We start from the raw sequence: 144,179 nt of genomic DNA, 5'->3' as shown, positions 1-144,179 counted from the left end.
GTGCTTCCATCAGCAGGCTCATCATCACCGTTGTGTCCTGTAGTGACATAGAGCCTGGCGGATAGAACCATAGAGCCCAGGAAGGGGCACCCAACATTCCTGGAATATGGATGGATGGCAAAGGTTCTTCAAGAAAGAGCAAGTTGGCGGTGGGAATGGCAATGAGTATTCAATCTCTTGCACACAGGCCTTTTTTTTTTTTTTTTTTACCAGAGATTCTGACCCTCCCACACTAAAACTTTTTGGCTGGGGACCCAGTTTAACCCCTTCCTGCCAGCCGGATACATACATGTGGCAGGACAGAGATGTGCTTTGCCACCATACCGCCACATGGATGCTTTCCACACTGGCACGCTCCACTCTGTCTTCAGTAAGAAGTGTGTTGGATATATTCCTGCATCATCAATGGCCTCAATGAAAACGTTTATTTTGTTGTTTTGTCATTTTCAGGTGACGGTTCTTGAATCTACAGCAGACCCATCTAAGAAAATTTGTCTTGCCAACACACATCTTTATTTTCACCCCAACGGTAAGCTTTATTTATAATGATCGTGTGGTTGTAGATCTCCGATTTGAAGCCTCTCTGTACATGAGAAACAATGGGCCTAGGGGCCTTGAACACAGGGCTGTACGGCAATAACAACATCTTTCTGTACCTGAGAGTCACACATGTTGTCAATGACAGGATGCATCTAAGCATATAAATGCGTACATCATACCTGGGCACATGGTACAGCTGCATCCTGGCATTGATTTGTATGTACACCTGTCACTCCCAGGCACAGATATACAGCTGTCTTTTACACTCCACGGCCCTCTGTACCTGTGTGGATGGGCCCTTCTGTAGGAAAAAAAAGAACTGCTGTCCTTTGTCCAGAGCACACTGGTGCCGAGGATCTTTGTTGTCTTGAAGAGGTACACTGATTAACCACTTCATTACTGGGCACTTAAACCCCCTTCGTGCCCAGACCAATTTTCAGCTTTCAGCACTGACGCATTTTGAATGACAATGCTGTACCCAAATTATATTTTTATAATTTTTTTCCCACAAATAGAGCTTTCCCACAAATAGAGCTTTCTTTTGGTGGTATTTGATCACTTCTGCGGTTTTTATTTTTTGCGTTATATACAAAAAAAGACAGAAAATTTTGGGGAAAAAACTCAATTTTTTACTTTTTGTTATAATATCCCAAATTATTATTTTTTTTAAATATTTTCTTTCCTCGGTTTAGGCCAAAACGTATTCTTCTACATATTTTTGTTAAAAAAAAAAATCGTAATAAGCGTATATTTATTGGTTTGCGCAAAAGTTATAGCGCCTACAAAATAGGGGATAGAATGACGGCGATCTGCGTTTTTTTTTTTTTTTCCCGTCAGGCCTGCGATATTGCGGCGGACATATCGGACACTTTTGACACAATTTTGGGACCGTTCACATTTATACAGCGATCAGTGCTATAAAAAAATGAACTAATTACTGTATAAATGTGACTGGCAGGGAAGGGGTTAACACTAGGGGGCGAGGAAGGGGTTAAATGTGTATCCTGGGTGTGTTCTAACTGTGTGGGGGGGAGGGGACTGACTGGGGGAGGTGACCGATGCTGTGTCCCTATGTAGAAGGGACACAGATCGGTCTCCTCTCTCCCTGACAGGACGTGGAGCTCTGTGTTTACACACAGAGCTCCACGTCCCTGCTGTCACCGCCGATCACGGGTACTTGGTGGACATTGCGGCCGGCAGGCACGCGCATCGGCTTCCCAGTGATGCGCCGGGCACAGTGTTTCCCCGCTGTGCGCCGGGAATGTAAACAACAGGACGTCCACGGGGCACTTGAGAGCCACGGCGTGGATGTCTTTCGTCTATAGCGCGGCTCTCAAGTAGTTAAAGGCTCTTCAGAACCTGACACTTCTGGTAGTGTCAGATGCCTGCGTCCCCGCTGTGGTTGTTGGGTCTCTATGGCGTTCCTGCAGAGCTATAGTAAGGTAAAGACCTGAATCTCCTGTACCGCATGATACCCGGCCCGGGCACTATCTGATAGGGGACTGGGGAAGAGGAGCTTGGCCACGCTACAGCGGCAGCCTACAGGGAAGAAGGGGAGGGCAATCTCTTCCACTTCTATGAGTCATCTTCCAGCTGGAGTTTCCCTGTCCACCTGCCATTAATGTGAAGACTTCATTGTTGTTTGCTGGTCGTACGCTTTGGTGTGGTTTATCTCCATATTCTACCCATTTACAAGCCTTATTGATCCTTTGGGCATAAGCTCATTTGGGTCCATTGCATCCGGTAAGCCTCCAATGGTGGCGGGGCGTTATCACTTATATTTCAGTTCATTCTGGATCACCGTGGGTGTCGTGTCACTGTCATTTGATTGATCATCTCACCTTTACCTTCACGTTTATTATTTCTTTGGACTTTTATTTTCACAATTATTGAGATTGAAACATATGTCCATAGTGTTTTCAACACACTGATCGACACTTTCAACTTAAGATTACTTCCACTAATTTATGGACTTATACATTTTTTGTTCACACATATATGTGTTTTATATAGACATTATTGTTTATTTTTCATTTTCCAGCGCTGCATTTTTGTTTTCTGTTTGTATTGCTTTCTTTTTTTTCACTGGATTGCATGTAGCTGCTCAATTACTTTGATAGCGCAGATTTATTTTTTATTTTTTAATGATTATGGCTGTACACCTGCTAAATGGCTGTGGCCAATCACAGCACAGAGTTCTGTGTTAAACACACAGAGATTAATCTGGCTGTTTGTTCTCCCTGAAAAGCAGAGAGAAAAAGCAGCCAGATCTGTTTAGTTAAAGCAACACACATTACATATGTTTTGGGCACACGGTAACTCCTTGATGTGAACTCCTTCCCAACCAGTGTAATTGGTACAGTATTATCACTAAATTGGTGTCACTAGTGACATCTGTGTCAGTGATTTCCCCAGCCTGTGTCAGATTGCCTGCCACACTATGCGTTCCAGGGGTGTGAATCAGGCACAGAGGAGACAAGGCGTTTTGCCTTGTCATGCGGTGGGACTGTGCTCACTCATCGCAGTCCCACATCTGGTGTGAAGCAATGTTGTCCAATAACGCTGTCACCAGGGCATTCATTTTGGCAGGGAATATTTTTCCAATAGATTATATCTTGTCAAAAATAAACCCCATTTTGCAGAGTATGTCTCTCATGCAAGTTTGCAATATTGCAAGAGAACCATTTTGAAAAAGCATATTGAGCTGCAGCAAAAAAAAAAAAAAAAAAAAACATAATTTTACTTACTACTTTTTTTCCCCCCCCCATCTTTCTAGGAGGCAACATTCGTCTGATACAAATGGCTGTGGCTCTAGCCCATGTAAAACATGTGGCCTATGAACTTTACCCCGGCATTCCCATCATATTCTGTGGGGATTTTAATAGCACGCCTTCTACCGGTATGAACAGCTTTGTGAAAGATGGGACCATCTCAGAAGACCACCCTGACTGGATGTCCAATGGGGAGGAGGAACGCTGTAATATGTCTCTTAGCCACCCTCTAAAACTGAAGAGTGCTTGTGGGGAGCCCGCTTACACCAATTATGTAGGGGGCTTCCATGGCTGCCTAGATTATATATTTATTGACTCTGATAGTTTAGAAGTAGAACAAGTCATTCCAATGCCAAGTCATGAAGAAGTCACCAGCCATCAGGCCTTGCCCAGTGTATCACACCCCTCTGATCATATAGCACTAGTGTGCGATATCAAATGGAAATAGGGCAGTTTGATAGAGGCAACATAGAATATTTTTATGCTGCAATAACCATCATAAAATATCTTCAGCACAGCTTGTTTCACTTTTTTGTTCTTCCATGCTTTTTACTTGCACAGGAAGGAAAGTACAAGCGAAACAGAGTTAGATATGAAAGTGAACTGGTAGCAAGGTTTCTTATTGTCCCTACTGAGAATTGACTACTATTATAATGGTAGTCTGACTTAAACATTTTCCAAAGTAGTGATTGTGGGTTTATTTTTTTAAGGCCACCCTTTGCAACATTATACTCCTGGATTTTGGGTGTAACATATTGCCAAACAAACCCATGTGACATCATGTAGGGGTTCTCAGATGCTTTCACTTTTGAAATTGGCAGGACTTCACCCACAGAGCGGCATCATTCATTCAGCGAACTATCAAGTCCCCTCTGCCATTGCAGCAGACAAGTATTTCTCAATGGACTACACGTGCAGTGATCACTGTACTTGTAGTCCATTGACACCTTTCTCCAACTCTCCTGATACAGGCAGGGAAGTGGAGGAAGAATCTGCAGGAGTCTGGCATTGCACCCACAATCTACAGATCACAAGTGGAATGCTTTGCAGTTTCCTGTGAAAAAGAATAAAAAAATGTTTCCCTACAAAAATGTGCACTTATTTATTGATAAGTGAATTGCTGTTTAAGAAAAAAAAGAAGGGGCATATGTGTGGTTTATGGTATGCCCTGCATACCGGCACATTATGGTGGACTTACCTGTCAAAAGTAAGCCCTCCAGCACTGAGCTGTCAGCTCTAGAGCGCTTCCATCTTCACCTGATCTTCCTTCTGAATTCTGTCTGTTAGGATGCTTCAGTGGTTGGGCAGGGATGATGCCACTCCTGCACATGGGCATCAAATCACCATGGCACAAATGGGTGCCATTGTGTATGCTGAGCAGCACAGTATGCATGACAGCAGTCTCTTCCTTTTTCAGCAATTTTTTTGAAAACAGGGTTTAAACCCACCAGATTTATCTAAACACAAATTTAAAATTGCATTATTGTTTACTACCTCCCTCCACCACTGCAATGCTGCCAGTAACACTTCCTGGCCTAAGGTGACAAGAGTCATACGTTGCACTGTATGTAAGTGGAGCTGTTACTTTTGGGGGACAAAAACAACCTCCCTCACCATAAGTGGAGCCCTCAGAACAATGTGGCAGAGAGCACCAGATTTCAAGATTAGGATTTTTTTTTTTTTTTGCACTTATGAAATAGATCTCAAAAGCACTTCAATGGTGTATTTAACAGAACAAATCAAAGTACAGCAGAGGGTGGTTAGGACCATCAGGCCCATTTCTCTCAATGTCTCCCGCCCATTCATGAGATGTATTTTTTTTGTTTTCTTACCGACAGCCTGTGTGTCAAAATGTAATGTAAGAATAGGACATGAAAGACAAATAAGGAAATACACAGGAATAAAAATCTGACCGATATTCTACACTCTAGGAAAAGTTTTTGACTGAATGTTCTGATGTGTAAATATTCAACTGAACTTAATTCTGCAATTGACCTGCAGCAATGGTTGGATTTTGGCAAGAGCCTGCAAGTTTTCCCATAGTGCCCATTCAGATATTGTATTCTGGGTCTGATTTGACTAATTTAAAAAGACAGACATTAATTATATTTTCAGTCTGCTCACATGTGTACAGAAGTTGCATAAAAATGTATTATGCCCTTTGTCATTAATAGCTTTGTAGTGTTTTTTTTCCCCTCTGACACCTGTGGACAGCCCTCACATTTTTCTCTCTCCTGGCCCATCAGGGTGTTCAAATGCTACATGTAAAGCCTCCAGCAGTTTGAACAGGTGACAGTGAAAAACAGGTTGAGTTTAAAGGGTATGCTCCACATTAAAAAAAAAAAAAAAAGCACATATTTCTGGTTAAAAAAAGTGAATTTATGTTTGCATTACACTCACGTGGTTGCAATGCCAGGATCCTGCAGACAGTCGGCTGTCTGACCGTACCACCTAAGGCAGTGATTCTCAACCTTTCTAGTGCCGTGACCCCTTGATAAAATTTCCCAAGTTGTGGGACCTCTAACAGTAAAATTTTCATAGCGTGGGTTGTCAGCACCCAAGGCAAGACAAGTAATTTGCGCCCCTAACCCACGGACATTTAGCACTACCCAAGTCCCTTCCACTTGTACATTATTAAAACCCCTTACGGTACATTTTAGGATGTACCACTTTCTCTTTGTTCTCCTTTTATCTCTCTATCCTAATTTCTTGTTTCTCCCATCCCTCTCTCTAGCAGTCGTTCTTGTTCTTTCTAATTCTTTATCTCCCTTCTTTGTTCCTCTCCCTTCCATGTATTCTCTATATTTATTCCTTCTCTTACTCCTTGGTGGGGGAGCTGGGATGAGTGTCAGTGCTGGGGGGAGGTGTTATTCACTGTGTCTGACTTTGTGGTGTCTCGCAGCAGTGCCACCTATGCCAAATCTCCTCCAGCCCCTCCCACTTCACATTACTCACCAGTCAGCTGACCTCTAGTCTCTCCCCCCCCACCCATGCCGTGAACTGAATGGGCGGCTGCGAAGAGGAGTATGCGGCCGCAGGCTCCAGGAACAGCCCTGCTGGGCGGCTTTGTTAAGGCTGTGAGAGCAGTGCAGGCTTCAGGAACATCCCAGGATTCGGTGAACCCTGGCAAATTGTAATTTGACCACCAGGTTGAGAACCACTGACCTAAAGAATGATGCATGCTTACCAGCGCCCTTTCAGTTCATTGAGAACTGCAAACCATCTCGACAAAGGTAACTGGGTTCATTCATAGGAAACTGAAAGGATGATACGTCTGTTTGGGTAGAGCCCCCGTTTTCAAAACTGACAGCAGGTGCAGGGAGAAGATTCCCTGCCCTCTTACAGAGAGTGAAACGCTGGCAGTAGCAGGTGGGTGTATAGCATGGATATGCAATTAGCGGACCTCCAGCTGTTGCAAAACTACAAGTCCCATCATGCCTTTGGGTGTCATACTTGTGGCTGTCAGAGTCTTGCTATGCCCCATGGGACTTGTAGTTCTGCAACAGCTGGAGGTCCGCCAATTGCATATCCCTGGTGTATAGGAACACCTTACACCCTAAATGTGGATGTAACATGCTCCTTAAGGTGTACTCTACCCCACACACAGAGCTTCAGGTGTTGCATCAGCTTTACAGAAAGAATCCAACATAACGTAAATGAGTGCCATGTTTATGCAACTGGAGCTGTGTGGAGGGCAGCCCATGTTTCTCTATGGGGACACAGTTACTCATACTATTGCGATACGCATGCAGAGGCAGTAAATTCCCTCAAATAAGAACACCGTCTGCAGTCAGTTGCTTACCCACCCCTGCCACATTAGGATGAGCGGCTGTACATACAGCTACTACATCGCGATATAGGCTGCCTGCACACAGCGACAACCACAAAAACAAGGTTCTCATTCACACTGTATAGGCGACAACCCCTATGTGAATAAAGCCTATAAGTGTTTGATAGTAAATACTGCAGGGCTTTTACTGACACAATTAATTTCTACAACAAGGCAGCATGATGTACTGGTTTAGGTGCCAATTAGCAACATTTTATAGATCAGGAGTTTGAAGAGTTGCCCCGATAAAAATGCATCATTTAAAAGCTTCACATGGGCCTGAACAGGGAATTACAAAACAATACTTTGTAGAATCTTGTACCTTTCTGAGAGGTCACGCGACTTGTGAAAGGGTATTGCAACATGTGGTGCATCTTTATTATCCAGGAGTCAGAATGGCTGCAATCATCAGAAGTTCCTGAAATGGATTTGGCTTCATGACGCCTATGGCTTTATCCAGATTCTCTCCCACCCCTTTTATAATAGGAGCATGGCTTAACCATTTTTGCAGATTTCTATTCAAGCGGCTCCAGGACATTTGTAAAAGACCGAGTACTTCTCTTGCGTCAGAGCCCCAACTGAACATGTTCAATTTACCAAAAAGGACTATAGATGCATTATTTGTATTCACGCAACAGACTACCCAAGTTATTACGTTTCCACTTGATAAGCACATTTTTACTTATGCACTGTCCTGGCGATTTGACCTATGAAAACCCTCTGTACAGCTTGGGTACCACAGCACTATCCTTTTGAGTACTTGGTATAGGGCAGGGATATGCAATTAGTGGACCTCCAGCTGTTGCAGAACTACAAGTCCCATGAGGTATAGCAAGACTCTGACAGCCACAAGCATGACACCCAGAGGCATGATGGGACTTGTAGTTTTGCAACAGCTGGAGGTCCGCTAATTGCTTATCCCTGGTATAGGGCCAAGTTTAGAAATGTGGCATGTCAGGGGGTCCCCAGCACTTAAACCGGAAGTTCCTTTTTTGGATGGAACTTCACTAAGGTTTGTGTATGTATATATTACACTGGTCTAACTTGCACTAATCAAGCATACAAGTTTCATACCTGTGAAAGCTGGAAATTGCTGTGGTTGGTACACAACTACAGTGATTACTGCTAGCTTCTAGGTCCTATGCAAAGTGGCTGTCCAACTACATAGTGAACACAAGGGGGTTTGCCTGCTTGGCTACCATTCCATCAGTGATCACTGTAGTACCAGTGCCTACTACAGGCATTGCCAGCTTTCATAGGTGTGGAACTAGCATACTTATATTTCAAGCTGGACCAGTGCATACCTAAAATTTGAACATTAAAACACTGGACTAAATCATCTCTACTTCGATGTCCATAGGCCCTCACCGTCACCAACACCTTCTCCCCAGATTGCAGCACTGTCAATCAAATGCTGGGAGCAGGCACAAGTCCCACTGTCTTCCAATAGATGCAGTAGTAGGGCCCCCCCCCCAAGGGTTACAAAATCTGTGATTAGATATGCACATGGCTGACAGGTGGAGTGCACATTAGCAGTCCAAAAATGCACAAATGTGGCGTTTTCACAGACTGATGTTCAACAGGACTCGGTTGTGTGAAGTTCAGCTCCAGTCATCACAAATCAATGGCACCCATCAAGCAGATCGATATCAGATAAGCCACACAGGCCTGACCATCTGAGCACAATCTCTACACATTCATATTGCAACCAATTACAATGTCATAAAATAAATACAAGTAACAAAGGCACTTTTTTTGTTATTTTATTAGGAATATTTCTTAGTGGGGTATGAAGAAAAACAATTTGTTCAGATCGAGGAATTAAAAAAAAAAAATATTGCATCATGAAGATATGTTCACCAATAAACAATAAAATATTCGCAGAACTATGATACAATGGGCAAAAACAGTAAAGCTGAAAAAGCAACATAAAAAATATCCTAAAGTGAGACAATCTGCTGAGATATAAAACAAAGCGGAGGCCCTTTGCTGCAAGGAGTGGGCCCATGGCTACGTCATGCTGCCAGCAAAGGGGTTATTGCATGCATGCTTAGACCAACGAAGGTCAATATTCCACTCCCACCAAAACTCATTCCGAGGGGAAAGGAAAAAAAAAAGGGGGGGGGGGGGGAGCCTGGCTTTCTGACTTGGTTACAAGAAATGAGAATCGGTGTAGGTAGTTTGATAGTGTTTTTTGTGTTCCCCGCTGGCATCAGCAAAATTATACATATTAAAAAGAAACAAAAACCTCCTTTTTGTGTAGATGATAAATAAATAGTTATGGAATGCTACGTTTTAGTTCAGCAGAAGGTCTACGGAATGACACACAGGAGTCAAACTAGCAGTTCAGGGACTCTTCAAAATATGGTTTAAGCAAGCGTCCGCAAAGTGTGTAATAAGTAACAGCTCTACTTGACACAGGAGAACTGCAACTGACTTGGAAATGACATTTTATGTTTGTTTCAAGGGAAAGATAACCAAAAAAGCATTCATTTCTATAGCATCACAATAATTATGTCCAGGCATGGGGGGGGGGTTGGGGGAGAAGTAAAACCAGAAACCACTTTCACATAAGGGGGGATTTATTATTTTCTGCTTTAAGTCTAGCCACATTGCCCTGAAAGCAACATGAACTCAGTAAATGGCAACAAAAGAAACCTGGAACTTAGATTGCTGCCCATTCAATTTCTTTAAACCATTTTTAGAACTAGTTTGGATGTTACGAGCCTAGACAACTCCTATACACTGTGTCCTCGGTGGAAGGCAAGTTACTCGTTAACGCTTGGAAAGCTCGTTAGATAGCCAGTCCAGTCCTTCATACAGACCTGTGCCCTGAGTTGCACATGTTGCTTGCACGTACCACTGGAAGATAAAAAGGCAATCCGTTAGAAGGGCATCCAACAACAAATCTATCAAATCGGCAGCACCACAGCACATTCATTTAACCACTTGCCTACCGGTCACTTTCACCCCCTTCCCACCTAGGCCAAGTTTTAGCTTTCAGCACTGTAACACTTTCAATGACAATTGCAAATAAAGCATTATTATTGCATTTTACAGATCAATACAGGTTCATAAACCAGCACTGAAGGAAGTCAGGAGCGTATTTTGATACTGCTACAATTTGTTCATTTTTATTACTTCAATACAAGCACATTTTATCAATGAGGAAGCAATACTCACAGTTCTGTTGCGGAGACACTGAAGTGCCAGCTTGTCAGTCATCTCACTGATGGCCATGGCATTGGGCAAATCTTGTTTGTTTGCAAATACCAACAACGCTGCCTCTCTCAGCTCATCTTCCTGAAGCTAAAATTAACCAAGATGAAGAAGTGTTATTTTCAATAACTCTAAAGGGCACATTTATAAAACTGGTATTTGGAACAGACTGAAAGAATAAAAAGTTTCTCATGCGAGAATCAGGGGAAAGCATCTTTTTCTTTTAGCTGCACCTGTGGAATACACAAGTATGCCTTTGAGGGGATAAGCAAGACAACCCTGGTGCAAGCTTAATCCTAAAGTAAAAGAGTAAAAATTCACAGGCTGCAGCCGCTTGGCCAAGCCACGATGTCACGTGTATGGGAGTCACAGCCACGGCACAGCTGTCTATGAATGTCGTCTATTGAGAGTGCATGCGTCGGTGACATCACCGGCGCTGCTAAAGTAAATCTCCAAAACAGTGCACACTTAGGACATAGTTACAATACCTACAGGCAAGCTTTAGTATAGGCTTCCCTGTTTAATTTTTGTGTACAGCCGTGTGCAACTTGTACAATCAAACCAGAATCATAAGTTGCAAAGAAAAAGCTCTTCAAGCCAAGTAAAAAATAATAAATCAGTTCAATTGCTTTTCCACTGACGGACAATTATGTTGCAAGTGACTGAGCACACTTTTAGTAGTTTTGATTCACAATAGCAGTGATGTTATTTCACCTTAGAACACAGGGAAAGCATACGACGCTTCATAGATATAGCTTACCATTTTCTGTAACTCTTCTGCTGCCTCCTGGATTCGCTCTCTGTCATTACTATCTACAACAAAAATGAGGCCCTAGAAAATAAAAAGCACATTTTTGATAATCTGTAATCCTAAGAGGAGATTGCCCAACATTCCAATAATACCAAGTGGCCCACATAACCCTGGAAGCACAGAATCAAACTGCAGCAAGCACAGCCTGCCATTAGCAGATTTGGTGTGGGCTGAACAAGCCATGACAATGGGATCGGGATGCAGGTATCTTTCCTATCTCCTCATTACAGCTGGCATAATACTTGAGTAATTAGGTGATAATTTTAAGGCAAGCATGACAAACTGGCTGAAGAAATCACTCTTAACTCTTTCCTGTGGCTCTTAATATGTTGTGCAAATCCCCAATCTATTATTGGCTATACCACAAGTAGAATTGAAAATTCACAAAATGTTTACTAGCACAATGCTCTGCAATTTGCCTATGAAGGTATAGCTCAGTTCTATTCATATTTTGGACTTACACATGTCCTACATTATCCTCCTGATGCAGTACTCTTATTTAACGTGATGCATAAATGCAGAAAAAGGTGGTGATATGGGGGGGGGGGGGGGAGAAAATAGTTTTAAGAAAGTCTAGTTTGACTATGCTGTACCAATTGGTACCCGTCAATAGTTTGTTATAGGAAAATGGAGAGCTGCATGGCATTTACAGAATATAGGCATAGGTTATAAAAGTTAGATGAACATCTACATCTGTTTTGTAGCTTTGAATAAAAGATACCTGTGTATTCTGGAAGTAATGCCTCCAGAGGGGTCGGATTTTATCCTGGCCACCAACATCCCAGACGGTGAAACAGATATTTTTGTATTCTACAGTTTCCACATTGAAACCTGGAAGAGAGGATTTAAGAAAGTGCACTTTAGAACATCAGGCCTACAAAAACACATTAAGGGGAATATACCAAAAACTGGAGCAACTATGCACTACAATCATTTTTCAACAATTAGGCCCCCTTTTACACTTGTGCGACTTGGGACTGCAAAGCCGCTTGACAAGTCGTACTCCATGGTTTTCAATGAGTACCATTCATATCTGTTCAACTTTAAAGCGGAGGTTCACCCATAGCTTATAAATTTTCCCCTTAGCTTCATGCTCGTTTTGTCTAGGGGAATCGGCTATTTGTTTTAAAATATGATCCGTACTTACCCGTTTACGAGATGCATCTTCTCCGCCGCTTCCGGGTATGGGCTGCGGGACTGGGCGTTCCTTCTTTATTGACAGTCTTCCGAGAGGCTTCCGACGGTCGCATCCATCGCGTCACGATTTTCCGAAAGAAGCCGAACGTCGGTGCGCATGCGCAGTATAGAGCCGCACCGACGTTCGGCTTCTTTCGGCTACGAGTGACGCGATGGATGCGACCGTCGGAAGCCTCTCGGAAGACTGTCAATCAAGAAGGAACGCCCGCTCCCGAAGACCCATACCCGGAAGAAGATGCATCTCGAAAACGGGTAAGTACGGATCATATTTTAAAACAAATAGCCGATTCCCCTAGACAAAACGAGCAGGAATCTAAGGGGGGGGGAAAGGAATTGGGTGAACTCCCGCTTTAAGTCACAGTGACTTCAAAGTAGTACTTTAGTCCAACTTTGAGGCAACTTGAGATCCCTAAACTTCAACATCGCTTGACTTTCAGGTCACACAAGTGTGAAATGGGCCTTGACTGAACAAGTAAAAGATAAGCCCATTGGTTGCCATGTACAGCTGCTCCACATTCTATCTTCTCCAGTTGTAATAAATGTCCCCATTGAAAAATGGATGCACAAAAGCTTTGCATAACAGGTAAGAAAGTTTCATGAATAAATAAATTATACGCACTTGAAGCCTGGAAAACATTGCAGCCCATGATCATTGGATCAGGGGTGTAATCGACAGGCTTCTGCAGACAGCTTTCTGCCCCTACCTTTATACAGACTGTCTGTTGAAAGCTGCAGGGCTTGCAAATGAACCGAGTGCGTTCATCAGCACCCTCACAGTTCATTCAAAATACAAGCCGACAGTTGCCGTGGCTGATGGGCCAAGTGCCGCTTTTAAACTGACAGTGGGTGCAGGGAGAAGATCCCCATGCGGTGGCAGAAGCTGGAACATGCTGCAAAAAGGTGAACTTAACCTTACATGTGGTGATAGTGATTTACAGGTGTACATTGAGCAGTGACAGTTCATTTAGGCCATTATAATATGCTTAAGACAGACATGTACAGAGCGGTTTAACAGCTTACTCACCTCCCATTATGTTCTTGGACAATCATAAGCTGCTGTGCCTATACACATTCTATAGAGTCTGGAGTCAAACCTGCAACTTGAGGGCCACGTGCAGCTCTTTGGTGTTTGCAGGGCAGCCCACAGGTGGCAGTCAGTTGGAGAAATTATTTGCAAAGTGGGCTTTTACTAACCAATAATTCAAGCAGTACCTAGTCTGACTGTCAGGCACAACATGACTTCAGTCTCCAACCACTCCTGCAGCGCAGTCTCTGCAAACATTACAGGTGGCCCTTTGCAGATATCAGTTGCTGTATTTTGAGATCTTGTAAATTTGACAGCCACTGCTATAGAGACTGCAAGGGTATAAATACTGGGGTATATTCCTGAAACTCAACTGAAGAAGTTGTTTTGAACTTATCTAAACATCGTCACCATTACAGAACACGTCCTGTTGAATATGACAAACTTCAACTTATCTTACTTGATGTGAGGTTACTGTGAGCAATGAACAATATGGCTCAGAAGCTTACACTCAGTGCTACAGAAGACAGATGTTATCCATAGAAAGCAGTCAGTAAAATGTACTCACCAATTGTTGGGATGGTTGTGACAATCTCTCCGAGCTTCAGCTTGTACAGAATTGTTGTTTTTCCAGCGGCATCAAGACCGACTGTAAAGAAGAAATTGCCATTAATTTTATCCCTGGTACACAATATAAATCATTCAACATTGCAGTGTTTACCTGAAGCAACAACAATGTTTTAAAGATAAACTGGAGGTTCCATTACATGGGCCAATTCAATTCTGGCATAATAAAGAGAGCCAACCCTTGGTGCAAACACCATTTTGCTTTCATCCCCCCCAGGGATGAAGTACCTTTAATCAAAACAATCATAGGTTACCACAGCATAGACCGTTTATCAAAAAGGCTTGCAGATAGATATCAGATATATAATTTTTGTATGTGCACCATGGTCTTTTTAGCAGTGCTTTTCGGCTACTAGTGGGGCACTTTTGAGCCCTGCCAACGACCGAAAGGTTTAAAAGCACCCACCATTTTGACTTCAATGGGCAGGGGCATCTTAGTAGCAGTGTATACACCTCTGCTAAAGTGCAACAGAAATGCCGCTTGCAGGACTACCTTCCAGCCAGCGCCGTGCCCCAGTGCGAAAGCACTGGGACGGCAGGTGAGGCATTTTCAGGCACTATCTTTAGCGCTAAATTGCCTGAAAACTGCCTCCAGTGTGAAAGGGGTCCAAGGTGATAAAGACGAGGCGACAGGAATCATGTGCGCCCTGAGCTACAATCAGCTGGGAGTAATAATGCATGTGTCTGCAACTTGCAGCCAAAATTGCAACTTCATTCTCACCAGCGTTTGCTACAGAGCAATAAGACATCAAGGCTGGCCATAGAGCATTTGTTCATCATTGAGGGCTGCAAACAAAAAACACCCACACATGAACAATTTCTTCATCCTGACAAGCAAGGTGGTTGGAGGAGTCCGTCCCAATGGGACACTGTATCCAGACAGCGGGGACTCATCGCTAACAAAATACACCGATTGAATAAAAGTTCTCTAGCAGCCCCAATCGACTTCTGTTGAGTAGGAATGGCCATAGATGGATTGAAAATGATCTGGTCCCTGCTGAACTGGGAACATTTTGATCTATGGTCAGCTTTAGTGCCCTGTGACACATTGTGCCAACACAGAGTATGACATGAAATGTCAGGAGAGATGGAAACAAATTATGACTCAAAAGGCACTTGGCTGGGTAATGTTACAAAGACGTCCTCAAATCATAAAAGTAAATATCAGCAATCTTTAGTTTCTCACTGATATTTAAGAGAACTACCTTTAAAACTTAGTGATATTTAAATCTTGTTTTCTTCCGTTTAAAAAATAAACAAACCTGTTATACTTACCTGCTCTGTGTAGAGGTTTTGCACAGAGCAGCTCAGATCCTCCTCTTGCATCTCCTGACCCTTCCCTCCTGTTTCTATGGGGGCACCCGAGCCAAGGCTCCGAGTTCATTCGGAAAGGGAGACGTGGCTTGGCCCCACCCAATCTCTTTTCAATGGCTCACAGCAGTGGGGGCCAATGACACCCGCTGCCGTGTCTGGTAAACAAACAGCTTCTGGATTTCCTTTTCAAAGGTTAACTGAAGACAGAAGCCCATTGGTTGCCATGTATTGGTTGCTCAAGTTTGATAATTGTTCCCCATTTATGTGCAATTACTAGATGTTTAGTGCACCTTTCATAAACTCTTGGTGAGAGCTTACACCAACTTCCATTCCGGAGGTGTGCATACACTTCCTGAAAAGCTGTTTCTATTCTGACATTCCCTTTGTAGAACGGTAGTTTACTTCCCTCTGCAATCAATCCAACCACCCCACAAAACTTATATTACGCCTATTAGCTTTCCTTGAAAAAACGTCTCATTATAAAATCCAATTATTTTGCATTCTGTAACTGAAACATGGCTCAGGGACTGATATTCATTCTTGATCTTTGCGGCCAGGATATTCAACATGCGCTAAATCCTGTTTAAGCATGGTTTAATTGGCGCAGGATCTAGTCCTGTGTATAGGAATCCCGACAAGGTTATTTAAGGTTGATCACACTGGTATAACTGAGCTATTCCCAGTTTGATTTAACAGTCGACTTCATTTTGACTATTGGGGTTTTCACCTCGCATACCCACATTTAAAAAACACCTCTACAGAAGGAGAACCAGACAAGATAGTCAATATACGATCCACAGCACATCATCTCCCATATGAACCTAGTGAGCCGTTTAACCAGCTCTGCTCTCACACACCTTTACCCTCCACCTACCCAAGGAGCACAGCAATTTCTGGATGTCTGCTACCTGCAATCACATAAGGACCAATGTATGTCCCTTTTTCATCCGCAAACGGATGGATGAAAAAGCGGACATGCGGTCTGCACGTCTGAAAGGGGCCCAAGTATCTTACATGACAAGCATTCGTGTTTTGAAAAAATTTGGTCCCCCTGGCTTAGTTATTTGAAGGTACCGGACAAGCAAAGTTAACCCCTAGGCTCTAGAGAGCATGACCCCCCCAGGTAGACCCACTTTGTCTGTCTCTATGTTTCAATAATTTTTATTAAAGTTTTTGCCATATAAAAATATAAAAGTCAACTTGTCATTGTTCAGTCTCAATACAGCACTTGGGATTCAAACACCTAGGGTCCTGGCATCCAGGAGCCCCTGTCATAGCATTAATAAACACTAAAGAAAAACTCAAGCATGGGCTGGAACATAATAGCACCACTAAATATCCTACATTAGTCCACTGCTCCTCAGAACCTCAAGCCCCTCTTTACATCCCAGGCCTCATCAAATGATCCACCCGCCCAGAAGAGCCCCCCAACTTGTCGGGGGGGGGGGGGGGCTCAACTCAGGCGTCTCTCAATTCAGTCCAGACTGACCATGGTCCTTTAAGAACGTACAATCCAAAGAAAACAGGGAGTCGAACAAACCCATAAGGCCAGGATCCGACCCCAAAAGTTAAAATACAAGAATAATAGGAGGTAAAGAAATAGAAGGGAGGAAACAAAGCAAAGAAAGAATAGTTGAGGAGGGGGAAGGGGTGGAGCTGGCTCTGGGAGGGTACCGGTTATAAGATGGTTATTGTTATACAAGTATTGTTGTATAGTTTTCATTGCCGTTTGGGATTTATGTTGCCTTAGGTCTTAAGGGCTTTTATGTTTTCCACTTGGAAAGTCACGGTTTTCCTTCCAATCAGGGTCCTTCACATCATGGAACTGCCGTAAGTCGGCCCACAATAACTACCTGGACTTTTAATCAAAATAAGCAGTCCACCTTTGTTCCTTGTTGCCGTATGTGTACAAATGCTGCTGTATACGTTTGTTTGGCAAACTACTGTTGCTACATTGTGTTTTTTTAGGGTCCTTTCACACGGAGCGGACCCTTTTTGTGTCCGCTCCGTGTGTCCGCAAAAGCTCAGCGGGGATCATCCGTCATCCCCGCTGAGCTGTCGGTGGATAGGGCAGTCCCCACACACAGTGCAGAGACCGCCCTGTCTCTCCCCTATGGGGAATCGGATGCAGACAGACTGTCCGTCTGCATCCGATCCGTTCCGCCGGAAGAAAAAAAATAGTGTTTTCTTCTGTCCGCAAAGGCGGATCCCGACGGACGCGAATGGTCGCGGACGTTAGCGGATGCTCCATCCGCTAACGGACGCGATCCCATAGGGATGTATTACAAGTCCGTAAACTGACTTGTAATAAACGGACGAGCGGAACGGACATGTGAAAGGGGCCGTATATCTTGGAAAGAAAAAACGTATATAAAAATGAAACAGAATTGAGACCTTTTCAGAATGCCAGACCGGTCCCTGAACCACTACCCCCCCCCCCCCCCCAATACAGTTTACAGGTATTTCTCTTGCCTAGCTGGCTACAGAGGAGACACAGCAAACCACATCCCTTATCCCCCTTGCAGTCAGACTGACAGACCCAGCTCTATCCCTGTGCAAAAACAAATGACTATAGTCAGGGTTTTTTCCAACAATTTTGGCTCTTGCTGTCAATCGCAGCCATAGAGGGAGGAGCAGGGGGTGGAGACGAGCCATGCTCTGTGTCGACAGAGTGGAGCTCAGGATAGAGCCCACACAAGTGCCCCCGTAGCAAGCAGCTTTCTATGGCGAGCACTCAGCAAGGGGGAGGAGCCAGGAGTGCAAGGTCCTTTATGACAAGAGTCGCCAACTTAGCCTGCTGTTAATTTTGTGATGTCATGTGTCCGTGTATTTCTATAGTATTTTCGGATGAAAACTGTACAGGATTAAATGAAAATCTTACGATCTGATAAAAATTCACATTTGTCCGATCGGCTCTCGAAGCTCTGTACTAAATCCGATCTTACGATTGCTTACAAAAACAGTATTTTTCATATCGTGTGTATGGGCCACGGTCTACACATACCATTTCTGACATTGGTATTCATATGTCTGATGTGTACAGGATAGTGATATACCAATACAAGTGGGAATAGATTCTGATGAACAGGCTATATAGTGGAATATGTCTAGCATGTAATAAAAGATAGATAGTAGCTTTACTTCAGAAACCATATGGCAAACAATTCCACCAGCAGTTGATGGGATGATTTATGCCGCCCTGGGAAAGGTCCTGTCCCTACAACTAGTTCCAGCCAGGTAATAGGACTAGGAGGTAGACCAATATATCGGTCGATATTTTATACTGTCCGCCGTTCCTCCTCCACACTCAGCGGCTCTGGCAGCATCAAGCGCCGCAGGTGAAACCGACGAGAGAGAGCGAGCGAGAGACTGTCAGCTCGATGTCGGGGGGACCCAGCAGCTATATTGCACCAGCTAATGGGATGGTATCTGGGCGGGCCGCTACATTGTGGCCCCATCCCCTTTCTAAGGCTACTGGGTCCCACCCCCCACATCCAGCTGACAGCTCTCCGCTGTTTCACACAGTTACACTCGGCTTAGTGTGAAGCCAGCCAGCGTCGTCCGCCAGCCAGCCAGCGTCGTCCGCCAGACCCAAAACAGTGCCACCAATTTCTAAATATCGGCATCGGCCAGAGAAAAACTCATATCGGTCTACCTCTAAATAGGACCTCTTCAGGCATTCCTCAGTGTGGGAATACTTCACACTTCCATGGCTACAATATATGGTAATAGATTAAATTTAAACTACAAATACTGTAGCTGCTGAATACAAGGACACTTAACCTGTCCAGGGAGCCCGTAATGTCGACACCAGAATCCAACCCGACCCTCGGCTCTGGGTGCAGGCAGCCTTCCGGCTTCACAGCCTGTTTCCTACTGCGCATACGCAAGTTGCGCTGTCTATGCTGTCTTCTGGGACCTGTGCGTCTCCCAGAAGGCAGCAGGGGGCAGACATAGCCTAGTTTGTTGCGGCGATCTTTCCCCGTAAGCGAGAGCAGATACCTGGATTTGACAGGTATTCGCTCCCCCCCCCTGAAAGGTGCCAACTGTGGCATCATGGGGTGGTGCAATCTGATTTACGGAAGTTCCATTTATGGGTGGAACTCCACTTTAAAAAGCCTGAGCCAAAAATAAAATAAAAAAGTATAAATCCAAGACAAACCTACAGAAAATACAAGATCCTGATGCAAAGGCAGAACATGCCTTTCTCCAGATACAGCCTGTACACAATTAACTAAAGTCTTCAAGGATAACTAGAACCCAACCTGGACCTGACATTTTACAGCTTCCAGGGCAACTGAAAAAAAAAAAAAAAAAAAAAAAAAAGGCTTTTACCAAGTCATTGAGAACCATTGCCGATGGGACGAAAACTGAGATGCCAGGACCATCATAAGGTAAAGCTGGTGTTCTACGGAGAAATATTTCCCGTCAAAAAATGCCCCCGATGGATATGCACATGAGCAGTTACAAACGTCACTCCATCCGATATGTTGATCAGTTGGCGTGACATCAACACAAGGCAGATCGGAGGCATTATCCGACGCTATGCAAACAGCAGTGGGAGAGCGCATTTGTTAGATTCTGCCTCGCTGTTGCAGGGCGAGTTTTCCGTTTGTGCTGCACAGCGGGGTTTAGTGTGCTGAACTGCAAGTTGCAACACACAAAACCTGCTCTTCAACACACTGAACACAAAATCTGACAATATTGATCACTGGAAATAATGCCCCCCTTGCAGACAGCTAAAAAGACAATTTGTGTCAGTGGGAACTTATCGGAGAGGCAATGGTCATAGCTCAAGGAGCCCTTGGCAGCCTCTGGAGGAACCCTGGTTGAGTGAAGGGGGGGGGGGGGAGAAGAGATTAGCGCTGCGCAGGGCTGCATCTTTTCTCCCCTTACTTTCTCTTCACATGGAATTCAATCAGGAGCCATTGGCTCTTGCTGCCAGAGGAAGTGAGGGGCGGACCCAAGTCCATCAGTGTAAATTTATGGAACGCTTCATAACCCCATAACCAGTGGCTGGCTATGCAAGTCCTACAAAAGAGGAGGAGCCAAGATAGCCATTGGGGACCCCCAGAAGAGGAGGATCGAGGCCACTCTGAGCAATACCACTGCACTGAGCAGGCAAGTAGAACATGCTTGTTATTTTAAATTTTAGTTTAGTAACACTTTAAGCCATCTATCATCATATGCAGGTTACATGCTGGCTCCTACTTCTGGGCGATTCCTGCAGGCCCGCCCTGTAAAGCCAGCTTTAGATTGCATACTAAACAGGCACAGTGGATCTAAGGGATTAATACAACAGGATATAGGTTTCTTAGAGGGTAATTTAGGAATAATCTGATAAAAAAAAAGAAAAAAAAGAAGAAGAAAATCTTTTGCAATCCAGGACACTCCCAACTGAAAGTAATCCAAGTTCCTGCTGCAAAGATTGTTCAAGCCATCTATCAACCAGCAGAAAACAAAATACTAACCCTCAGCAGTCATACCATATGACTGCAAATATCCTGCAATTAAATAAAACTCATTTTAATTTAACCTTAATACTGTAAAAAGTAAACCATCCCATGATTTTACACTATACATTACATCTGTACTTTAAGAAAAATGGTCAAAACCATCTTGTTTAATGTCAATGGCTTCCCTCCTTCCACATCACAAAGGAATCCCGGAACAGGAAGATAAAACAGATAACACAAGGTTATACACATTGCGGAAGTGCAGAACAAGAATGGATCGTCCCGTTCTCACAGTCTGATGTGTCACATTCCTGTATAACAAAGGGGCGGTTGAGCTGGAAACCTGCTGCTCAGACTGGAAGTGATGTGGATATTCCAGAGGGCGTGCTCCAAGCACTTAAGGCGACGTTGGGAGAAAATCCTACAGTGTCCAATCAGCCAACATTTACAGGCCGATAATATCTGAACCAAACACCACTCCAGGCCTTGCAGATCTATCGCAATGTGGAAGCTGCATCACCACTCAGCCAAGGGAACATAATCAGCATAAGGCACACGTTAAATAGAGAAATTCACAGTTTGAAAAAAAAAGTATGCATTATTTTTTTCTAAGGAGCCTGCAGAGCATTGCACCCACACCAGGCTCCTTCATGCACTTGGGATAGCTGTCCACCTCTACACCCATGGACGAGAGGACTCACATGCGCCACTACAGGCTGTCAGCTGCAATGGTTGATGGTACTTGTATTCTTTTCATCAACAAGAAACAGTCAAATGATGTGGCGGTGTGGGCGGAGCCCCAGATAGCTGCGCTGTTATCCCCCCCAATTGTGACAGCGGGTGCGGGGGATAGGATTCCCCACACAAAGAAATATGCATGCTGCACATGTTACACACTAACTACAGGGGTAACATGATCAGAGAGGTGAACTTAGCCTTTAACATTTCTCTAGTCCAGCCTGTGGATTCGGTGAATGAAATCGAATAGTAAAAGCAAGCCAGCTATTGGATGGTGAATTCACCTAACTGGCTGACAGGTTTCAACCCAACTTCTTCAGTATAAAATTTATTGAAATATTGACTTGATCTGGGTGGTGCCAAAAAGGGACATCAACTCAAAATCTGAGCCACCTATGACAACCTTAAAGTGGTTGTAAACCCTCAGATAAAAATAAAAAAACCCTGCAAGACAAAGGCATAATGAGTTTACCTTAGATCGAAGCCCGTGCAGCGGTTCTTGCCCTCCCCCCGCATGTCTCCTGGGGGGTTACTTCCAGGTATCGTGGCTGCGGCGCCGTGATTGGCCGGAGCCACGATGATGTCACTCCCGCACACGGGTGCCACCGGTAGCGGCACATGGACTGAAGCAACAGCACATAGGTGCCATTGTTTCAGGTTTCCCCAGTGCGCTGATGACATCGGCACATGCAGGGGACATCTAAACCGTGCAGGTTTAAGAGATATCTTAGGTAGCTACAGGTAAGCATTAATAAAGGCTTATCTATAGAATAAAGTGGTTGTAAAGGGTTTACAACCACTTTAGGGGCCCTGTCACACCGATACGTTTTTCCGGTGTTTTTTCCCTTACTAGAAAAACAAGAACACAAGAAAAATATGTTTACCCTTTAAATACTATGAGACTTTTCACACCACTGCGTTACAGGGGCAGGGCGTTTTGAAAAGTCCTGCATGCTGCATCTATGGTGCACCAAAATGCAGCTTTCCATTGAAACGAATGAAAAGAGCAGTAAAAACACTGCAATTTTGCATTCGTGATGCGTTCAAAATCACACGTCCATTTTTTACAGGTGCAGACAAACCATAAATGCACAGCAAATGCATCTAAAACATAGCAAAAGCGCAGTTAAAAAAAAAAAAAATAATAAAAAAAAAATCATAAGTGTCTTTAAAGCGAGTTTGCTACAGAGCAGTGGGAAAGTACCATAAAGCAGGACCCTCTGCCCTGCTTATAACTGAGTTACAGAATTTTCTTGCCTAGGCAAGAATAGCACCCCTTGCTCCTCACCCATCCCAGGAGGCTACGCGACTATTCACAAATCACTGCATAAGCTTGCACATGCAAAATGGGGAGCTGGGTGTTGGCCAGAAATTCACAGCTGACTCCCAAACCCAAAATTGTGGCACCAGCAAGTACCCGATTTTTAAAAGTATTTGTAGCTAACAAAAAAATGTAAAATAGATGGAGCTCCTCTTTAGCACTTTGCATAAATGAAAGGAATTCGGGAAAGGTTACACATGATAAATCTGGCTTCTCATACAAATGAGATGTCAATATACTTCACTGAAAACTGAACTGCGGCCTTTCACCTTCAAGTTGAAAACTTCTCAAAAGGCTCGTTCACACATCCCGCAAGCTAAACGCTCAGTTTTAGCGTGCAAGCAGCTGTCAATTTTCAGCTGCAGCAACCTACCACAAGGGGGCAGTGTGATGTGCATTTCAACCTATCACATTAGTTTACCTTTTTTCTAACTTTATTTAAAGTGCACAAAGTGACACATCGCTCATGTCTCCGCACAGCGGCGCGGTGCAGTACAAAACTATGTCTGCATTTTATCACAGCTCTACACAATACATCTCCAAGCTGTGTTGCAATGTGAATGGGGCACATGATGAACAACTTATTTACATGTCCTAGTGGGGACTGATTGAGGGCGCTACTGAGCGAGCCGATCTATTCACCACTTTATCCTAATGAGCATAGCAGGACGCTTACTGCGATGAATGGAAAGCACACATTGTTATCTTATAACCCTACTACAAACATCTATGGGGACCATCTACACCAGGGGTGACCAACCTTTTGAAGAGTGAGGGCCACTTAAAGCGGTAGTTCCCCCTCAAAAAAATTGTTACCCTTAGATTGAGGCTCATTTTGTCTAGGGGAATCGGCTAGTTGTTTTAAAATCGAAGCTGTATTTACCGTTGTAGAGAGCGATGTTCTCCGCCGCTTCCGGGTCTGGGCGTTCCTTCTTGATTGACAGGCTTCAGACAGTCGCATCCATCGCGTCACGAGTAGCCGAAAGAAGCCGAACGTCGGCGCGGCTCTATACGGCGCCTGCGCACAGATGTTCGGCTACTTTCGGAAAATCGTGACGCGATAGATGCGACCGTCGGAAGCCTGTCAATCAAGGAGGAACGCACAGACCCGAAGAACATACCCGGAAGCGGCGGAGAAGATCGCTCTCTACAACGGTAAGTACAGCTTTGATTCCCCTAGACAAAATGAGCATCAATCTAAGGGTAACAATTTTTTTGAGGGGGAACTACCGCTTTAAGCAACTTGGTAACTAGTCGGGGGCCACAATGAGCGGAGTGGGCGGATGACAGGTCACAGCTACTCTGTAGGCCCTCCGATGCACCCAGATGAAAGGGGACGAACTCCCTTCTGTTTTTCGGATTGGAGATAGGCAGGTGTAAACAGACACCCATCGCTCTATAGAGGTGAATTGAGGGCCACATTTGGTCGGGCTGATCGTGTGAAAAGGACCCAAGACTGCTTTCACACTGATGTGCTGCAGTTTGCCCACACTGCGGGTGCAGCATAGGGCACCTGTGTATCCTGCGGGTTAGCTGAACTTTGCCATAGACTTTGCATGTGCAAAAGCCGGCGCTGTATTGGAAGCATCGGCTTATGGGGTTCTGCACCACAGCCGCTTTCTTCCTCTACCACCAGCTTAATTCACAACACTGATGCTGTGGTATGGCGGGTCGGCAACCTGCGATCTGGGCTTGCCAACCCACTATTCCAGAGCAGGAGGTCGCAGGCCACTGGTTGGCAACCCCTGATCCACACACACACACATCACATTTCCCTTACAGGTCTCAGATGGTTTAACAAGTGATCCGATTGGTCACAGACAATGGTTCCTCTGTAGCTGAAGTTTTCATTGGACAGCTTTGTGTATTTTACAGAACCAAAAAAATTGTCCGGCCTTCTGCAAAATCTTTAACAAAACAAAAAAATAAATAAAAAAAAAAGTGTACACTCAGGAGCTATCTATCGGAAAAAAAATACAGGAGGTGTTAGATACCCCATGTTGGTGTGGATTGGGAGGGGGAGAGTATGGAGATCTTTAGTCCCCCTACATACGTACGCATAGTGCCAACAGTACAAGGGGGATCCCTCGTCAGAGATTATGTTTTTTGCAGAGATACTTTAAATAAAGTTTTATTGAATAAGTGTGCACAAGGCCAGGACCTCACTCAGATTGGAGGACGGATAGGAGATCCTCCAATACTGTATGCCAGTCCTCACACATCACATAGGACCATCATCCTCAGATATATGGAATGTCACCCAGAAATAGGAGATATGGAGGTCACACACCATGATAAGGATCTGTATTTACAGAACAATGAGATTCATAGATGTCCCCCAAAATAAATAAGGATCCTTATATGAATAGAGCCCAATGACTACCCTCTATATTCCTCCCCCCCCCCCCCCCCATGTATGTATGTATGTGATGTGCCTGTCTCTCCCCCACCCCACGTATGTATGTATTTGATATGCGTGTCCCCCTCCATGCATTTGATGTGTGTCCCCCTCAAAGTATGTATTTGATATGTGTCTCCCCCCCATGTATGTCTTTGATATGCGTGTCCCCCCTCAATTTATATGTCTATGATATGCGTGTCCCCCCTCAATTTATGTCTTTGATATGTGTGTCCCCCCCTCCATGTATGTATTTGATATGTGTGTGTCCCCTCTCCATGTATGTATTTGATATGTGTGTCCCCCCTCAGTGTATGTATTTGATATGTGTGTCTCCCCCCTCAGTGTATGTATTTGATATGTGTGTCTCCCCCCTCAGTGTATGTATTTGATATGTGTGTCTCCCCCTCAGTGTATGTATTTGATATGTGTGTCTCCCCCTCAGTGTATGTATTTGATATGTGTGTCTCCCCCTCAGTGTATGTATTTGATATGTGTGTCTCCCCCTCAGTGTATGTATTTGATATGTGTCCCCCCTCCATGTATGTATTTGATGTGTGTGTCCCCCCCCCTCCATGTATGTATTTGATGTGTGTGTCCCCCCCTCCATGTATGTATTTGATATGTGTGTGTCCCCCCTCAGTGTATGTATTTGATATGTGTGTCTCCCCCTCAGTGTATGTATTTGATGTGTGTCCCCCCTCAGTGTATGTATTTGATATGTGTCCCCCCTCAGTGTATGTATTTGATATGTGTGTCCCCCCCCTCCATGTATGTATTTGATATGTGTGTCCCCCCCCTCCATGTATGTATTTGATATGTGTGTCCCCCCCCTCCATGTATGTATTTGATATGTGTGTCTCCCCTCTCCATGTATGTATTTGATATGTGTGTGTCCCCTCTCCATGTATGTATTTGATATGTGTGTCCCCCCTCCATGTATGTATTTGATATGTGTGTCTCCCCCCTCAATGTATGTATTTGATATGTGTGTCTCCCCCCTCAGTGTATGTATTTGATATGTGTGTCTCCCCCTCAGTGTATGTATTTGATATGTGTGTCTCCCCCTCAGTGTATGTATTTGATATGTGTGTCTCCCCCTCAGTGTATGTATTTGATATGTGTGTCTCCCCCTCAGTGTATGTATTTGATATGTGTGTCTCCCCCTCAGTGTATGTATTTGATATGTGTCCCCCCTCCATGTATGTATTTGATGTGTGTGTCCCCCCCCTCCATGTATGTATTTGATGTGTGTGTCCCCCCCTCCATGTATGTATTTGATATGTGTGTGTCCCCCCTCAGTGTATGTATTTGATATGTGTGTCTCCCCCTCAGTGTATGTATTTGATATGTGTCCCCCCTCAGTGTATGTATTTGATATGTGTCCCCCCTCAGTGTATGTATTTGATATGTGTCCCCCCTCAGTGTATGTATTTGATATGTGTCCCCCCTCCATGTATGTATTTGATATGTGTGTCCCCCCCCTCCATGTATGTATTTGATATGTGTGTCCCCCCCCTCCATGTATGTATTTGATATGTGTGTGTCCCCCCTCAGTGTATGTATTTGATATGTGTGTCTCCCCCTCAGTGTATGTATTTGATATGTGTGTCTCCCCCTCAGTGTATGTATTTGATATGTGTCCCCCCTCCATGTATGTATTTGATATGTGTGTCTCCCCCTCAGTGTATGTATTTGATATGTGTGTCTCCCCCTCAGTGTATGTATTTGATGTGTCCCCCCTCCATGTATGTATTTGATGTGTGTGTCCCCCCCCTCCATGTATGTATTTGATATGTGTGTGTCCCCCCCTCCATGTATGTATTTGATATGTGTGTGTCCCCCCTCAGTGTATGTATTTGATATGTGTGTCTCCCCCTCAGTGTATGTATTTGATATGTGTCCCCCCTCAGTGTATGTATTTGATATGTGTCCCCCCTCAGTGTATGTATTTGATATGTGTCCCCCCTCCATGTATGTATTTGATATGTGTGTCCCCCCCCTCCATGTATGTATTTGATATGTGTGTCCCCCCCCTCCATGTATGTATTTGATATGTGTGTCCCCCCCCTCCATGTATGTATTTGATATGTGTGTGTCCCCCCTCAGTGTATGTATTTGATATGTGTGTCTCCCCCTCAGTGTATGTATTTGATATGTGTGTCTCCCCCTCAGTGTATGTATTTGATATGTGTCCCCCCTCCATGTATGTATTTGATATGTGTGTCTCCCCCTCAGTGTATGTATTTGATATGTGTCCCCCCTCCATGTATGTATTTGATATGTGTGTCCCCCCCTCCATGTATGTATTTGATATGTGTGTCCCCCCCCTCCATGTATGTATTTGATATGTGTGTCCCCCCCCTCCATGTATGTATTTGATATGTGTGTCCCCCCCTCCATGTATGTATTTGATATGTGTGTCCCCCCCCCTCCATGTATGTATTTGATATGTGTGTCCCCCCCCTCCATGTATGTATTTGATATGTGTGTCCCCCCCCTCCATGTATGTATTTGATGTGTGTGTCCCCCCCACAATGTATGTATTTGATGAGTGTGTCCCCCCTCAATGTATGTATTTGATATGTGTGTCCCCCTCAATCTTCCCCCCAAGGTCCCTGAGTTGGGTGTCAGGCCCAGGCCACTCACCCATCAGAATCCGCATCTGTTTCTTTCCGAAGAGCCGGGAGAAGAGGGAGGAGATGGTGAGGCCCATGGTGGCGGCTCGCTGCTCTCGGTCCGCTCTGTGCTGTGCTCTGAGCCCGGCGGATACTCGTCTCTCTGCCACGTCACGCTCAGCCCGGCAGCGCTTCCAACGCGGACCAAATGACGTCACGAGCGCCACATCCCGAGCTGCACCGGAAGTGGGGGAAGGGAGGGGCGCGGTCAGCCCCACGTGACGTCGGGTCACCCCGTAGGCGTTGCAAATAGATTTGGGCGCGCTACGGCGCGGTGCGAAGGAGGCGGGGCATTTGGGGCGTAAGATTACCACGCCCAGCCCAGTCTGGGCGAACCAGGGGAGGGGTGCCATTGCGCGTGCGCCCTCTCATACTTGCGGCCGCTTGATTTGTGGGAACGGGAGAATAATATGCAGTACGGGCATGCGCAGTCCACGTCACTGACACCCTGTCACCTCCTCACACTTCATTATAAGATGTCTTCTCAGGACTTCCTGCACTCTGCAATACAGAAGATTTTTTTTTTTTTAAATCGTGGAAACAAGCTCAGAGTCCCGTTATTGCAGCTTTTTAACTATTTACATTATTATCATTAGGACACGTCCACACCCGCTTTTCTGTCCAATAGTGAGCAGATGGGAGAAAATCAGCAGGGCCCAGAGATTGGTTTGAGGAGGAAGTCCCACTAAAAGCATATGATAATAATGTATTCTGATTAAAAACAAAAAAAAAACTGATATTAAGCACAAATTAAACTCAGCAACTCTACACATTAAAAAAAATCGATTAATCCAACACGAAAATTTTAATCAGTAACAGCCCTAGAATATAATTTTTCCACAAATCCATGCAAAATACCCATAACTGGAATAAAGTCAACTTGAACTTGATACACATTACAGTAAAACCTTGGATTGCGAGCATTATTAGTTCCAGAAGCATGCTTGTAATGCAAAGCACTCTTATAATACCTGAAATGGAAATTTGCAATTTCAGGGCCTAGTGATCAGAAATATTTTGTGGGAGATATTAAACCATATGCACCATAGACAGTGCCAGTGAGTTACATAAACACATATCTACAGGCATACCCCGCTTTTAAGTACACAACGGGACCAGAGCATGTATGTAAAACGAAAATGTACTTAAAGTGAAACAATACCCTTTTTCACTTCTAGGGTGTAGTGGGAGGTCAGGGACTGTAGTGGGGGTATCAAGAGCTGTAGTTGAGGTCTCAGGGGCTGTAGTGGGGGTGTCAGGGGCACACTGGAACAGGGTGGGGTATGCTTTCGGAGCTTCAGATCCTTCTACTGCGGCTGCAAAATGTCCGTACAGTACTTGTAAGGCACTTTACATACACTCGCAGGTATGTCCTTACTCGCGAGTGTATGTAAAGTGAGTGTACTTAAAGCGGGGTATGCCTGTATACGGGATAGACCCCTGTGTGAAGTAGAGTGGTTAGAATAGCACTTTCCATAAGGGTATTTATTCCTCCACACGTCACACAACTCCAATTCTGAAACCAGTTTGGCAAATAGAGTGGGGCCTGCAGGGCCAGTAGGCCTGTCCCCACTTGGTACAAATTTGTCTTTACTTTACTTTTACCGCAGTATAATGACGGCGGCTGTTCGGCAAACGGTTAAGTTATGTGTAATAAGAATAGAATGACACAGGGAAAAATTATTGAACACTTGGTGGTGTTCAATACTTTTTCCCTGTGTCATTCCATTTTTATTACACATAACTTAACCGTTTGCCGATCAGCGGGCGTCATTATACTGCGGTAAGGTGGCACGATCCAGCGAATCGCCGTAGGTGTACGTCAGTGCAGGATCTCACTTTTGTGGCCACACGCACGCTCCCATTGGCCAGTCAGTGGGTTCCAGCAGACTCAATGTCCACCGGCCACCCGCGATTGTTCCCCGTAGTGACAGAACAGGGATCTGCCTGTGTAAACAAGGCAAACATTCGTTCTGACAGGGGAGATCACACAGATCCTGTCTTTCTGCTAAGCAGGAAGATGGATCTGTGTGTTTCCCCGGTTACACAGTCCCCCATACAGTGAGGGAACACATTTAATCCCTTGATCGCCCCTGATGTTAACCCTTTCCCTGCCAGTGACATTAGTACAATAACTGTGCATAATTTTAAGAAATGATTACTGTAATAAAGTCACTGATTCCCCCCCCCCCCAAAAAAAAAAGTCAGTCAGGTGTCCGATCTGTCAGCCGCAATGTCGCAGGCCCACTAAAAATCACTAGGGATGTTACTGATTAAAATGTTCGTGTTCAATTAAAAAAAAACGATTAATCGCCTAATTTAGATTAATTATAACTGTAATGTCGTCATCTCCCCCACTGTAATATCCACATCTCCCCCGTCAGCACGCAGCTCTGTGGAGCTCATATAGACTGATGCCGTGTGTACCAAGATGGCCGCCCCTCCAGAGCTAGGCCAAAGCCGCGGCCTTTCTTATGGGCTCAATCCGCGGATCGCGCTGTGTGCCGATCCGCTGACAGGTGAGTACTATTCAAAAGAATTTTTATCGATCAAAAAAAAAGGATGATTAATCGAATTAATCGTTCATTTCCGCAGCCCTAAAAAATCACTTATTGCCGCCATTACTAGTAGAAAAAAAAAAAAAGAATGAAAATACCATAAATCTATTACCTATTTTGAATAACTTTTGCGCAAACCAATCAATATGCGCTTATTGCATTTTTTTATTTTTTTTTACAAACATACGTAGAACTATACATATTGGCCTAAACTCATGGAGAAATATTTTTTTTTTTTTTTTCGGGATACTTATTATAGCAAAAAAGTAAAAAATGTATATATATTTATTTAAATTGTCGCTCTTTTTTTGTTTATAGCACAAAAATATGATCAAATACCACAAAAAAAAATTCTACTTGTGGGGGAAAAAAAGGACATACATTTTACGTGGGTACAGTGTCGTACAACTGCGCAAATGGCAGTTAAAGCGGGGTAGTGCCATATCGAAAAAATGGCCTGGTCAGGAAGTGGGTAAATCCTTCCAGTACTTAAATGGTTAATTTCTGAACTTATTTGTTTTGGTTTCTTTCTTTCTCGACACTTATTTTACCCACTGTATTTCAATCAAATAAAAGCTTGTATTCCTATAAAAGGGGTGAATCACTGCAAAAACAAACACACAGTTGATGTAAATAGAGGGGATCACAATCAATAGGTGAGATCACAATTGTAAAATGAAGGTGAGCCTAGGTTCACACTGCTGCGAATTCAAAATCGCGGTAAAATGCGTGATTTTACCGCGATTTTGCCGCGATTTCGGCCACAATTTAATGTAAATCGCGGCCCGAAATCGCAAAAAGTAGTACAGGAACTACTTTTTGAAATCGCAGATGCGGCGTCGCACTGATTAGGACAGTGCCATTGCCGACAATTGCCGCCGATTTGAGATGCGATTTGATATGTCAAATCGCATCTCAAATCGTTCCAAATCGTACCCAGTGTGAACCAGGGCTAAATCGCTTGAGCAATTACTTACAAGCGGCCACAGATAATCGCTGGGAACGCCTGCTGAGGCTCCTACATGTAATCACAACTGTGAATGGGACCTTAGACCAAGGGCGTCTTACAATCACAATACATAATGAAAATCAATAATGGGCTATATCTAGAGACCTGGATTGTTGATTCCTGAGTGCTGAGCGGTGCCAACGTAGGAGGGCCAGTTTAAGAACTTTTGCATTTACAAATACATATATCTAGAGACTGCCACAAAACTATTCAATTGAAGATAAAGGTAAAGGAACAGAAATGATCTTTTGAGTGTGCTGCCTGAAAAGCAGATAATAAAATACAATGTAAATGAAGATAGGAATAACAGTTTGGAGAACAGGAGTGTAATGCCTCTTTCACACTGAGAGACCGCTAGGGTCCGCCTGTCATCCAGGGGAGCCCCATCGAACCCTTTATTGCGCTCTACGCAGCGGCCAAAGTCAGCGGGCATGTGTCCACTGACATCCGGCCCTTTACGCTAAAAACAGACGGATGGGACACCGTTCCCTATCTGTCCGGCAGCAAAATTCAATCTGACAGCCCATAGAGAACAACTGTCTGTGTCCGTGTCTGCAGTGTATCAGCAGAGCAGACACGGACATGTCATCCGCCTCTTCAGCGATGATTAGCGGAGAGATCACATGCTGATCGTGTCAGACTCCACCAGTGTGAAAGGGACCTTACTGGAGGAAATAGAAAGAATTTCCTTTGAACTGAGTATTGGAGTAGTGTTGCTGGCAGGCTGTGTTTAGTATGAAAGGAGGAGCCGAAAGAGGATGTACAGTGCAGGCGAGTGACAAGAATCAGAGTCCTGGGGATGTGATTATAAATTAAAAATGGGCGGTTGTAAGTGTTAAGCAAACGTGAGTGGGGACCACATGTGTGTGGATGTGAGAGGGAGGATTATTAACCGCTTGCCGCCCGTCAAATGACGGCTGGGTGGTGCGGCTCTCGTTCGGTCAGGTGAGAGGAGACCGATGCGTGTTCCCAGTACAGAGGAACACCGATTCGTCTCCTCCCCTTGTGAGTCCCCTCCCCCTACAGTTAGAATCACTCCCTAGGTAACCCCTTGATCGCCCCTTAGTCTTAACCCCCTCCCTGCCAGTCACATTTATACTGTAATCAGTGCATTTTTATAGCACTGATCGCTGTATAAATGTAAATGGTCCGAAAATAGTGTCAAAAGTGTCCAATATCGCAGTCACGATAAAAATCACAGATCGCCACCATTACTAGTAAAAAATAATAAAAATGCCATAAATCTATCCCCTATTTTGTACACGCTATAGCTTTTGCGCATACCAATCAATATACATTTATTGCAATTTTTACCAAAAATGTGTAGAAGAATACATATCGGCCTAAACTGAGGGAAAAAAAATTGTTAAAAAAAAAATTGGATATTTATTATAGCAAAAAGTTAAAAATATTGGGCCGGATTCATAAAGAAGATACGGCGTCGTATCTCCTGATACGCCGTCGTATCTCTGAGTCCAGCCGGTCGTATCTATGCGCCCGATTCATAGAATCAGGTTACGCATAGATCTCCCTAAGATCCGACAGGTGTAAGTGACTTACACCGTCGGATCTTAGGCTGCAATTCTAGGCCGGCCGCTAGGTGGCGATTCCATTGCGGTCGGCGTAGAATATGCAAATGAGTCGTTACGCCGATTCACGAACGTACGCTTGACCGTCGCAGTAAATTTACGCCGTTTCCGTAAGAGATATGTGGCGTAAAGATAAAGCTGCCCCCTAGGTGGTCTAGCCAATGTTAAGTATGGCCGTCGTTCCCGCGTCGAAATTTGAAATTTAACGTCGTTTGCGTAAGTCGTCCGTGAATGGCGCTGGAAGCCATTTACGTTAACGTAACCAATGACGTCCTTGCGACGTCATTTAGTGCAATGCACATCGGGAAATTTTAGGGACGGAGCATGCGCAGTACGTTCGGCGCGGGAACGCGCCTAATTTAAATGATTCACTCCCCATTTGAATTAGGCGGGCTTGCGCCGGGCGGATTTACGCTACGCCGCCGCGACTTTACAGGCAAGTGCTTTGTGAATCAAGCACTTGCCTGTAAAACTTGCGGCGGTGTAACGTAAATGTGATACGTTACGCCGCCGCAGATTTACGCAATTATACGTGAATCTGGTCCATTGTGTTTTTTTTTCAAACTTGTCACTCTTCTTTTGTTTATAGCGCAAGAAATAAAAACTGCAGAGGTGATCAAATACAACCTAAAGAAAGCTCTATTTGTGAGGAAAAAAATTATCATTTGGGTAAAGTGTTGTATGACCGTGCAATGGTCATTCAAAATGCGACAGCTCTGAAAGCTGAAAAATGGCTTGGGCAGGAAGGGGGTTTAAGTGCCCTGTATTGAGGTGGTTAAACATGACACGTACAAGAAATGTAAACAGGAGCATACTGTGATAGGCTCACTGAAAGTGGAAGTACAATCATAAAAAAGTCAGGCGGTTGTGGGGACAGCGGTAGAGGCTGAATGAGGCTGGCAAGGGACAAAGGAGATGTGAAAGGGGTGGGAATGTTTGAACAAGAATTGTCCAGACACCGGGGTGGAAGAAGTATGTGAATGATTGATGGACAGATGGAAATATAAATAATGTAGTGAGAGATAACGAAGTAAGATGGAAGACTGGAGGAGGAAAAAGGCAAATATGAACCTAATGGGGAAACATGGCCAGAGATACAGTGCCTTGCGAAAGTATTCGGCCCCCTTGAACTTTGCGACCTTTTGCCACATTTCAGGCTTCAAACATAAAGATATAAAACTGTAATTTGTTTTTGAAGAATCAACAACAAGTGGGACACAATCATGAAGTGGAACGAACTTTATTGGATATTTCAAACTTTAACAAATAAAAAACTGAAAAATTGGGCGTGCAAAATTATTCAGCCCCCTTTACTTTCAGTGCAGCAAACTCTCTCTAGAAGTTCAGTGAGGATCTCTGAATGATCCAATGTTGACCTAAATGACTAATGATAATAAATAGAATCCACCTGTGTGTAATCAAGTCTCTGTATAAATGCACCTACACTGTGATAGTCTCAGAAGTCCGTTTAAAGCGCAGAGAGCATCATGAAGAACAAGGAACACACCAGGCAGGTCCGAGATACTGTTGTGGAGAAGTTTAAAGCCGGATTTGTAGTGGTGAAATGGTGTAGGAATTGTTGCCTCAATGCACATTAGGTCTCAGAACCCCCATTGAGCAAAATTTAAATGCCATATTGTTTCAGAGGTTTTTAGCTGATCATATTTGTATGGGTATATCTAATAACAGTAATGAAAACATTATAAGGGCCTTGAAGCAGGTCAAATGCAGGTTTGAAGGAGATCAACTGCAGGTGCAATGTGTAATGCCGCGTACACCCGAACATTTTTTCATGACATGGAAAAAAACAACATTTTTCTCGACGTGATTCCTCTCAAGCCTGCCTTGCATACACACGATCGTGATAAAAAATGCTCGAGCAAAGCGCGGTGACCTACAACACGTACGACGGCACTATAAAGGGGAAGTTCAATTCGAATGGTGCCACCCTTTGGGCTTGATTATGTAAATTTCCCTTCTCATAACTTGCTTCTGAGCATGCACGTTTTTTTCCCGTCGTTAAAGCCTACACACGTCCATTTTTAGCGACAAGAAAAACGGCGACGTGAAAAACGTCGAGAAAAAAATTGAGCAGGTTCTAAATTTTTAATGGTCATTTTTCTCGTCGAGAAAAATGCTCAAGAGCCTACACAGGATCGTTTTTAATGACCAATTGAAAAAATTTAATTTTTCTCGTAATGAAAAACGATCGCGTGTACGCGGCATAGTGGTCGCGAGTCCAACTTTTTGAGATGGGAACAATGGACTCCTATTAGCAAAAGTATGTAGGAATAGGACACAGCCCCTGCCACGCCCCCTTAAAGGAGAATTATTTAAAAACAAAATGATTAGTTAAACCCACAACTACTATTCCTTTATATTGGCTTTTGATATTTACAAATGTAGAAATTGTATAAAAGGTTTAGGGAATTGTTTTCAAATCCGGAACAGTCCCTCGAAACCAGAGAGAGTTATGAACATCTGCAGCTTTCCCCCCTTTTATAAATTCCGTAGCAATCCACATTTCTGATAAACTGGTTAGCAGCCAAGACCCAAACTTCAGTATATAGCATAACTCATGAAATAATAATAGCACAGCCAGAATTATGTCGTATTCGCCCTCATCGTTTATTGGGTAGTATTTTGAACCTTAACACCCCTATGCTAGGAGGTACCAGAGTAGATTAGGACTCCAGTCCCCTTCTATGAGAAATACAGTAGATGAGGTCTCGGATGACCTGTCATATCTATATTCATTTCAAAGCTAAATTTTATGCTGGTCAATAATATGCAGGTCAGCCGCCTGAGAGGTATGAATACTTATAGAAAGCTGTATCTGGGTCATAAGCATGGTGACATGCCAGCAACCACCCCTTACACCAGATAATTGGTCAGATGGTCTCTGTCTACAACCCCTCCCCCCTTGATGTGAAGAATAGTGGCCCGCATCCACATTTTGGCAGCTCTCATGTACCATCAAGCAAAAGAACCACCTATCAAGATATGAGAGCCAATAGATTACTTTGCTCATGGACTGAAATCTGATAAAACAGGACTGGCAAGTATTCTTCCTTTTCACACCTTTATCTTCTGTGCGTTTTCTCTCCTTGTAATATCTCTTTTTGTACATATTTTATTTGCACCATTTTTATACCTTTTCGTTATTTAACTATATTTTGAAAAGTGTTAAAACTATCTCTAATGTGCCAATGCAAACTAAAGGAATCCCTGTAATCTCCATCAATACTACTCTTATAGAGGCCAATTAGAAGATGCTCCTGCGTTGGTACCTGGTGCCAACTAGGGTAGATAAAATGCATCCTTCCGCTTCGCCAACCTGCTTTTGGCGTTGTGGACAGCTGGGAACGATGCACCACATTTGGTGGCAATGCCCCATTGCAATTAGATTTTGGATCAGGATATTCAATCTTATTAATTCAGTGACGGGGGGTAAACATCCGCAGATCTCCTGAAGCCGCTCTCTTTCACAAACTACCTGATGATACGCCCAAGAAATCTGTAAAATTGATTAACTATATGTTGCTGGCAGCGAGAATCACGATTGCTAGGCACTGGAAGCAGTCGGCAATTCCTCTTGACCAAGTTAAAAGTAAACTTAACTGGATGATTAATGATAAACTCTCCCATATGCTTTGGAATAATACTAAGAAATTTAACAAAATATGGGATCCATGGATCGACTATATATCGATTCCCTAGGGAACTCCGGGATGACCCTCTCCCCCCCCCTTTTTTTTCTCTTCTTCTTTCACCCTTTTGTTTTTTATTTTTTGCAAAAAGGACATGGCATATTTCTCCTGTAACAAAGACCCCACCTGCTCACTATTTTCTTAATTTTTCACTCTAGCTTCTGCTTTAACTTTTCCCAAAATCTGATTGTATTTGGTTAATGGCTAGTCCAAATGCGTTAGAAAAAAAAATAGCCCTTTCAGTTTCTGTGGATTCTGGCCAGTACAGCCATAATGCGTCTAACAAACAAATTATCTGGCCAAGATTTTGGGATACTTTTGGGAATTCCTAGATCATATAGAAAAGGTCACAAATCATTACAATTGTCAGTTTACCTACTTTATAATGTGCCTGGGATACTCTTTTTTTTTTAAACATCATTATGAGCAGATTTATATTTAAATCTTATTTGTATGTATTTACTGTACGGTTCGACAAGTTTACATAAAATGAACCCAACTATCCCAGATACCTGTACATTTATTTTCTCCATCAGCACTTCCCCCAACATTTATTACATCTTGATCTTCCCTCTTAGATTGTAAGCTCTAAGGAGTGGGGCCCTCTGATTATTACTGTAAAAGGAATTGTATTTGTACTGTCTACCCTCAAGTTTGTAAAGCACTGCGTAAACTGTTGGCTTTATCGAAAACCTGTATAATAATACCTTTTGGAGATGTGGGCAGTCCTCAGGTAATATGTTCCATATTTAGGGTATTTGTCAACGAATACTCAGATACCTTTTGGGGACAAGATTCTACTGCTTCATAAGAAATTGGTTGGGGACTCGTTCTCCAATACTCCAAGTCACAATACTATCTTTGTAGACACTTTCTCACAGCGGAGAAGTCGTAGTAGCAAGACATTGGCACAAGCCTGATCCCCTCTCACTGGCCGAGTGGGAATGCAAACTGGAGAACATCAACCATATGGAACGTATTGGACTGCATGGGATGAAATTAAAACGGAAGCATATGGGCTCACATGGACTGTATGATCCTACTTTTGGTACTCGGTGGAGTTCACAGCCTTCGTGTCCTCAAACTCTGGATGGTTCAGCCAGCTTAGACCTCTGTTTTTCTTCTTCTTTCCCTTCTCATGATCTATTACTTTGGGCAACAATAATACACTTCATTTAATCATCACAGCATACTGCTAAGCTATATGTTATCAGTGTGTGTAATGACTATGTTTTTTCTGTAATATATCATATAGGGGTAGGCAACCTCGGCTCTCCAGCTGTGGTGAAACTACAAATCCCATCATGCCTCTAGGAGTCATGCCTGTGATTGTCAGGGTATTGCAATGTCTCATTGGACTTGTAGTTTCACCACAGCTGGAGGGCCGAGGTTGCCTACCCCTTATCTACACAATGGGTATTAGGTCGTAGTCTCAATTTCTACCTATACCTGTTTTCGCATGCTCTATTCTTTGCTTATGTACATGATTATGGTTTCCCTGACCTGGCCCTTTTCGGACATTATGTACTTTGCAGGCCTTCTACACTTATGCCGATACCTGATATGTACCTTGTTCACTTCCTCCTTTGTTTTTGCATGACTTGCCACATTGAACAAAAATCAATAAAATTAAATAGGTCTTCTGGAACCCTGTCTTCATTAACAAATCCATGGAAACTGACTGGAAGGGTTATAGTCATTCAGAAATAAACATCACTTCCTAGACTCAAAAGAAGATGCCTCAGCACTTCCATCGACCTCTCCTAACTGCATGGAATGTCAGAGGTCTTCAGGCTTTCCCAGTATCTGAGATGGGGTACATTTCACATTACATAATTTAAATAGTGAATTAGTTCTGTAGATACGAGGAGGAACAGTCAGATTATTATTTACCAGCCCAGAGTTGCACTTGAAACCACAATCATAGCTGTATTTTGCTGCCAAATGACTCCCAAAATGACAATCCGCAGAAGCCTACTTTGTTGAAGTTTTGAATCTTGCCCCTTCCTGCCTTCCACACTTTTCTACTAGCCAGTGAGGTAGCTCATGGTATAAATGGGCCAAAAAAAAAATACGAGAGCCAGAGGGAGCAGACAAGCTTGACAGTACCAAAAGGTGTTGGAACTTTCCCTAATCAGAGTGGCCCAAATTGTGGTAGAGTAATGGCACTAAAGGAGCTATTTTCAAACAACAACTAGAGGTTTCCAGGGGTTCCTTGTGCTGTTGTTAAATGGCCTTCCATCTGATGGTGCCCGCATAGTACCAACGCCACTTAGCAGAAACAGCTGCATGACCCAAATCAACTTCCTAATTGCCTGGAAGGGTCACATTCTGACTTCCACTGCTTTCTATATATGGACTATCAATGTAAGGGGAGCACTCTTCCCACTGATCAATGTTTAATACATTTTAGCAATGGTTCCCTCAAACCTGAAAATTATTTTAAGGGTAAGAAGGTTGAGAAAGGTTGGTCTAAAGGTTCTGCAAGAATAAGGGTGGGATTATGGAAAGGAAAAATAATAAGAAAATGGAGAGAAGAGGAAGCCGATTGATGTCCAACAAGCTTCGGTCCTGCCACATATGGATTTATCCGTCATTTGTCAGCAGAACTGCAGTGAGAAATATGTGTACTGTACATTATCAAGAAACTAACGCAACCACCCAGCCATCAGAAAGGTCACATAGTAATCACAAAAGTCTTCTGGACGTTTGCCATGAAACAGACTCCACAACCAACACTGTATACAAAGTGATGTCTTTATTCAGTATTAGAAAAATACACATTCTTAAATGAGTGGCCATGTTAGATTCAGTGCATGGAACATGCGTATTAGGAGAGTATTGTACAGTGTTTTAGCAGACAGTGAAAAATTTGTTCGTTAACAAAGCTATTTGCACATAGAAAATCATAAGATGCCCCTTAATATACACATACTTTCAATGCACTAAGGAATGCAAACATTCAGGTTATGTGATAAATAAAATATACATTTGTTAGGAAAGTCTGGCTAGAAGCAGCAAATTTGCATAAAAATTGTCAGAATATTAAAATACAAATGACTTTTAAAAACAAGGTAACAATGCATACCATTCTAAGGCTTTATTTAATGCAAATGACAAGTGGATTGGTACGGAGTGGATAATGCTTTGCTGTAACAATTACTGGAATCTGGAAAGGAGTAAAAATGTTGCATCAGCCAATACTGAAATTGGTGGATTTACAAAGACCTGTAATGAGGCCACCTTTTCATGGCCTGGGTCAATTCCCGATCCATTAGATACATGACCTTGGTACAAGGAAGTCATCTTTGTAGCCTGAGCCAATGCCAAGGTTAAAGAGACCATCAGTGGGTGGAAGGAGGAAATTGCTGCAGATATGAAGATCCCAGCTACTACGGATACCTGTAGATATGTGCAGCAGCCTCCTAACCCTTCCTGTCATGACAATTTCTCAGTCCTTCTTTAGGACTATGGAGGGGACAGGGAGAGGTGGACATGTTTCACCCCCATTATGATCTTATGTACCTTTTCTGCCGTGTGGTGATTCCTATTGGCCATTGAGGGTGCCTATCAGGAAGATGGTCCAAGAGAAATATGTGGAGGTGGGGCTTAGTGGAATGCCTCCCATAAATGCCTGTCAGGACAGTATGACCTTCAGTCGTGGCAGGAAAGTTTGGGAAAATGCTACAGGTATATGCAGGAACCTCTAAGTACCAGTGTTTCATACTGGCAGCAGTTTGACCTCTCCTTCCCACAACAGATTTCCTTTAACTGCCACCAACACAGCTATTCTGGTTGGTGGCAACACCAGCATTTAAACAGACTGTCGGTCGCTAGAGCATCGGTTAACTTTTCTGACACTTTATTCAAAAGAGTGCAGAGTTGACACTAGGAGTCTAATAGATCCCTGATGTCTATTTAAAGAGAATATGTAACCCGCACTATGCTATCACATAGCGGGATTATCGGCCCTTGTGAAGGCAAATAAGATACCAAAAAACAAAACAAAAAACAACACAATATACAAATATTAAAGTTTAATAAATTAAAAAAAAATCTCCAAAAAAGTTTAAAAGCCCCCCCCCCCCCCCCAGCACCGTGTGTCGGGGGAGGTTTAATGGAGGCCGACATGGCCCCCCCTCCTGGCACCACTGCCAGCGGGATTGCCTTATATCCTTGCGAAGGGTATTGACGACCGATGTCACTTCCATATTGCGTCCAGGATGGATCAAAAACAAGATCCTCATCTCCAATCACAGGAAGCCTAGTATTCTTTGGTAAAATACGTTTTCTGTGAATGGTGCTCAGCCCAACTTGATTTTGTTCCAGCAGCAGACAAGAAGTCCCTGTAGTGTTGTTAAAAAACAGCATTGTATACATTGTGTAGCTAATGCAACATACGCGGATTATACAGTGCACAAAGCTATATATATATATATATATATAGGAAAATATTTTATTTGGGTCTGTTGGTGACTGGTGCCAACTGGGACAGGAATTAAAGGAAAGTGACCCTTATGCCGCGTATACACAATCATTTTTTATGTCATTAAAAATGATCGTGTGTGGGCTTCAGAGCATTTTTCGGGTTCTAAAAAATTAGCAAAAAAAAAAAAAATCGAAAATGCTCTATTTTTTAACGACGGTTTTAACGTAATTTTTCGGGTTGTAAAAAATGGTCATGTGTGGGCTTTAACGACGTGAAAAATGCGCGCATGCTCAGAAGCAAGTTATGAGACGGGAGCGCTCGTTCTGGTAAAATTACCGTTCGTAATGGAGTAAGCACATTCATCACGCTGTAACAGACAGAAAAGAGCAAATCGTCTTTTACTAACACAAAATCAGCTAAAGCAGCCCCAAGGGTGGCACCATCCGCATGGAACTTCCCTTTATAGTGCCGTTGTACGTCACCACGCTTTGCTAGAGCATTTTTTTTTCACGATCAAGTTGAAAAAAACTTTGTTTTTTCTAGAGCCTGAAAAACTTAATTTTTAGAACCCGAAAAATGATCGTGTGTACGCGGACAATAAAAAAAACACTAAGTAGAGAGGGGTTGTGTGTGTGTATGGGGGGGGGGGGGGTTGGCGGGGGGGAGTTTAGAATCCTCGACAGGTTTGCTGTTGCCGTCTCTGTTGGAGATTTTCCCTTCATCTCCTGTCCTGCTGACTAATGCTACCAGGGAAGGAGTGAAATAAAGTGATTAAGGACAAGAAAATAATAAAAATTACTACGTTGTGAATAGGTTAAAATACTGAACAAAATGATTTGTACCAATATGCATCGCAACATGATTACGGTAGTTTGTCATCGCACATTACCACAACACAGTGGTGTGAACAGGCCCTTACGAAACCTTAAATGTCTGCCTAATACTACATGAACCCACAAAAAACCTGTACTGATCCTATCAGCACCAGAATGCTCTTCCCTTGGGCCCTTTAACATTGGCGGAGTACGCCAGTGGATCCGCCGCTCAGTATGGGATCTCTTCGCTGATCCCCACTAAGCAGGCAGATAACAGGTCCATGTCTGCTCTGATAATGCAGAGCGGACACGGACACTGCCTGCTGTCCTCTATCAGCTGTCGGACTGAAACGGACCACCTGTCTATTTCCATCTGTCTAACGATTTGGTTGACAAATGAGAAACGGATCCCTATTTGTCTGTTATTAGCGGACAAGATTGGATCAGATGTTGGCGGGTGTCAATGGACACGTCCGTTGAAATCCACCGCTCCCTAGAGAGCATTGGATGGCCCAATCATGTACGCCTGCAAAACTGACAGGGTCGGTCAGTGTAAAAAGGAGCCTTAAAGTGATAATAAACGTTTTTTTTTTTAAATTAGAAACATGTCATACATACCCGATCTGTGCAGTGGTTTTGCACGGAGCAGCCCAGATCCTCCCTTTCTTGGGTCCCTCACCAGGCTCTTGGCCTCTTCCTCCTGCAGGGTACCCCCCCAGAGCAAGCAGCTTACAATGGGGGCACTCAAGAAGGCCGTTTCCCGAGCTGCAGCTCTGCGTGTCCATTCACACACAGAGCTGTAGCTCGGCCCCGCCCTTCTCTCCCCGGCTGTGATTGATATTTGCACCCGCTGCTGTCTCAGCCAATAGGGAGGGAGAGTCCCCAGAGAGAAGAGGCTCTCGTGCACATCGCTGAATCGAGATGCTGTTGCTGCATAGTTTTTTTTAACTTCATGCATAGAATGCATGAAGGTAAAAAACCTTGGGCCTTTAGAACCACTTTAAATATTACAGTCCAGCCCAATAGTCCCATGTATCACCAGGGGCCAGACTAGAAGTAACTCTATATTTTACAAAATACAGAATAGAACAGACCTGCGCAAAAAATATCAATTATAGCCAAATGCCAGACAAAACATTAACAAATGTATGGCATTACATTTTTGCCACACGTGCACATTTTCTTACAGGAATATTTAAAATAAATGACAAAAAAGGGATTTACGCAGTATTGAATAAATACATATACATTATGGAGGTATTTATTTTGTGGATCAGGGTTGTTCAATAAAGCTGCATGTTGAGGTTTTGTTTGTCCATTTATTAGAACTGCAATAATTTTTTATTCATTCACATGACTGATTTGGGGGTACAGCATCAAGAATCAGCGCTTTGCTGCGACAAGTATTGACGGGCGTTTGTGATCAGCCACCAGCAGCCAATCAATGACAGGTGCCACAGCTCTTCCCATGTAACTGCACATCTGAGCAGTGGCATGCTACTAAGGGCAAATGAGATGCGCCCATCAACCTGTCATTGATTTATAAAGGCTACTGCTGACCATGGCTGACCACAAACACTAGGGAGTACCCACCACAGAGAACTGCCGATTCTTTAACGTGTATGGCCAAATCTGGTTGTGTGAATGAAACCTTATTAAAAAAAAAATCCCTTTTTGTCCTGTGCTAAAACCTAAATGTGCTAAATGTTTATTTTTTGTAAATGGGTGCTGAACACTATCATGCACTGTGAAATGGAAAACATTGAGTTATACATCAGCAGCTCTCCTAGGTTAGGTGGAATGGTACTACGGATCTAATCACGCAAAGAAGACCAGAAGATAAACAACCTCTGGATTCATTTTAGCTTCACATATTTTCAACACTTCTGAGTATTTGACCTGAGCATGCTGATCTGTGCAAGACAGAAACGCATCGGGTGAAGGAGGATCTCAGTTGTTGTGTTTTGAATGTGGGGACACTGTACACAGATTTGTAATGATTTAACCACTTAAGCCCTGGACCAATATGCAGCCTAAAGACCCAAGGTGTTTTTACAGTTCGGACTGCGTCGCTTTAACAGACAATTGCGCGGTCGTGCGACGTGGCTCCCAAACAAAATTGGCGTCCTTTTTTCCCCACAAATAGAGCTTTCTTTTGGTGGTATTTGATCACATCTGCGGTTTTTAGTTTTTGCGCTATAAACAAAAATAGAGCGACAATTTTGAAAAAAAAAGCAATATTTTTTACTTTTTGCTGTAATAAATATCCCCCAAAAACATATATAAAAACATTTTTTTTCCTCAGTTTAGGCCGATAAGTATTCTTCTACCTATTTTTAGTAAAAAAAATCGCAATAAGCGTTTATCGATTGGTTTGCGCAAAATTTATAGTGTTTACAAAATAGGGGATAGTTTTATTGCATTTTTTTTTTTATTTTTTTTTTACTACTAATGGCGGCGATCAGCAATTTTTTTCGTGACTGCGACATTATGGCGGACACTTCGGCCAATTTTGACACATTTTTGGGACCATTGTCATTTTCACAGCAAAAAATGCATTTAAATTGCATTCTTTATTGTGAAAATGACAGTTGCAGTTTGGGAGTTAACCACAGGTGGCGCTGTAGGAGTTAGGGTGCACCTAGTATGTGTTTACAACTGTTTGGGGGTGTGGCTGTAGGAATGACGTCATCGATCGTGTCTTCCCTATAAAGGGAATGACGCGATCGATGCGCCGCCATAGTGAAGGACGGGGAAGCCGTGTTTACACACGGCTCTCCTCGTTCTTCAGCTCCGGGGAGCGATCGCGACGGAGCGGCTATAAACAAATAGCCGCGCCGTGGTCCCGGATCGCTCCCCGAGCGGACCCGACCTCCGCATGTAGCGGGGGGGGTCCCGATCGGACCCCCCACCCGCTAATAGGCGAGGACGTACGTGTACGCCCATGTGCCTGTACGTGCCATATTGTGGACGTATATGTACATGCGGGGGTCGGGAAGTGGTTAATTTCTACTGTTTTATTTTTAAATACTATGTTTATACTTTTTTCTAAGCAACTTACCATATTTATCGGCGTATAAAACGCACAGGCGTATAACACGCACACTAACTTTAAGGGGGAAGTTTCAGGAAAAAAACGTTCCACAGCCCCCTGTGTATAATACGCAGGCACAGTTTACCCTCTATTTTCAGGGTAAAAAAGTGAGTGTTATACGCCAATAAATACAGTATATATTTTAATATATTTAAGATCTACATAAGTGCCTTTAAAGTCCACCTTAGGGGTAAGTTGTCTTTTGTTCAGACTTCTTGGATGTGGCACTACATTAGGATATAAAATCACTGATACAATTGTCTGTGCAAGACATATTTATTTTCCAAGAAAAATTTAAAAAGGTTAAAAAATCTTAGGGACTAAAACCATGAAAGCTGCAAGGAAACACAAAATGTCAAGAAAAGTCTATCCTATGAGATCTCTCTACTGAAGCACTTTGCAGTAAACCGGTAGTTGGTGAACAGTTTTATTGTTCTTAAAGTAATAAAGAATGACTATGTTAACTCAGACATTTTAGGGTCTTGTTCACATCATATCCATTAAACTGCATTTTTCTGTGCCAAGCCCAACATGTATGGTCTGGGCAGGACACATAGAAAACAATTGTTTTCTATGTGTCCTGTTCACACTATGCTTGTGTGAAGGTTTGCAGAAAAACGCAGCACAACAGACATGGTGTGAATGAGCCCTTAGCCCTAGTTTGCAATTGCTAGTCAGAGAAACTGTGATGTATTTTCCAATATGTAAGCTAAAGTCTGTTGAATTCTTGTCTAAAGCTACAACCAGAAAAAACACACAGTACATTCCTGAAATACATAAACATTGCCTCATGTTTTATTCCTTTACGACAACCCAACACATGTGCAGCGACAAAAGGGTGGGCTTTAACACCCGCATTATGGGTGGAACTGCATACAGATGTGCGTAGTTCAAAATTAATCATTGGAGTTTGTTATAAACCACCCAATGTTAATGAGGAGGTGGAGACTCAGCTCCTTGCACAGATGGAAAGGGCTGCAAGGTCTGGGACGGTGATAATAATGGGGGATTTTAACTACCCAGAAATTGACTGGATTAATGGCACTTCTGGGACAGTTAAAGGACAAAAATTTAAAAACCTATTGCAGGACAATTTTATGGTGCAGTTTATTGAGGCCCCAACTAGGAATGATGCTCTGTTGGACCTGATAATCTCAAACCATGCAGAGCTTATTACTAATGTTCAGATAAAGGAACACCTGGGTAGCAGTGATCATAACATGATTTCATTTAATGTTAACTATAAGCAAGAAATACATACAGGAAATATTAAAACACTAAATTTTAAGAGAGCAAATTTTCCAAGGATGAGGGCTGCTCTCCAGGACTTGGACTGGGAGGGACTATTGGCACATATGAACACAGAACAGAAATGGGAATTCTTCAAAAAGACTGTGTGGAACCTCACTGCAAAGTATGTTCCCATGGGCAATAAGTTTAAAAGGCTAAAAATAAAACCTATGTGGCTCACGGTCAAAGTTAAAAAAGCTATAAACAATAAGAAAGTAGCTTTTAAAAAATATAAAAATGAAGGAACACTAGTGTTGTTTAAATGTTACAAAGAATATAACAGGATATGCAAAAAGGAAATCAAGGATGCAAAAATTCAAAACGAACGACAGATTGCAAAAGATAGTAGGACAAACCCCAAAAAATTCTTTAAATATATTAATAGTAAAAAGGTGAAGTCTGAGCATGTAGGCCCCTTACAAAATAATCTAGAGTGGGTGACTGGGGACAAAGAGAAGGCAAATTTATTAAATGTTTTCTTCAGCTCTGTGTATACAATGGAGCATGGGGGAGCTCATGTCCAAAATGGGGGTGGGAGTGACACAGCCCCAAATCCACAATGGCTCAAAAGTGATATGGTCCAGAAATATTTAGACAGAATAAAGGTGGATAAAGCACCTGGACCTGATGGCATCCATCCACGGATCCTAGGTGAGTTGAGCTCTGTCATTTCAAAGCCACTGTATCTAATATTTAGGGACTCATTAAAGACAGGAATAGTACCACTGGATTGGCGCAGGGCCAATGTGGTGCCCATATTTAAAAAGGGAACAAAGTCTTTACCAAGTAACTATAGACCTGTTAGTTTAACTTCTATAGTTGGGAAGATACTGGAACGTTTAATAAAAGACCACATGGATGAGTTCTTGCTGGAAAAAAACTATTTAAGCAGCAGTCAACATGGATTCATGAAAGACAGAAGTTGTCAGACAAACCTGATTTCCTTTTATGAAGAGGTAAGTAAAACCCTGGACAGAGGCGTGGCTGTGGACGTGATATATTTGGATTTTGCAAAAGCGTTCGATACAGTTCCGCACACACAGCTCATGTGTAAGGTAAGGTCTACAGGATTGGATATATCAGTTTGTAAATGGATAGAAAACTGGCTGAAAGCCAGAATTCAGAGAGTCGTGGTTAATGATTCTTACTCTGAATGGTCCAATGTTATCAGTGGTGTACCCCAAGGTTCAGTGCTGGGACCCTTACTTTTCAATATATTTATAAATGATATTGGGTCTGAGATCAAAAGTAACATTTCTGTCTTTGCAGATGACACCAAGCTATGCAGTGGAATAACGTCCTTGCAGGATGTCGCCAATTTACAAGCCGACCTCAATGCTCTGTCTAATTGGGCGACTAAGTGGCAGATGAGGTTTAATGTAGATAAATGTAAAGTTATGCACTTGGGGGCTAAGAATATGCATGCATCATACATACTAGGGGGAGTACAACTGGGGGGGTCTGTAGTGGAGAAAGATCTGGGGGTTTTAGTTGATCATAAGCTCAATAATGGCATGCAATGCCAAGCTGCGGTTTCCAAAGCGAGCAAAGTCCTTTCTTGTATTAAGAGAGGTATGGACTCCAGAGACAGAGATATAATTTTGCCCTTGTACAAATCATTAGTAAGACCTCATCTGGAATATGCAGTTCAGTTTTGGGCACCAGTTCTCAAAAAGGATATAGGAGAACTGGAGAAAGTGCAGAGAAGAGCAACCAAATTGATAAGAGGCATGGAGGAGCTCAGCTATGAGGAAAGATTAGAGGAACTAGATTTATTCACTCTTGAGAAGAGGAGAATTAGGGGGGATATGATCAACATGTACAAATATATAAGAGGTCCATACAGTGAACTTGGTGTTGAGTTATTCACTTTACGGTCATCACTGAGGACAAGGGGGCACTCTTTACGTCTAGAGGAAAAGAGATTTCACCTCCAAATACGGAAAGGTTTTTTCACAGTAAGAGCTGTGAAAATGTGGAACAGACTCCCTCCAGAGGTGGTTCTGGCCAGATCAGTAGATTGCTTTAAGAAAGGTCTGGATTCTTTCCTAAATGTACAGAATATAACTGAGTACTAAGATTTGTAGGTAAAGTTGATCCAGGGTAAATCCGATTGCCTCTCGGGGGATCAGGAAGGAATTTTTTCCCCTGCTGTAGCAAATTGGATCATGCTCCGCTGGGGTTTTTTGCCTTCCTCTGGATCAACTGTGGGTATGAAGTTGGGTGTATAGGATTTTACTGTGTTTTTTTATTTTGTTTTTTGTGGTTGAACTGGATGGACTTGTGTCTTTTTTCAACCTGACTAACTATGTAACTATGTAACATGTCGCACATATGAACTGCTAGGCGGCCAATGCTTATGTGCTACGCTCAAAGACAGCTCTCGGTCAGTGGTAATGATCAGTCACTAGCAGGATCGGCTTCTGATCATGTGACCACTGTGCCTCGACTTCCAAGAACCTTCCCAGATACTGTGTGTAGCAAAAAGGCTGTTGGGAGATGTAGTTCTGGGGCTGTGCCTACATCAACAGGAACTGAGCTTCAAACAACCCCTGCAAGAATTTTACAAACATGGTTATAACATCACAAAGAGAAAAAAAAAAGTTCTCTTTTTTTGCTACAGGAACATGGTAAATAAAATAAATAATGCTGGGAAATGCTCTAAAAAATAAGAGGGCTTTTGGGGGTAAGTTTGGGGTCATAACTTCACAAAACCCTTATAAGAGCTTCATGAAAGTTGCCTGAAGCTTATTTATTTATTGCAGGCAGTTATATAGTGGCAACAATTTATACAGCACTTTACATATAGTAAATTCTCATCAGTCCCTGCCATCAAGTTACTTACAATCTAAGGTCCCTATCCCACATACACACCCATACTAGGGCCAATTTAGATGGGAGCCAATTACCTACCAGCATGTATAAGGTGGAAAGGGAAGTACCCAGAGAAAACCCAATCATACACATGCAAACTCCATGAACATAGTGTTCTGGTTGGGATTCAAACCAAAACCCTGTTGCTGCAAGGCAGACATTCTAATCACTAAGTTAGCATTGTGCTGTTCATAGACAATTTGTAAATGCTTGTTAAATATGTTTCTTTTCAGATTAGGTTTTACAAACCAAGAAAAAAAAATAAAAAGCTTGAGTGTCCAAAAATTGTCAGTAAAGTACCAGCTTACCAAACAGACAACTGAAATACAAAATAATGTTAAAAACTTTAATAGTTAGAGACAACTTTACAATCTTTTTACAGGAATGTAATCGATAGGTCTTTCTTTGTTCATTAGCAAGTGGCTCTGTGTAACCTTTAGTAGAATACATTGGGGTTGATTTACTAAAACTGCAGAGACCAAAATCTGGTGCAGCTATGCATAGAAACCAATCAGCTTCTAGATTTTATTGCCAAAGCCTCACTAAACATGCTTATGTTAGAAACTGATTGGCTATCACGAAGAGCTGCACCATATTTTGCATTTGCCAGCTTTAGTAAATCAACCTCAATGTGTTTCTTAAACCTGAACATAAGTCTATCTCTGACACTCTGATCCAAAGCAAAGGGGCTTCTTATTAAAACGGATGTCACAGTTGCAGTAACCCATAGTAACTCCTCTGAATTAACTTAACTGCAAACAGAATTGGAAAGAGTTGATACATTTATAAAATAACTGGAGCTACACAACTGTCCTATGATCTGATCATTATGGAGCCCTTGTAGTAGCACTGGGCCATTTATTTCCCAATATGAAAGGAGATAGAATTGTGGTTCCTTAGACACCATCATAGAAAAAACGAATTTAACATACCCTGTGCAGTATATGTGTACATATAAAAATACCTAATAAAGCCCAAACAGATCACTGACTGGTTATGCATTACAGGTCTGCTCAAAGCATCACATGTGAAATAATTGTGCTTCTTTTACACTGTGTCCAATGAACAGCTACGCAAGCACCTGGGAGCTGGAAAACATGACCTGTTACTGGTTTAGGACAGAATAGGTGACAGTCCCATGTGGCAGTTTCATACAGAACTGAGTGACGCTCTTGATGAGGCAGTGTGACAGGCTAGGGTACCTTGATCAGGGCTATCTGCAGTGAGATCTGTCCCTCTTCTCCCTTCAGCATAGCCTACATAGGAATACTCAACACTCATGATTATTTATAGCTAAAATCGGGACACACGTGCACATTCAACTGGCCATTGGATGTTTAAGGGCATTTTTAGATGCATTGTGTAATAAATAAAATTTGAAATCGGGCCGAAAGTAGGAGTGTCTATACGGTACTTACTCCAGGACAGATTGATTTGTGCATAAAGGAAAATTTGTAGTCTCCCATCTCAACAGATTGTATTGCATGCTATGGGGCTGAGTGGTCAAAGTGCATACAGCACACATAAAATTACACAAAGCTCAGGTATGTGTCAGAAGACAGCGATGAGACGGAACTGCATAGATAAAAAATTAGAAATTCAGTCATGACCAATTAAACAGCAGGCAAAGATGTAAGAATATTTAAAAGCAGAGGCTATACCAACGTGATAGTTTTTAAATTAAGTCTCTTTAAAAAGCCCCTGTTAGCATACCCGACAGTAAATATGCAAGTTAAAGAATAAGTTCATTTTCTCCAGTCGCCTTTCAGGACAACCTTGGAGAGAGCGCAGCTCCGCCTCTTCATTAGGAAACACATGCTACTCTTTAAAAGCCCTCCTCTTCCACCATGGCCTCAGTTATTGTGTTTCCTCCGCCATGGTGGAAGCGCATGCTTGTGGACCAGGGGTGCTGCGCTCTTTCCAAGGTTGGAGGGGTAAGCCTTACCTTTATCTGTTTGGTGTGCAGTGGCCATCCCAGGCTCCCCTAAGGGTGGGGGGAGTCCTCCGGAGTCTCCAGCCTCTCCCTGCTCAGTGGAGTGAAGGCTCTACAGGAAGCGGCGCTGAGTGCCCAGGGGTCCGCTGTTTTGGCTCAGGTGGCCGGGCGGCATACTACCGCATTGGCGGTCTTTATTTTTAAAACGCCGCATGACGGTCCCGGGTCCTGGCGGGCGGGTGACGTCATGCACAGCGGCGTAGTTTCCTGTAGAGGCGTGGTGACGCGTGGTCCACGTCGCCTAGTAACGCAGAGGTCAGGAGACAGGCCTAAGAGCGGCGTCTTCCGGTTCCGGCCGTCTTTGATGACGCGCGGACCCGGGAAAGATTTAAAAATCATTCAGTCCCGGCTGTGTTTCTCTCGGCGATGGAAGAACCTACAGCCATGGCGGAGACAGGCGCCTCAGACGCTGCTCAGGTCCAGGTAGGGGGGTACAGCGGTGCCTCTATCCTTACTATTGGGCTTATTGGTTGTTTGTTATTTGTCCTCCTTAAGGGAGCCTGTACTGCAGGGTCAGAGGTAACTTCTCTCGGTCCCTGACAGTTGCACTGGGTGGTGTTTGATTAGCTGTGGATCTTTTATCACATCTTCCTTTTAAAGTGGTGGCGGTTTTTTCCTTGTTTGTAAAAAACCTATTGTTTCTCCAATGGTAAAATACCCTTTTTTTTGTGTTTTAGGAGAAACAAAAAACAAAAAAACCACCAACTCAAAGGAAATGTCCTTCCTGCAAAAACCCTCTTAGAGATTCATGGCAGAAGGCAATGTGTAAATCTTGTATTAAGGATTTAGTGGAAGAAGAGACATCCCAGCAATATAAAGTGTTATTTTCTTCAGTGCAAGAACTTACAAGTTCTTTGAATTCGGTCAAATCTATGTTGGTTCAGACTCCAGCAGTGCAAGCTGAACCCCAACATTTACCACCCAGCCCAAAAGCTTCCACCTCAAGGTCAGAGGGTGTGGATTCAGGGGATGAAGGGACAAGTACTCTTCGCTCTCTCAGGGATTCAGATGAGGAGGAAGAGGAAGGAGAGTACAGAAATACCAGATATAAAGTCTCTCTAGATGAAGTAGATGATCTTCTTGAAGCAATTTATACTACACTTGATATTCAAGAAGAGGAGGTACAATTATCTCTTCATGACAAAATGTACCAGGGTCTGGATGCCTCCAAACATAAGGTTTTTCCAGTGCACAAGGTAGTATCAGATACTATAAGAAAAGAGTGGAAAGATCCAGAAAGGGGCCCCTTCTTTTCTAAAAGTCTAAGGAAAAGATTTCCCTTTGAAGATAAAGACTCTGAAGCCTGGAATAAAAAGCCAAAAGTTGATGCTGCTTTTTCCCAGGTGTCTCGACGCACGGATCTTGCGTTCGAAGACATGGGGATACTAAAAGATCCCATGGACAAAAGAGCGGACTCCCTGTTAAAGAAAGCCTGGGACTCTACTTCTCTTAGTCTAAAACCTGCAATGGCCTCCACAGTGGTGGCAAGAAACTTGGAGTGTTGGGTGGAAAAGCTGATGAACCATGTTGAAGCTGGTACACCAAGGAAGGATATCTTGGAATCCTTTCCATTGATTCTAAAATCAATCAGGTACATGGCTGATGCGTCAGCTGAATCAATCAAGTTGTCAGCTAGATCCTCTGCCCTGGTGAACTCAGCCAGACGTGCAGTATGGCTGAAAACCTGGACAGGGGACACAGCCTCTAAAGTCAGACTCTGCGGGTTACCCTTCTCAGGGGACTTACTGTTTGGACCAGATCTTGAAAAAATTCTGGATAGAACAGCCGACAAAAAGAAGGCTTTCCCGGCTAAGAAACAACCGGTTAAAAAGAATTTTCGTTCTTTTCCACAAACCTCCAAAAAAGAAGAAAACAAAAAGCGCTGGTTTCCTCAAAGAGGTAGAGGAAGAGGAGGTATCCTCTTTAAGTCACCCCAGGATCAGTCATCAAAAGACAAGTGACAATCTGACTCCTGTGGGGGGAAGACTGTCCACCTTCTCTTCTCAGTGGAGTCTTCTGACCAAGAGCCCATTTGTGAAAAACATAGTTGCACAAGGTTACAGTCTGGAGTTTTCAGAGTGCCCTCCTTGCAGGTTTTATGTGACAACCCTACCAAGGGATCGGGAAAAAGCTTCCGCAATGATGAACCTTCTAAAGGATCTGATCCAACAGGAAGTTATTGTCCAAGTCCCAAAAGATCAGGAGGGAAAAGGGTTTTACTCCCACATATTCTTAGTAAAAAAGCCTTCAGGCAAATATCGCCTAATTTTGAACTTGAAGATCCTGAACAAAACTATAAGGTACAAGCACTTCCGGATGGACACCATTTATTCCATCACAAAGTTGTTAACACCAGAGTGCTTCATGGCCTCTCTGGATCTAAGGGATGCGTATCTACACGTGCCAATAGCACAGGCCTCACAAAAGTTTCTACGCTTGGCAATAAACCTGGGAACTTCAATGTGGCACCTCCAATGCAGAGCTCTGCCGTTCGGCCTTTCATCCTCACCAAGGATCTTTACAAAAGTGATGGCGGAAGCCTTGGAGCCTCTGAAACTGAGAGGGGTCTCAGTTGTTCCTTATCTGGACGACCTCTTATTCTTTGCAGGTTCAAGGGATCAGCTGGTTTCAGATCTCCAGACGTCCCAGGCTCATCTCGAGAGCCTGGGGTGGATATTGAATCTAGAAAAATCAAACCTAGACCCCTCACAGGAAATGAGGTTCCTCGGTTACACCATCAATTCAGTTCTACAGAAGGTGTTTCTCCCTCAAGAAAAAGTAGAAAAAGTAGTTTCTGCAGTGAGACAGATTCAAACGAATTTCCCAGTGTCAGTACGTTCTGCCATGGCAGTCCTAGGTCAACTTACGGCCTCGATTCCTGCCATTCAATGGGCAAGGCTTCATTCCAGACCCCTACAGAGGAACATCCTACAGGAGTGGTCTCACCAGGAGTCACTGGAGAAAACCTTCTCTCTATCATCAAAGGTAAAACGGTCCCTCTGGTGGTGGAGAGATCCTTCCAATCTCACAAAAGGTCTCTCATGGGTCCTTCCCTCGGACAAACGTCTGACAACGGACGCAAGTTCGTGGGGATGGGGAGCCCACTTGGATGGACAGACCGCACAAGGGTCATGGACCAAAGTGGAGGCAAGGAGGTCATCGAATTGGCGAGAACTAAAAGCCATTTTTATGGGTCTCCTGGCTTTTCAACAGATGCTGAAGGGTTGTCATGTTCAAATTTTGTCGGACAACACTACAGCAGTGGCCTATGTGACCAGACAAGGCGGGACCAGGAGTCAGGGTTTGATGGAGCTGGCCAATCAGTTACTGACTTGGGCAGAGAGAAATGTGGCCTCTTTGTCAGCAATCCACCTAAAAGGATCCCAAAACCTGCTGGCAGATCTTCTCAGCAGAAAGAAAGTAATAGAAGCAGAATGGAGTCTAAGTCAGGAGATTTTCAATATGATCTCCAAGGAATGGGGACATCCTCAAGTAGACCTTTTTGCCAGTCAGCAAAACACGAAAGTTCAAAACTTCTTTTCTCTCCACAGAGAAGACCAGGCGATAGGCATAGATGCTCTAGCCCATCCCTGGGATTACCATCTGTGCTACGCCTTTCCCCCCTTTCCCTTGATTCCATTGGTCTTAAGGAAATTCAGAGAAGAAAAAACAGACCTAATTCTGATTGCTCCCTTTTGGCCAAAGAGGCCTTGGTTCGCAACTATACTGAACCTGGCCGCAAAACCTCCATGGAAGTTGCCTCCCAAGAAGGACCTTCTAACACAGGGATCTGTGTGTCACCCAGAAACAGACAGGTTACATCTAAGCGCTTGGTTTCTGAGGAAGACATTTTGAAAAATAAAGGCTTGTCGGATAAGGTTGTAAAAACTCTTCTGTCCAGTAGGAAGGAGGTAACAAGATCAATTTATCTTAAAGTGTGGAAGAAGTATAACTCATGGTGTTCTTCCAAGACCTTTCAAACTAAGAGTGTGGTCTCAGTGCTAGAATTTCTCCATGAAGGAATGGAAAAAGGACTTGCAGCCAGTACCTTAAAAACACAGGTAGCGGCTCTTTCTGTTTACTTAGAAAAAACTCTGTCCAGAGAACCTTTATTTTCCAGGTTTTTTAGGGCACTAGCTCGAAATAGGCCAGTGATCCTCAAAAGTTTTCCCAGTTGGGACTTATCGGTTGTACTACAAGGTTTGACGGGAGTTCCGTTCGAACCATTGGAGAATAGTTCTTTGAAAAACTTAATCCTCAAAACAGTCTTTTTGGTGGCTATTACGTCAGCAAGACGAATCAGTGAGCTCCAAGCTCTGGCTATCACTGAACCCTTCCTAAGAATTCTTCCAGACCGAGTGATCCTGCAAACGGATCCTTCGTTTCTTCCGAAAGTATCATCAAAATTCCACCGGTCACAGGAAATAGTGTTACCCACTTTTGCTTTAAACCCTTCTAATGCTGGAGAAGAAGCATTCCATACACTAGACGTGAAAAGGTGTCTTTTACAGTTTCTTTCAGTCACCAGAGATTTCAGAAAGTCAAATGCTCTCTTTGTAGCTTTCTCAGGTCCCCGCAAGGGGGAAAAAGCATCCAAAAGTACTTTAGCCAGATGGCTTAAACTTGCTATTTCAGAAGCCTATAAAGCCAAAGGAGTCGTGCCTCCCTCAGGTATTGTGGCACACTCAACAAGGTCAACTGCAGTCTCCTGGGCCGAAAGAGCCGGCGCTACACCTGAGCAGATCTGCAAGGCCGCCACTTGGAGCAACTTCTCAACGTTCCTAAGGCACTACAGGTTGGATCTATTGTCTGCCGCAGACCAAGCCTTTGGCAGAAAGGTTCTGCAAGCAGTAGTCCCACCCTAGGGTAAGTTACTTGTTTATCCTCTCCAAGGTTGTCCTGAAAGGCGACTGGAGAAAGACTTAGTTAGACTTACCGGTGACGGTATTTCTAAGAGCCTTTCAGGACAACCGCTGTTACCCTCCCTAAATGTTAAAGTAATAAGTTATAAAATCTATCATGGTGTTGTGGTTTTCTGTGCTATGTCTTCCAGAGAGTCGGACCACAATAACTGAGGCCATGGTGGAAGAGGAGGGCTTTTAAAGAGTAGCATGTGTTTCCTAATGAAGAGGCGGAGCTGCGCTCTCTCCAAGGTTGTCCTGAAAGGCTCTTAGAAATACCGTCACCGGTAAGTCTAACTAAGTCTTTTTGGAACATGTTACATGGTCCACCTGTTTTTAGGGTGAAACGCGTCATGTTCCCGCTCCTGCAGGGTCTCCCTGACCTCCTAATTGTGAGAGCTGGTTGGGGATCTTCTGTCACAATTTGAAAAGAACACGGACGCACTGGGTTCCACCCACACGCCAGTGTCATTCATTCAGATTTCTGTTAATGAATGAACTACAAGTACCGACAGCCTTTGCCGCTGATGGCTTGTAGTTCTTAATGAACTACCGGGGTGCTGATAACTGCTTAACAGTACAAGGTATGGGCAGTTAGGTACACAGACAGTCTGCAGGTGCCTGAGATTGCACCCATGATCCGATGATCGCTGGTGCAATACTTCACAGGCGTCTAAAAAAATTAAATAATAAATGCACATTTTGTTTACCTGCAAAAAGATGTGCATTTATTTTTTTAGAAAGGTGAACTTATTCTTTAAAATAATACAATCTCTACTGGTGGTTACTATTCTCCTATGGTATCAGGTTCCAACAGCTCCCAAACCCAACCTCTCAATAGAACATCCAACCCTGCTGAGGATGTGTTGAGGAGAGGGTATGTGCAAGGGCAACATTGCCGGTAAGGTATCTGGATAGAATATCTCACCTGTGCAGATCGATGATTAACCATGGTGTCCCTGCACAAGCGCTCTTCTGAACACAGCCTGATCAAACCCCTCTGGATGCCTGCTCTTTATGTCTTTTAGGATCTTTCAATATTAGGCCGAGTACTCACGAGCAGACATGTCCGATGAAACCGGTCCGCGGACCGTTTTCATCGGACATGTCTGCCCGGGGACTTCTGTTCGATGGCCGTACACACCATCGAACAGAGGTCCGCGCGTAAACAATACGCGGGGCGTGCCCGCGGTGTCGCCGCGTCGATGACGCGGTGTCGCCGCGACGTGGGCGACCTGCCTTTAAAATGCTTCCACGCATGCGTCGAAGTCATTCGACGCATGCGAGGGATGGCGGGCGGCTGGACATGTACGGTAGGTCTGTACAGACGACCGTACATGTCCGGGCGGACAGGTTTCCAGCGGACTGTTTTAAAGCAAGTCCAGGAAACAGTTGTCTGCTGGAAACCTGTCCGATCCACCCGAAAATGGTCCCCTCGGGCCTACACACGGCCAAACATGTCTGCTGAAACTGGTCCGCGGACCAGTTTCAGCAGACATGTTTGGTCGGGAGTACAGGGCCTTAGAGTGACAAAGTATCTATAAACCCCAACTTTCAGTTTAAATCAGCTAAAGTCTGAGTAGAAACACCTGTACCATGCCAAAAAGATGCAAAGAAGAACCTTTACTTTCTTTGTTGAACCAGTGGTCTCTCTGTAGAGGTCCAACCCCACCTGAGCTCTGCAACCAGCAAAATGCATATTCCCTGTCGATTGGAGAGTTCCAGCATCGACTAACCAGGAGGCTTGTTGGACCTCTGCAAAAAATATCACCGCTTCCACATAAAACAAGGTATAGTCTCTACAGCAGGGGTGCCCAACCAGTGGCCTGTGGAGCCCTCTGATGTGGCCCGTGACCTCCGGCTCTGGGATGGAATAAAATAGAATACGGTTATTAAAATCAGTGTATATATGGGCATATCTGTTCTGCAGTGGTTACTGGGCTGCTTTCAAACCAATCCACATGTGCAGAGAAGTGTACCTGCGGGTTACCTGCACTGAGCCATAGACTTCAATTACCTGCGAGTTTGGTGTGCTTTCTGAAAGTGCACCACACCTACAGGATATAATAGAAGTCTATGGCAAAGTGCAGCTAACCTGCAGGAAAGCCACAAGTGAACTGTGCTGCACCCGTGATGTGGGTAAACAATTGTGCATTAGTGTGAAAGCAGCCTTAGGTCCATTTTCACACAGTTAGTCCGACCAAATCGGACCGTCCAATCACCTCTAAGGAGTGAAAGATGTCAAATGGACTTGTGACCGTTTACAAACGCTTACCTCCAATCCTCTATAGAGTAGAGCCCACTCTATAGAGTAGAGTGGGCTGCCATCCACCTGCTCCACTCATTGTGGCCAGCGACTGGTTACCAAGTTGCTTAAGCGGCCCTTGCTCTTCAAAAGGTTGGGCACCCCTGCTCTACAGCATGCTGGTAGGGGGGAGCTTTTTTACCAAGCCTATGGCTGCTTTCTTTTATTTAGCTGATTTAAAGTTCAGTTGCTCGGTAAATGTAAAAAATGTACTGTCAGGTATGGAGATAGAGTCTCTTCAAAGCCCTAAAATGTCAAACAACCTTTTTTTTTTAAAATTTAGTTTGAGATTTCTCTTTGTTTCTGTACGGGTGACACCAAGACCAGAAATTAGGGAAATGTTTTTTTTTTCCAAAACAATAAGCCAAGGACTGATAAACACTTGACAGCGAGTCTTACAATTCCCCATTCTCCACTAAGAAGTGTTACTTTGTTGCCGTTTCTGTCCTCATTGTATAGACATCCTGTCGCTCAGAGGAAATCTCCCCAATGGGGGCAAAAAAACAGTAATAAATCCTAGGAGGGGTTGTAATCATTCCTCACTAAACTTAAAAGAGTTTTGGATAGAATTAAACTTTCAGCCAACTACATATTAAAGAATGCTGAAATCAAGTGCACGGGTCTTAAGATGTGGATGATAATGAACAAAATATTGAAATATTGACACACTGTAAATGGGGGGGGGGGGACACACACAATTCATGGCATAATGCCATTTGTCATACTGAATCTAGGCAACTTAAAAAATATTTAAATAACTTTAGTCAGATATTTGTCATTCCTAATATGTATAGAAAAGCCTTAGATGGAAGCTGCAGTTTTTTGGTTGCGTCCAAAATGCGTCACTGGACAAGAACTGGTTTGTATCAAAGAAACTAAGTAGCTTCTGGCTTACTGATCCAAAACGAGTCGAGCGCATGAATCAGAGATAAGCATTAGAAAACAGCAGCTTACACTTAAGGCTTCTCACAGAGGTATTATGCCTTGTAAAATATAGCCAGTAATAAGGCAGTGCCAACAGACACACAGTGTGTGGTCATAGATATCAACCAATATGATTTCATCCTGTAGAAGTTTGTAACCATCACAACCAAAAATAAGGGCTATGAATTACTGCACTAAGTCTAATTAAATAATAATGGTCACGATGACCCCTCATTAAAGCGTACTGTGTAAAACATGATGTTAGAATGGATTTTTCGCAGTCTCCAAGTTTTGTCGTATAAAACAAAGCTGTATGCTTACATTAAGACATGATCTTGATTTTACCCCATTGAGACCCCAATAACCAGTGATCGGGTCTTTGTCCATAAAAAGCAGTCCATCTATGATACAATATTAGAAAAATAGATCTTGATGTTTCTCTGGGTAGCAATATGTTCACCTGTTTCACAAAGCACAGGCCATACCGGTGTTCCCGGGAGTCTTGCTCTGTTGCTTGGTGACTGTGCTGTATAAAAGCAGGCTGGGAAAGTCTTACTCCACGTATATCATGAACTGTTGGTTTTCAGTAAGATCCCCTGTAAGTCTTCAGGCAGCTCCTGTATGATGATGTCTACTTGTCCTTGAAGCTTCTGCAAGGTGTCCACACTTACAGGGTACTGTTCCCTCTGCGCCAGAGCCTGTCAACAGCAAGACTGATCAACATCACAATATTGATTGGTATTCTAAAGCTGCTAGAGGTCAAAAATCCCTTTACACCTTTAAAAGGTCCATTTAGATTTAACATGACTTATGACCCCAATGCATGGCCACTCAATCTGAACTGCATCCTCGTGCAGTAAATGGATCCACCTCCAAGGAACCGGTTTTGCAGAACTACAATGCATACTAATGTGCTACCATGGTTTGCAGTACATTGTTTTAAAAATATAAAAACTGTGCAGGTCCAATTTTAGGTCTGTTGTGGTGTGTTGCCAGCCCATTCAAAACATTGGACTATCCTAGCACAATGCGCATTAACAAGCTGTAATGGATTGGTTAGGTCTGAAGGGGCCCTAAAAAAAAAAAAAAACAGACAAAGATTGAATTAGCAGGAATGGGATTTGTAAGGTGCAGTGAATATACAACTGAATTAGCAGTATTAGCATAACATTATTACAGCAATATTAAAAAAGGTATAAAAATAAAAAAAATGTATACCCTTTTTTGATACTGCGGTAATAAAAGGTTCTTTTAACTGTTAATTCCGTTGTTGGTTTATTCACTGCACCTTAAAAATCCCGTTCCTGCAGATTTAATCCTTGTCTTTATATGTAAATAGTTAAAGAACTACTCAAATTTTCCACACACTTTACATAGTTTGTTTGGGCCAAGCTGGCCCAAACAAAGTATGTCCCTCACAAACCTGTGAGGCTGCTAGATGTGCGGTATAAAATGTATGTAGCTGTGGCTACAAACAGCATGCAGCACTGTGTTTCGGGTGCGATCCAAAACTTCCTGTCTCATATCAAAGAACACAGAAGAGTCTACCGTAGTCGCTCAGAGCAAGCAATATATTCTATCAATGAATACAAACCACTGTACAGAGTTGCATGACCTTGCAATTGTCAGAAAAAAGTAACAGTGCTGTATCGCAAAAAGTGGCCTGATCATGAAGAGGGGTAAATCTTTCAGAGGTCAAGTGGTTAGTGGTAAGGTTCTTCAAGTTACTGTAGAAATCATATTTAAAGAAGATTTATATGATCCATACTGTGTAGAGTTCCTCTTTTGTTCTTTTTGACAGCTTTGGTCTTCTATCCTACTCTAATGCCCCGTACACACGATTGGAAATTCCAATAGCAAAAATCCGATGCAAGCTTTTGAACGGAAATTCTGACCGTGTGTATGCTCCATCGGATTATTGCTGTCGGAATTTCCGCCAACAAAAGATTGAGAACTGGTTCTCAAATTTTCAGATGGAAAAAATTGGAATATCCGATCGTCTGTAGCAATACCGACGCGCAAAATTCCGATGCATGCTCAGAAGCATTGAACTTAATTTTCTCGGCTCGTCGTAGTGTTGTCGGTTACCACGTTCTTGACGAACGAAAGTTCAGAGAACTTTTGTGTGACCGTGTATATGCAAGCCAAGCTTGAGCGGAATTCCGTCGGAAAAACCATCCAAGATTTTTCTGACGGAAAAACCGATCCTGTGTAAGCGGCTTCAGTTGTACTCACCAGTTTATTTTTCAGTTTTAAAACCAGGTCCACAGCCTCAACTTCAGAGTGCTTCTGTACCCAGATCAGCAAATCCTTAGAGATATACATGAACACATAGGATTAAGCAGCATGGATTATGGTCACTGACAATATAACGTAGATGATACAGGCAAACAGCAAAAAACAGAAATGAAATACAATTATGTGAACCACAGCTAGGCATACATTTAAAAAATTTCCTTTACAGTGAAGGGAAAAAAGTAATTGATCCCCTGCTGATTTTGCACATTTTGCCCACTGACAAATAAATGATCAGTCTATAATTGTAATGGTAGGTTAATTTTAACAGTGAGAGACAGAGCAAAAAAAAAATTATCCGGAAAAATGCTTTTAAAAAAAGTTATAAGTTGATATGCATTTTAAAGAGTGAAGAAACAATTTGATCCCCAATCTGCAAGATTGCTGGCTCCAAGGTGTCTTCTAGTAACTAGCTGAGATTAGGAGCACAATCTTAAAAGGGAGTCTCAGGCCCCGTACACACGACCGAGTTTCTCGGCAGAATTCAGCCAGAAACTCGGTCGGAGCTGGATTCTGCCGAGAAACTCGGTCGTGTGTACACTTTTCAGCGAGGAAGCCGACGAGGAACTCGTCGGGCCGAAAAGAGAACATGTTCTCTATTTCCTCGTTGTTCAATGAGGAAAGTCGGCCCGCCGAGATCTCGGTGGCTTCCACACTGAACTCGACGAGGAACTCGATGTGTTTGGCACGTCGAGTTCCTCGGACGTGTGTGAACGGGGCCTAAGATTGTTACCTGTATAAAAGACACCTGTCCACAGAAGCAATCATTTAGATTCCAATCTCTCCAGCATGGCCAAGACCAAAGAGCTGTCCAAGGATGTTAGGGACAAGATTGTAGACCTACACAAGGCTGGAATGGGCTACAAGACCATTCCAAGTAGCTTGGTTGAGAGGGTGACAACAGTTAGTGCAATTATTCACAAATGGAAGAACCACAAAATAACTGTCAATCTCCCTCGGTCTGGGGCTTAATGCAAGATCTCACCTTGTGGAGGTTCAATGATCATGAGAACAGTGAGCAATCAAGGCAGAACTACACGGGAGAATCCTGTTAATGATCTCAAGGCAGCTGGGAACATGGTAACCAAGAAAACAAGAGGTAACACACTATGCCGTGAAGGACTGAAATCCTGCAGCGCTCGCAAGGTCCCCCTGCTCAAGAAAGCACATGTACAGGCCCGTCTGAAGCTTGCTAATGAACATCTGAATATTTCAAAGGAGGACTGGGTCAAAGTCTTGTAGTCAGATGAGTTCAAAATCAATCTTTTTGGCATCGACTCAACTCGCCGTGTTTGGAGGAGAAATGCTGTTTATGACCCCAAGAACACCATCCCCACCGTCAAACATGGAGGTGGAAACATTTCTGCCAAGGGGACAGGACAACATCACCGCATTAAAGGAAAAAAAGGAATGGGGCCATGTACTGTCAAATCTTGGGTAAGAATCTCCTTCCCTCAGCCAGGGCATTGAAAGTGTTCCGACTCCCGAATGAATGGAAGCAAGCAAGCAAACATGCATTTGATGGGCGCTCGCGAGGCTGCATTTGATGGGCGCTTCATTAAAAAGGTGGGATATACACATGGGCAGGAAAAAGAATGGAGTCAGGGGTGGAGCCAATGGGGGTGGCGGCCAAAATAAGGTTTTGCCTAGGGTGTCAAAAACCCTTGCACCAGCCCTGGATGTGTGAAAACCTGGTGGCCAACTACAAGAAACATCTGACCTCTGTAATTGCCAACAAGGGTTTTGCCACCAAGTACCAAGTCATGATTTGCAAAGGGGTCAAATACGTATTTCACTCATTAAAATGCATATTAAATTTATAACATTTTTGAAATGCGTTTTTTTGTTCAAACATACAAAATCAGCAGGGGATCAAATACTTTTTCCCCTCGCTGTACATTTACCAAAACCATATAATATGGAGCCAAACGTAAACAGGCCCTTGCTCTAGATAAAAAGTAAATCTAAAGGAAAAAAAAAAAAATCTAAGAAAATTGTATAATGTAGGGTCAGCTTAATTTACCTGCCAAAGAATTTTTCATTCTTAACAGTCAGTCTTGTGATCCAGGTACCCCAGTCAGACAGCACATGCAGGTCCTGGATCTCCCCTTAAACTTAACTACAGTTCAGCAATACAGCCAGGACCTCTCCCAGTGTGTGGCCAATGAAGAAGCAGCGGCACATGTCTTTGTTCCTGTGCTCTCTCCCTCTATAAGCATGTTCACACTCTAGACTGAGAACTCTGCCAAGCAATAGAACCCTGACTGGCTCAGAGTACTAACCTCCTGTTTTCAATTTGTGGGCTCTATTTAAAGTGAAGAGTGGATACTACCATCACCTCTCTGCTGGATTATGCGGCATTATGCCGTGTCACAGTCCAAGTAACTCAACTCAGTAAAAGTGAAATTCAATTTTTTATATTTTGGTTGAATGTTGTGTGATGCCCTACAATATACAAAGACAGAAATTACCTCATTACAAAGTGCTTCAAGTTGAAGAGCTTCTAGCTTTTGCATCATTTCTTTTCTCCGGGCTCTGAACCAGCCGTCAAAGTTAGGTGAACGCAAAAAATGCCTTAATAGAGAAAACACATTACATTAATGTCCACTGCAGTGAGAAATTTGTGTTCTAGTAACTGTACGAGACAGACACCGAAAGCATTCAGTATACAAGTTCAAATTTTAAATTTCACATCTTTATATATATTTTGTTCATCTTTACATGCAGGGAAAAATATTCCACAAAAGTAACCGTTTCAGGGGCTGGGACAAGAAATAATATATACTGGGGTAATTACAATTATCAACTTCTATCAAATAAGCCAACCCTCTTGTGACAGGTACCTGCTCTCACATCCTTAATCCTCACCTAGGAGGGGATAAGGTCATCTCGGGCCTCGCACCTCCACCACAGCTTCTTGGGATAATGTCACACATCCCTGGAGGCTACAGGACTAGTTTCCTTGCGCTGCACGGTCTCATGGGTCACGTAGTCAGGAGCCGACTATGAATCATCAGGAAGTCAAAGCCGGCTTCCAAATCCAAGGTGGCAGCGTGGAAGATCTAGAGCTCCGATAAGAACTGGCTGCCAGGAAGACAGTTCTACAGGGTGGGCCATTTATATGGATACACCAAAAACAAAAGTTGGATTCAAAATGGCCGACTTCAAAATGGCCGCCATGGTCACCACCCATCTTGAAAAGTTTCCCCCCTTACATGTACTAATGTGCCACAAACAGGAAGTTAATATCACCAACCATTCCGAATTTATTAAGGTGTATCCACATAAATGGCCCACCCTGTAGACTCCATGGGCCAGTAAATATCTGTATTTCTAGCTGCTGACTTTTTTTTTTTTATAAACCACAAGAAAAGTTCATTTTTAAAGCCCTTTTAAAACGACGTGTCCAACTAAGCCACAGGTGTCAAACACAAGGCCCGCGGGCCGAATCCGGGCCTCCAGGTCATTTCATGTGGCCCTCGCACCTCTCCTGCAGCTGCAGGAGAGCTCCAGCCCGCCTCTGGTCCTACTGCAGGTCCTTAGTTTCTGCTTTCAAGCAATGCATTCAGCTTCTTCCCAGCAGCAGCATAAGGAAATGGGGTTGCACTGTGATATAAGGGAGAGTGGGAGACTCAACTTCTGATGGTGGGGTGGCTCTTGACATCTAATGTAAGGGGAGAGGATGCACTGGACATCTAATCTTACAGATACAACCGTCCCTTTTGAGGGCAATCTGAATGCTGATGTGGCCCACAATGAAATTAAATTTGACACCCCTAAACTAAGCCTACCAAGTCCACAGGGTGACACCGATGCTGCACGATTTCCCTGCAGAACAAACACTGGTTTATCACCCTGTTAAAAAACAAAACAAAAAAACAGGTGGACCTATTGTCCGGATCAGCAGGCAAAAAACAATGTTACAGTGGACTTGGGGGACTCCTTTAAAGAGAAGGATTTTTAAAGAGGAGCTTCACCCTACCTGGGTAAAACGAAATTTTATCTCTGTAAAGCTGGCCATAAAACGGGTATTTTTTTTGTTTGTTTTTTCCATTCAGCCGGCAGACTGAAGGATTTTTTTTTAACCACTTAAGCCCCGAACCAATACGCTGTCTAAAGACCCAAGGTGTTTTTACAATTTGTCACTGCGCTGCTTTAACCACTTGCCGTCGCCGCACCGTCATTTTACGTCCACAAGGTGGCTCTCCTAGGCGAGACCACGTAAATGGACGTCCTACCCTTTAGCCGCCACTAGGGGCGCGCGCGCGCGCCCCCCGCTCGCCCCCGACTCCCGTGCGTGTGCCCGGCGGGCGCGATCGCCGCCGGGCACACGCGATCGCTCGGTACAGAGCGGGGAACGGGAGCTGTGTGTGTAAACACACAGCTCTCGTTCCTGTCAGCAGGGGAAATGCTGATTTTCTGTTCATACAATGTATGAACAGAAAATCAGTGTTTCCCCAAGTGAGGCCACCCCCCCCCCCACAGTAAGAACACACCCAGGCATACTTAACCCCTTCCCCGCCCCCTAGTGTTAACCCCTTCACTGCCAGTGGCATTTTTATAGTAATCTAATGCATTTTTATAGCACTGATCGCTATAAAAATGCCAATGGTCCCAAAAATGTGTCAAAAATGTCCGAAGTGTCCGCCATAATGTCGCAATACCGAAAAAAAAATCGCCGATCGCCGCCATTACTAGTAAAAAAAATATTAATAAAAATGCCATAAAAATACCCCCTATTTTGTAAACGCTATAACTTTTGCGCAAACCAATCAATAAACGCTTATTGCGATTTTTTTTACGAAAAATATGTAGAAGAATACGTATCGGCCTAAACTGAGGAAAAAAAAAGTTTTTTTATATATTTTTGGGGGATATTTATTACAGCAAAAAGTAAAAAATATTCATTTTTTTCAAAATTGTCGTTCTATTTTTGTTTATAGCGCAAAAAAAAAAAAAACGCAGAGGTGATCAAATACCACCAAAAGAAAGCTCTATTTGTGGGAAAAAAAGGACGCCAATTTTGTTTGGGAGCCACGTCGCACGACCGCGCAATTGTCTGTTAAAGCGACGCAGTCCCGAATCGCAAAAAGTACTCTGGTCTTTGGGCAGCAATATGGTCCGGGGGGTAAGTGGTTAACTGGTAATTGCGCGGTCATGCAATGTTGTACCGAAACGAAATTTGCGTCCTTTTCTTCCCACAAATAGAGCTTTCTTTTGATGGTATTTGATTGCCTATGCGATTTTTATTTTTTGCGATATAAACGGAAAAAGACCGAAAATTTTGAAAACAAAAGATTTTTCTTATAACAAAAAGTAAAAAATATCAAATAAACTAAATTTTAGTCAAACATTTAGGCCAAAATGTATTCAGCCACATGTCTTTTGTAAAAAAAAAATCGCAATAAGCGTATATTTATTGGTTTTCGCAAAAATTATAGCGTCTACAAACTAGGGTACATTTTCTGGAATTTACACAACTTTTATTTTATGACTGCCTATCTCATTTCTTGAGGTGCTAAAATGGCAGGGCAGTACAAAACCCCCCCAAATGACCCCATTTTGGAAAGTAGACACCCCAGGGAAACTGCTGAGAGGCATGTTGAGTCCATTGAATATTTTTTTTTTTTGTCCCAAGTGATTGAATAATGACAAAAAAATAAAAATAAAAAAAAAATTACAAAAAGTTGTCACTAAATGATATATTGCTCACACATGCCATGGTTATATGTGGAATTGCACCCCAAAATACATTCTGCTGCTTCTTCTGAGTACGGGGATACCACATGTGTGGGACTTTTTGGGAGCCTAGCCACGTACGGGACCCCGAAAACCAAGCACCGCCTTCAGCATTTCTAAGGGCGCAAATTTTTGATTTCACTCCTCACTACCTATCACAGTTTCGAAGGCCATAAAATGCCAAAATAGCACAAAACCCCCCCCAAATGACCCCATTTTGGAAAGTAGACACCCCAAGCTATTTGCTGAGAGGCATGTCGAGTCCATGGAATATTTTATATTTTGACACAAGTTGCGGGAATATGACAAACTGATTTTTTTTTTGCACAAAGTTGTCACTAAATGATATATTTCTCACACATGCCATGGTTATATGTGGAATTGCACCCCAAAATACATTCTGCTGCTTCTCCTGAGTACAGGGATACCACATGTGTGGGACTTTTTGGGAGCCTAGCCGCGTACGGGACCCCGAAAACCAATCACCACCTTCAAGATTTCTAAGGGCATAAATTTTTGATTTCACTCCTCACTACCTATCATAGTTTTGAAGGCCATACAATGCCAAGATGGCACACAACCCCCCCAAATGACCCCATTTTGGAAAGAAGACACCCCAAGCTATTTGCTGAGAGGCATGTTGAGTCCATGGAATATTTAATTTTTTTTGCCCCAAGTGATTGAATATTGACCAAAAAAATAAATAAAAAATAAATTACAAAACGTTGTCACTAAATGATATATTTCTCACACATGCCATGGTTATATGTGGTATTGCACCCCAAAATACATTCTGCTGCTTCTCCTGAGTACGGGGATACCACATGTGTGGGACTTTTTGGGAGCTTAGCCGCGTACGGGACCCCGAAAACCAATCACCACCTTCAAGATTTCTAAGGACATAAATTTTTGATTTCACTCACACAAATCTTGAAGGTGGTGATTGGTTTTCGGGGTCCCGTACGCGGCTAAGCTCCCAAAAAGTCCCACACATGTGGTATCTCCGTACTCAGGAGAAGCAGCAGAATGTATTTTGGGGTGCAATTCCACATATAACCATGGCATGTGTGAGAAATATATCATTTAGTGACAACGTTTTGTAATTTTTTTTTTTTTTTGGTCAATATTCAATCACTTGGGGCAAAAAAATTTAATATTCCATGGACTTAACATGCCTCTCAGCAAATAGCTTGGGGTGTCTTCTTTACAAAATGGGGTCATTTGGGGGGGGTTGTGTGCCATCTTGGCATTTTATGGCCTTCAAAACTATGATAGGTAGTGAGGAGTGAAATCAAAAATGTATGCCCTTAGAAATCTTGAAGATGGCGATTGGTTTTCGGGGCCCCGTACGTGGCTAGGCTCCCAAAAAGTCCCACACATGTGGTATCCCCGTACTCAGGAGAAGCAGCAGAATGTATTTTGGGGTGCAATTCCACATATAACCATGGCATGTGTGAGAAATATATCATTTAGTGACAACTTTGTGCAAAAAAAAATCAGTTTATCATATTCCCGCAACTTGTGTCAAAATATAAAATATTCCATGGACTCGACATCCCTCTCAGAAAATAGCTTGGGGTGTCTACTTTCCAAAATGGGGTCATTTGGGGGGTTTTTGTGCTATTTTGGCATTTTATGGCCTTCGAAACTGTGATAGGTAGTGAGGAGTGAAATCAAAAATTTACACCCTTAGAAAGCCTGAAGGCGGTGCTTGGTTTTCGGGGTCCCGTACGCGGCTAGGCTCCCAAAAAGTCTCACACATGTGGTAGCCCCGTACTCAGGAGAAGCAGCAGAATGTATTTTGGGGTGTAATTCCACATATGGGGGGAGTATGTTTTGCGCGTGGGTGTAAGCGTTACTGGCACTAACTAGCTACCTAGCGGCACCAGCGACACTAGTACAGCGATCAGAAAAATGATCGCTTAGTGATGCTGGCAATAGGGGGGTGAAAGGGTTAACTCTAGGGGCAATCAGGGGTTAAAACCTTTATTAGAAAATGTATGGGGGTACCTAACGCTATAAAAACCTAGCGGGCGAACCTCAAAAAATAACTAGCTACCTAGCGGCACTAATACAGCGATCAGAAAAATGATTGCTTAGTGACGCTGGTAATAGGGGTTAAAGGGTTAACTCTAGGGGCAATCAGGGGTTAAAACCTTTATTAGAAAATGTATGGGGGTACCTAACGCTATAAAAACCTGGCGGGCGAACCTCAAAAAATAACTAGCTACCTAGCGGCACCAGCGACACTAATACAGCGATCAGAAAAAAACGATCGCTTAGTGACGCTGGCAATAGGGGGTGAAAGGGTTAACTCTAGGGGCAATCAGGGGTTAAAAACCTTTATTAGAAAATGTATGGGGGTACCTAACGCTATAAAAACCTGGCGGGCGAACCTCAAAAAATAACTAGCTACCTAGCGGCACCAGCGACACTAATACAGCGATCAGAAAAACGATCGCTTAGTGACACTGGCAATAGGGGGGTGAAAGGGTTAACTCTAGGGGCAATCAGGGGTTAAAACCTTTATTAGAAAATGTATGGGGATACCTAACGCTATAAAAACCTGGCGGGCGAACCTCAAAAAATAACTAGCTACCTAGCGTCACCAGCGACACTAATACAGCGATCAGAAAAATGATCGCTTAGTGACGCTGGCAATAGGGGGGTGAAAGGGTTAACTCTAGGGGCAATCAGGGGTTAAAACCTTTATTAGAAAATGTATGGGGGTACCTAACGCTATAAAAACCTGGCGGGCGAACCTCAAAAAATAACTAGCTACCTGGCGGCAACAGCGACACTAATACAGCGATCAGAAAAACGATCGCTTAGTGACGCTGGCAGTAGGGGGTGAAAGAGTTAACTCTAGGGGCAATCAGGGGTTAAAACCTTTATTAGAAAATGTATGGGGGTACCTAACGCTATAAAAACCTGGCGGGCGAACCTCAAAAAATAACTAGCTACCTAGCGGCACCAGCGGCACTAATACAGCGATCAGAAAAACGATCGCTTAGTGACGCTGGCAATAGGGGGGTGAAAGGGTTAACTCTAGGGGCAATCAGGGGTTAAAACCTTTATTAGAAAATGTATGGGGGTACCTAACGCTATAAAAACCTGGCGGGCGAACCTCAAAAAATAACTAGCTACCTAGCGGCACGAGCGACACTAATACAGCGATCAGAAAAACGATCGCTTAGTGACGCTGGCAAAAGGGGGGTGAAAGGGTTAACTAGGGGGTGATCAAGGGGTTAAAAGTGTTAGGTCCAGTGTAGCCCCCTACCCCCCCCCCCAATAAAGGTTTTAACCCCTTGATCACCCCCTAAGTTAACCCTTTCACCCCCCTTTTGCCAGCGTCACTAAGCGATCGTTTTTCTGATCGCTGTATTAGTGTCGCTCGTGCCACTAGGTAGCTAGTTTTTTTTTGGAGGTTCGCCGCCATGTTTTTATAGCGTTAGGTACCCCCATAAATTTTCTAACGCTATAAAAACATGGCGGCGAACCTAAAAAAAAACTAGCTACCTAGTGGCACGAGCGACACTAGTACAGCGATCAGAAAAACGATCGCTTAGTGACGCTGGCAAAAGGGGGGTGAAAGGGTTAACTAGGGGGTGATCAAGGGGTTAAAAGTGCTAGGTCCAGTGTAGCCCCCTCCCCCCCCCCCCCCAATAAAGGTTTTAACCCCTTGATCACCCCCTAGTTAACCCTTTCACCCCCCTTTTGCCAGCGTCACTAAGCGATCGTTTTTCTGATCGCTGTATTAGTGTCGCTCGTGCCGCTAGGTAGCTAGTTTTTTTTGAGGTTCGCCGCCATGTTTTTATAGCGTTAGGTACCCCCGTAAATTTTCTAACGCTATAAAAACATGGCGGCGAACCTCAAAAAAAAACTAGCTACCTAGTGGCACGAGCGACACTAATACAGCGATCAGAAAAACGATCGCTTAGTGACGCTGGAAAAAGGGGGGTGAAAGGGTTAACTAGGGGGTGATCAAGGGGTTAAAACCTTTATTGGGGGGGGGGGGCTATCCTGGACCTAACACTAACTGCCTGACACTAACTGCCTGTCACACTGAAACTAAATGCAGTGATCAGTAAATGATCACTGCAATTTAGTGACGGTGTGACAGGGGGGGTGCTGGTGGGGGCGATCGGGGGGTGACCGGGGGGGGGGATCGTAAGCCTATGTGTCTGTGTGTCAGTGTAGTGCTTGTGTACTCACTGTGTGATGTCTCCGCTCCTCCGCCGGACGAAAATACCGGCGGGAGGAGCGGTGACATCACTTCCTCCTCTGCCTGTGTTTACAATGCAGGCAGAGGAGGGCGGGGGAGGAAGCTGATTGGCTGGGGAGCGATCCGGAGGGGGCGGACAAAAACGAACTGCCGCCCCCGCATCCCGGATCGCTCCTGAAGATTACCGACCCGCGCCATGTACCGGGGGGGGTCCCGATCGGACCCCCGACCCCCGTCAAGCAGAGGACGTACAGGTACGTTGATGTGCCTGTCCGTGCCATTCTGCTGACGTATATGTACATGAGCGGGTCGGGAACTGGTTAAATAAATGAGCATTATCCTCCACCCACATAAAACTAGGTGTATGGAGGAATCCCCCACAATGGGACATGGTATTCTCTAGGGCTGCAACTAACGATTATTTTCATAATCGTTTAGTTGTCCGATTATTGTTTCGATTATTGGATAATAGCCTTAAAAAAAAAAAAAAAAAATACCATTTTTAAATTTTTTTGGGCCAATTTGTTGTTGGGCAGATTACAAAACACAAATTGCCACAAAAACACATTACATGCTTTTCTGCAGCTTCTCCATTGAAGTATATTGAACAAAAAAAAAATAGCACCGTTTTGCGTTAAAAAGTCCTTGCCCTTTCATGGATGTGAACGTGTTCCATAGGAAAACATGTAAATGAACTGTAGTGCGTTTCTGCAAAAAGCACCAAAAAACAGAGGTGTGACCCCCCCGGCCTGAGATGTTTGGTAACATAATGGGGTTAAAAAAAAAAAAAAAGTACAAAATGAGCAAATAATCGCTACTGTAAGGGGTTCATTTTTTTTTTACTGTGGGACAGTGAAAGTAATATTTACAGTAGTGATTTGCTTTTTTTGTACTATAAAGGGCCAATTTTAGTTTTTTTTAACCCCATTATGTTACTGGCCGATTAATCGATTATGAAAATTGTAATTGATTAATTTCATAATCGATTAGTTGTCGATTAATCGATTAGTTGTTTCGGCCCTAGTATTCTGACAGCGGGACAAGGCAATGTCAGCAGCTGCAGCTTCTGATCAACAAACGTTTTCCAGCAAGTCTATTTGACAGAAGTCGCTAAAACAATTGTCTCATGTCAAGCAGGAACAGCCACATACTGATATAAATTCAGCGCATGCTGAATCAGCAGAATTTTGATCCATCTATGGCCAGCTTAACCGTCATTTTCAGCTGTAAAAATAAAGCAAAAGAAAAAAACAACGCCCAAAAAACACATACTTACTAGTCCATGGAGTCCAGCATTGTCTTCCATGCAGCTGAAGTTCTCCTTGTGCCTCAAAACTATCTGCTATTGTGAAGACCCACTTCAAGTCTGTGTCTAATATTGATACCCTAGAGGTTTTATTACTCTAAGCATTTATTCTTTTTTTTTTCATCTTACATCTACTAAGGATTACACATGATTGATGCGGTCATATCTGTAGCTGGATGGCTTGAGACCATTTAATTCACCATAATGATGAAAAAAAACCTGTGACCCTGGCATTGGCAGATGGCTTTAAGAATCCTTCTGGGCACTGAATAAATTACTGCAATCTGCTGAGCACAAACGGCTTATTGAAAGGAAGAGCTATAGGATGAAAGCCTTCTGAATGAGAGCAATTTATTATAAAGTGCCACAAGAGCAGATGGCCAGAGCAATGTACATCGAGCATGACTTCCCTATACATGTATGCAAAAACCTACACTGGATTGGTAGCAGTGCCGCTAAGCAGTTTCTCAACAAACTGCAATGTAAACTGGTTTATAAATGGATATGAACCCAACTGGGTAGTCTTTAAAGCGGTAGTAAAGCCCGCCTGGTGATTTTTTTTTTTACTTACAGGTAAGCCATATTACAGGCTTACCTGTAGGTAAAATGAATATCTCCTAAACGTGCACCGTTTAGGAGATGATATTCACCCTGGACGCAGCCGGTTACGTAACCAGCGCATACACTCTGAAAGTCCGTCTCCGGCATACCTTGCTGGACCTTAATACTGAAACCGAGAGCAAGGGAGTGACGTCTTTGCGGTTCCGGCCAATCACATAGCCGGAGCGTGCAAACCCAGAAGAAAGACCCGGGGCAAGACGTCAGCCTCTCAGCAGTGACTGGAAAGGTTCGTTCCAAGGTAAGTATCATAAAGTTCTAGTATGTGATCCATTCTAAGACATAATTGCCTTACAGGTTTTTTTTTTTTTTTCTATAGACATTACCTTCAAATAGATATCACAAAAGAGGCAAAGTACCGTATTTATCTTGCTATAACGCGCCCCGGCGTATAGCGCGCACCCCCGAACTTGAAGGAAAATTCCTGGGAAAAAAAAAAAAAATACTTACAGTTTGGATGCCCCTCGTCGGTGTCTTGCCCGTCGTCCATCGGCGGCCTCGTCCGGTCCGGCGTCCTTCTGCAGCCATCGTGGTGTCCTCCCCGCTCGATCCCCGCTTCCCGCACTGTGTTTGAACCACTCTGCCGACATATACCGAGCGAAATACACTTGGGTATAGCCGAGCCTGCCCGAGTGTACTGCGCTCGGTATATGTCGGCGCAGTGGTTCAAACCCGGAAGCGGGTATCGGCGTATATCGCGCACCCACAATTTTGCCCTGATTTTCAGGGCAAAAAAGTGAGCGGTATACGCCGATATATACGGTAGGTTTATATTGAAGTTTTTCTTTACATGTGCATTATACAGGTGCTATCGTTCAGCAATTTTTACAATACATTGTCTACATACTGTATAGTATGCTGTGTTTCTGCAGCATCATATGCAACTTCCCTTTTGCCGCCAGAACAAAATCAAGTAGGGGAAAGTGCTTCTCAGCCATTAAGTGGAAGCTTTGTATTTTTATAAATGAAGAAAAGGACTTCCTCTGATAGAACAAAGTGGGCAGATGACATGATTTCCATCTTGGTAAATCAAAATAAGCCTTTTTATTCATTCATAAAAATCAAGGTTTAATCTGAATGACTGAGAAGCATTCAGCCCAACTCAATTTTGTTCCTGCAGCAGATGGTAAGTGATCTGTGATGGTGCCAGAACACAGAGCTGTTTGTAGCTAATGTTACTACCGTATGATAGATTGCTGACAGTGGCAGAATAACTTGCTATGGAAATAGGTTATTTGGACCACCTTGGCTTAAAGGGGTTGTAAAGGTACAATTTTTTCCCCCTAAATAGCTTCCTTTACCTTAGTACAGTCCTCCTTCACTTACCACATCCTTCGATTTTGCTTTTAAATGTCCTTATTTCTTCTGAGAAATCCTCACTTCCTGTTCTTCTGTCTGTAACTCCACACAGTAATGCAAGGCTTTCTCCCTGGTGTGGAGTGTGGTACTCGCCTCCTCCCTTGGACTACAGGAGAGTCAGGACAACCACTAACACACAGCTCCTTTCTCTATCTGCAACGTAGAGAGCGTCCTGACTCTCCTGTAGTCCAAGGGAGGGGGGAGCAGGACACTCCACACCAGGGAGAAAGCCTTGCATTACTGTGTGGAGTTACAGACAGAAGAACAGGAAGTGAGGATTTCTCAGAAGAAATAAGGACATTTAAAAGCGAAAATTGAAGGATGAGATAAGTGAAGGAGGACTGCACTAAAAAGGTAAAAGAAGCAATTTAGGGGGAAAAAAAATTGTACCTTTACAACCCCTTTAAACAAACTATTTAAACTGAAAAGACTTCGACCTTAAGGCTAGGTTCACAGTAGTGCGGCCTTCGAGAAGTCAGGTAATTGCACACCTTCCTGCATGCACAGAAAAAAGTGATGCAGTTTAGGGGATGCATGAGGGTACCATTTATCCTAATGGGACCCCACGCACTGGAAACCGCCGAATGGTTTCCTGCACTGAGAACCAAACAGCAGCATGCAGATTCCCTGCGGCTGCATTCTCCGAAAATGTGCAGTGACCTTTTACTTACATTTTCAGTGGGTAAAGCAGCCCTTCAAATGAATGGGATGTTGTGCCTGAGCAAACATGCTTGCAGGGGAACCAGGTACATGTGAACCAAAGCTAAAGTCCTGGTATATGCTGAATACTCTTGAACAGGACTTTAAATGGTTAGAAAATTGATCTTTGTCCAAAAAATATCTATACTAATCCTCCAGCAATGAGTGGAGTTGCTCTTGAAAATAATGTAACCAACAATCATGGTCGATATAATATTACCTGTATAAGCCGATCCAGTCTCCCTTTAACCGAGAAGTAAGCTGAGGACCTGCCTTCTCCAAGGTCTTCATAAACTCTTCCTGACTGAAGGATTTGAGCTGTGGAGGACTCTGAGGAAAGAACACAATAGAAAAGGTTCAAATACTAGGACCGGCTTTCCTTTGACAACAACCACCAGTCAGCAGAGACTCACCTTCCATGCAGATATGCTCTTCAGCAACGGCATCAAACTTGCCACATAACGTTCCTACAGAAGCAAATGATACAAAGAGTACCGGTCATGAGGATTGTTGCAGGTTGATATCGTACAGAAAATGCAGCAATTAGGGATGAGCTTAGGCGTATTTGTATCCTAGTCTGAAACAGCCAGAGTTATCCCGCTGGAAAGCTGCCACTCCTCACAGCCAATCATCAGCCGCCGAGTCATCCCCCACCCCGCAAGGGCACATATAAATACCCGTTGTATATGTATGGCTGTCAGATTGGGAATGCCTCAGCCACTGATGATTGCCCTTGAGCAGTAACAGCTTTCTGGCAGGACAGCTCAGGCAGGCTTGGACTAGGATAGGAAACACACCTGAGCGCAACTCTGCTAGCAATATAAAAACCAAAGAGGAAAAAAGACATTTGTATAGTCCTACAATTAATTCCTCTACAGTTAGGCCCCACTTGGGGTCAAAATGCATTAAAGGAAGTTAGCAGGGAGAGTGTCCTGCCTCAATTAAGTTAAAGTTTTCGAAGAAAATACAGTATATCTGCTGTTCGCCGCCTAACATTTGCAAGTTATGTCAAAACATGATGGTCAAAGCTGGTCCGCCCACTAATGATTTTTGATAAGTGACACATACTGGTGGGTAGGGCTGGGAAAAAAAAACCGATTTGATTTAAAAATCGAGTTGGTAGGTCAAATCGAATCATATTTAAAAAAATATATATATTTTTTTCCCCCCAGGACCGGCGCTAAGAATCCTCCCATTACCGGGTGCAGACCCTCACAAACGACCCTCCTGTGTCCCTCCTGTCTTGATAGCCTCTCCGGGGTGTGCTGGGGTGAAGTCAGTCAGCCGCGATCCCAGGGGAAAGGGCCGCAAGGCCGGCCGAAGCCGCGGGCTCGCCTAAAAAATCCTGCCCGCAGCTCCTCTGGACCGAAGCAAGAGAACTCCTGCTACCGGGTGCGGACCCTCACAACTGACCCTCCTGTGTCCCTCTTGCCTTGGTGGCCTCTCCGGGGTGTGCAGAGGAGAAGTCAATCCGCTCCGATCCTTGGAAAAGGCTGCAAGGCCAGATGCCGCGGACTAGGCCGAAGCCGCGACCTTGCATAAAAAAAACCTGCCCGAAGCTCCTCAGGACCAGTGCAGTGTCCATCAAAAAAAAAAAAAAAAATGGTTTGAATCGTAAATCAAGTTTTTTATAAAAAAACTAAAGATTTTTTTTAGGGGGGAAAAAAAAATGGCCCAGCTCTACTGGTGGGTTGCATCACTTACCGGCGTGTTATATTTTTTTTAGGAATTCCAGGTGTTAGATTTTTCTACTTGTAATTCAAGCCTTGCACTCTATCCAGTCCTGGCATCTCAATCTTGCTGTGTTAACAAGAGGAATTTAATGACTTCAGCAAGTGGGAGGAGTTGAGGACTGATGGTTGTACAAGTGGCTGGCAATGAGGGATATTGGGCAGGGTAAGAAGATTTTGGCACTTTAAGCATGCACTGGTATAGATGCCTTTCAGTGTGCACCCATCAATTTCTTATTAGTTCTCAACACACCTCCATACAGAATTTCATAACATTGCAGGTGTATATAGATTGCTGTGCTACATTAAGATTAAAATATTTTTTTATGCATGGATATGTGTTGTGGGCCAATTAGAAAGAATGGACACACCCCAAAATGCATGTGAGCAATGCAAATCCTTGCGTAGTTGTGAATGAGCTACAGAGAGAAATAAAAAAAAGGAGTTTGGAAGCAAGTCATCCATACCAGAGGAATGATGAAGCTCTGAGTAAGCTCTAGAAAATGTCGGCGAAGAATTGCATTTTGTGCTTCTGATGGTCGTTTCTGCTGAACACCCTAGAATACAAACAAGACATGTTCAGATATAGGAAGAAGATGCAAGAAATGCACTAGAAAGCAACAAACAACTGGGGTCAGAATGACATTTGTGGACACCTTACTTTGGTGTTTAAAGCACCTATTTTCGCACTTTTGACAAAATCAATAATTAAAACAAAGCCTATGTGATAAGCAGTTTCCTTGCCAATTTACAAAGACTTTTAATCCAAAAACTTTTTTACAACAAATTTGGCCTGCAGTCATTTTCTAGGTTTATTGAACATATGTGTAGCAGCACAGCAGTGTGATTTAATGCTGTGCTGCCACATACATGCATACTGTACATCTAGCAACACTGTTCTGTACTGGGAGCACAGTGACTGAACGATCACCGACAGCTCCTGGTTATAGTTTAGGATCGGGAGACGGTAGGACAGGCTCCAGATCACAAGACCATAATGACATAAAATCACAGTATTCACGCGAACCCGCCTACTGGCCTCCAGCATTGTAAACCCCTTAAAGGGCCAGTCTTTGTTAAGATTATAGAAATTCATTACTTTACAGTACACACAGCTGGAGGGAGCAGTGAAGATTTTTTTTTTAGAGTATTATTAGTTTTACTGCTTGCTGAGAACATGTGAACACTTTCAAACACAACTGCAAGAGGAAGAAAACATTAACCTTGCAATGCAACCCCCCACCCCTACACTGCAAGGGTTAAAGTAAAAACACGTTATAAGTATAAGACGTTATACTTGCCATACTCCTCGCTCCTGCAGGCTTCCTCCTAGCTTTAGGACTAGCCCACCTGTAGCCACTTCCCTTCACCACTCCTCCAGTCACTTTCTGATGTCACTTTGTACAATGAATGTGAGGATGGCAAGGGCCAAAGGAGGGTACCGTATATACTCGAATATAAGCCGAGGCACCTAATTTTACCACAAAAAAACTGGGAAAACGTATTGACTCAAGTATAAGCCTAGGGTGTCCATCTGCATGCCTCACTGTGTCCATGTGCATGCCTCACTGTGTCCATGCCTAGACTGACGTTTTAATATGGGAGTCAATGGAAAGAGGTGCCCGGATTTGAAAAATCGGTGCTCCCCAGCCGTAGGTCCCCCAGACAACAAACTTTGTACACTTGTAGAGGAGAAATGGGGCTACACGTGTGTCAAGTTCCGGGTCCAGGGGACCTACGACCAGCCAGTACCGGGTCCCCAAAATCACTGGATAAATGATCGTTTAACATGGGAGTCTATGGAAGGGGTGACCGGTTTGAAGAAAAAATAAATAAAACGGTGCTCCCCGGTCAACAAACTTTGCACACTTGTAGAGAAAGAGTGGGGCTACAGGTGTGCCAAGTTTGGGGGCCATGGGGCCTACGGCCGGCACTAGGTTTCCAAAATCTGGAAGATCAGGCACAAAAAGATAAGCCGAGGGGGGAATCTTCAGCACAAAAAAAAGTGCTGAAAAACTCGGCTTATACTTGAGTATATACGGTACTTTATAAATTATTTTTACAGTATCTCGAAGCACTGCAAGAATAATATCTGCATTATCCAAAGTTCAGATATAATGTCCTAAGTATGGACACAGGTGCACTTTAAAATCAAACTACAATCTAAACCCTTACACCCCTTTCACACTGAGGCAGTTTTAAGGCGTTGTAGTGCCTAAAAACTGCCTCCCATTCATTATAATGGATGCTTTCACACCTGGGGGGGCTTTCGGGACATTCGGAATAGTCCTACAAGCAGCATCTCTGGGGCGGTTTGGGAGCACTCCCAAAAGGACCCTGCCTATTGCAATGAATGGGCAGTGCTTCCGAAGCGCCTGAAAAGTGCTTCGGAATTGCCACAACACAGGAGTTATTAACCTCTTCTTTGGGGTTAAAAGTGCCCCGCTAGCGGCCGAAAAGCACTGCTTAAACAGCGCCGCTAAAACAAGCGGCCCTTTAGTGATAACGCCTCAGTGGCCCGTGTGAAAGAGGTCTAAAATGGAACACCTGCCAGATTCTCACTTTACGTTGTGACCCCAATGAATATATTTTTTTAATAGGTAAAGTAACAGTCTCTTTAAGGATGAGCCAAGACCCTAAAAAAAAAAAAAAAAAGACAGTGGTTTCATTGTTACATAGCCAGGTTGAAAAAAAAAAAAAGACACAAATCCATCCAGTTCAACCAAAAATGCTTTTGATAAAATAAGATTTAATCCGGTATGCAAAGACCCTGGTATAAGCGATTACAGCAAATATTTTTGCCTGCAGAACCCAGTATTCCACTGCTCCCTGCACAATCTGTCACAATCAGTGTGCCTCCACATAACTTCCACCATCACGCAGAGATTTACATTATGTTCTTGGCTGCAGACACTATTCTTTGTCCTGAAACAACACGTAACACGCCTGGGAGAGTCATGACAGACGGTGATGTCTGGGGTCAGTCTCCCAGCATGTAAACCTATACAGGATCCGACACTGGCCTTCTGGCTGATTAGCCACCCTGCCAATATTACTATGGAAATCCTGGACCTGCAATGATAACGGTCAGGGTTTAGCAACGGATGTCATTACTCAAATTATGCAGCAAGACTACTCTCCTTCATCTGTTTCTTCACCTTTTGTGTCTCCTCTATAAGAACTTTTGATTTAATAAATCCTTTAAAAATGACAACTTGTGTCAAGAGGACACAAGAGAAGCAACTACACCACCAATATGCGTACAGGATAGAAAATGAATTATACACAGAACCCATATGTCACATTTCTACCCAACCCAATGGAAGGCTTAAACTCACTTTCTAGACCAGCAGCTCTGACTGACTGCTTGTATGGGAAAGAAATTATAAAAATAAATCTTAAAAGCAGAGGTTCACACAAAAAGTGAACCTCCGCTTTTTGGAACCCTCCCCCCTCCAGTGTCACATTTGGCACCTTTCAGGGGGAGGGGGGTGCAGATACCTGTATAATACAGGTATTTGCACCCACTCACGGGAATAGCCACGCCCCCCCTCCTGTCTTATGGGAAACACACTGGTCCCAGGAGACAGCAGGAACCAGTAAGGACACGCCGCGCGACTTGCGCATGCGCAGTAGGGTACCGGGCAGTGAAGCCATAACGCTTCACTTGCTTGGATGCCCCATTGCAAGCTGCTTGCTTTGTGAACACTGGGTAGGAGGGAGGGGCCAGGAGTGCCAGGGAGGGACCCGAGAAGAGAAGAAGGATTGGGGCTGCTCTGTGCAAAACCATTGCACAGAGCAGGTAAGAATAACATGTTTGTTATAAAAAAAAAAAAAAGCCTTTAAAATCACATTAAACGCCAATATGGAGGGAGCTGAGGTGGCTCAACGCGATTGGCACTGCGCTGACAAGCCATTCACCTCTGCAGCTAGGGGTTCGAATCCCGATCTTGGCTACATGTGAATGGAGTTTGGTGGTCTCAGCCCGGCTCCCGGTGGGTGTGCTATGCGAGGTAAGCCTGCGCTTGGTACGCCCACCCCCCTCCCACAAAAACCACCACACTTACACGCACTCGAAATTGGGTTAACATGCACGCATTTTGACCACGCGGTCTCTAAAAAGAGAGGCAAAGGACTAACAGGGGTGGTTGAGCGGGCTAGATCCTCTCACTCCCTTATAGGGCGTCCCTATGCCCCGTTGGGCTTCAAAGCGGAGCAGGTAGGGCGGGCTGTGTGGGAGGATCCCCTTACACACCCGCCATTGCCACCCGGGGCATGGAGAAAGGTGGCAGATTGCCTCTGGGGGAGGCCTGCCTACTTCCAACTCCTGCAGTCCGGCTCCTCTCTCGAGTACACGCACAAAATACACCAATATGGAGCGTCAATTGGAAGATCTAAGAGTCAGAGTTGAAACCATTGAGTATATTGGAAGCATTTTCAATCTGGTTTTACTGTGCAAAGACACTTGGGAACACACCTAGGGAAATTGGAGCCAAAAGAATCACAATATTCTGACTAACAAGAACCTGCAACTTTCTGAACATTCTATACCTCCAATTTACAGCTTACAGGTGACAGCTTTCAAAACCCATATTTCGTAGTAATCTTAAGGCTGCAGTCTTAAAGGCGGATGCACATTCCCTTAAAAAAATGTTTTAACATACATAACATACATATAATCTAAAATAAGTACCTTACCCCATGTTGAAAGCAGCAGAGGGAGATTGAAGGGCAGTACCGGGAGCCAATCGGGCTCTGATACATGCACATGTGTTGACCAGGAACATACGGACAGGAGGAGTGAGTAGAGTGGCCATTGACAATAGGAAGACACCACTGTATTCCATAACAACTGATTAAAATAACAATTCGTATATAATTAAGCCTGAGCGAAATGTTACCATTACCTTTTGCAACTGCTTAATAATCTCTTCATCTTTGTTCAGGTATGGCTTATAGGAACTATAGACACCTAAGTTCAAAAGACAAAAAAAATTACGATGTATTCTAGGTTTATATTTTGCAGCCTAAAGCAGAAAAATACTTACCAGGCTTTGAATCCAAAGTCTTTAGTGTTTTCAGTTTCTTTACTTTCACCTGTTTGGGAACATCACCTGCAGCAATATTCAAACATACAATCAATTTTAATCTTGAGGAGAGGCCATGTACAAATACATCAAATGTCCATTGTGTAAACATGGTGCAAAGTTCAGCTCTGGAAGATATTACTCCCTTTGTTATGTACTAATGATACAAGCTGGGAAGGGGATCAACATCTAGGAGCAAACAAAGGGTTAACTTTGTGCCTAAAACGAGTGTAATCTATGCTGATTTTACCAAGATGTTACGGTTTTATCTCCACAGACGGGGTGGTGGGCACGTGCCCCTTTCTGGAAATGCCAGGTCATGTACGTGATCCAGCGCAGCAGGGCTGCCCTGTCGCAGTACAGGTGTAGTGAGCGGTCCGGAACTAGTTAAGGTCATTGCAAATGACAAGGTAGCACACATTGTATGTACAGCCACCAGATCAGTTTAATGGACCCAGATGGCTTCCAATAGACCCCTGATGTCTCAGTAAGAAGAACCGGTTACAGAAAAAAATGCCATCACATAAAAAGTTATTGATACCCATGTGATAGCAATAAAGTTAAAGCGGAGGTCCGCCCACCGCTACAAAAATTAAAAGCCAGCAGCTACACATACTGCAGCTGCTGACTTTTAATAAATCGGACACTTACCTGTCCTGGAGTCCAGTGCTGTCGACACCGAAGCAGTTTGGATAGAGCACGGTGAATTCTATTTGTTACATATTAGAACATTTATTTGACTGAAAAACACAATTGCTGGTGTCTCAATAATATTTATCCCTATTTAAAAATCAAATAAACTTTTCTTGTGAAAAAAAAAAAAAAAATCAAATAAACTTACCTGCCAGTTTTACATCACCGATGCGTATGATATGCGGCCAATGCTGCAGTGTTTTTGCGAAGAACGGGTTGGTGACACCAAAAATTACGGAAGGCCTAAAGAGAATAGTGTATGGTTACTTGACAGCATAAAAAAAGGAAAAGAAAAATGAAGTGTCACCGATTTACTTCCAATAAAGGAGTGAACTATACCCTTAAAAATACAACCAACACAATCAAATTTTGAGGATTTAAAATCAGAAGGAAGACATGTTATAATTACTAGTGTTGCACCGATACCGTATTTGTTATTTTAATTTTTTTTTTTTTATAAATGCACGTTTTTTTTAAAGTTGAACTTGTCTTTTAAATTATTTTCATAAACAGGAAACAGGATATTAAACGATCATGGTTCATACTGAATTAGTACTTCACGTATCACTCCCGTATCTATGGTAACTCAATGTGTGGGGTCTATAATAGGCCTGTGATTAGCCATTTGAACAATATGTATCCATTAGCTTACCCTATTGCCCCTACCTGCAAGACGATTTGTCAATAACCATTTCATATTTTTTAAATGCAGCTTAAAATATCAACCAATCAAAATTAGGGCCGAAACAACTAATCAATAATGAAATTAATCGATTACACTTTTCATAATCGATTAATTGGGCAGTAACATAATGGGCTTAAAAAACGAAAATTAGCCCTTTATAGTACAAAAAAAAATTGCTACTGTAAATATTACTTTCGCTGTCCCACAGTAAAAAAATGAACCCCTTACAGTAGCGATTATTTGCTCTTTTTGTACTTTTTTGTTTTTTTTAACCCCATTATGTCACTAAACATCTCAGGCCTGGGTCACATCTCTGTTTTTTGCAGAAACACACTACAGTTCATTTACATGTTTTCCTATGGGACACGTTCACATCCATGATTTTTTTTTCAGCTGCTGCGTATTTGGAAAGGGCAAGGACTTTTTAACGCAAAACGGTGCTATTTTTTTTTTTTTGGTTCAATATACTTCAATGGAGAAGCTGCAGAAAAGCATGTAATGTGTTTTTGCGGCAATTTGTGTTTTGTGATCTGCCCAACAACAAATTGTCCCAAAAAAAATTACAAATGCTATTTTTTTTTTTTTAAGGCTATTATCCGATTAATCGAAACAATAAATCGGCCAACTAATCGATAATGAAAATAATCAGTTGCAGCCCTAATCAAAATTAATTTTCGGTTGCAAAGATTTAAAAAGTCCAGCATTTTGGAATTCCCAATTTAGCATTACAGAACAAGGCCAACAGTTGGAAATCAACAGAGAATACTTACGGTGCTTGTGTTCTGGTGGTATATTCCTTGAATTCAGAATCATGAATTGTGAAGTATGGTCTGAAATCACTGCAGTATTTTAAAGGTGATATGCAACTAAAAAAGAAAAATCAAAAAATGTTTAGGAAAGAGAGAATACTTCTCCAGATTTGATTCGAAAAGTTGTTGCTTTGTTACGCCAGAAAGACACTGCTAAAATTAGTGCAGGCTGACATTAGGAAAATTGGTCCCTTCATCAAAATTATTGTTTTATCAATTACCCCAGAGCATAACTAATAACAAACAACTGTATAAAATAAAACACACTTCAAAAATAAATACATTAACAAATGGCTTATTTTTCACCGTAAAAGAGCTTTAAAGGACAAGTTCACTTTTACAAAAATGATAAATGCACTGGCCCGGATTCAGAAAGGAGATACGACGGCGTATCTCCGGATACGCCGTCGTATCTTTGAGTGTGCGGGGTCGTAACTATGCGACTGATTCATAGAATCAGTTACGCATAGATATCCCTAAGATCCGACCGGCGTAAGTGTCTTACATCGTTGTATCTTAGGCTGCATATTTACGCTGGCCGCTAGGTGGCGCTTCCGTATATTTACGCAATGAATATGCTAATTAGGTAGATACACCGATTCAGAAACGTACGTCTGGACGGCGCATTTTTTTTTACACCGTTTACGTTAGTCTTTTTGTGCCGTAAAGTTACCCCTGCTATATGAGGTGTAGCCAGTGTTAAGTATGGACGTCGTTCCCGCGTCGAGTTTTGAAAATTTTACGTCATTTGCGCAAGTCATTCGCGAAAAGAGCTGTACATAAGTTACGTTCACGTCTAAAGCAAGGACGCATGCGCCGTTCGTAAAATACGTCAAATACGCGGGGTCACAGTGAATTTACATAAAACACGCCCACATCATCCCCATTTGAATTAGGCGGGCTTACGCCGACACACATACGTTACGCCGCCGTAACTAAGGGCGCAAGTTCTTTCTGCATACGGAACTTGCGCCACAATATCTGAGATACGTTACGCCGCGCCGACAGATACTCCAATGTATCTAAATCCGGCCCACTGTTTTTTTTTTTGCAGGTAGAAAATATGCATTTTTTCTTGTTAGGGACATGAAAAGCATTGCACCCAGAGCCCTGCAGACTGTATCTGTATGCCAATATCTCCTATACAGGAAGACAGTTAAGGCCCGTACACACGATCACACTTTTTCCCAACAAACTTCAAAATTAGCAAGTTTTCCAAAAAATCCGACCGTGTGTACGCTCCATCGGGCAAACTTTTTCGGTTTTCAATCGGACAAACTTTTTCGGTTTTCATTGGACAAAAGTTCGCTCTGCAAACGGACAAACTTTTCAGCAACGAAAGTTCTACGGTACAAAGTCCTATCGTGTGTACAGAAATCCTTTGGTCTTTTGTCCGAAATGCAAATACGCATGCCCAGAACCAAAAAATCAACCAACAATAGCAGAAGTTGGACAAAGGGTGGCGATAAAGAGCAGAAAGTGTAGAAAAAAACACATGATTTTGGGAAAGTTTTCAGAAAAGTCGAAAAGTCCGAGCGTGTGTATGCTATGGGTGTGCCAACTCCCTTCGGACAAAAATCCATGGAAAAGTTTGTTTGAAGTCCTTAACACTCTGACAAGGAGCTCAATAAACTATCTAGAGCAGGGGTCTCCAAACTGTGCCCCGGGAACCAGAGGAAGCCCTTTGCCTGCCTTTATCTGGCCTTAGGGCACACTTTATCCCACTGATATTAGACACTATTCTGCCCCCTGACACCAAAAATGGGGTGCAATTTCTCCCACAGACACCAACAATGGGGCACTATTCCTTACCCCAATACCAAAGATGGGGCACGGTTTTCTCCCACTAATGCCAGCAACGTTTTCTACTCCCGCTGGCCACAGTGTGGCCCCCCCCCCTAAATTCTGAAGGACAGTAAACTGGCCCTTTGTTCAGAAAGTTTGGAGACCCCTGATCTAGAGCGACCAACAGCACCCTGGTAGTTCATTGAGAACTACAAGCCGACAGCCACAAAGGCATAAAATGTTTTCCCATTTACAAAATACTGTGAATGAGGGACACAGGCGGCGGGATTGCTGTCAAAATGGGGACTCAGGGGGTGCTAGTGCATTTGTAACATGTTACACTCTAAATATGGCTGTAACATGTTACAAAAGGTGAACTTTTCCTTTAAAAACGACCTATTCTAGGACACTTTAATATCACATGTACATTCAGTGTTTTTACACTTATTTTTTTTTAATCTTACTTATCAACTTGATTTTACAGCTTTATGGCATCTAGATGTACAAATTATATTCATTTTTTTTCTAGACAAAAGTATCTATGCCGAGACACAGTTTAGAGACACAAAGCCACCTTAACACAGAAGAATAATGCGACATCTGTATTATTGTCCAAAGAATACAATTATATACAATTTTACATGATGACAGCTCGTGCATCAAAAAAATGAGATCTTTCCACCAATGATTACTTGGATAGCACGGCATGAATTTACAATGTAACAATGATTTCAGCTGCATTTCATTCTATTTTTAATAGATAAATCTTGAGTTCAAATGGTTTTAATTCTAAATCAGACCAAAGCCATAGGGATTTGATATACGGAAATAACTATAAATCGACAAATCTTGAAGGGCGTGTGTGCAAAATTACTTTACCAGACATGCTCCTTGACTAACGTTTACTTAGATAGATAGATAGATAGATAGATAGATAGATAGATAGATAGATAGATAGATAGAATCTCTGAAAATTCACAGAGAAAAGGTCTATGAAGACTTACCCAACAAGGGCTAGCACAGTTTCAGAAGACTGTGCTGGAGAAGGAGCCATTACTACCAGAGGTTCCCCAAGTAACACCAATTCCCATAGCAGCTGGATGTGGAAGAAGACTGGGGAAAAGCACCTACAAAAAAAGAACAGCCTCTTTTAAATCATATAAAAAAAGTTCATCCAAAAGAAAAATCACATTAAATTGAACCTGTGTTTATAGAAAAACACCATAAAGTGCGACACAAAAAACACCATAAAGTGCGACACATCTCTTGAAAACCCACTCCTAGAACCGCTTATACACACCTTCCCTATGCTACAATGTCTAATAGGTAGATTTAGGTAGAGTTAGGCCGACTTATCAGTAGATAAGTCGACCTAACTCAGAATCTACGCCGACTTATGTTTAAGCGTATGCTCAAACAGAGATACGCTTAAACATATCTAAGATAGGTAGGCTTGCGCCGTCCTATCTTAGATTGCAATATTTTAGATGGCCGCTAGGGGGCGCTTCCATTGCGGTCGGCGTAGAATATGTAAATGAGTTGATACGCCGATTCACGAACATACGCCCGGCCGCCGCAGTCGATTTACGCCGTTTCCGTAAGGCATTAGCAGGCCTAAAGTTATTCCACCCATTAGGTGGAATAACAATGTTAAAGTATGGCCGCCGTTCCCGCCGCGAGATTCAAATTTTTTTCGTCGTTTGCGTAAGTCGTCCGCGAATCGGGATTTACGTCGTTTACGTCCACGTCAAAATCAATAGGCCCGTGCGGCGTACGTAGCTGCAATGCACACTGGGAAATGTAGGCGCCCGGCGCATGCGCAGTTAAAAGGAAACGTAAAAAAACGTGAGGTCAAGCCTCATTACCATCAAACACGCCCCCCTCCAACACATTTGAATTTGGCGCCCGCACGCTTTAGGCTACGCCGCCATATATTAGCAGGCAAGTACATTGAGAATCATGTACTTGCCTAGCTAACTTATGGCGGCATAGCCTAAACACGCTAAGCTACGCCGCTGTAACTTTGCTCCTCTCTACCTGAATCTACCTATAAGTGATTATGTGAAGCTCCACAAAATTACAAAAAGAGTTTACACAACATGAGTTATGTGTAGTTTTCCAATTTTTGAAAGGAGTATGTTGTCAATGTTAAGTTCAGAACTGTTTTTTACGACTTCTATGTACCGTATATACTCGAGTATAAGCCGAGTTTTTCAGCCCTTTTTTGGGGGGCTGAAAATGACCCCCTCTGCTTATTCTCGAGTCAGCGCGTCAGAGTCCATTGCCACCTGACCTCACCGTGCCCATTGCAGAATCCGCTCTGTGTACCCGAGTCCGTGACATATTCAGATGGGGGAACCAACTGGATCCTGCCATGGTCGAGTTGAAGAGCTGCAATGGGCACAGTGAGGTCAGGCTGCAAATGGGCACAGTGAACCTGCAAATGGGCATTGTTGACCCTCTTTTCCCACTTACAGTAGCTGCTGCATTCTCACCCTCGGCTTATACTCGAGTCAATAAGTCTTCCCAGTTTTTCGGTGGTAAAATTAGGTGCCTTGGCTTATACTCGAGTATAAACGGCAATTATGGAAAATATTTTTGATATCATTTAACTAATAAATACCAATTTTTACGTAACATCTTTTGCTTTTCAAATATTTATCTCGCTGCTAAAAAAAACCTTTTGGGATCTTTCATTAAATGCTACCATGTCTTTGCCTCCATTTTGAATTTGATGTCAGAAGCCCCAAAAGTCCTAGATCTTGTCACTCAAGTAAAAACTCTATGGTTTTCTCTTTCACTCTTCCCCTGGTGCTACATAAAAATGTATGCAGGGAGATGAGAGGTGGGAGAGCTGGGCCAGCACAGACAATGAGCAGGCTATGACATATAAGGGGAGAGGGATCTGTGCTAGGGAAGTGACTTACTGGAGTTATCAAATTTTCGAGCAAGTTCAAAGGCACAGTGAATAAAAAACTATTTACGAAAAGCAAAAACACTGCAAGCATGAATTAAAAATACTAGATTTTCCTATGCCTTTATCTACGATTTTTTAAGCTGGTGAGTGTTTTAACAGTGCAAGCAAAGACACACACATGCACGCACTGCAATGTCAACAGCTCCTAGGTATACAGAAGCAGTACCTGTGACAAATGAACACTTAGCACTAGCCCCCCTATATGCATGTAGAAAAGAGACCAACAACAATCCATAAGACCCTTTTCACACTGGGGCAGTTTGCAGGCGCCATTGCCAATCAATGGGACAAATCAATGGGATAGCGCGCTATACTGCCAGCAATGTGCCTCTGCAGAGGCGCATTGTCGGCGGTATTAACCCTTTTTGTCCGCTAGTAGGGGATAAAACCCACTGCTAGCGCCCGAATACTGCCGCAATTCCTACGGTAAAGCGCCGCTAAAAATAGTGGCGCTTGACCGCCACTGCACCTCCTGCCCCAGTGTGAACCATGCCATTCTGCTGACATATAAGTGCGTGACATGGTTGGCAAGCTGTTAAAGGAGTTGTAAAGGCAGGTGTTTGTTTTATCTTAAAGCAATCTATGCATTAAGATAAAAAACCTTCTGTGTGTAGCAGCTTCCCCATCACCCTCTTACTACTTACCTGAGCAGCATCTTGCTCCAGCGATTTTCACGAGTGTCTTAGCCGGCCAGGTCAGTTAGCCAATCAGGGGAGAGAGGTGGCGGGCTCGGGTGACCCCATAGCAAGCTTCTTGCTGTGGGGGCACTTGACAGGAGGAAGGGGCCAGGAGCACTGAAGAGGGACCCGAGAAGAGGAGGATCCAGGCTGCTCTGTGCAAAACCAACTGCACAGAGGAGGCAAGTATAACATGTTTATTTTATACATTTTTTTAAAAGAGACTTTTCAATCAGTATAAAGTGGTAGTAAAGCCCAAATCTAAATATTCCTTAAAATGTTCCTTCCCCCCTTTCTCCTACTTAGCATACGTGTATAAAAAGATTTGTGTACGTACCTATTCATAATTCTGTCAGATCACATGGCTCAGCAGCTCTGGCTCACCTGTGTAAGGGAGCGCTCGAACACAGCTGTGAATTCCTAAAAATGTGACATCACCCATAGTCTCCTATGGCCAAGCCGTTGTCTGCAATCCCTCCTCTCCCCTGCAGCAGCTGTTGTTCACTGACAGAGCTGCTGAATCACATCACATTAGATAAATATACAAATCTTTTTTATACAGGGTATGCAGGATAAGTAGGAAGATGGGAAAGGGGATGTTCTTAAATAGACAGGAGTTAGGTTTGTCTTCCACTTTAACTGCTGCAAACAAGGCAACATGGAATTACAATATGTCCTGTTATGCTTATACCTGAACAGATCTACTTCATGGATGGTTGGTAATAACACAGAAATTTGTGCATCTGTCTAAAAGGAAAGAAAAGAAAGCGTCATTGGAATACATTACAATAAGACAAAGTTATATATTCCATGAAAAAGCTCAGGTACTGCTACTTCTTAATAACTTCATCATAACAGTTGGAGCCAAATCACATCTTATGTGTTGGGTAGATTTGTTCATCCAATTTGAATACATAGACAAGGCATATATTATTGTTTTCTATATTTTAAGTGATTTTAACAATTTTTACAAGGATTTGTTTTTATTTGTGTTTTATACAAGTTTGTGTTTGAATTACCCATTGAAACACAAAAATGTTGTTTCTTTTATTAGTAAAATAGTCTTCCGTGCCACACGGGATAGGATAGTAAGCAGTTGCTTGCAGCCCCTTGAGATTTTATATTTTAATATTTTTATTGAAAATAAACAATGTTGTATAAGGCACAAGTGACAAAGACTGAAATAACAATCGAGCTCTGTCAGATTATATTTCTCATACAAATAATCGTAAACATAAAACCTATAGATAAAAAAGAGACTCAACACAAAATGCAGTTGGCGGAAAAGCCCGTTAACATAGCCATATGACATAAGAATAATCAAGGAAAAACACAATGTCCCCTTTTTACCGTATCTTTCCCCTCTTCAGTTGTTAAATTATTCATTGAATGGTAAAAAATAGAAATAAAAAATAAAATAAGAGTAAAGCTAATGAGATATATTCTTGACTCCCTAGGGTCCAACTGGTGGCCCCTTGAGATTTTAATGCCTGGAAAATGTATTAGTCCAAAAGGAGCCCATTTGGTAGAGTATTCTGGAGAGCAAGTGGTTTTCCCGCCACCAGAGTACAACGATCACTGCTGCCGGTTATAGTCAGCAGCAGTGATCCTACAAAAAGAAACCTGGCAGGCTGGATGTAATCAAGTCGAATGATAGATCGAATGATACAATCAGCCTGCCCATAGATGGATTGAAATTTTGACAGTTCCTGCTAAACCGGACTAATTTCAATCCATCTATGGCCAGTTTAAATCTATGTAAGTAACCACAATCCCCATTCAACCACTGTTACCTGTTGAGTTATATCCACAATCTGTGTTGTCCCTGGCTTGTCAAGTCTGGTTGGTATTCGCACCTGAGAGAATGAAAGTTGAAGTTGTACACTGAGTAGTTAGAAAAGTAACACTCATAAGAGTAAAGCATCAAATGCTTAAAGCGGGGGTTCACCCTATATAAAAAAAAAAAAAAATATAAATAATTTCCCCTCTAGCATTAAATTTGGCATAGTAGCGCGAGCTACAGTATGCCTGTCTGTATTTTTTTATCCCCGTACTCACTGTTATATCGTACATAGAAGATCCTGGGGAATGGGCGTTCCTATGGAGAGGGAAGGTGATTGACGTCCGGCCCTGGCACGTCACGCTTCTCCGGAAATAGCCGAAATAGGCTTGGCTCTTCACGGCGCCTGCGCATAGCCTGTGCGCAGGCGCCGTGAAGAGCCGAGACCTACTCCGGCTGTCTTCGGGGAGCGTGACGTGCCAGAGCCGGCCGTCAATCACCCTCCCTCTTGCTAGGAACGCCCATTCCCCGCGGCAGACGGAATCGTCTATGTACGATATAACCGTGAGTACGGGGATAAAAAAATTAAGACCGGCATAGTGTAGCTCGCGCTACTATGCCGGATTTTATGCTGAAATGTTGTTCTGCAGGGTGAACCACCGCTTTAATTTTCCCAATATATTCAGAGAAAGGTCAGCAGTTAATCTACTTTTTTTATCATAATGGATACTTCAAAATAGGATAGTGCAATTACAAACTTTGAACAGAATATTTAAACTGAACTGAAAAAATATTCAGGTACGTATGTCTAGATTTAAAAAATGACTAAATGTGTCTTTAAACATAACTAGTGTCTTAATTCTTGCAAGCCCTTGTACAGAAGAGCTCAGACTGGTAGAAACTCCAGGTTGTGGGCAGGCCCTCTGGGACCTCACTTAAAATGCAGGAATTTTTGGTATGGTATTATACATTAGGACGTTACAACTGCCGCTGCTAGATGTGGCGCCAAAAAGTAGAGGTTGCAGGGGACTGGTTGAAACGAAGGAGGAGCCTGCAGGAGTGAGGAATAAGACAAGTAAAAAGTCTGTTTTCATGGTATCATAGGCAACCTGCTCCCCACTGAAATGGTAGTTTTTTTTAATTCCCTGGAGTTAAGCTTTAAAGCAAAATCCTGCTGTAATTAGAAGGATACAATTTTAAAATGTGTTTATTAAAGAGAAAATCAAATCTAGAAACTGTGTCCAAGCTGCTTGCGCGACGTTAGAAAAAGTCCTGCAAGCAGCATCTTTGAGGCAGTTTGGGAGCGTTGTAGACACCACTCCTCCACCGCCTCTGCCCATTGAAATAAATGAGTTCGGCAGCGCCGCAACACGGACATCTTTAACCCTTTCTTCCGCCGCTAGCAGGGGTTAAAAGCGACCCACTAGTGACCGAAGTGCGTGTGCTTTACCCCTGACGCCAGGCGCTTTCAGTGTGCAAGTAGCCTTAAAGAAAGATACAAAAATAACAGATTTACTGAGTAAATCACCAGGTGAAAATACAGGAACAAAGCCTAAAAGAAGAAAACAGTTGCAGCTATCACTTTTACTAACCAGTAAACTGTAATATATTCAATTTTTGCTTTTGGGGCCTCTGAAATTTTGGATTTCGGCTATCCCCCTTGCTAGCCACCAATCACCACCACTTTACTGTCCTGCTGTGACCTCAACACAATGTATCGAGCATATGTGCTACAATGCCAGACAGGTAGTGCCCCTGGAAGAAGTAATATCTTACAAAACAGACGTAGGGCGAGCTGTCGTCACCCAAGAAGCTCCTAACGTTCCCCCAGTGGACGGATGCCTGAGAGTTTTGTGTACCGGCCGACACATTAGATTCAAGGCGATTTTTTAACTGCATAATTGTAAGTGCAATTTTAACTTTTTAAATACATTTCTACTCCTTTAATACACTATGTGGAGCTGTTACTGTTTCTTACATGGTGGGCACTGATACCGGTGAAATTTCTTGTGAGTGAGATCCATCAAAAGCGCATATGTCTGAAACTGCGAGATTGAGACCCATTACATGCCGTTTCTGATCCCCTGTCATAAGGGATCGTGGAAATCCGGTAAGAAGCCAATCTATAAGTCTGGTGGAGGACAAATCACTTTCTTCTTTGGATACGTTTACAATTAATCTGTAATGTGGCACAGATGCACGGATGTTTGACATCTTACCTGCTAAAACATTTATGGACTTTCTATTGTCAATATTTTGGACTGTTCATTAATTTTATTCAGAGCTATAACCCAACTTTATTTTATGGTTCTGATCCAACTGTCATTTGGTTTTGGTGGCTGCATGGTGCACCCTAGTGGCCAACATATGCCACTGTTTTGATACAGCAGTGTTCTTCTCATATATGTCACTAGAGATAACCTATTTGTACACGTTTGTGTTTGTCAAGAAGGGTTTTTAGAGGTACCGTGATTTATATTTTCTCAGGTAACTCTTGCCCACACATCAAATATATTTGGCCACGTGATCGGATATTAACAGACCAAGTGCAAGGAACATATTAGGAAGCGTTCCTGCACTGTTCACAGTGAAGCATTCAATGTAGCATTGGAACCAGCATACTCCATTCCCTGGTTCCTAAGCTACTGTGTGATATCTGTCATCTCTTTTGAATGAAGCCGTCACCAGGCACATCATAGGTTATTGCAGGCATGAGCACCAGCAATTACAAGAAAGCTTTCCTGCGCATTTTCTAGGCTCGGTTATCTGTGTCTGCGTCAACCCCTGATGTGTCTGAATGAGAACTCCATTCATGTGTAAAGAACAATGGAGGCTGTGGCAGCTGATTAAAAGGTTGTTTATCTGCAAAGGACAGACAGAGAAGTAACAGACAGCTCATCATCTTGAAAATCATGAAATGAGTAAAGATGGGCAAACTATTTTCAGTTAATTGCAAACTGGGTGGCTCTAATTTTTTTCTTGTGTAAACCCTTAAAAAGGCAAGCAACAGAATGGGCAAAATAAAATTTGCCTGGGAAGTGATAGAGTGTGAATCTACTCGCATACATCAAATGACCATCAAGCACAGCGGGTGATCCAAAAACATATGGGAACAGAGCAGGTAACAAATACTATTTGCACAGTTCCTCTTTGTGCTATCCTGCCACAAGTTTTAAGAATGATAAAGTTCCGCACTTAGATGTCATACCTTTACGACGAGTCCCATAATTGGCAGATGCAGAGTCTTCCCTGGCATAGGAGGGGGCCATCGGTCTATATCACTGCAAGCTGCAGAAAGAAAAACAGAAAGGATTAGGCCTAGGTTTAGAGTCCATTATAAAGTGGAACTAAACTCTCTCATTCAACATTAACTATTTCCAGGGCTTTTTTTCTCAAACTGGAACTCAACCATGACTCCTCCACCCACACACACCCTTCAAATCTCATCAAATAGTGGGTGTGGTCAGTCAATCAGTAGGAGGGTCTTTTAAAGGGGCATTAAATACCAGGATCGCATAACATACAGAGTGCAGAGTTCCGGGGGGTTACACACAGAGTGCAGAGCTGTCACTTGTAAACACAGAAACCGGACTTCTGTGTTTGTGGTATGCAGGAAGTACATGCTACATGAATCATCTGACCTCACTCAAGATGGCCATGACTAGAAATATTGGGTGGCATTTTACAAAGTGATTTCTCAACAAAATGGAGACATAGATAGATAGGTGACCTTGTTTTGAATATAAAAAACAGAATTAAATAGTGGGTTAGGTCGTTGGAGTCTGTACATGCTTTTGTTTTATGTGAAAATATAATAACATTTGCATAATACAAAAAAATAAATGAAATAGCATTCTCAGTTTGTGGTGCTTAGATACAGTTAAGTTCCACTTTAAAATTAGAAGTAAAATTAACTTCGCCAGTAGTTGGTTGCCCCCTCAAGAGGCTTTCTCCACACCAGGTAGAAAGCCTCACATTACGGGGTGTAGTTACAGACAGAAGAACAGGAAGTGAGGATTTCTCAGAAGAAATAAGGACATTTAAAAGCAAAATGGAAGGATGAGGTAAGTGAAGGAGGATTGCACTAAGGTAAAGGAAGCTATTTAGGGGGATTTTTTTTTTCCTTTACAACCCCTTTAAGGACATGCAGCCTACATGTCCGTAAGGGACATTCAAGGACAGTTGCAAAAAGTACAGATTTTACAAACTATTCGTAAATTTACTGAAAGTTGGCAACCCTGACACAGTATTATTTACATTTATGTGCATGAGTCCTAAAGGGCAGAGGGAACCAAGCTACATAGAGCAGACTGAAAAATCTGTGCCCAACACAGGTCACAAGACACACACACCATCTTTTCATTGTAGTATGCTTTTCATCTTCCAAAATACCAACTGTGTCACTGACACTTTCACAACCTACTTGTGCCAGCATGGGAAGTGCTCACTGTTCTCACATGCCAGAACTTGGGTCAATAAAGTAGAGGTTCAGCTTAAAACCAACTCTAAATCAACTCACAGCAACATTCTAAAGCCTCATACATACGATCGGATTTCCATTGGACAAATCCATGGATTTTTGTCTGAAGGACATTGGCCATGAACTTGTTCTGCATACAGACGGCAGAACATTTTCAGCCAACATTCACGAAACCCTTTGGGCAACTTCTGCTAATGTTGTCGTATGGTTAGCATTGGCTCGGAGCATGCGTGTTTGTACTTTGGATTTTAGTCCGGATTTGTGTACACATGATCGGATAATCCGACGGAACACATTTGTTGTCGGACAATTTGAGAGCATGACCATGCAACATTTGTTGTCAGAAATTTCGACAATTGTCCGATGGAGCATACAGACAGACAGTCAGATTATCTGACAAAATACATCCATCACACAATTGTTGTCGGAAAATCTGATCATGTGTACGGGCCTTTAGACTAATCTATCTAGACCTTTAGAAAAAAAATATATATATAAATTACTATATATACTTTTTCTGAATCCGCTCCGGTCCCACACTGAGCTGTCAGCAACGACTTCAGTATGTGGGAGTGTGCAGAAGTGGTAGTCGACAAAAGAAGCCCCATAGTAACTCTATAGGCGACATAACTTCCCATTCATTTGCCAGTTGTTGTTGGCTGTCTCCTGCACACAGCATCCACCTCTGTGGTATGGGTAGTGATTTTCACGTTACAGGTGTAGATTTAGAGAGAGCACTGACTTTAATGCACCAAGTGCTGCAATGTGGAGAAATAGAGGGACAGTCATGATTTGTCCCTTCTTACCCAGCAAGAGAGTTTATTTAGAGGAAGTCTAGCGTCAGTATGATCAGCGACTTACCTGCTTCCAAGCACGGGTCACTTCTTTCAAAATACTCAGGGGCGATCTGCTTCACCACAGTGTTAAAGAAGTTGATGTATGGCAGTTTGCTGATCAGAACCAAAGACTGAAAAAATAAAAATAAAATAAAGAATTTTTCTTTATAATTTGGTATTTCTAAAGTGATTGTGATATAATTTGAAACAATCTTTAAAGCAGTTGTAAAGCCTTCTGTGCTACTTATGTCCTCCCTTAGCCTTCTTATACTTACCAGAGCCCGATTCAGCGTTGTGCATTAGAGCAGAAGCTCTGCTGGTTCTGTCCCTCCTCACTGCACAGATTGATAGCAGTGCGTGCCATTGGCTCCCGCTGCGGTCAATCAAATTCTGTGATGAGGAAGCAGGGGTGGGGCTGAACCACCCTGCCTGTGTCAATAAATGTAGACAAGGTGGCTCAGGAGCGAGTCTGCATAAGTGTCCCAATAGGAAGCAGCTTCCTTTAATGTTACTTTAAAAAAAAAAAAAAAAAAAAAAAAAAAAGAGAACAGAGGCCAAAAAAAAAAAAAAAAAAAATTTCAAGGCGCTACATTTCAGTTTTTTTCCCCACTTTCTGTATAGCCTTTCCTCAGTTCTGTGTGCATACACAGCTACCCTTGCATCGGTGGCACCGTCGCTGTGTGCCAGGATGACTGATGCATAGGGGTGATGTAAACCCACAACAGCCAATGAAGACGGCTGAAGAGCGGCACCAGAGAAGAAGAAGATGCCAGTGAGGGATGGGGACCATTGAAGGCAAGGCAGGTTAAGGTTAACTTCGAGAGACGTACTTGAGAAGGATCCCTTGTCCTGGTGTCTGCTCTCTTCGTTAAAATCTTCAGTCCTCTAAACCCCCCCACACCCCCGCAGTAATCATCAGGTATTGTAGGGCTTAATATGAGCTGCCGGACCTGTCAAATGGACCTGTAAGGAGTGCCAACTATGTCTGCCCTTCACTCCCCTCCTTCATTCACAAAAGCTGTATTATAGCTTCCCAGAAAAGTGTTTCAATAATGGAAAAGGTAAACCTTTCATTCATCGGCCCATCTTACTGCCCAGCACAGCTTATTGCAAATAGTGTGAATGGGCCCTAAAAGGAATTAATATACAAAATACTATACGGCACAATAGAACAGTAATGAAAGTGATTGTAAAGGCCAAGATATTTTTTTTTTAAATAACAAAACATGTTATACTTGCAAGCTCTGTGCAATGGTATTGCACAGAAAGTCCCTGAACCTCGTCTTTTGGGGTTCCCCTGTAGGCACCCTTGGTTACGTCTCTTCTCCATGTGCCACCACAGGAAGCATTACTTGAAGAAGGAACCAATTAACTGTTCCGAAACACATTGCATGTTGATGACATCACTTCCGGTTTGCTGTCCACGCTGATTGCTGGTCCCTTCCTGCTGATGTCACTTCCTGGATTTGGCTTCCATGCTGTCTCAGACAGCCTAGCTGTCTTCCCAGTATCCAGGAGAGTTGTGGATTCCATTTGTCGGCCACTTCAGAATATGCTGCCATAGAATTACACCTCCGGCTATCCCCAAGACTCCTTAGGTCTACCAGAAGGCCGGACCACCTGTCCTATTACTAATATGAGGTGATCCTACCCATCCACCCTTTTGTAAGTGTTGTTAACCTTTTGGGGAATTATAACGTTTTGCACTTAGAGGCACCTTTTGTTCTTTTCATTTTACTTTAAGAGTTTGCTTCTCTCTTCAAGTGCTGCCAGAAATGCATGAAGACCCTTTTCTATTTCTACATAAACTGATATACCTGCATGATCTGTTACTCAGAGGGCCCTTATACACACACTTATCTGGTACCATAGGAAGCAGCTTCCTACGTGGGCACAAGTGCATGCTCATTCCCGAGCAAGGCTGTGTGCATCTATAGACAAACATAGGGTGGTTTAACCCCGCCCCCTGCTCACAGGATTTGACAGACAGCAGCAGGAGCCAATGGTTTCCACTGCTGACTCTGTCTTATGAATGCAGGGAGAGAGGAGAGAGCTGCTAGAGATAGGCACAGCATTGGATCAAGTGAGGATTCAGGTTCAATAAAAATACTGGGTCATTTTGTTACCCAAATACAGGGAAAGCATGAAGGTAAAACATACCCTGGCTTTAGAAACATTTTAACTACCGTTATCCAATTAGAACCCTTTTAGAAATAAAGGTTCTTTAACGCAGTGTTTCTCAACTCCAGTGCTCGAGGCACCCCAACAGGTCGTGTTTTCAGGATTTCCCTCAGATGAAACGGCTGTGGTAGTTACCAAGGCAGTAAAACTGATCAAATCACCTGTGCAAAATAATGGAAAGCCTGAAAACATGACCTGTTGGGGCGCCTCAAGGACTGGAGTTGAGAAACTCTGCTTTAACCTACCCATAAAAAAAAACACAGAAAAGCATAGCAGCACTAAATCCATCATGATGTCAAAAGTAATAAATCCAATAGGGATACAAGTTTGCATCATGCCATGTATATTAGAGCCTTTCAGATAGCAGACAGTAATCTGTATTGGTGAACTTAAACAAATGAACTTTTTTAATGTCTAGTTACAGAAAACACACACATAAAGGCTTCAGAAGTTTTGAGAGCTGCCGCAGAGCGCCCATTTATACTCAGACCACTGACAGCGAGATGCGAGTCGGGGTTAATTGCACCCACAGCCAGAGATCGGCATTTCATGCAGCTGTCACGTTCTTAATTACCTTTTGAAAATATCCTCTTTTTAATGTCTTGTCCCGAACTTGTCGAAAATATACGTAACCATAGAAACAGGATGAATCTTTCTGTTAAAAAGACAGATATACCGTATATGAATTAAATCTTCAGGCAAAAAAATCAATATGTCTTTTTATATAACAAAATTTTAGAAGGCTTGTTTTTTTTGCTGTGACATTTTCAGATGAATCGCATTTACAATAAAAGCAATGTTATTTGTTCAGCTGCACTTTGGACCAAATGCAGAGAACATAAAAAACATAATTTTTTAATAACTTCAATACCAGGCACTTTCACCACCTTCCAGCTTAGGACAATTTTCAGCGCCGTCTCACTTTGAATGACAATTGCACGTCATGCAACGCTGTACCCAAATTAAATTTTTAATCATTTTCTTCTCACAAATAAAGCTTTCTTTTGGTGGCATTTAATCAGTCTAATGCAGCATCCTTAAAAGGGTTTGTGAACGCATTTATAAAAGTCAATGCCAGCCCCACTATTAGAGACTGGCATAGCACACTGTGTTAAAGGGGGTTGTAAAGGTTCGCTTTTTATTTTCTAAATAGGTTCCTTTAAGCTTGTGCATTTTTGGTTCACTTACCTTCTCCTTCGATTTCCCTTCTAATAGCTGGATTCAGAAAGCTTTACGCCGGCGTATCAGTAGATACGCCGACGTAACTCTGGATCTACGCCGTCCTAAATTTAAGCGTATTCTGGAAACCAGATACGCTTAAATTAGGCTAAGATACGAGCGGCGTAAGTCTCCTACGCCGTCGTATCTTAGAGTGCAATTTTTCCGCTGGCCGCTAGGTGGCACTTCCGTTGAGTTCGGCGTAGAATATGTAAATGACTAGATACGCAGATTCACGAACGTACGTGTGCCCGTCGCAGTAAAGATACGCCGTTTCCGTAAGAGGTACGCCTGCGTAAAGATAAAGCTGCCCCCTAGGTGGCCTAGCAAATGTTAAGTATGGCTGTCGTTCCCGCGTCGAAATTTGAAATTTTTAAGTCGTTTGCATAAGTCGTCCGTGAATGGGGCTGGACGTACTTTGGAGCAATGCACACTGGGATATGTACACAGACGGCGCATGCGCCGTCCGTAAAAAACGTCAATCACGTCGGGTCACCACCCATTTACATAAAACACGCCCCCTCATTCTTTGAATTAGGCGCGCTTACGCCGGCCCCATTTATGCTATGCCGCCGTAACTTAGGAGGCAAGTGCTTTGTGAATACAGCACTTGCCTCTCTGACTTACGGCGGCGTAGCGTAAATACGATACGTTACGCCGCCGCAAAGATACACACATGTACCTGAATCTAGCTATAAATGTTATTTTTTTTCTTTGTTTTCCTTTTCTTTATTTCTTACTTCCTGTTCCTCCTCAGTAAGCTGTTCTGGCTGACTAACCCCCAGCTGATGATGGGAGCAAGCTTACTGAGGAGAAACAGGAAGTGAGAAATTCAGACAAAGAAAAAAAAAAACATTTAGAAGGGAAATCGAAGGAAAAGGTAAGTGAACCAACAATGCACTAGCTTAAAGGAACCCATTTAGAAAATAAAAAACAAACCTTTATAACCCCTTTAAGCATTTTTTAAAATGAGCCCTGGATACGTGCCTCGTGGCCACTTTCCAGCTCGGATGGATGGCTTCTGTAGGTGGAGCTGTGATCTCCCTCCGACGTCAGCCAGGGGGATCACGTGGCTGCTCGGCTCCACCCACAGAAGCTCTGTCTCAGCTGTAAAGCAGCTGCGAGTCACGTGACTGGCCTGAAGTCAGCTGAAATGGGTATTTACAGCGCTCGTTTTTAAAAATGTGTGGCTGAGCTGAAACAGAGAGGGGTATGACAGGCAGGAAGGAGAGGGTGAAGGGGAAAGAGAGGAGAGCAGAGCAGGGCAGCCTATCACAGAGGGAGGCACAGTGATTAGGATGGGGCAGCTTTGGGACCCCTGGGTCTCATTTTCTCTCGAGAGACTTCCACCGTCACATTCTGGTCCTCTAACTTTCGAAGCGGTCTTGGCTGGGGTCTCTGAGCAGGACTGAGGTCACCCCCTCACAGTCTCTTCCCCCATCCCACCTCTTCTCCCCTCTGCCCCTTTTTCTCTCCTTCACGCTCTCTTTTCTTACTTTACCTTGGGGGGGGGGGGTTTACTAAAGCTAATGCACTCAGAATTTGATGCAGCTGTGCATAGTAACCAATCAGTTTCCAGGTTGCATTGTCAAAGCTTAATTGAACAAGCTGAATTTAGAAGCCAATTGGTTCTTATGCACAGCTGCACCAGATTCTGTGTGCACCAGTTTTAGTGCATCTCTCCCAATGGCGCTCATTGGCCTTACTCTCGCTGGTGCCAGGTCCCTACCCAGGATTCTTGAGATAGCACCTCTAACGCAGCCTGATACCATTTAGGCCCCTTTCACACTACCGCGGTTATAAAGTTGCATGATTCTACCGCATATTATTTTCGGCCAAGATTTTAGGTAATGCCTGTGTAAACTTGATGTCTATGGACCTCAACTCACATCAAAAGTTGGACCAAAGTAGTACAGGGACTACTTTGAAGTCGCACAGATATGAATGGTACTCATTGGAAATCATGGGGTACAACTCATCGTGCGACTTTGCAGGCCTAAGTCGCAGGACAAGTTGCACAAGTGCGAAAGGGGCCTTACATTTACTTGTTGGTTTTTGCTCTTTCCACAAATGTTTACAGGGCTGATGAGGCTTTTTCCATTATCTATAAAAAAAAAATTTTTATAGCATGCTTCATTGAATGGAGCAGTGTATCGATCTTTCTGGTTTATACCTGAAGCAAATTGCTGTATTTGTACATGTTTGATTAAAATCAATAAAAGTTATTGAATGAGAAAAAGTTAGAAGTTGATTAGTTGCCATGCACAGCTGCTCCAGATTCTGTTTACTTCAGTTTTGATAAAGTCACATCTAATAAATATACATGCATACATTATATTATATACACACACACATAGTCTCTCTCAATATCTCACAAAAGTGAGTACAACCCTCACATTTATGTAAATATTTTATTATATTGTTTGATGTGAGAACACTGAAGAAATGACACTTTGCTACAGTGTAAAGTAGTGAGTGTGCAGCTTGTATAACAGTGTAAAGTTGCTGTCCCCTCAAAATAACTCGACACACAGCCATTAATGTCTAAACCGCTGGAAACAAAAAACGAATACACCCCCAAGTGAAAATGTCCAAACTGGGCCCAAATATTTTGTGTGGCCACCATTTTCCAGCACTTCCTTAATCCTCTTGGGCATGGAGTTCACCAGAGCTTTACAAGTTGCCACTGGAGTCCTCTTCATGGAGCTGGTGCTCCTCCACCTTCCATTTGAGGATGCCCCACAGTCCACAGATGCTCAATTGGGTTTAGGTCTGGAGACATGCTTGGCCAGTCCATCACCTTTACCCTCGGCTTCTTTAGCAAGGCAGTGGTCATCTTGGAGGTGTGTTTGGGGTCGTTCTGTTGGAATACTGCCCTGCAGCCCAGTCTCCGAAGGGAGGGGATGATGCTCTGCTTCAGTATGTCACAGTACATGTTGGCATTCATGGTTCCCTCTCGATAAACTGTAGCTCCCCAGTGCCGTTGATCTGCCGATCTGGTTCCGGCTAACGAGAAAGTTCCTTTAAGGTCTGCGCAGGAGCAATCCTTGCCGACGGAAATCTCCGAACCTCGGCCGGCATCCAGGGCGACGTGGAATTTGAGGAGAGTGGCCAGTCGGCCTCACGTCCTCGCTCCGCTCGCTCGGCCTCCTGGCTCTTTTTTTAACATCCTCCAATCCACGGGGATGTTAAAGAATGAGCCTGGATGCCGGCCGAGGTTCGGAGATTTCCGTCGGCAAGGATTGCGCCTGCGCAGTCCTTAAAGGAACTTTCTTGTTAGGGAAACCTTAACGACAAGTCACCGGCAGCACTCATGCAGCCCCAGACCATGACACTCCCACCACCATGCTTGACTGTAGGCAAGACACATTTGTCTTTGTACTCCTCACCTGGTTGCCGCCAAACACGCTTGACGCCATCTGATCCAAATAAGTTTATATTGGTCTCATCAGACCACAGGACATGGTTCCAGTAATCCATGTCCTTAGTCTGCTTGTTTTCAGCAAACTGCAGTCTTTCTTGTGCATCGTCTTTAGACATATGGTCTGAGCACTAACAGGCTGACATCCCACCCCATAAACCTCTGCAGCAATGCTGGCAGCACTCATATGTCTATTTCCCAAAGACAACCTCTGGATATGACGCTGAGCACATGTAATCAACTTCTTTGGTTGACAATGGCAAGGCCTGTTCTGAGTGGAACCTGGCCTGTTAAACCACTGTATGGTCTTGGCCACTGTGCTGCAGCTCAGTTTCTGTGCCATGGCAATCTTCTTATAGCCTAGGCCAGTGATGGCGAACCTTGGCACCCCAGATGTTTTGAAACTACATTTCCCATGATGCTCCACTACACTGCAGAGTGCATGAGCATCATGGGAAATGTAGTTCCAAAACATCTGGGGTGCCGAGGTTCGCCATCACTGGCCTAGGCCATCTTTATGTAGAGCAACAATTATTTTTTTCAGATCCTCAGAGAGTTCTTTGCCATGAGGTGCCATGTTGAACTTCCAGTAACCAGTATGAGAGAGTGATGACACCAAATTTAACACACCTGCTCCCCATTCACACCCGAGACCTTGTAACACTAAATGAGTCACATGACACCAGGGAGGGAAAATGGCTAATTGGGTCCAATTTGGACATTTTCAGTGACTGGTGACCTGGCCCAGCCTATTGGTCAGCACGGGGTCCTATACTCTAACCTTAAAATTACTCACCTCCCTGCCAATCTTATGTAACATACATTCATTTGATTTACTACTTGTATTACAGATATAGTAAAGCATTTACCCCTGAAGAGCGAACGCGGTCACGCGAAACGTCGTCAGGTACTATTGATGCTTGCAGATTTTTCTGATGTTTGTATATTGGTTATATACGGTTTACCATGCAGGTGGATTGTCTTCTTTTCACATTGTATGCATATTTTATCGGCCTGCATTCATACACAAATTGCAATAAACCTACTTTTTATACAATCATGATATGTTTTTTGGCTAACCATACTCACCACACTCAAAGTCACAGGGCAAACGATATGTATACATGTATTGAATTGGGGATGGAGGTGATGTTTGGGTGACACCAGACCTTTTATTATGTAAATTTGGACATTTTCACTTTGTTTCCAGCGGTTTAGACATTAATGGCTGTGTTGAGTTATTTTGAGGGGACAGCAAATTTACACAAGCTGTACATTCACGACTTTACATTGTAGGAAAGTGTAATTTCTTCAGTTTTGTCACATGAAAAGATATAATAAAATATTTACAAAAATGTGAGGGGCATACTCACTTTTGTTAGATACTGTATATGCATATACACACACATTTTAAATGTTTATGTATATTTATTTGCCAACCTGGAGCTTAGATTATTTAAGTTTAGTCTGTAAATTGCCAAACCTTTAAATAAACAGGCGAATCTCGATCCATCTGATCCAAGACACAATGCAGGGATGACTTCCTGCCCGTCGACTGACGGAACCTGAAGCAGAACTGAGTGTCCCCCAGGCAGCCTGGAAACGAGAGCCAAATGCAAACAGATGAGCTCACTCAAATCAATCACTGTCACAATTCCTTGGGAGAAGTACAGAAACACTGCGACTACCAGGAAGCAGAGCTGCACACATTATCTAGCCACCAAATAAAAACACAGGATCAATATTTATATGCCAAATTACGTTCTGCACTTCAAAGCCACAGAAATGTTCCAGTGCCCTTCCTTACTTCGAGTCCATGATATGCTCAGGAGAGCTACAAGCAAACCTCTACATATTGTTTATAAAGCAATACCTTTCCCACAGTATGACATCATTACCTTCATGAAATGTTGATGACCCTTTATATAAACTAGGAGTGGGAAATTGGAAAAGAAAGGATGTTTTTCCAGTCTGTTACATTGTAAAAACATTGTGCCTCTAATGCTTCGTAGAAAATTACCTCCAGCCGCCATTATTTTGTAACGAGTTGACCTCCAAAAAAAACTTTCTGCTAAAAAAACATTTCTAATACAAAATGATTAAGAGATTCGAATTTTCAAAATTTGGGCCAACATGTATTCTGCTACATATTTGCACTTTGATTGGTTTACATGAACATTATAGCGTCTACAAACTATGGGATATACTTATCAATTTATCTTTTTTTTTTATACTAGTAATGGCGGCGATCAGCGGCTTATAGCAGGACTATGATACTGCAGTGGACAATCTGACACTTTTTTAGGAACCAGTGACACCAATACAGAGATCAGTGCTAAAACTGGGTTGGGAAGGGGTTAAACATCTAGGGCGATCAAACGGTTAACTGTGCCATTTTGACTAGGGTAAGAGAGGGATTTTAGTGCCTGCTTTGCAGGAACACATAATCCATCCCTTCCCCGATGTCAGAATGGAACTCTACCTTGTTTACATAGGCAGAGCTCAGTTATGAGTCTCTGCCCGTCACCCGCAGATTGGCTTCTGCTGTGAATAATCACAGCAGAAGTGGTCCGTAATCTGGTGCAAAGCAGTTGCCCTGTAGCTGTAAAACTGCTATGAGGCAGTCACTAAGTGGTTAAAGTAGGAGTAAACCAAAATTACTTTAAAAGTGATATTCAGCCCTGGTTCACACTGGGCTGCGGGAGTGAAGCCGTGCGAGTTCAGCTGAACTCGCATGATTTCACTCCCGCTGGCAGTCCCGATTTCGGCCGCGATTTAAGAGACATCTGTGCAGGTTTCTGCACAGATGTCTATGTTAATCGCGGCCCTAAATTGCAAAAAGTAGTACAAGAACTACTTTTTGAAATCGGAGCAGCACCGCAGATGCGGCGTCGCACGGATTAGGACGGTGTCATTGCCGACAAATGCCGCCGATTTGAGATGCGATTTCACAAGTGAAATCGCATCTCAAATCGAACCAAATCGTACCCAGTGTGAACCTGGGCTAAGAGTCGTTTCACACTTTTAGCGCTAGCAGTAAATCGGCACTAATTTTAGCGGCACTTTACCATCATTTTAGAAGCACTTTTAACCCCCCGCTAGTGGCCGAATAAAGGGTTCAGGGTGCCCGCAAAGCACCGCTGCCCATTGATTTCAATGAACAGGGGCGCTTTAGGAGCGGTGTATACCCCCCCTAATACTCAGGTAAGTATTGGGGGGGGGGGGGTGTTGCACACAGAGGGCATTTAGAACCAGTTAAAAAAAAAAAAAAAAATTAAAAGGAGGTTGCCGAAACTTCAGAATATACAAATTCAGTTACCTGAATTGGAGTCAGGAAATGACAGGTAGCAGATGCTGGTTTTCTGTAAATTAAAATAAAGTCACACTGATAAGTAAAGTGTAATATTACGTACAGGATGGAGAGGCAATGTACAAGGTGATCTTAAAGGATAACTAAAAGCAGGAACAAAAATTTTATATATTGCATTCACATCTGAGCATTAGTATTCACAGACATTCAAGAAACACAAAAAATGTGCATTGCACTTTTAGTGCAATGCATTAATGACCCCCAAACGCAGCAAGCAGAGGCGCATTTTAGTGAATGTCAAAACGTGCAGTTAAAAAAATAAAAACAGATTCCAACTGGGTGCAGTCACTGTTTAGTTGCAACTCTCTGTCCACCCTTTTTGATTTTTCATTCAAAGAATGTCAAGTAGGAGGAGAAAATCAGGTCACACACAAAGTAAATACTAGGGCCGAAACAACTAATCGATTAATCGACAACTAATCGATTATGAAATTAATCGATTATAATTTTCATAATCGATTAATCGGCCAGTAACATAATAGGGTTAAAAAAAAAAAAATTAGCCCTTCACAGTACAAAAAAAGCACATCGCTACTGTAAATATTATTTTCACTGTCCCACAGTAAAAAAAAAAAATAACCCCTTACAGTAGCGATTATTTGCTCTTTTTGTACTAATTTTTGTTTTTTTAACCCCATTATGTTACTAAACATCTCAGGCCTGGGTTCACACCTCTGTTTTTTGGTGATTTTTGCAGAAACACACTACAGTTAATTTACATGTTTTCCTATGGGACACGTTCACATCCGTGAAAGGGCAAGGACTTGTTAACGCAAAACGGTGCTATTTTGTTTTTTTTTTGGTTCAATATACTTCAATGGAGAAGCTGCAGAAAAGCATGTAATGCGTTTTTGCGGCAATTTGTGTTTTGTAATCTGCCCAACAACAAATTGGCCCCAAAAAAAATAAAAAATGCAATTTTCTTTTTAAAGGTTATTATCCGATTAATAATCGGCCAACTAATCGATTATGCAAATAATCGTTAGTTGCAGCCCTAGTAAATACTTGAAAACTCGTCAGGAACTGCCAGAAGTTGCTCAGTCCATGGCCAATTTAAGCCTAGTTCAGCAAATTGTTTCAACTGAGTTTGACAAGCCTGGAGTAAATAAAGACACTAAAGCCAGCCATACGTGGCTTTAGTGAATTTCGTTCAAATTGTGCACAATTAGTCAGCGAATTTCTAATCAATAATGGGAGAATAGTGCGATGATAAAATTGTAAAAAGAATTACTCATGAGCTTTCAACCTGGAAAGAAAAGAAGATGCCCGGCCATGAAATGTATTTTCTGTAGCAACGTGAGATGAAACTAAAGGCTTGGTCGAATATCAAAATCAATGGTGGCACCAACAGATTACAAAACGCACGAAATGTCTGATTTTCTAAAGAAAATGTATTCGGAATTCAACCCATGTATGGCCTGCATAAAGTACAATTAGTCTTTAACAAAGCAACCAAGTGACATCTACCATCCTTTTATATCACTTACCTCTTTGTCAGTTAGCTTGGCATGCGGAGGATACAAAGCCTTTGGAAAAAAAGATAAGAAAAAAAAAAAAAAATGGTGCTTTAGAACAAGTTATACGGTATACAACATGACCTAAAAAGGTACACTAAAGATGGCAATAAGAAAAATAGAATAAAAGCCAATACACATATTGAAAGCTATATACAGTACATACTGAAAATACCCCCTATTTTGTAAACACTATAACTTTTGCGCAAACCAATCAATAAACGCTTATTGCGATTTTTTTTACGAAAAATATGTAGAAGAATACGTATGGGCCTAAACTGAGGAAAAAAAATGTTTATATGTTTTTGGGAGATATTTGTTATAGCAAAAAATAAAAAAAATATAATTTTTTTTCAAAATGGTCGCCCTATTTTTGTTTATAGCTCAAAAACTAAAAACCGCAGATGTGATCAAATACCACTAAAAGAAAGCTCTATTTGGGGGAAAAAAAGGACGCCAATTTTGTTTGGGAGCCACGTCGCACGACTGCGCAATTGTCAGTTAAAACGATGCAGTGCCGAATCGCAAAAAGTGCTTTGGTCTTTGGGCAGCAATATGGTCCGGGGGTTAAGTGGTTAAATAAAAAAAAATTATAAATATATATATATATATATATATATATATATATATATATATATATATATATATATATATATATATATTTATTTATTTTTTATTTATTCACCCTGGGTGGAACCTGATTAAATGTGCTCTCCTAGCATGAGACAGCAAATGTAGAATTGGCAGAGAATCCATTCTGCTGGCTCAGCACAGAACAAAGGTCTCTAGAGATATCCCAGCAACATCCTTTCTCATTTTCCCAGCCATAAATAACCTGCCATCGGTAGAAACGATAGTGTGATCACACTTCATCTATGTACAGGGCAGATCACAATCTTCACTTAAGGAATGGCAACATCATCAGTTGCTGAGGCTATAAGAAAATCGTTTCATTTTACTGTATGGTAATGAAGTGTGAAAGGATATGCTTTTTATTACAGTTTAAGATTCAAAGTAAAGAAAGAGACAAAAAACAAAAAGGTAATCTCAAATGTAGAATTTAAAAAAGTTATTCAGAAATGGCTTAAAATGCAGCTAAAAGCATTTTTCTTTCCATTTTTTATATTGTAAGGGAGGGTTATAACCCATCAGTTCTTATTTGCCATGTGTGTCCCATAAGGGAGATTTTGCTTCACTTCCTGTCCCATAACCAAAACCAGAGAGGAAATCTCTCCAAAAGGGAGAGACTCCTGATGCCCCCCCATCACTATTCTGGTGTCATCCCAAAATTACTGATTTTCTTTTACTTTTCAAATTTCATTGTTAACAGTAATCAGGGCAAATAGAGAAGGTGAATCTCCCTAAAAGGAGGCACAGACAGCAATAAAAGCTGACGTGTTTTCCACTCTCTCAAAAAAAATAAAACGTTTTGCCTTTAGATAACCACTTGGCCTCCAGAAGATCCCGCCGATCTGGGGGTGTCATTAACATTGTAGTGACACCGCAACAGTTCGCAGAGGGCAGTTTTAACTGCGGCACTGGAATCGCGCTGGTTCCCGCATCGCAACAGTGTAGAACCATACTAAATCTATCAAAATGTGTTACCGTGTTTCCCCAAAAATAAGACCTACTGTGATTTTCGGGGGAGAGCTGCAATGTAAGCTCTACCACGAAAATAAGCCCTAGTTTAAAGTGGTTGTAAATTCCTAAAATGCACTGTATTACAGTAGTATTTATTGCAAATTGGGTATGTTTCTGTAATCTACATGTGATAAATATACCTTCGTTACAGAGCCGCATGGCGCTCAGCTGATCCCCCGCAGCTCTCCTCTTCTGCCAACTGTCAGCAGGGGATCTCTGTCCCCCCCCCCCCGTCCACTCTGCAGTGCTCAGAGTGGGCAAGAGAGCGGGGAAGACTGATCAGGTGGGTCACGGAATTGCTGTGCGGTACTATAAGATGGTATTTATCACAAATAGATTACAGAAACACAGTTTCATGATATAATACTGTAATGCGGTGTATTTTACGCCCACTTTTACTCAGTTCCACTGGCCACTGGGTATTCCTGACAGGCAGGGAGGTAGAGGGGGAGAGAAGACAGCACATGACAAGCCCTACCTCGAAAATAATTTTGTTGCCAAAATTAATATAAAACCCAGTTTTATTTTCGTGGAAACACGGTAGTATGCAGCGTTTAGAAGTAAACTGTACCTTAAAGTTGCAGGGAACCCCCCCCCCCCCCCCCAACACGATTATAAATGACCTCTTGAAGATGAATCTACAATTCTGTATATGTACAGTGCATAAAGTATGTATATATTTGAACGCAGTATTAAAATCCCTACCCCTAAAGTTAAAGTTTAGGTATGGCTTTGTTTTTATTTGGTTAAGCTTTGGTTAGTTGGTTAAGCTTGGGCCATTGCAAGTATGTATGAGCCATATCTGTGCAAGCTGGAAATCGTGGCCACCACTCAAAGAATACTTGACCTTTTCTCAACTACTGCAAATGTTTTCTAATTTGACAAGGTGAAAGGCAAAACAGTGACATCGTGATCTTAAACCAATCAGAGAGCACTTTGCATTCCTTGAGAAAATGCAAAGTGTTCTCTGAATGGTACCCATGCCCCTTGTCCAACATGCAGTAAAACAGCTGCTCGGCACAGAACCCAGAAGCTACCAGCAATCACTGTACTAGTGGTATCTATGACAGCGATCTCCATCTTCCACATTGATCAGCCATGTATGGAATATTGGACCGATGTAACTATTCCAAAAAGCCATACCGAACTTTCAGCTTCAAAGTGAAACTAAACAACATCCTTATTTCTCAAAAACAATCCATACACATCTACTAATTAATGGCCCTGTAATCTATTTTTTTATTAAATCATTTCAGTGTTTTTATGCCTCCTTGCAATGTCCTCCATGAGCTCTCAAACCCCCTCCCACACTTCCCTTTGGTTAGAATAAGCACTGCAGTACACTCCAGTTGCGGTCACGTGAACTGTTCTATGTACACTACAAATCCCATAGTCCAAAAAAATCAATAGCCCATCTTTCATGTCAGTGGAAGGAATTGCGACCCTTCATCTGGGAGGAATTGTGCCCCTTCCTTTGGAGACATTGTGCCCCTTCTTTTGGAGACATTGTGCCCCTTCTTTTGGAGACATTGTGCCCCTTCTTTTGGAGACATTGTGCCCCTTCTTTTGGAGACATTGTGCCCCTTCTTTTGGAGGAATTGTGCCCCTTCTTTTGGAGGAATTGTGCCCCTTCTTTTGGAGGAATTGTGCCCCTTCTTTTGGAGGAATTGTGCCCCTTCTTTTGGAGGATTTGTGCCCCTTCTTTTGGAGGATTTGTGCCCCTTCTATTGGAGGATTTGTGCCCCTTCTATTGGAGGATTTGTGCCCCTTCTATTGGAGGATTTGTGCCCCTTCTATTGGAGGATTTGTGCCCCTTCTATTGGAGGATTTGTGCCCCTTCTATTGGAGGATTTGTGCCCCTTCTATTGGAGGATTTGTGCCCCTTCTATTGGAGGATTTGTGCCCCTTCTATTGGAGGATTTGTGCCCCTTCTATTGGAGGATTTGTGCCCCTTCTATTGGAGGATTTGTGCCCCTTCTATTGGAGGATTTGTGCCCCTTCTATTGGAGGATTTGTGCCCCTTCTATTGGAGGATTTGTGCCCCTTCTATTGGAGGAATTGTGCCCCTTCTATTGGAGGAATTGTGCCCCTTCTTTTGGAGGAATTGTGCCCCTTCTTTTGGAGGAATTGTGCCCCTTCTTTTGGAGGAATTGTGCCCCTTCTTTTGGAGGAATTGTGCCCCTTCTTTTGGAGGAATTGTGCCCCTTCTTTTGGAGGAATTGTGCCCCTTCTTTTGGAGGAATTGTGCCCCTTCTTTTGGAGGAATTGTGCCCCTTCTATTGGAGGAATTGTGCCCCTTCTATTGGAGGAACTGTGCCCCTTCTATTGGAGGAATTGTGCCCCTTCTTTTGGAGAAATTGTGCCCCTTCTTTTGGAGTTAGTAGGGGGAATTATGCCCCATTGTTGGTGTCAGTGAATGAAATAGTAACCCAAAAGACGAATAAAGGCAAAGGAGCGCTTCTGGCCCCGAGGCGGCAACAGTGTGCCACTTTAATCTCAATTCCAAACAATAAAATAAAAGAAAAATAATGAGACAGGTTCTTGGACTTAGGGATTTATTTAAAATATATTGAATGATTTTTCTTACGATTCCATAGCGGAATTCAATGTAAGCCTGGAGTTTTACTTTAGCCATGTAGCCATCAACCATGTCGGAAAAGCCAACGCTGGCCTAGAACAAGGCATTCTTTCGTAGTATAATCCTTGCTTCCATCAGAGAATGTATTGTATACAGCTTCTTGTACAGGCCATCGTATATACATGACCTGCAGTCACAGGCAGCCACGTCCCCCGCTTGACGATACAACGCTAATATTTACCCTAGGAGCCAAGATCACTGCTACGTGTCTTGTAAACATTGCGTTGAGCAAGTGATAACCCACAGATTTCTCCCATAAACCTACAAATCGTCGTCATCAAACCTGTCACAACCCTGGAAAATTTGAACCGAGCAGATGACACAAAGAGGATAAACAGAGATGACCTCCAGATAAAAACGGTCTGCCAAAAATGAGCAAACCTGGAACTTCCAGGAATAGAGCCGGCAATGCTGGGAATTTTAACAATTTGCCGGATGTTACCGGAGTGAGAATTCCCCAAGGAAGGCCTGCACAGTTTGTAAATGAACAGCACAGTGGTTAGCACTTTCACCTAGCAGCACTAGGGTCGTCAATTCGGATCCCAAACACAGCAATACCTGCACAGAGTTTGCATGTTCTCCCTGTGCCTGGCTGGGTTTCCTCCAGTTTCCTCAGACACACCAAAACATTGCTGGTAGGTTAATTGGTTCGTATCGAAAATTGGCCCTAGCATGAGCATCTCCATGTATGAATGTCAGTTTGGGACCTTAGATTGTAAGCTTCTCGAGGGAAGGAACAATATACACTAAATTACCTAAAGTAATGGGACACCTGCCTTTAAAAACGCACATGAACTTTAATGGCATCCCTGTCTGAGGGCTAGATTCAGTAAGAGTTAGGCCGGCGTATCAGTAGATGTGCCGACCTAAGTTTAAGTGTATTCTCAAACAGAGATACACTTAAACCTATCTTGCGCCATCCTATCTTAGGGTGTAATTTTTAGGCTGACCGCTAGGTGGCGCTTCCATTGCGGTCGGTGTAGAATATGTAAATCACTAGACACGCCTATTCACGAACGTACGCCCGACCGACGCAGCACAGATACGCCGTTTACGTAACGCATTATCAGGCCTAAAGTTATTCCATCAAATAGCTGGAATAGTAATGTTAAGTATGGCCGCCGTTCCCGCGTCGAAATTTGAAAATTTTACGTTGTTTGCGTAAGTCGTCCGTGAATAGGGTTTTACGTAATTTACGTCCACGTCGAAGTCAATAGGACCGTGCGCCGTACTTTGTCGCAATGCACACTGGGATATGTAGGCGGACGACGCATGCGCCGTTCGTAAAATACGTCAATCACGTCAGGTCAAGCCCCATTAACATTAAACACGCCCCCTCAGCTAAATTTGAATTAGGCGCCATTACGCCCGCCCGATTTACGCCACGCCGCCGTAACTTAGCAGGCAAGTACTTTGTGAATCATGTACTTGCCTCGCTAACTTACGGCGGCGTAGTGTAAACACGATAAGCTGACGCAAAGTTAGGACGCCCTTTATGAATCTACCCCTTAGTGCGTAGGGTTCAATATTGAGTTGGCTCACCCTTTGCTGCTATAAAAGCTTCAACTCTTCTGGGACGGCCGTCCACAAGGTTTAGGAGGTTTTTTTTTTTTAACATGATATTTGCACAACTATTTATCAAATGTATACTTTTAGTGAAGAAAAGAAAAAAAGAAAAAAGAAAAAAAAAAAAAGGAGTAGATTAAGTAAATAGATACCAAACATGTCAAGCCTTAAAATTTTGCATACTGTGAAAATGCAAAAATTCTCCATAGATGACACTTTGAAAGCCTTTAAGTTTAGAGTTCACCATGAATTATGGCCCCAGAATTATTGCTTGCAAAAGTGATCTATTCCTACCCAGATCACTTTAACCTGAAAGCCCATCGCTTTCTATGAAAATCAGAGCTGTCGGTTTGCTAAGCAGAGTATGCTGAACAGTTTTGCTATAATAAGAGGGATGTCTGGTCAGGTACAGCGTACGGACTCTGTAATGCCCTGTACACCTGACCAAATTCTGACCGTCAAGAACGTGGTGACGTACAACACTACAACAAGCCGAGAAAAATTAAGTTCAATGCTTCTGAGCATGTGTCCACTTGATTCCAAGCATGCATGTTTTTTAGCGCGTCGGAATTCCATACAGACAAGCAGATTTTCCGATAGGAATTTTTTTACGTCTGAAAAATATGTTCTCCAAGTCCGTCGGAAAAAGTCAGATGGGGCATACAGACGGTCGGAATATCCGAAGAAAACCTCCCATCGGACTTTTACCATCGGAAAATCCGACCGCGTATGCAGGGCATTAGGACCTGACAGCGAAAGGGGTAAAGACAAAACCTAACCTTACTTTCAGTCAGTTGTAAAGGCTCTTCTCCTGTAATGAAATTGCTTACTCTGCTTTCACTGCACTCTGTGGGATTTTCACAGTGTGAATTAGAAGCTACAGCAAGTCAAATAGGCCCATCTAATTTCCCATTCCCAGAAGGATATCCAGCATCATCTAGTCCCTTCCTCTCCAGCCCACCCATCCTTGGCGCACTCCTTCACTTCTTTGTTTATTTTTATTATTTTTTTTAAAGCGGAGGTGCAGCCGCAATTATTATTTTTTTTTTTAAAGTCAGCAGCTACAAACACTGCAACTACTGACTTTTAATAAGGACACTTACCTGCCCTAAGCGCCCGCGATGTCGGCCCGCCGAGGCTGATCCCTTGATCGTGGCAGGTCCAGGTGCTGCCATCCTTACTAAGGGAAACAGGCAGTGGAGCCTTGCGGCTTCACTGCCCGTTTTCCTACTGCGCATGCGTGATTCGCGCGGCTCTTTATGAAGGGGCGGCTGTTCCCTGAGATATACACGGTTCCCAGAAGACAACGCAAAAAGTACAACCAGCCGCGGACTAGGAAGATCGCCTAGCAACCGCCATTTCTGGTATGTATTTTTTATTTTTTTCCCCCAATTTTTTTAGTTCATTCTAAATTTATTAAATAACACTATAGGATGTAGTACAAACATTGATGAGTTCATAAAAGTAATACAATCATTTCATCTAGTCAGTTTCGGATATATTTTCCATATAAAATTCAAAAAGACTAAACAATATAAATATAAAACAAGATATACAGGACAAAGACAAAACAAAACAAGATAGGACAAGAAAAGACAAAACAGGACAGAACAGGACAAAAAAAAAAAAAGGGGGGATTCATTTTTTAATTTTGTTAGCATTTTTATGTATTTTTTTTTTTTTAGGGTGGACCTCCGCTTTAAGTTCTTTTAATCATGGAGGCTCGGACATATGTGGGCGTTACCTAGGGCAGCCAGAATACAAATGCAGCCTGACCAGGAATGCCCACGCTTTTAGAATGACATCCACGAAGGCAGAATAAAACTTGTATAACTTCTCCCAATAGCCAACTCAGTGCCTGAAAGAGGGCTGAGAGCTTTTGATAGGAGTACTGTGGCAGGGTGATGGAATGTTTTCATGAAGCTATGTACAGAACCCTGCCGATCCCTCCCAGCAGACAGTATCTGCTTGCATTGCATAGAGAAGCACTTAGACCCACTGATCACGTCACCGAGTTTAAAATAAGGTATGTATTAAAAACAGAATGGGCCAGATCCACGTAGGGCGGCGTATTTTTAGGCAGGCGTAGCGTATCGTAGTTACGCTACGCCGCAGCTACTTTGAGAGGCAAGTGCTGTATTCACAAAGAACTTGCCTCTAAAGTTACGGCGGCGTAGCGTAAATCTCCCGGCGTAAGGGCGCGGAATTCAAATGATGAACAGGGGGGCGTGTTTTATGTAAAACAAGCTTGACCCCACGTAAATTACGCTTTTTTTCGCACGGTGCATGCGCGCGCATGCTCAGTATCACGTCGGATTTTCAAATTAAATTACCCCCGGTCAATGCCTAGACGACGTGAACGTAATTTACGCAAAGCCCTATTCGCAAACTTTTTACGCAAACGATGTACACAACGGAAAATTCTACGCTGGCCCGACGTCCATACTTAACATTGCGTACGCCTCATAGAGCAGGGGTAACGTTACGCCGAAAAAAGCCTTACGTAAACGACATAAAAAAAGCTCCGGGCGGACGTACGCTTGTGGATTGGCGTATCTAGCTAATTTGCATACTCGACGCGGAAATCTACGGAAGCGCCACCTAGCGGCCAGCGTAAATATGCACCCAAGAGCCGACGGCGTACAAAGACGTACGCCAGTCAGATCGAGCCCACATTCAGTCGTATCTTGTTTTGTGGATACAAAACAAAGATACGACGGGGCATCTTAGAAATTACGCTGCGTATCAATAGATACGCCGGCGTAATTTCTTTGTGGATCTGGGCCAATGACTTTAGTTAATAATTTCATTATCCTGTTGATAACGGAAGAAAGGAGGAACAGGGGAAGGCAAAAAAAATAAGCAGAATAAACATCAGCTATAACAATGATGGATGATGATCTATGGTCACATGGTGTACATGTTCCAGCTGACTACAAAGTATGTCTTCATATAATGACATCAATTACAGGCTTTACTTGTCCTTTAGGTATGATTAGGGACAGAACGATTATGACATCATGACTGATATTTGTTCAGCTGTTACCCCGGTAAAATACTAACAAAAATAAAACTGCGCAGTCAATTCTTGGCAATCACTGCACTGACATTCTTCCAAGACTAATAACATTTAACCATTTAAACTCAAAACTACGGCCATACAAGGTGAAACAGCTCAGTTAGAGAATGCATGTGGTGGGTTTGTTTAAAAGGACATAAAAAGCAGTGACTGCCAAATATGTCACATGTGACATAACAGCAAACGACCATTAAACAGATGGAAAACAAGCCATTCATTACTCCAAGGTAGGTGGTAGGCAACCTGAGAGGTGAAGATCTACAAGAACAACATTAATAAGAAGAAGGAAAAAAAAAAATATTAAATTAAATAGTAACGAAAAAATAGAACGGTTATTTTGTTTTTTTGTAAGCCTAGTGTGCATGGACCCTCAAAGTGAACAGTGTCAGTCAGTAGAGTAGTGAACGGTGTCAGGAGGGCAGTGGACGGTGCCAGTAATTTTTTTATTATTATTTATAATATTAGTTTGCATTATTTTTTACATTTTTTTTTTTTTAGCAGGCCTGTTGGGGTCCATTGTTTAAAAAAATTCAGGGGTATAAACAACCCCCCCCCCCCCCCCATGTCTCACTTTTTAAACAGAGAGTGGAGATTGGGGACACAGTCCTCAATCTCCCTCTTCAACCTCAGCTGCACAGAAGAAACTGGAAGAGCAGTCTCTCTGAATAGTTTCCCTGATTGTTCACAAACTAAAGCACAGTTTACTATGCTTCAGTTAATGTATAAACACAGCGAGTCATCAGTACCCATCACTGCGGCAGCAAAAGGAAGGAGAACTTGAACAGAAGGGTCAGCATTTACTGGAACTGAACCTTCCTTATGCAACAGCTGAAAGCGGGAGGAGGAGAAACTGGCTTTCTGCTGCTGCAGGAGAAAAATACATGCGACTGGTTCCAGCAAATGCTGCCCCTGCTCCTGTCCAGGTTCAAGGAGTTGGCAGGGAAGGGATGTGATCTATCCGTCACCTGCCCGTGATTGACAGGTTGCTGACCCCCCCCCCGCTTGAAAGCAACCATTCTCAACTAGTGTTCCTTCAGAGGTTGCTAGAGGATCTTTGATCTGTGGCTGACTGACTTCTACTCCCCCTGGCACCAGCATTTCAACTGTGCCTGTGGCATCACAGCCGGGTGCACATTGCCCATGAGTCTTCTGTGACCTGTGATGATCCCAGAAGAGGAGGGAGGGAGGGAGAGAGAGAGAAAAAGGAGGATCGCCTAGGCGGAAGTGGGAGCGGGTACCTGTCAAGACTAGATATCCACTACCCCCCCCAAAAAAAAATTGCCAATTGTGGCGGGGGGGGGGGATGTTTAACAAACAGCTATTCACTAAACCTTTTTGAAAACGCTCCTAAATGCTGGCAAAAATAGCTTAGACCCCTTTCACACTGGGTCGCTTTGCAGGTGCTGTAACGCAAAAAATAGCGTCTGCAAAGCGACCTGAAACAGCCCCTGCTGTCTCTCCAGTGTGAAAACCCCTGAGTGGTTTCACACTGGAGCATTGCGCTAGCAGGAATGTAAAACAAGTCCTGCTAGCAGCATCTTTGGAGTGGTGAAGGAGGGGTGTGTATACTGCTCCTGGCCATTGAAATCAATGGTGCACCACGGTTATACCGCCGGCAAAGCGCCTCTGCAGAGGCGCTTTGCAGTGGTTTTAACCCTTTATCGGCTGCTAGCATGGGGAGGGGGGTAAAAGCGCCCCGCTAGCGGGGCCAAAGAGCGACGCAAAATTGACGGTAAAGGGCAGCAAAAAATAGCAGCCCTTTACTGCCGACGCCGCCCACGCGTGAAAGGGGACTTAATGTTAGCGTTTGTTATCCAGTGTTTTGTTTTTGAGCGTCTAGCGTGCATAGAGCCTTTATTATTCAAAATGGCATCAAATATAAAAGTAGGCCTATGCTACACCAACTGTTTCTACAAAAAAATTAAAAAATAAAAACTTAATGTTAAAAAGAAGATCTACATTAGATGCTTCCAGTTCACCAGATGTCAGAGGTATTGACAGCTGTCCAAGGTGCTCTTATTCAACTTGTAAGGGGTGCCTTGGACTACGGCCCCTTTCACACTGGAGCGGGGGGTGCGGTAGTGGTATAGCGCTGATATTTTTAGCGCCGATATACCGTCGGAATTGCGGCGGTATTCGGCTGCCAGCGGTGCGTTTTTTACCCCCGCTAGCGGCCAAAAAAAGGTTAATACCCGCGGTTTCCCATTACTTTCAATGGAAAGGAGCGGTAAACACACCGCTCCAAAGACGCTGCTAGCACGACTTTTGGAGCGGCCCTGCTAGCACACCGCTCTGTTCTGAGAGCCCTCTGGAGAAACAGCAGCCGCTGTTCAGGGTCGGTTTGCAGGCGTGATTTTTTGCTCAATAGTGCCTACAAACCGCCTCAGTGTGAAAGGGGTCTACTTTTTACAAGTTAATTTGCTCATCTAGCCATGCTTCATCCACAGCAAGCTGAATTGGTAAAAAAAAAAAAAAAAACACAAACATGTTTTCATGATGTCAGGCAAGCTTAGATGTTCCTATGTACAAGCTGTGCTGTCAATCAGCATGTCATAGAGGACGGGGTTGGACATAATGGGGCAGATCCACAAAGAAAGTACGCCGGCTTATCTAGTGATACGCCGGCGTAATTTCAAAATCCCTGCGTCGTATCTTTGTTTTGAATCCTCAAAACAAGATACGACGGCATCTGGGTTAGATCCGACAGGCGTACGTCTTCGGATCTTGGATGCAATTTTGACGTCCGCTAGGTGGCGTTCCCGTCGTAATCCGCGTCGAGTATGCAAATTAGCTATTTCCGACAATCCACGAACGTACAAGCGGCCGTCGCATTCTTTTACGTCGTTTCCGTTCGGCTTTTTTCCGGCGTATAGTTAAAGCTGCTATCTGGTGGCGTACTCAATGTTAAGTATGGCCGTCGTTCCCGCGTATAATTTTGAAAATTTTACGTCGTTTGCGTAAGTCGTCCGTGAATGGGGCTGGACGCCATTTACTTTCACGTCGAAAACAATGACGTCCTTGCGACGTCATTTGGAGCAATGCACCCTGGGAGTTTTGACGGACGGGGCATGCGCAGTTCGTTCGGCGCGGGGACGCGCTTCATTTAAATGAAACACGCCCCCTACTCGCCGCATTTGAATTCCACGCCCTTACGCCGCAAGAGATACCCTACGCCGCCGTAAATTACGGCGCAAATTCTTTCAGGATTCAAAGAATAGCAAAGTAAGTTACAGCGGCGTAGCGTATCTCACATACGCTGCGCCCACGCAGATGTATGTGGATCTGCCCCCAGGTATCATTTCAAGGAAAGGATTGCTCAGCATATTAGCCAGTGTATCAATAGAAAACATGAAGGTAATATAAGTTATTTTGTTATATTTCTTTTACAATTCTGGTTCATGTTGACAGGTGGTAACAGCGTTTTCATTTAGAACCATATGCTGGAGATTTCTAATTACTGTACTATAATCACTGAGATTATACGATCTGTTGACTTTCGGTATTTACATTAACCTCAGATACAATTACAGGTGAACAAAGTGTGATATTCTCCTTGTGTTATCTCAGATGTCATCCTCCAATGTAGATTGGTTATCTGCTGATAAGACACAACTTCCAATTTATGTATTGCTCATATTATATGTCCACAGAATAAAGGAAAAAAATTGCGCATACCATGTATATAAGTGAAAGGAAAAAAAGCTGCGTCTCAAAGTGTTATACAACACTAAAATACAAATCACAAAAAAGGGGTCGCGCGACACCTTTTTTGTGATTGATATTATATGTCCCGCCAGGACATTGCATTCCAATAGCAGGACACAGTGATGTGTGAACAAAGGCTGCAGTCACTGATAGACAAAAGTTTAGCAACTTGTTCATCCAACAGAAGTCCATCATGATCCGGCGATTGATTCTTGTAAAGCAGGGACAGCCCCACTGATCAAAAAATAAAAAAAATCTACCGTTCCCTGCTGAACTGGCTGAAATTCAATCCATCCATGTCCAGCTTTAGATACGAATTTTAGGCAGGCAGCTAAAAAAAAAAACAAAAAAAAAAAAAACAATACCGCATGAATGCAACTTATCCAGATTTCACCACCATTTTTTTTTGCTCTGAAGCGGCATTGTTAGAACATCTGCCAGGTTTTAACCGTTAGCATCAAAGCTGGAGAGATTTTTCTAAACTTCACCTAAAGCGGAGTTCCACCCAAAAGTGCCTGCTCCCCCCCCTGCGGTGCCACATTTGGCACCTTTTGAGGGCGAGCAGGTACCTGTTTTTGACAAGTTCGACCCCCTTCCTCCTTTCCCCGCCATCGGGGCATTCAGAAAGCGCAGCAGGGAATAAGCTGTGAAGCCAAAAGGCCGGTTTCCCTTACTACAAATGGTGGAGGCAGTACCCGGGAGCCAATGGTAACATCAGCTGCACTGGATTTCAGGACAGGAAAGTGTCCCAATATAAAAATTCAGCAGCTACAGTATGTGTAGCTGCTGACTTTTATTTTTTTTTGCTGGGGGGGGGGGGGGGCAGAACTCTGCTTTAAAGTGGAGGTCTGGCTTAAAAAAAATTAAATAACAATTTAAGTCAGAAGCTACAAACACCGTAGCTGCTGACTTTTAATAAGGACACTTACCTGACCAGGGTGCCCGCAATGTCGGCAGCCCAAGACGATCAATCGCTCGGGTCTCAGCGGCCCCGCTGCCATCTTTGGTGGGGGAATCAGGAAGTGAAGCTTTGCGGCTTCACTGTCCGATTCCCTACAACGCATGCGCGAGCCGCTATGTGAATAGGAGGCCGCAAGCAGGAGAAGAAAGAAGACCACCGCGGACAAGGAAGTGGCAGATTAGGAGATCTGTCTAGTAACAGCCACTTCTGGTAAGTATATAAAAAAATAATATATACCGTATTTATCGGCGTATAACGCACACTTTTTCCCCCTTAACAGGGGAAAATCGTGGGTGCGCGTTATACGCCGATCCCCTGTCTCCGAGCGCCGCCGCCGACATATACCGAGCGCAGTACACTCGGCTAGGCTCGGCTCCACTCGCGGTCACCCCCTGCAAGAGGAGCCGAGAATGGCTGAGCCTAGCCGAGTGTACTGCGCTCGTTATATGTCGGCGGCGGCGCTCGGAGACAGCGCGAGAGAAGCGGGGAGGACACCACGAAGGCCGAAGAAGGACGCCGGACCGATGCGCGCTATACCCAGAAAAATACGGTATTTATTTATTTTTTCTATTTTTTGTAGCCTCTTTAGCCATTTTTTTTTTTTTTTAAGGGTGGACCTCCAGTTTAATTCATTTTGTGTGACTGAGACAGGAAGTGAAGGCAAATTTGTCTGGAGCTTCAATTTAACTTGCCTAATTTAAAGGCTAGGCTTACACGCAGTGACAGGGGAAGGTGGTGGTTTTGGAATCCGCTTCCTTCCCTGGCCCATCATCCAAACAAAATTAGCAATTAAAAAAAATCTGTCTGCTGGGATAGCTGCTCACTTGAAAACCTGAAATAATGCATCTCAGCCCATTGGAGTGCATTTTCACTGGATTTTCAATGGCCAGCAGGCAGCAGCGAGGAGCGGTAACATCACCTGCACCTGCTGGGACCAGGGACCAAGGCGAGTCATTTTTAAATGTTATATCTCATAGAATCTTTGTTTTTCAATTTATACTCACCTAGGTGGTTGCAACATCGACCTGATGCTGCATCTGTCCCACACTGGCTCCGCAGTGAGAACTGAGCGGTCAAAGACCGATGATCGCTCAGTTTTCCCCCTCCGCTTTGGGAAGAGAGCCGTGACTGTCAGTCAGTGACTGAGCCGATTGCCGAGAGGCTGAGCCAGATGCCGGTCCAGGAATCTGGGTGGATCCTGAGCACATGGATGAGATCTTTCTGGAGCCAGGACCAGCTGACAGCAGACTTTAGCTCGCAGTCGGCTGAAAACGGGTCAAAGGAGTGCAGAATGAACTGTGATCTACAGGAGAAGTACAGCCAAAAAAAGCTTTGGCCATACTTCTAAATGTAATGTTTTATTTACAGGTCATTTGCTTGGGTGGTAGGGGGCTGGCAGGGAAGCACACCTTCCACTCGCATGCATAATTCTGATATTGTGTATAAAGATATATTTATATTGGCATTTTACTGTTTGAATACACGCATTTCCACTTGTATGGCAATGGTGAATTATGCATCACCCATCGCAATTCAATGAATTCATCAGTACAAAACCAAAAGAAAACCAACAATACTCGGTCTGTTCTGGATACAACGATTAGCAGTCATGTCACAGGGACAACACTTGTGTTGAGAACATGACATGGAATTCTTTTAACTCATTTGCTAATAAAGTGTTCCTAATCCACCAGGACGAGCGGATCATGTGAATATAACACACTGTACAGATCAGTTCAGTTTATTTTCCACAACTAAACAGTCTTCCTTCTTTATAACAAATGAGAAGACATGCAATGAAATACAGATCTGGACTGACTTATGGAAAGCAACATGTCAGCGTGACAGCTTCTTCTGTGTACCGAGGGGTCCCGATATTTTACCAACAGAGATTACTGGCCTCCTTCAGGTGTTCCAGTCCAAAAGAATTGTTCCCCCAAAACTGGCCATACATGGCTTGAATTTCACTTGATTCCAGTAAATTGGTCAAATTCAAGCTGTATGGGGCCCTCCTAACACCACCTAGCTGCAAAAAAGTGAAAAAGCTGGTGTTCTGACGATATGGTTCCGGCTATCGAGATGGTTCCTGTAAGGCAGCGTTTCCCAACTCCAGTCCTCAAGGCACACCAACAGGTCATGTTTTCAGGCTTTCCATTATTTTGCACAGGTGATTTGATCAGTTTCACTGCCTTAGTAATTACCACAGCCGTTTCATCTGAGGGAAATCCTGAAAACATGACCTGTTGGGGTGCCCCGAGGACTGGAGTTGAAAAACACTGCTGTAAGGACTGCGCAGGAGCAAACCTTGCCGATGGATATCTCTGAACCTCGGCCGGCATCGAGGGCGACGTGGAATTTGAGGAAAGTGGCCGGTCGGCCTCACATCCTCGCTTCGCTCGGACAGCTTGCTCCGCCTCCTGGCTCTTTTTTTAACATCCTCCAATCCACTGGAACCATCTCGATAGGGGAACCTTAACGACAAGTCACCGGGCAGAAAAAAAAAAGTCTTCCACAGAATTACTGTAGTCAATCAGCTGCAGTTACTGCTCAGATATTTTGGCAGCTGTGGATGGCAGATGTCACAATATTACAATAGCTCACAGCAGGTGACTTATCCATCCATGCTTTTAAGGCCTGCACTAGACAGAGCGTTTTTCTTTGCTGCAACCACGGGTTGCAAAAAAGAAAAAATTGTTTGATTCCCCCCCATTAACACATTAAGTATTGATAGGGGAATCTCTCCTGCAAAGCCATTGTGCTCTCCCAGTGGGGAAGGGGTCATCTCCGCCAAGAGAACATAGAGACTACTACTAGTGATAATAGTAATAATCACATGTAAAATCCAACAGGCTGGTTGTGCCCAAATTGATCGATCAACTTGGGTACATTCAGTCTGCCCACCCATACATGGTTCAAATCTCAGCCAGTCCCAGCAGAGATTTGAACCATTTATGGCCGGCCTTAGCATGGATGGGTAATTCTATTGCCCGAACAATAAGCGCCCAGAAGCGATTCAGTTCGCCGCGCTTTATAAGTTTTTCATTCATTCATTCATTCATTCATTCAATAAAAACAGTGAAAGATTTGAACCCAGATGAAGACTGGTTGAAGAGATCAGAGGTCGGCGAGGGAACTTCAAGACACTGCAGTGCTGGAGTGGAGGCAAGTATGGTTCCGTTTTAGGCCTTGTTCACTCCATGGTGCAGAAAAGTCAGTTTTGCACGCGTTCTGTGATGGCTCAAAGAAAACAATGGTTCTCTATGTGCCCTGTTCACACCACAAAGTGTGGCTTTTTTATTTTTCCCTGAATCTGCAACGTGTATGCAGTTTCCAGCACAGAGAAAAAAAACGGATGCAACATCAACATTGGAGATCAAAACTGATGCCAATGTGCATAAAACTGACTGATACATGCATGAAAACGAATGCAAACTGCTGTGGAACTTGTATCTCTGCAAATTAAATCTGCATGGTTTTCCCATCAGTTTTCATGCAGGTTTGGTGCGAACGAGCCCTTCTGTTGCATTCACACTAAAGCGTTTTAAATTGCGGGCAGATGCCCGCGCTGATGTGTGAAGGACAAAATGCGTAACTCGCATTTGAGATGCTATTCATTCGAATGGCACCTCAAATTACAGTGCGGGTCTGCCCCTACTGTCGCACAATAAAACGTGCCGCAATCGCGGGACGCGTGTCGCCCAAAAAAAGTTCAGGAGCTACTTTGGGAGCGAAACGCGACCCGTGATGTGGGCGATTTGCGGTGTCATTAAAATAAATGGCATATCAAATGCGAGTTTCCCCGTTTTGTCATTCACACATCAGTGCTGTCAAATCTGCGGCTGATCTGCCGCGATTCAAAACGCTGTAGTGTGAACGCAGTCTTAAAGTGGAACTGAACCCTCCTATCCTTTTCAGCCAAGGAAGCTGCAATCTAAACCAGTGTTTGATCTGCAAATGTCATGGTGTTGCACATGTGGGGCCAGATTCACGTAGATCAGCGGATCTATAGATCCGCTCGATCTACGTGATTTAAGATCCGCTCCCGCAAGTTTGAGAGGCAAGTGGCTAATTCACAAAACACTTACCTCCAAACTTGCGGCGGCGGATCCTAAATCCCCCGGCGGAATTCAAATTCCGCGGCTAGGGGGAGTGTACTATTTAAATCAGGCGCGTTCCCGCGCCGATTTAAATGCGCATGCGCCATCCGGGGAATTTCCCGGCGTGCATTGCTCCCACTGACGTCACTAGGACGTCAGTGGTTTCGACGTGAGCGTGACTTGCGACGCGCTTGTTAGTGAATCGGCGTACGCAAACGACGTTAGAAAATTCAAATTCGACGCGGGAACGCCGGCTATACTTAACATTGGCTGCACCTGATGAAAGCAGCGGTAAGTATACGACGGGTACGCCGCTACGGAAACGTCGTAAGAAGACCGGATTGGGTCCGCGTACGTTCGTGAATTTGCGTATCTCGCTGATTTACATATTATTCAAGGTAAATCAGCGGGAACGCCCCCGGCGCCATTTTTAAATTGAAAAAAAGATCCGACAGTGTAACACAGTTACACCTGTCAGATCTTAGCCCTATCTATGCGTATCTGATTCTATGAATCAGGCGCATAGATAGGACCGGTGTAAGTCAGAGATACGATGGTGTATCTGTAGATACACCGTCGTATCTCTTTGTGAATCTGGCCCGTGATCTGTTATGACTCCAGCCATTTGATGGTTTGACAGTTTGTTTGAAAGCACAAGAAAACGTGACAGTTAGCAATCCTGGCATTCCAGGAATGTAACCGTTTCTTGAAACAGTAAAATTGGTGTGTTTAGTTCTGCTTTAGGATGTCTGTCTACTCGGAATGCTAAAATTAGACCACCTGATCACGTGAAACAACAGTCTTCGGAAGTGGCCGACTGGTTATGGTTTTCTACATGTGGAAATGGTTTGTTCATAAATAGCTATAAAGAAAAGTGACTGTAAATGTATATTTCATGGATTTTATATAATAAAATTATTAAAAAAATGCCTTGTATGATCTAATAAAGTAGAACCTGAAAAGCTCCAGTGACTATTATTGCTGTTCTCATGTGCTGGAAGCTTACCGAGGACACCTTTAACTTTAATGTGTGTGTAACACACGTTTTTATTTCATGTTGAACATAGTAATAGGGAATGATTAAAAAATAAATGAAAACATTTTTGATGGAGTAAGGGAGGGTTATAACCACTGTCAGATGTTTTTATTTATTTTTCCCATTGAGGGGATTTCACTTGCTCTCCTATAGCCACAACAGGAAGTGAGAGGAAATCCCTCCAACGTGAGGAAATCTCTGGCTGTCACCAGAGCTAGTGTCCCCATTGGCAATTTTTTCTCTATTCCTGTTCTGGTGGCAAATCAAGTTTTGGGACTTTCTTTCACATTCAGTGATAGTGGTAAACAGTAGGGATGAGCTCCAGAGTGTTTGCACACTCTACGTGCAGAGCCCGCCAGGAAGTCGGCACTGCGCTAATCACAGGCAGGGAGACATTTCCTGATGCACGGCTGCAGAGATCGGGAAATGTCTCCCTGCCTGTGATTTGCGCAGCGCCGTGCCGACTTCCTGGCGGGCTCTGCACCTGGAGTGTGCAAACACGCCAGAGCTCATCCCTAGTAAATAGGACAAGTAGAGAAGGTGAATCTCCCTATGGCTATGTTTACCCTTGATTATTCTCTGAAAAGCGATCCACAGTGGACTGCTCTAAAGAAAGTGGCTAACCAGCTGCTGTCAGATGTTTAGGAGGTGATCCAGCCGTCTTCTGCACACCTGCAATTTACAATGTTACTAATGCGCTGCAACTGCGAGCCAAGTGTTAGCTCAAACTTTGCAGTGTGACGTGCACATGCTGTGCTGCCTGTCAGTGTCAACTCGACATGTCAAAGCATATCGGCAGGACACTATAGATCTTCAGATTAAAGAGGTGTTCCACCTAAAAGTGGAAGCTCTGCTTATCTGGCTCCTCCCCCCCTCGGGTGCCACATTTGGTACCTTTCGTGGCAAGGGGGGAGTGGGTCCCGGTTTTTTGACAGGCACTTGTCCCCCCTTCTGTCAGACCTCACCAGACGTCAGTATTTCGGCCCCCTCCTCCTCCCTCCGCCGCCGGGCCAGTTAGAGAGAGCAGCGTGTATGCGCAGTAGAAAATAAGCTGTGAAGCCGCAAGACTTCACCACCGGTTTCCTTTACTGGCAATGGCGGCGGCGGCAGCATCCGACAGCTGATGGAAACATCGGCCGGAGTGCGACATAGCTGGATTCCAGGACAGGCAAGTGTCCTATTAAAAGTCAGCAGCTACAGTACGTGTAGCCGCTGACTTTTAAAAAAAATTGTGCGTGGGGAGGAACTCTTCTTTAATGTCCAAATATTGGTTAAAGTCATCACATCACTGCAGTAAATTGTGACACTTCATGGCCTTGCAGGTCCCCTTTATCAGGCATGCGACTGTCAACTCCACATTACACAAAGCATCACTGCACCAGCATGTAAACACTCGCCTCTAGCTGTGCTGTAGGCTTCAGGGCAGGTCAGGGGGCAGTAGAACTGTGGGCTGTGGCCCAACCACCTATTTTTACTGCTCTCTGGCCATCCATGCCTAAGACCCCTTTCACACTGAGGGCGCCCTAAAACAGCTTCTCCTCACACTCCAGTGTGAAAGCCCTCGAGAAGTGCACTGGCAGAGCGTCAAAAAAAGTCCTGCCAGCAGCTTCTTTGGTGCGGTGAACTCACCACTCCTAATGCGCTCCTGCCCATTTGCTGGCGGTTTTAACCCTTTTTCAGCTGCTAGCGGGGGCTTAAAAGTGCCCCGCTAGTGGCCGAATAGCGCCGCAAATCTGACGGTAAAAATAGTGGCATTTTACCGCCGACGCTAGGGGCGGCTAAGTGTGAAAGGGCTCTAATAGAACAGGGTTTCTAATCCTTCTCCACTCTATCCGAAACTGAATAAATACATTTTAAAAAAAAGTGTTGCCTTTAAAGTGTAACTAAAGTCAAAACATGTATTTCTTTATTTCTGTGCCTAGTGGAGAGGGATTAGAACCCCTGCCAGGTCAGGTTTTTATTGCGGTTTCCCCATTAGAGAGATTGACCCTCTCTATTTGTCCCATGTCCTATTATCACCAAAAGTGAAAGTAAAAGAAAAGCCCAAATGTTGGGTTGTCACTAGAACAGGAAGAAAAGAGGGAATCTTCCAATGGGGACACCAGTTCTGGTGATGGCGCAGTATTTCCTCACTTCCTGCTTTGGCTTGGTGACAAGTAGTGTGGGGAAATCTCTCCAATGGGATGCAAATAGCAAAAACAAAAACCTGACAGGGGCTACAACCCTCACTTCATCCAAAATAAAAATAGCTTTGCCTTTGGTTCTGCTTGAATCATCTGATGTCAGATCTGGACCCTGTGTAGCCCTTGCTGTGAAGGTTTACCCAGTGTATTATATGTAGGTTTATATATTATTGGGAGGTGAAGATCACCCCTGTACACAAGGAGAATGCCCCCCAGCACTGATCACACAGGACAGGTCCAGTCCCAATGGAAGTGATGGAAGAAGTTGCAGAGCCCCCTCTCACCTCCACTGTCTGTCCCAGCTCCAGATCGAAGCCCACCACACAGATACAATGCAGCCAGGAGAAGAAGCGATCCCATGGAAGGTTCAGGGGGTCCCCGCCGGGGCTCTGCACCTCCTCGCTCCCATCCATCCCCAGGGCAGACATGTCTAAAGCCACCGAGCTTCCATCCAGCCGTCAATCAACACTTCCCACGTCATCACTACGCGCCGGCCGCCGGCTGGGAACGGAAGAGGAGTAGAAGGGGAAACTCCTCATCCGCCAGGAAACGTTACCATGGCGACCATTTCTGTGTTTACAACAGCTTCAGAGCGTCATTGTGTGATCAGCTGGGGCTGCTGTATTCATAGACGGCATTGCAATATCTGATCGCCGGGGACACGGAGATTTGTGCATGGAAATGCTTCTCAACATTGTTTCAATTTCACAATGTAGTTAACATAGTTTGCCTTTAGGAATTAGATTAGGGGTCCACACCCGGCTCTCTGCAAGATTTTATCCAGCAGACAGTTTCTATGATGTGAGGGGGACCTCTAATACAGACCCTGTCTGTAATGGGGACCCTGATGTAAGGGGGGACTCTTGGGGAGATTCTATGGACCCTGATGTAAGGGGGGACTGATGTATAAGGGAACTCTGATGAGGAATCTGGTAAGGGGTGGCTGTAATTGGGACCCTGATGTAAGGGTGGACTCTGATGGGGACCCTTATGTAAGGGCGAAATAACTTTTATTTAAGTGATTGGGACCCTTATGTAGGGTAAGACTCTGATGGGGATGCTGATGTAGGGGAAAACTCTAATGGGGACCCTAATGTAGGCGGGTAGTTTAATAGGTACCCTGATGTAAGGGGGTCTCCTATGACAGAGTCTGATTTATATTAGGACTCTGATGGAGACCCTAATGCATAGGGGGACTTTGATGTAAGAGGAGCATCTAATAGAGGCTCTGATAAGGGGTAACTGCAATGGGCACTCCGATGTAAGGGGTGACTCCTAAGGTAGACTCTGATGTAAGGGAAGACTTTAATAGGGACCCTGATAGGGGTCCAATTACAGCGCCTGTCGCTTCAGCCAATCAGGTGACAGGGTAACCAATTATAAGAAAAAGGGATATTTATTTAAGATAAAAGGATGTACAATTACATCAACGATGATATCAAGGAGCATTAATAATCACAAGCCGGCCGGCTTCCAGACCGTGCAGCCCGTATCTTCCGGGTCTGATCATGTGATGCGGTGACTGGGCAGCATTGTTACCTCCAGAACACCTGCAAACCTCCTTTTACCATCCTTTGAAAAACAATCCATCACCGATACAGCTCAGTGTACATTCTACATGGGACTGCAAGCAGGTTGCATGTCTCTTTTGCAATAAAGACCTTGCCTGTTCGCAATTGTACATATTTTCAACTTTAGTTCTGCTTTAAATAGTTTGTCTCAACCCCCTAACTACTATTTTTGCCGGACAATTTGGTCTGGTAATGGAAGCTGAAAAATAACAGACTATCTGGCCAGATCACCGAGTGAAAATAAAGGGAAAAAATCCTGAAACGGGAAACTAATGCTACATTCATATGAGCTCTGATTAAGCGCCGAAGGTGGTGTGAAACACGTTAGCTGCTGCCATATCCTTCATTTGTATATTTTGTAATGTTGTTGTGATTTATGGTTCAATAAAGGTGATTGATGGAAGTGTGGCCATCCAGACTTTCTTAACATGGAACCCCTGAGATGTACAGGGCCAACATATTTCTGTGTGGTATAACATCATGGTGGTATAAGTGAAGACTTATTTGGAGCGGTGTTTAACCTACTACATTCATATGGTAGTTTCGTTATGGATAGATTGCTGTGTTCACTGTAGTCACCAGGACAATCAGAGAGGGTAGATTGCCCCAGATGGGTCACAGGTGGCAACAAAAATCAGAAAGCGTGCCTAACCTCCCCCTACTCTTTCCCAAACTAAAAATAAAATAGTTTTACTGTAGATATACTTTAAGAAAATGTCTGCAATTTTTTCACAGTACAGCAGTATATAATAACTAATAGGCTGGTCCAGGTGTTCTAGAAATACAAGAAGTACAAGGCACTCATCTATCCCAAACCTCATGTAGCTGATTGATCTGTGATTACATGCAAACAGACACAGACAGTCGTGGCTGCCTGTCAGCCTATTGTAATGGGTTGCTGGCCACGGCTGATCGTATCCACCTATGCATAAATAAGCTGATTCTTGGTGGTGTACAGCCCTACACAGATGTGTGAAGGAGGCCTATGGTGTATGTAAAGACATTTGTCATTTCGTTTTAGAGTAATTAGACCCTGTGCCATATTTTTATTGCTGAGAAAATCAGCCTTCTATTTCCTGATGACCATTGTCAAGAGAAAAAGTGATAGGGAATCCAAACTTTAAGCGTGGTCACCTGTCCCTGTGACATCTGGCTACTCTGTCCATACATGGATTGAAACTCAGCCTGTTCAGTTAGGACTAGCTCAGGGGTGTCAAACTGGCGGCCCTCCAGCTGTTCCGAAACTACAAGTCCCATCATGCCTCTGCCTGTGAGAGGCATGCTTGTAACTGTTAGCCTTACAATGCCTCATGGGACTTGTAGTTTTGCAACAGCTGGAGGGCTGCCAGTTTGACACCCCTGGACTAGCTGATTGTACACAAGTCAATCCATCAAGCCTCGTACACGCGATCAGTCCATCCGATGAGCACGGTCTGAAGGACCGTTGTCATCGGTTAACCAATGAAGCTGACTGATGGTCCGTCGCGCCCACACACCATCGGTTAAATACCCGATCATGTCAGAACGCGGTGACGTAAAACACAACGACGTGCTGAAAAAAATGAAGTTCAATGCTTCCAAGCATGCGTCGACTTGTTTCTGAGCATGCCTGGATTTTTAACCAATGGTCGTGCCTACTAACGATGCCTACTAACGGTTTTGACCTATCGGTTAGGAATCCATCGGTTAAATTTAAAGCAAGTTGGCTTTTTTTTAACCGATGGTTAAATAACCTATCACACACACGATCGATTTTGACCGATGAAAACGGTCCATCAGACCGTTGTCCTCTGGTTAACCTATCGTGTGTACGAGGCCTCAATCCACACTGGTATAACCAGTATGTCGGATTTTTCTGCATGTGATTACTGTCAGCGGTGATAGCCACCAGCATTGTATTCTGCTGGCTAGGAAAACTCCACACCACCACTCCCAAGACCACGCATGCTCGGAAATAAAAGAATACATTGCAATACAATACAACACGTTACATTACTTCCCAAGTTGTATTCTGACGTACAAGAATTTTCGTACCTCTAACATCTTCATTTTCGATATGAGACTATTGTGCAACAAAAATGGGATGATCATTTGCCCGATAATATCATCATTTGTACGAGGCATAAGAATAAGAACTGAGCAATCAAAGACCACTGATTGCTCAGTTCTCAGTCTTCAGTGAACAGAGAGCTATGACTGTCATTTGCCGTCTCTCTGCTCTGCCCTGTCAGCGCTCTCTGGAGCGCTGGGTTGTGGAGGGGGCAGGAGTGGCTGGCTCAGGCTCTTGGTGGCTAAGTCAGCTTCTAGTCTGGAATCTGGGGGGCTCCCAACATTTTTATTGGGATGCTTCTAGAGCTGGGAGGGGCTCTGTGGCTTCAGCTGACAGCAGACTTTAGTCCGCTGTTAGTGGATTCTGGGTAAGTGCAACTAAGTGCACTCCTGGGATCCAGAAGAGAAGTATGGCCAAAAAAAGCTACCTCTCTGTTAACAGTGGACAGTGCAGTCTGTAGCCAGTCTGTTATTTTCGAGAAGAAAGGAAGCAGGGAAGTGCCTTGCCATCCTAGGCTACATGGCTTTGTGTTTCTATTGATGCACACAGTGTGGGGAGATACAACGCTAGTCCTTGCATACAAGGGTGACTCCATAATATGCTGCAAGAGAAAGGAGCCACCCTGAAACAGGAAACTTGAGGCAGTGATCATGACACCAGCATACCTAAACCTGGTTAGTATAAACGGTAAAATAGCACAAACCATTTAAAAATATTGCAATGCAAATGTATGTTTAATGGATTATATTTATACCACATGGAAGTGACAAATAATAGACAGAAAAAAAATAAAAGCCATGCCTTTTTTTATTTTGTGTCCATCTACCTGCCTTTGGTGCCCCAGTGGTGTTTCTTGTTAAGCCCCCCCAACTATGTTTCTTATTCAGCTCGTTCTTGCAGGGCCCTGTCTTAGTGTCTTGTATGCAGGAGAAGGAGGAGGTAATCTATGAATGAGTAGATCCTGCATCATTGGCTTTGTATAGACATTACGCAGATTCTCTCTTGTCATGAAAATACTGAAGACTGCTGTATGTAATAATATTCACTGGCTTTCTTTTGGAGTCTTCTACATGATTAGTAATTAGGTACTTTGGGAATGTTATATGCAGGGGACCAACCAAACCATCTTCATACAAATAAGTTTACGCACAGAGCAGGTCTTTGTGCCTGCATTACATTGTGGTTGCAGTTGTAGCAACGGGGCCCTCTTGTGGCCAGGCCTCATCAGAGCTGCAACATCTGCAACCCACTTAAAGCAATAGTCCACCTTTTGCAAAAAAAAAAATTGATGCAACCACACTTTAAAAATGGTCTTAAAGCGGATGTCCGCTGGAAAAAAAAATATTAAAAGCCAGCAGCTAAAAATACTGCAGCTTCTGACTTTTAATATCAGCACACTTACCTGTCCTGGAGTCCAGCGCCGTCCGCAGCAGATGACGAGCGATCACTCGTCACTCTGCTGCCCCCCCGCCATCCTCGGTGAGGGAACCAGGAAGTTAAGCGCTCCAGCTTCACTGCCCGGTTCCCTATGGCGCATGCGTGAGTCGCGCTGCGCCTGCTGACTGGCTCCCGCTGTGTTCTGGGAGCCGAGTGTTCCCAGAACACAACGGGGGGGGGGGGCGGCCGGTGACGTCCTGCCCTGAAAGGTGTCAAATGTGACACCGGAGGGGGGGAGGGTTCCGATCAGCGGGAGTTCCACTTTAGGGTGGAGCTCCGCTTTAAAGTATAACTAAAGGCAAAATGTTTTGGTTTAGTTTTGAATAGAGTGAAGAGGGATCAGAACACCTGTCTGTTTTTATTGCTGTCTGTGCCCCTGTTCTATCGAGAAATGCCTTCCATCGAAAAATGCCTACCATATGTTGATCAGCTGGTGTGACATTAACACAGCGGATACGCAGATCGTCTGTGGCATTATCCGACGCTATGAAAACAGCGGAGGTAGAACGTACTTGTCAGGTTGAGCCTCGCTGTTGTGGAGCGGGATATGGGTGTGTTGAAGAGTGGGTTTTGTGTGTGTTGCAACCCGAACCCGCCCTTACAAACAGGCAAAACCCACCGTTCAGCACACGGAAAACCCACCCTGCAACAGCGAGGCAGAACCTGGCAAGTACGTTCTCCCTCCACTGTTTGCATAGCATCTCTCTCCGCTGTTTTTATTACGTTGAATACCGCCTCCCGTTGAAAAATGCCTCAGACAATCTGCGCATGCGCTGTGTCAACATCACGTCAGCTGATCAACATATCAGCTGGAGTGACGTTTGGTACTGTGCATGCGCAGACCTATCAGAGGCATCTTTCAACAGAGGGCATTTCTTGATAGAAAACCCGCATTAGGGAGATTCACCCTCTCTGTTTGTCCTGTTTACCATTACCATTGAAAGTGATGTCCCCAGAAAAGTAATAGAAGGGAAATTTTCCAATCTGGACACTAATTCTGGTGACCTGGGGGTCCCCAAGGAATTCCCCTAATTGGCAGGGATTTCCTCTTACTCCCTGTTTGGCTATGGGACAGAAAGTGAAGGGAAATCTCCACAATAGCTAACAAAAATCTGACAGGGGTTATAAACCTCCGTTACTCTATCCTAAATACAATACAACACTGCGTTATTTTAACTGACAAATGCGCAGTCATGCAACGCTGTACCCAAATAAAATTGATGTCCTTTTTATCCCACAAATAGAGCTTTCTTTTGATGGTGTTTGATCACCTCTGCGGTTTTTATTTTTTGCTCTATAAACAAAAAAAGACCGACAATTTTGAAAAAAAAAAAACAATATTTTTTACTTTATGCTATAAAACATACCCATACGCTAGGGTTGTCCAGATACCGATACCAGTATCGGTATCGGTACCGATACCGAGTATTTGCGGGAGTACTCGTACTCGCGCAAATACCCACGATACCTAAATAGAATACTTTCCCCCCCCTTTCCCCCCCGCCGCTGCATCGCACCGCCACATCAAGGGACATGGCTAGAGGGACATTGCTGCATATGTGAGGGACATGGCTAGAGGGACATTGCTGCATATGTGAGGGACATGGCTAGAGGGACATTGCTGCATATGTGAGGGACATGGCTGCATATGTGAGGGACATGGCTAGAGGGACATGGCTGCATATGTGAGGGACATGGCTAGAGGGACATGGCTGCATATGTGAGGGACATGGCTAGAGGGACATGGCTGCATATGTGAGGGACATGGCTAGAGGGACATGGCTGCATATGTGAGGGACATGGCTAGAGGGACATTGCTGCATATGTGAGGGACATGGCTAGAGGGACATGGCTAGAGGGACATGGCTGCATATGTGAGGGACATGGCTAGAGGGACATGGCTGCATATGTGAGGGACATGGCTGCATATGTGAGGGACATGGCTAGAGGGACATGGCTGCATATGTGAGGGACATGGCTAGAGGGACATGGCTGCATATGGTTGGGACATGGCTGCATTTGGGGACACATTTAAAAAAAGTATCGGTATTCGGTATCGGCGACTACTTGAAAAAAAGTATCGGTACTTGTACTCGGTCCTAAAAAAGTGGTATCGGGACAACCCTACCATACGCTGAAGCCGATCTGAGCCGTTCGGAAATACTCGGAAATACTTAGTTCCGGGGGTTTCCAAGGGCAGCCAAACGATCTCCGAGTATTTCCAAGTCTCTCCGGCGCACCCCCATCTCTGGCTATTGGTATTGCATGCCATAAAAGTCAACGTGGCACAAATTATTTTAGTTTCCATTGACTTCTATGGGGAAACTCGCTTTGATATGCGAGTGCTTTGGATTACAAGCATTCTCCTGAAACGGATTATGCTCGTAATCCAAGGTTCCACTGTACATGAAAACACACAGCTATTCCACTAGAGTTTATGTACTCTGATGACACTTAAAGGAATTCTCTATTAAAAGATTTCTCTACTACAATACAGGTTTTTCCAGTTAGTAAAATGTGTCCCAACTCATCTAATATTATAACAACCTACATTTAATTTAGGTTACTGTTGCTTAATGTTTGACACTAGTCATTATTATGATTTGTATCTACATTGGTATGTAGCAATCGGATTTGTGCATACAACCTGGGCTCTATTTAGTGACTTTGGAGAGATTAGCCATTTTTATTATATTATTATGTTACTCATAGCATTGCCCTCCCCTTTTCTAGCCTACACTTCAGTAATGAAAGCTTTTAGATGCTGTGAGCAACACAAATAAATATCAAATGAAGCAAACTGGTAAGCTGCCTCTGGAATGTACAGCAGGCACTTCCAGACTTCCAGATCTCGAGATACGCCGCGTAAGTGTAAGTATGCGCCGTCGTATCTATGCGCCGTGCCTATAAACTGAGATACGCCTGAAAATAGGCTTCATCCGACCGACGTAACTTTCCTACGCCGGCGTATCGTGGGCGCATATTTACACTGGGCGCATTTGCCACTGATTTTCTATGCACATATGCAAATGAGGGAGATACGCCGATTCACGAACGTACTTGCGCCGGCGCATAATATACGTGGTTTGCGTAAGTCGTACGTCCGGCGTAAAGTTATTCCCCATATAGGAGGTGCAACCCATGCAAAGGTATGGACGAGGGAACACAAGCCGTCGTATCTTTTGTCGTTTACGTTGTACGTGAATATGACTAGGCGTAGGTTACGTTCACGTCATAGGCAGTGATCCGGCGTATCTTATGGAGTAGTTCTGAAGTGATTCTGCGCATGCACACTGGGATGCGGCCAAGGGACGGCGCATGCGCCGTTCATTTTAAGTACTTCTATGGCGCTTGCCCCATCATTTGCATGGGGTCACGCCTCATTAGCATGGCTCACGCCCACTTCCACCTACGCTGGCTTACGCCTAGGAAACCCAGCGTATCTTTAAGAGCGAGTGGGAGCAAGTGCTTTGTCAATCCAGTGCTTGCCTCTGTGCGCTGCGTCGGCGTAGCATATATTATATATAGATACGCTACGCCCGCATAAATATGCGCCGATGTATGTGAATCCGGGCCTTTGTATTTATCCTCAGTTTAAAGTGGCTGTTTAGTCCATTTTTACACTTTGACCCAGTGGTGGTGCGTCCATAGAGGGCGCAGGAGCGCCGCCCCTTGTCGCTCCTGCACCGCCACTGAAAAACAATACATAGATTCATGCATTGCATGAATCTATGTATTGTCGCCGCTGCCCACTATTCAGATGGCCGGCCCCCTGGTGAGCACTGGCCATCTGAATAACGGCAGCTGGTTGGCTGTGGAAGTGTCTATCAAAACCAACAATCTGGCGGCATTTTAGGGGCAAACTGGCGGCAATTGATGGGCACAGTGGCGACAATTGATGGGCAGAGTGGCGACAATGGCATGGCACAGTGGCGACAATTGATGGGCACAGTGGCGACAATGGCATGGCACAGTGGCTGCGTTTGGAATGGCACAGTGGCAACAATTGATGGGCACAGTGGTGACAATGGCATGGCACAGTGGCGACAATTGATGGCACAGTGGCTACGTTTGGCATGGCACAGTGGCGACAATTGATGGGCACAGTGGCGACAATTGATGGCACAGTGGCTGCGTTTGGCATGGCACAGTGGCGACAATTTATGGGCACAGTGGTGACAATGGCATGGCACAGTGGCTGCGTTTGGCATGGCACAGTGGCGACAATTGATGGCACAGTGGCTGCGTTTGGCATGGCACAGTGGCGACAATTGATGGACACAGTGGTGACAATGGCATGGCACAGTGGCTGCGTTTGGCATGGCACAGTGGCGACAACTGATGGACACAGTGGTGACAATGGCATGGCACAGTGGCGACAAGATGGCATGGCACAGTGGCGACAATTGATGGGCACAGTGGCAACAATTGATGGCACAGTGGCTGCATTTGATGGCACGGCACAGTGGCGACAATTGATGGGCACAGTGGCTGCGTTTGATGGCATGGCACAGTGGTGACAATTTTATGGCACAGTGGCGACAATTTTATGGCACAGTGGCTGCGTTTGATGGGCACAGTGGCTGTGTTTGATGGGCACAGTGGCGGCAATTGATGGGCACAGTGAAGCTACAATTCATTTTTATTTATTTTTCGTTTGTTTGCACCCCCCCAAAAATTTTGAGCACCAGCCGCCACTGCTTTGACCTACAGGTAAGCCTATAATAAGGCTTACATGTAGGTAAAAAAAATCTCCTAAACCTTTACGGTTTAGGAGATATTCCCCTCGCAATGAGCTGCTGACTGCAGCGGCGCATGCGCACAGGAGATTCTCGGCTTAAGGCCCGACACACGCCGGACCTTGCTGGAAAGAAGTCTCCTGCACGCATGCGCAGGAGTGACGACATTGCGGCTACAGTCACCTGGAAGACACGCCGAGGCAACATGTCAGCTACCTGGGTGTGAACCAGGTAAGTTACCGAAGCCTCGTTCTAAGGTAAATATTTCATAATGAGCTAGTATGCGGTGCATACTAGCTCTATATGCTTTTTGCCTTACAGGTGGCAAAAAAAAAAAAAAAATTCTTTGGGGACTGTACAACCGCTTTAAGTGTGCCCTGAGAACACCAAAATCTGGAGAGCTCTGGTATGCAAATTACGAGTGAAGTTCCGATGGTTGGCCCAATGGCATGGTCCCATTGGCCACCTAATGTGATGGGAAGCCTAGTTGGCCAATGGGGAAGGAGTGACCAGAGCCATAAAAACATAAAACCCATGGTTTGGTGCTTCCAAAGGGATGTTAATTCTCCTACAGGCACACTTTACGACACTTTATTACACTGTAGGTCCAGGAAAATTCCATTGCATACCATTATGTTTTGCTGAAGTGCACCTGTAGTATGCCTAAACCAATTATACTTTTGGCAGTCTAGCAAGGTTGATCCTGTTTACACCTGATCACACCTTTAATGTATCTAGAGATCTTCTGCACATTTTAGATATTTTCCCACCACACCCTTCATTGTCCTTGTCTTTCCTCACTCTTGTGAATTCTGCATTGCATTGAGGATTGGTGGTGGTGGTGTTGGGGGAAGAGGTTACTTACCAGAGATCTAAGATGAAGTAAAGTCAAGAGATTAGGAAAATGTCAACAGGCTTTTACTCTCTAGGTGCACCATACATAAAGACAATAATTTGTTGCATACCTTTCACAGTTAAAGTGGTTGTAAACCTCAGACAAGAAATATGAACAAAGCACATGCTTCTATAGTATGTACTTGTCTCAGTGCAGATAATTAAGTGTAATTTTCCTTGCATGTCCCCCTCTGATCTAAAGCGACTGCCCTTCCCAAGTGCACTTTCAGTGCAATTTCAAGTGAACTTTGCACTTGTAGTTTGCACTTGTAGTGCAAAGTGGATTTGCCTTTAGTAAATAACCCCCATGGTGGGAGTTATGGTAGAAAAAGGTGCACAGGCAACAAGGATAACGTAGCCTTGAGATGATTGTGAAGCAAAGGCCATTTAAACATTTGGGGCAGATTCACAAGGAGTAGACTACGGCTGGTGTCAGTGCTTAAAGAGCCACCACACTCAGACGTATCAAGGACATGGGCTACAACTGTCACATTCCATGTGTCAAGCCACTCCTAAAAACAGAGACATCATCAGAAGCATCTTACCTGGGCTAAGGAGAAAAGGGCCTGGACTGTTGCTCAGTGGTCCAATGTCCTCTTTTGCATTTCATTTGGAAATCAGGGTCCCAGAGTCTGGAAGAAGAGTGGAGAGGCACAGATTCCAAGTTGCATGAGGTCCAGTGTAAAGTTTACCCAGTCAGTGATGATTTGGGGAGCCATATTATGTGCTGGTGTTGGTCCATTGTGTCAGCGCAGCCCTCTTGCAGGAAACTCTAGAACACCTCATGCTTCACTCTGCTGACCAGCTTTATGGAGATGCTGATTTTCATTTTCCAGCAGGACTTGACACCTGCTCACACTGCCAAAAGAACCAATACCAGGTTTAATGATCATGATATCACTATGCTTGATTGGCCAGACTCACCTGACCAAAACCCCATAGAGAATCTGTGGGGTATTGTCAAGAGGAAGATGAGCAACGCCAGACCCAACAATGCAAATGAGCTGAAGGCTGCTATCAAAGCAACCTGGGCTTCCATAACACCTCAGCAGTGCCAAAGGCCTCCATGCCACACCTCATTGATGCAGTAATTCATCCAAAAGGAGCCCTGACCAAGTATTAAGTGCATACTATACTGTACATGGACATACTTTTTCGTAGGCCAACATCTCTGTATTAAAAATCTTTTTTTTATTTGTCTTATGTAATATTCAGATTTTCTGAGATACTAAATTTTGGGTTCTCACTAGCTGTAAGCCAGGGGTGCCCAACCAGTGGCCCGGGGCCACATGTGGCCCTTGGAGTGCTCTGATGTGGCCGGGGATTTCCTGATCTGGGATGGCTGGTTGGCAAGCTCAGATCGCGGGTTGCCGACCTGCCATCCCATAGTATCAGGGTTGTGAATGAGGTCAGCAGCAGAGGAAGCAAGTGGCTGCGGAGGAGAGCCATATAAGCCAACGTTTCCTGTATAGCACGACTCCTGTCACAGGCGGAGTGATACCAAATGCACACCACCTGGGACAGCAACAGCAGGCGATACCTGAATGGAAGACTGTTGTTATTAAAGCTAAGTTTATTATTAAAATCACAGTGTATATATGGCATATCTGCTCTGCAGTGGTTACTGGGCTGCTTTCAAACTGTTCTGCAGGTGCAGAGCAGCACACCTGCGTGTTACCTGCACTGAGCCATAGACTTCTGTTATTGCCTGCAGGCTTAGTGCACTTTCAGAAAGTGCACTACACCTGCAGGATATAGTAGAATTCTATGGAGAATTGCAGCTAACCTGCAGGAAAGCCAGAGGTGCATTGTGCTGCACCTGTGGTGTGGGTAAACTACAGCGTATCAGTGTAAAAGCAGCCTTAGGCACCTTTCACACAATCAGTCCAACCCAATTGGACCCTTCATTTACCTCCAATCCAATCCACAAAAGAAAAAGAAAAAACAGAAGGAGATCCGTCACCTTCCATCTGGACGGATCGTATTGGAGGGCCCATAGAGTAGAGTGGACATGGATTTGTCATCTGCCCGCTCTGCTTATTGTGGCCCATGACTGGTTACCAAGTCGCTTAAGTGGCCCTCGCTCTTCAAAAGGTTGGGCATCCCTGCTGTAAGCCATAATCATCAAAATGCAAAAAAAGAAAGAAATGCTTCAAATATATCACCCTGTGTGTAACACATCTATATGAAATATATGAGTTTCACTTTTTGAATTAAATTACTGAAATAAATTACCTTTCTGATTATATTCCAATTTTTTCAGATGCACCTGTAAATTATGGAATTGAACAGATGTAGAGAAGACCGCAGATAAACAGATACAACTTATGTAGAAGAATGTGTTTCATATTTGTGTATCATCTGAAGCCAGTTACTTCTCTGGGTATATGTGGTGGTGTACAACCAATTTAAAAGGGGTTGTAAACTTTTGTGTTTTTTCATCTTAATGCATCCTATGCATTAAGGTGAAAAAACACCTTGCACTGAATTTCACTGAGCCCCGAATTTCAGTGGGCGTGATCCCGCATCGATCTCTCCACTGCTTCTCGGCTCTTCATTGGATAGCTTGATAGCAGCGCAGCCATTTGTCCCGCTGCTGTCAATCAAATCCAATGACGTGGGCGCCGGGGGTCGGGCCGAGTCATTCACTCGGCGGCTATGGACGCCGAGTGTATGACATGGGAAAGCGCCAGCAAGGTAACCCCCTCAGGAGAGAGAGTTTCCCAGAGGGGGTTATCTATTGTGGGGAGGAGCAGCAAGAGCTGCCGTGGGACCCCAGAACAGGAGAATCGGGGCCACTTTGTGCAAAACGAACTGCACAGTATGATATGTTTCTTATTTAAAAAAAAGTGAACCTTTAGTGTCACTTTAAATGTACAAGCAACGTGTGGTGTCTGCTTACAATTGAGTACCTCCCACTATGTTATGTAGAGGGGGAGGTAATTTGTAGTCCTAACATACTTTTTGTTCTAGAGTGACAACGCAACTTCTCTATAGATACATATTGTGAATGTTGTCACCCTAGGACAGGAACTGTGTTGTTGGCAAGACCACGCAGTGTAAATAAATGATAGAAGGCTAATGGGAAAAAAAAAGTGCATGCACCACATCTAATGCCCCGTACACACCATCACTTTATGTGATGAAAAAAAACGAAGTTTTTAAAAACGTCACTTTAATTGACCGTGTGTGGGGGAAAACATTGTTTTATGTCTTGTAAAAAACGACCAAAAAAAATTGAAGCATGCTTCAATTTTATGTGTCGTTTTTCAAAACGTTGTTTTTTACTTCACAGAAATTGACCGTGTGTAGCAAAAAACGTCGTTTAAAAAGACGTTTTTACACCCGCGCATGCCCAGAAGCGAGCTTCAATGGAAAAAGTGCTGAGAACGTAACCTCGCTTTGCTAGAACATTGTGAGAAAAACGATGGTGTGTAGGCAACTTCGTCTTTGAAAATTTAAGTTTCAAAAACGTTGTTTTTTACTTCACAGAAAATGTCGTTTTTTTTCATCACATAAAGTGATGGTGTGTATGCGGCATAAGCACTGGTAAGCTGCAATCTATTACATTTTTGTTCTTCGGTTCAAGTACTGTACAGTGTGTGCAGGCCTGCCATGTATTACTGTGGATGTATGGAAAGCACAGGGGATTTTAAAGCGGGGGTTCACCCTTAGAGGGCACTT

General features: G+C 43.6%; 3 protein-coding genes across 3 annotated transcripts in view; 1 reads left to right on the top strand and 2 right to left on the bottom strand.

The window, feature by feature from the left end:
* PDE12 (phosphodiesterase 12) overlaps positions 1-3,828 on the top strand; it is a 6,854-nt gene extending 3,026 nt beyond the window's left edge. Inside the window, exons 2-3 of the mRNA XM_040359237.1 lie at positions 451-529; positions 3,317-3,828. Of these exons, the coding sequence (XP_040215171.1) occupies positions 451-529; positions 3,317-3,759 (522 nt within the window). The 3' untranslated portion in view covers positions 3,760-3,828. The remainder of the gene's footprint in view (positions 1-450; positions 530-3,316) is intronic.
* A 5,061-nt stretch (positions 3,829-8,889) lies between these two features.
* Positions 8,890-28,105, bottom strand: ARF4 (ADP ribosylation factor 4). Its single transcript, XM_040359235.1, has 6 exons — positions 27,895-28,105; positions 13,960-14,040; positions 11,892-12,001; positions 11,120-11,191; positions 10,324-10,449; positions 8,890-10,002 (listed from the first exon to the last, which is right to left on the bottom strand). The coding sequence occupies exons 1-6, from the start codon at positions 27,959-27,961 to the stop codon at positions 9,916-9,918; spliced, it is 543 nt and encodes a 180-aa protein (XP_040215169.1). The 5' UTR covers positions 27,962-28,105; the 3' UTR covers positions 8,890-9,915.
* Positions 28,106-58,765: 30,660 nt separating this feature from the next.
* Positions 58,766-130,320, bottom strand: DENND6A (DENN domain containing 6A). Its single transcript, XM_040359234.1, has 20 exons — positions 130,089-130,320; positions 108,872-108,910; positions 107,334-107,376; positions 105,498-105,610; positions 99,950-100,030; positions 97,220-97,325; positions 95,087-95,166; positions 91,892-91,954; positions 90,790-90,845; positions 87,449-87,571; positions 84,621-84,716; positions 83,314-83,408; positions 82,434-82,499; positions 82,293-82,357; positions 77,853-77,942; positions 76,069-76,122; positions 75,876-75,985; positions 64,181-64,283; positions 61,650-61,724; positions 58,766-60,112 (listed from the first exon to the last, which is right to left on the bottom strand). Exons 1-20 carry the CDS (start codon positions 130,230-130,232, stop codon positions 59,981-59,983), a joined length of 1,734 nt encoding a protein of 577 aa, XP_040215168.1. The 5' UTR covers positions 130,233-130,320; the 3' UTR covers positions 58,766-59,980.
* Between the last annotated feature and the right edge of the window lie 13,859 nt (positions 130,321-144,179).

This window comes from Rana temporaria, chromosome 7 (assembly GCF_905171775.1).
Source record: "Rana temporaria chromosome 7, aRanTem1.1, whole genome shotgun sequence".
In the NCBI taxonomy this organism is placed as follows: Eukaryota; Metazoa; Chordata; class Amphibia; order Anura; family Ranidae; genus Rana; species Rana temporaria.
This window is presented reverse-complemented; position numbering and strand designations above follow the sequence as displayed.

Bases quoted from the DNA above. Each gene is read 5' to 3' on its own strand.
- ARF4 (XM_040359235.1), bottom strand. From the start codon at position 27,961: ATGGGCCTCACCATCTCCTCCCTCTTCTCCCGGCTCTTCGGAAAGAAA. The intron at 12,002-13,959 runs GTGAGTACATTT...CCTCTCTTCCAG, and splicing joins CACAACCATCCCAACAATTG to GTTTCAATGTGGAAACTGTA. The intron at 10,450-11,119 runs GTAAGCTATATC...GGTTAATTTTAG, and splicing joins CAGAAGAGTTACAGAAAATG to CTTCAGGAAGATGAGCTGAG.
- DENND6A (XM_040359234.1), bottom strand. From the start codon at position 130,232: ATGTCTGCCCTGGGGATGGATGGGAGCGAGGAGGTGCAGAGCCCCGGC. The intron at 87,572-90,789 runs GTATAAGCATAA...CTTTTTTTGTAG, and splicing joins CATGAAGTAGATCTGTTCAG to GTGCTTTTCCCCAGTCTTCT. The intron at 76,123-77,852 runs GTATGGATGACT...TTGCTTCTGTAG, and splicing joins AGAGCTTCATCATTCCTCTG to GAACGTTATGTGGCAAGTTT.